The sequence below is a fragment of the Triturus cristatus genome, chromosome 1_2 (genome assembly GCF_964204655.1).
Source record: "Triturus cristatus chromosome 1_2, aTriCri1.1, whole genome shotgun sequence".
Lineage (NCBI taxonomy): Eukaryota > Metazoa > Chordata > Amphibia > Caudata > Salamandridae > Triturus > Triturus cristatus.
Genome location: NC_140580.1, coordinates 1,130,888,161 through 1,131,032,339, shown reverse-complemented (window position 1 = coordinate 1,131,032,339; position 144,179 = coordinate 1,130,888,161). Strand labels below are relative to the sequence as shown.

The 144,179-nt window shown below is 44.9% G+C and overlaps 1 protein-coding gene across 1 annotated transcript; it reads right to left on the bottom strand.

Annotated features, from left to right (window-relative positions):
- Nucleotides 1-35,718: 35,718 nt before the first annotated feature.
- Nucleotides 35,719-138,139, bottom strand: ZBTB43 (zinc finger and BTB domain containing 43). Its single transcript, XM_085613817.1, has 3 exons — nt 138,005-138,139; nt 55,832-55,943; nt 35,719-39,474 (listed from the first exon to the last, which is right to left on the bottom strand). The coding sequence occupies exon 3, from the start codon at nt 39,449-39,451 to the stop codon at nt 38,042-38,044; it is 1,410 nt and encodes a 469-aa protein (XP_085469943.1). The 5' UTR covers nt 39,452-39,474; nt 55,832-55,943; nt 138,005-138,139; the 3' UTR covers nt 35,719-38,041.
- Nucleotides 138,140-144,179: the final 6,040 nt, after the last annotated feature.

Genomic DNA, 144,179 nt, shown 5'->3' with positions numbered 1-144,179 from the left:
AAGGTGCAATACATACAGTGAAACGGTAGTGCAGTGCTTATAAAAGTGAACATTATGTATACATAAATCAAATAAACACTATAGGTCCCAAGGTTGCGGGCTAATTTAAATTCTTTTCGTAGCCTGTATCCAATTGTAAACATATACGCCAAGTCCTTTCAGTTGCAAAACAAGTAAGTAACGGAGTGTTGACGGTTTGACCAGGAACTACTAGTCTGGTCTCATCAGGACCTAGTCATTGGTCCAATGCACTACCATACTTGTCTGGCACCAAATACATGTGAAGTGTCACCGTCCAAGCAATTTATTCCTTCTGGCCCCAAACATTACCACATATGTATGAATCAATTGGATACATGATTTAAATCGGAGAACTGAAAGATGAGGAATGTACACATGTAACAGTTCACCACTGTGTACTGCATCAAATGTAGTCATGCACGCTCATTAGACGGGGTGAAGTGCACTTCTAAGAACACTGTGTTTCAAAAAGTTCATGCATGAAGTACACAAAGCAGCTGTCTATCTACTCATATCACCTGCGTCAATGGGCACACTACCTGCCAAGCCACATACACATGTGTACACACACATGAGACCACGCCTAACACCACCACACACACAGTATGCCTACATGCATGCACACTAAATGACCACACGTACTCCATGGCAACACATACACGCACACAAAACCACTCACAGAACAGACACATGGGCTCCATGCCTATACACACAAAAGTTAACAGCGGCAGCAAAGAAACCAGCAGGTAACTGGTGGGCTTGTCGTGTAGTTGTATAGGGCCTGGGCACAAACATTTCCATTTTACATATTCACGTTTAAAGTTGACAATCTTTTTAAACAGTGACCTTTTTAACCCATTTTGCTTGCACATCAGCGTACTCGGAAAATAATTGCTTACCTGTCCATTTCTTCATAGGCACATTATCGTTTCTTAGAACACTCTGTACAACGTCCCAGATACTCTGCGCAAACTATGTTATGGATTGTTGTCTGTTAGGCGACAGCCCTGGGTGGGTAGAATAAACAAGATGCGGCTGGTCCAGAGCTCAGACACTGAATGCATGGGTTTAGTTTTATATAAAAAGTGCATGAGCCCTTTCTTAGGCAGAGAAGCAATTTGACAGGATTGTCGTGGTGACTCTGTGCTTGAATTCTGGCGCAGCTGGATTCCATCCCTATCCTGAGAAAGATGGTGGCCTGCTCGACACCAGACCTGGGTGTCAGATGATACACGCGCAAAGGTAAATTAGGAGTTAGACCACTCTCGGTGATCTGGCAGATTAGCACACCTATACTTATTAGGGCAGGCAAATCTAGGCAGGTGTACAATTATATGTCTTCATATAATCTATTACAACTGTACAATGGTTGAATTATTCATCCTGTTCACCATTCTTGTCATGTTGGTGCCATTCGTTTGCTTCATTCTATTAATCATTGCAGCGCATACATTTTACACAAGATTCCAGTTGCCACAAAAAATATATGAAATGCCACTTGTGTATTTCTTGTGTACCTTTTTGGGCATGCCTGAGTTACAAACAAAAGGACAAGATTTGTTTCCATGATTTCCTTGGGGGAATTAGGGTTGTCATGTTTTGAGGTTGCAGACATCATCCGGGACCCTGTCAGTTTAGGGGCCCAGATGGCGCACTGTGAGCTAGCCAGGAATTAGGTCAACATATTCTGAAGGTATGTGCAGCCTCTGTCCCACAGAGTTTGACACTTAAGTTGCCCAAACACACAGTCTTACTTAGAAAATGGGAACCATATGCTATGGTGCCACCAATGTTCTAGTTTGGGTACTTATTTAACGGGTCTCTCGAGTAGTTTTCTTTAGTGTGCCCAAAGACCTTACTCACTAATGAACTGGAGACATCCGAGGTGTTAGGGATACATCATCTTCAGCTAAATAGGGAACCCCTGTTTTTGCCTGTAGGTTGTTTAAGCTTATACCTTTCAAAGGATCATCCCACTATAGTTACCTTCTCTGCATTCCATAAATCAACATGGCTAACATGCAACTAATAAACATACTAGTAAATAGTACACATACGATAACACAAATGTTACTACATCATGGGCTCTACAGGTAGAGATGTTACTTTTGTGGAAGGGGCTCGTGAAGCATTTACAGCAGAGGTATTCTATTCAAAGGTAACATTTCCAGCAATTAATGGCCATTCTAGACATTTTCCTGAATACGCTGTACAAGCAGTTCCCAACGATTACGCATCTTATGCAGATTTAGAAATACTGCTCACATATCAGAAACACGCAAATTGGTTCCAAGGAGCCCCCCCCCATATACCGCAACAAATGCCAGACTGGGTCCCCTCAGCAATGAAGGGGAAACATGGCCTGTCTTGGCCGGCTACACACCCTATCCACACATAGCAGACCTAGACACAATAGAAATACATGTAGACACACGTCTAGTTATGTTATATAGTATGGCACAGCATGTCATGTGAACAATGGCATTAACCCCAGCGAGGAATGCTCAAGCTGCACAACCACATTTAGAAATGCAGACAATTAGTCCAGTAACTATTAATCAACATTGGGAAAGAGTTCCACCTGATGGGAGGAAATTTTATTCTGGATTGCACAAAAAACAAATCAACGTGAAGCAGAATTTCCCTATACGGATCCTCAAGAAAAACATAGAATGCTCACAATATGCCTATCTTTAAGAATGGTTCCTCCGGTAGAAGATTGCACCACATGGGGCACAGTATTCGCTGTGGTGTATACACTTGGTAACCATCCGTTGCTGTTTTGCCTGTTGTGCTAAAACATATTCAAAATAAATACGTAGCAGCCCTGAACTTGGGGATGAAGCTGCTGGACAACTTTGCTAGGGTCTCCTCAATGATTTTAAGTAATATTAAAGGGGAAGCAGCAACACTGTCATTACGTCAGCGTCTTGCACAAGTTCTAGTAATGGATCAGGAGAAAGAACTACCAAAAACAATTGCAGAAACCTGTACATCTATAGGTCAAGATAGTTTGGGGGCCAAACTTAATAAACCACAAATTAAGGGTAATTCTGAAAAGGATAACTCCAAACAGTCACCGGAGTATTCTAAAAAATGCTTGGATAATAAGAAAAATAATAAAGAGACCTCTAATCCATGGGATAGCTCTCATCTACAGGAGGCCTCTGAAAAGTGTTATAATCATGTGTATACTGATACATGTCATCCGAAAAACAGTAGGAGAGAAGAGGATGATCAGAACGCAGGTAGGAGGAATACGTGCAAACAATGAAGGAGTCACAAAGCTCTTCAAACTTCATTGTAAAAAAGGAAGAAAAACATCCACAACAAAAACCTCAGTTCAAAATGAAGAAGGTGGCAAGTATTTCAGTTAGACATGCCACGAATACAGAGGACTGCTTTTGAACATGTGTGGGCTATGATGGTGCTAGACCGCGCGGCAGAGGTATTGATAGTTTGCCATAAGCTTCAAGAGTTTTTGATAGCGAGAACAAATGAGGAGTTTGTTCAGGTGGAAACACCAGATCAGAGACACAGCTCTCCAATCAGATTATATGATTTGCAACTTCGAATTGAGAGTGACAACGAACGCACTATTAAGGTTCTCTTTTGGGAGAACCTGACATTTGGCGATGGCATTCTCTTGGATAAAAAAGATTGGCTTTGCTGTGAACCAAATTCTAGGAATGGAGTACTCTCCAATGAACTGATATACATCCTTTTATTATACTTCGCCCTTTTGGATACAAGCAGATTAAGACCCATGTTGAATAGGATTATTTGCAGGCTTGCCCGGATAGTGGCGGACCTAATCTCCAGCTAACAATTGCCCTGAGGAAGTCAATGGGCGATAAACCCAAGACGAAACACGTGTTGGCTACATCGGTTACATCCACAGGATGATATGAATAGTCTGTGAAATACTTGTGGCTTCTGAATATGATGACAACCTGAAAATAAAGAAGAATACTGTTTTTGGACTAATACTCCTTATGGACTTATTCTTTGATTAATGGAATTCACTCCTTGCTCGGGAGCGGGATCTAGTTTTGCAATTTGTTTTCTGTGAACCTTGTCCACGGAGATCACTTGGAAACGTTGGTGGCCGTTTCCCTTTTGTTTCCTCGAGCAGTTATTGTACATTACTTATGAGTTTACTACAGTGATGGTAATGTGCGAACTCCAACCCAGCCACATTTCGAAGTTGTATAAAAAAGATTGGCCACCTGAGTTTGTAACAGAAGCCCCACGAGGGAAAATTGTGATACATCCAGCTTTCTCCTGCCTTGTTCCAGAATCAGTTAAACATGTGTATACCAAGGAGTGGGCTCTTGCACAAGCTCCGGCATTATATCTCAATTATAATGGCCGAGATAAGGGTTAGTGTTATCATATAATACCCATAATGCCCAGACTGAAAATGCAACCTCACTACCCCATTAAACATGAGTTCAAAAAAGCAGTTAGAGAAACATTAACACAACTTACATATCAAGGCGCCATCAAGCCTTATGCCTCACCAATGAACAATCCCTAGTTTCCGTTAGCATAACCAGATCACCCATACAGATGAGTTTTAGACTATAGACAATTAAAAAGTCAGACTCACACATTTGCAGTACAAACTGCACACAGCGCAGCACTAATGAATAACATAGTGCGCAAAAAACATGAAACCACATTAAACATATCAGATGGCTTTTTCTGACAAAATATAGCACCTGAAAGCAGGTATTTGACAGGATTTACCACCCTCGAGTCACAAAAGCAATTCTGCCATTTGGCACAAGGGTACTAGAACAGCCCAGGTTTGTTCACAGCCTGTGTAACAGAACTGCTACAAATACTGGACAATGAAGCATTGTCCTATGTCGATGACATATACCTTACGGATGATCACTTAAGATGCCCATCTGGTAAGAGTAGATCACATAATCCTGGGAATTCCTTTGGTTGGATAAAAAATCAGAAATTGCCTATCTCATTGTCCTGTCCTTGGGATACGAGTTGTCATATGAAGGCAAAAGCTTAGCGCCACCATTCTTGGAGAAGTGCATGCTACAATCACTTTTAGGTTTTCTAAATTTTAGTAGAACATACATACCAGATCAGGCACAATGCGAAAACCGTTTTATGAACTGATACGTAGACTTCTCAGGCACACATTGGACACTAGAACACACACAGAGTTTGTGTGCAGTACAAGCTGGCATGCTAGCTGCAAAACACTTACACACATGTGTAAACACAACAAACTTGGTAATCCGCGTAATTGTGGGGCTCAAAGGATACACATATAACACTTTTAACGAGGGCGACACTGTACCAACATCATATAAATTGCATCTAAACTCCAATGCTTAAATGCATTTTGCAACTGCAGGAAAAATACCGACTGCTATTCAAACACCTGTAGTGAGAGAAAGATCATCGGCTCAGGATATACGCAAAATTGTTGTGACTCCCATCCCAGCCTTAGAGATTGTCACAGAGACTAGTGTTCCTAAAACAAACGCCTTACATCCAAGGTGGATACAGTGGGCCAATTCACCAACAGCAACTGATGTAAACTACATATTTGACTCTACAATACAAACACAAGCACACCTACAATATGAACAAGAATATACTTTCATGGCCTTATAGGCCAAAATAAAGTATTTTGATTGTTTGATTGATTGAACAAGAATATCCTCTGTCCAGTCAAATAATGCCTCTTGATCAGTATGGCTTTATAGTTTATACTGATGGGTCTGCCCAGCCTGCAGTCGGAATAAAACACCAATACTCTGTCGCTTGTGCAAGGGTAAAGGCTAAAATGAGGGATGGAGGATTCCAGCCTCTAAAAACAGATACACAGTCACTAGGTGATTGCACTGCATGCCTGCTGAATTGAAAGCTCTAATTCTGGAACTAACATATATGGATCTCGAGTTCCCCACACTTAAAGTGTATTATTGATATTACTCTGTCCAGTCTTACAATGAGTTCATACACTACTGGAGCCAACATGGATTCAGATACTCAAAAGGTTAGAATATCAAGCATAAAATGCTTTGGGGAGAAGTGACAAATCTCAAAGCAAATTTGTCACAGGCTCATGATATTCACACACTGAGCCACCAACATGTTGGAATGCAAGTTGCAGGAAATGAAATGCCTAATGAAGCAGCAAAGGCAGCAGTGCAAACTGATGTCACTGCAGTGACTTGCTCCACTACGAGAATAGATGGGGACAAAATGATCGCTGCAAAGCTTCACACAGTGGTCCTTCTATACCCGAGTCATATCCAGCAAAATACTCCTACCCACGGAGTGCACAGAATATTCCATTTGTTCATCTTCTTAGAGTTGGAGATAGAGTAATACCAAATTTGGACCGCAGGCCAGAATTAATTTTAGCAGCATAAGAGGGGTTGGGTCCTGCTCACTCAGGGGTGGCGTCTCTACAGTTTCACTGCTACAGCAATGATACTGGTGGCCAAGTTTATACAGACTAAAGACTGTGTCCTTAAATGTGCCATCTATCAGCAAATTAAAGTTTCCCCACTAGCATGTCTGCCACAGACACCTCTCTTAATTTCGAACATGTCTTTTGCTTGCATTTATTTTGACCACTGCAGGCCGTAATCCAGTGATGGCTGTTTTAAATACATACTACGAGCAATGTATTCCTGCTCTCGATTCCTATGGGTATGGCCACAGCGATCGCCTGACACTCAAACTGTTAATAAAGATTTGCAAGTCTTTATCGGAACATATGCAGTAGCTGCATTCTATTCGGACCGATTACCTGCGTTTACCTTTTACCTGGATACCTTTGGATGCAACTGTGCAGTAACTCCTCCCAATAGCATACAGAGGGAAATTCTGTTGTGGAAAGGAAGAACTGTGACTTAAAACAGTCTTTAACAGCTAGAGCATTAGGTTCGGCTCATAGTTGGGTGCATCACCTATATGGGGTCAGAGAGCTTTAAATAATCTGTCAAAAAGATCCTTGGGTGGTTGGCAGCGGCAGCTCCTCCGTTAAGGTGGAGGGGTGTGGGCCCCCGCTGCGAGCACAGTAGGTACACACAGCATAATAAAATGGTCATTACCATTTTATTATTCTGTTTGCTGCCGGCCGTGCTTGGCACAAGTGTGATGGTGCAGGCAGGCCAGACATATTCTTGAGTATTGCAGGATGACCTCTCAGTGCACATGACAGATTGGCCGGGTGGCCCGAGCTGGCCAATCTGTCATGCACACTTCAAAGCCTGCAATCCCAGTGCTGTAAAACAGCTGAGAGATTTTAGGCACAGGCCCCCAGCTTCAAAATGAGCGCCTGGTTAGCCACCTTCCTTTCTGCTCGTTGTCATCGTCAGGAGATGAGAAAGGCAACATATCAATGAGTTTTACGGTCGCTGTGCCCCTCCGATTTTCACAGTTGCTAGCTTCCCCTGGTGTTTGGACTCCCTATGAGGTCATGTTTGGGGTTCCGATGTGTGTACCTGACCTAGACAATCCTGTCCCAGTGGTGGCAGAAATGCCTCTTGACATCAGTGAATGTCTGGCTGTCTTACAGGAACTGCATGACTTCTGTGAGGACCACAGCAATGAATTGAAGGAATGTTTAGCCACTGGGGAAGTAGGACCGCAACCAGCAACTCCTGGCTGGATTCCAAAGATTGGGGTTCTGGTCCGAGAGAAGGTTGTGGTTAAAAAGGAATTCGGCACACATTGCACCTGTGTCTGTACTGGCGGTTGAAGGTACCAGAACTGTACTTTTGCCGCCTTTTGCTGGTTGAAAAAACAAAAGGTTTGTGTCAATAGATCTGATCAAACCGCACCATGTGGACAGGCCTTAACCAGTAGGCCACGAGGCACCCGCCTCCTCTCACTATCATACAGGACATCCCATTACAAGCTTTAACCACCGTTGAAGTTGCTATACCCCGGCTGGGCATCTGATCCTGAAGTTATGGTACTTCCAGTCACATCAACTAATAACATTTAAGCTTCATAAGCAACTCCACAAAATTCATCAACAAATGGCAGCACCTAAGTTCTTTACTATGTTCCACCATTGCAGTCAATTACAATTATACAGCATGAAGTCCCTGTTTTTGCAGAAACTGCTTCTGGCTATTTCATGGATTACCTGTGTTTCTGCCGCCTCCCCTGCCTGGCTGCTCTCCTTCCTGCTCATCTCGCGTCCTCGTTGTTCTTCATAAAAAAACACTACGCTGTACGTCTTGCGAGTGTGCATGCACATGTGCAAGACTTACAACGTAGTTTTTTATCTTTTATGAAGAAGGATGTCGAGGACGCGAGAGGAGCAGGAAGGAGAGCGGCCAGGCAGGGGAGGCGGCAGAAACACAGTTAAGCGCCTTCTTTATATCTTTTTAAAGCATTTGGGTGTGGGGAGGGAGCGGAGCGGAGCTACCCGTAGCTCCACAGAGTTTTCTTCAAACTCTGTGGAGCTACGCGTAGAGGCACTACGCCAGCTCTTCCCACGTTTAATATATTGTTCCACCATGGATTTATATTTGGATTTCACTGGCATTGCTTTTTTCTTTTCAATTTCGATCAGCTTTGTAACTGTTTTCTTTTTACTTTTAAAAGAACATGATCCCTCAGAACGCTCTGCGGTTGAGCCGGTAGTTGAGGTATTGAAGCCTCATTCTTCATCACACAAAGGGGCATATTTACAAGGGCTTATCGCCACTGGAACGTCACTTTTTGTGATGTTTCTGTAGCGATAAACCCTTCACCTTATTTACAAAGCGGCATTAGGCCACTTAATGTGGCTTAACGCCATCTTGTTTAAAGGTGCACATTTAGATTGAAGACCTAGGTTGCGGTGGGATGAAACCGGAGTGCCCTATGTGGTTACGGTTTCCCGGATTGTGATCTGTTGTGGCAATGTTTTATTTGCATCAGTCCGCACAGATGGGGGGAGTGAAAATTTGGCCTCAAATTGCTATTTCTGCTGTGAGCTTTGATGGTTTAAGCCACCAGAATGCCTTATTGTTTCAGAAAGAAGTTTTGTTAACATCTCCCAGAGAGACATTTGATCTTCAAGTTGCAAAGTCTTCTGCGGAAATACAATTGCTACTACGCACCAACCTCCCACAATATTTTGGAGAACTTGTGCACCACCTTATTTAAAGGCCTCCTTTCACGCTACACTTTGCGTGAAAGGGGTGGGCAATGGGTGTTGCAATGGGCTTTCCGCTGCAACACCCATTGATTTTGACGCTGTCCCCGATTTACAAGGGTGGCATAAATATGGGGCAGCGCAAAAATTAAGACCACAAAAAATCTGGTCTTAATATGGCAAAATGAGGAGAAATTGTTAACTTCTCCTCGTTTTTGCTATTTCTAGGTGTGCTGCATTGTGCAGCACACATAGAAACAGAAAATCACCATGAATGATTGTTAATGTGCAGGAAGGTGTCCCTTCCTGCACACGAACAATCATTGGAAAAAAGAACGATTTGCAACTTCTATATGTGCTGCAATGCAGCACACACAGTACCTACAAATCACCATTAGTTATTGTTTATTTACAGGAAAGGACACCTTCCTACACATAAACAATCATTCCCTCTACGCAGGCACCCTTGCACTATGGTGCGAGGGTGTCTGTGTTGGCGCTAGGCAACTGAATTTAGCGCCAGTGCTAGGGAAAAGGCAGGGGTGCGGCATATCATTGTATACACGGTGCATCCCTGCGTTTTCAGAATGGAGGAGTGTGGCATTAGCAATTTTGACTTGACGCTGCTCTCCACCATTCTATTGTAAATATGCCCCAAAGTGCGAAGAGACCTCTCTCTTGTGAACATTTCAGCTGTTCCGGTATTTGATGGAATTGTTTGAGACAAGATACCTTTTGAAATATTTGGATGACAAATGTTACATGTGCTTTATATTTTTAAATTGACACTTCAAGATGTTATTACTCCTGGCACCATCTCAGATGATTGAGACTTACATACCGTTAAGTCTATGCTCGCTGAGCTAAAACATTATACTGCATTTTAGAATGAAGATTTGTATAGTGGAATGTCTAATTATGTTGAAATGTACTGTTTTGTCAACTATGCGTACCACTTCTTACACAGAGCCAATACTCAAAATGCAGTATTTGTGTATACACAATAGGAACATTACCCTACACCACCTGTTGGCAGTTCAAAAATATATGCCAAGAATCTTGCTTATTTTTCTAGTAACAATCTTGTCTGTCCAGTGTCTTATTACTAGAAACTCATTCTTTCCCCCGCAAAGAAAAATATGTTAACGGATACCAAATTGATATATTCGACTTCTTTTATTTCCCAGCTGTTAATACAAGGGATTAGCTTTTGGAAAGAAAACATTGACTTAAAATCTGTTTGTGGAATGAAAGACTGGCAAGTTCAAGGTAATCAGGCTTTGTTTAGAGCATGTCGAATACCAAGACAGATCATATTCTTGAACAAAACAGTGCAACAAACATCTTTTCTGGGCCTTGCCAAGATAAAAGAATTGAACGCATCAAACATTACACGTTTGCACATTTAGACAACTGGCAAAAATGTACAAGCCACACGGAGGAAGAGCTCAACAACATGCTTAAGAATGGTACAAACAGATTTTCACATTCTAGTTTTGAGGGGTGGTTAGTGTGGCCATTAAACACCAATGGGTATCATGCACTTTTTCAGAACAACAAGAAGGGCTTTATAATAAACAGCCTTGACCCTCGTTTTGTGCAGACACAACACTTGGTGGCAGTAACAACTTATAGCGTGGGGAAGTTAGGCCTTGATTGGTTATGACACTCCATGTTAGATGAAGTGACAACATACTAGTCTCTCCTTTAAGATGACATGGTTTTACAGGATTTTTTGTTATGTCCTAGAAAGCCACGTCATAAGCATTTCTTGTATGCAGTATACAACAAGCTTTGTAAAAATTTCCAAGCAGGAAGCTGCTGAAATGATATATGAAGTTGTGAGAGGCTGGCTTAGTATATGGTGCTCACTTATGTAAGTGTAGCACCCTGCACTAATCCAGACAACCCATATGTTGATTTTAGTGGTCTTAGACAACCTTAGAAAGCTCTCTAAGTGTTAGCTGTGGAGAGCAGTCTTCAGGCTTAGTACAGAAGGAGTGTAAAGTAGCGTGTCTTACCAGTACTTAATCTTATGGTATAGGTTAAGTGAAAGAGAACCACACAGTGTAGTTATAAAAATATGTGAGATGCAACACAGTGCACACAATACTTTGTCAATAGAATACTTAAATAGCACAGATTACTCAGTGGTCCCCAGGCTGGTGATGTTCTTGCTTCTAGTGTGATGGAGTGTGCCCGAGGCTTTTAATTTCCTGGCCATACATGTCAGATTATCATTTCTGACAGCTAAGAATATGATGCAGCTCATCTTGAAGGTGATGCATGCTTGGAGGGGGACCCTACACAATTACTTAAGCGCTGGTGTGACGTGGTCAACTTTTCAAAGCGCTTGATGAACCACGTTGCCTTTTGTAGGATGTCTTTAAGAGGTGTCACACTAGTGCTCGAAGGCCACTGAAAGCGGCCTCCATTTAGGAGGGAGAGAACCAAAACTTGGAAGGAAGGGGTTTTCTTTCTGCAGGAGGGTGAGCTGGTACCATGCTGTTTTAGTGTTCCTGACTATGAATTTTTTTAGTGCGATGCCTGAACCAAGGATGAATCCAAGGGAGTTCATATCTCTCAGTTGTCAGATGTTATGTCAAGCCTGGCTTGAAACGGTTTTTGTTTTGTGCTGTTGGCAAGATAAATTCATTCTTTGTCGGACTGAGCTTCAGCTAGGAGCATTACCCCCAATTCTGATCAGACAGAGACGGATCTGAAAGGTAGGTATTGAGTCAGTAAATGTGATTGGTTGAGGAGAGTTCAAGGTAGAGTTGAGTTTTGGTGTACTGATGGATGTTATATTGTCTGTGAGAGTGTATCCACGTTGCTCCATATAGGTAGATTAATATTTGGCGATGCGTGTCATGGTTGTCGGTGTCCCAACGTGGCTTTTACATCTCCTGATACACAACAGTACTGCGAGACGGCCACGAACAACACCAGCACCGCAAGTGTGACAGGCGTGGCTTCTATAAAAGGCACGCCGATGTATGAACACCACTTGCAATACTTTTCGAACTGCTGTGTCTGGTGTAGCGGCTTCCTTTACGCCCGTTTCCCTCGCCCGCTTCAAGTTCCTGGAGGACTCTGCTCCTTGCCCGCAGTGATACTCTGGAGGAGTCTGCTCCTTGCCCGCAGTATACAGTGATACTCTGGAGGAGTTTGCTCTTCGTCAGCAGTGATACTCTGGAGGAGTCTGCTCCTCGCCTGCAGTGATACAGTGACACTCTGCAGGAGTCTGCTCCTTGCCCACAGCGATGCTCCGGAGGGGTCTGCTCCTCATCCGCAGTGATACTCTGGAGGAGTCTGCTCCTCGCCCGCATTGATACTCCGGAGGAGTCTGCTCCTCGCCTGCAGTGATACTCTGGAGGAGTCTGCTTCTCACCCGCAGTGGTACTCTGGAGGAGTCTGCTCCTTGCCCGCAGTGATACAGTGATACTCTGGAGGAGTCTGCTCTTCGTCAGCAGTGATACTCTGGAGGAGTCTGCTCCTCGCCTGCAGTGATACAGTGATACTCTGGAGGAGTCTGCTCCTCACCCGAAGTGATACAGTGATACTCTGGAGGAGTCTGCTTCTCACCCGCAGTGATACAGTGATACTCTGGAGGAGTCTGCTTCTCACCCGCAGTGGTACTCTGGAGGAGTCTGCTCCTCGCCCGCATTGATACTCTGGAGGAGTCTGCTCCTCGCCTGCAGTGATACAGTGATAATCTGGAGGAGTCTGCTCCTCACCCGAAGTGATACAGTGATACTCTGGAGGAGTCTGCTTCTCACCCGCAGTGATACAGTGATACTCTGGAGGAGTCTGCTTCTCACCCGCAGTGGTACTCTGGAGGAGTCTGCTCCTCGCCCGCATTGATACTCTGGAGGAGTCTGCTCCTCGCCTGCAGTGATACAGTGATACTCTGGAGGAGTCTGCTCCTCACCCGCAGTGATACAGTGATACTCTGGAGGAGTCTGCTTCTCACCCGCAGTGGTACTCTGGAGGAGTCTGCTCCTTGCCCGCAGTGATACAGCGATACTCTGGAGGAGTCTGCTCTTCGTCAGCAGTGATACTCTGGAGGAGTCTGCTCCTCGCCTGCAGTGATACAGTGATACTCTGGAGGAGTCTGCTTCTCACCCGCAGTGGTCCTATGAAGGAGTCTGCTCCTTGCCCACAGTGATACAGTGATACTCTGGAGGAGTCTGCTCTTCGTCAGCAGTGATACTCTGGAGGAGTCTGCTCCTCGCCCGCAGTGATAGTGATACTCTGGAGGAGTCTCTGCTTCTCCCCCGCAGTGATACTCTGGAGGAGTCTGCTCCTCGCCCGCAGTGATACCGTGATATTCTGGAGGAGTGTCTGCTCCTCGCCCGCAGTGATACTCTGAAGGAGTTTACTCCTCGCCCGCAGCGATACAGTGATACTCTGGAGAAGTCTGCGCCTCGCCCGCATTGATTCTCTGGAGGAGTCTGCTCCTCGCCCGCAGTGGTACAGTGATACTCTGGAGGAGTCTGCTCCTCGCCTGCAGTGATACAGTGATACTCTGGAGGAGTCTGCTCCTCGCCTGCAGTGATACTCTGGAGGAGTCTGCTACTCACCTGTAGTGATACTTTGGAGGAGTCCTCTCCACGTCCACATCGAAGTCTGTTCCTTCGCCCGCTTCAGTCAGGCAGCTTGCAACTGGCAGCGCTGACCAAAGGCACACATGCTCTGCTTCATTACCAGTTAATATATGTTCCTGGAACTCCATGCACTCTCTGTGCCTAAGGCGTTTACGCACGGCCCTGCATTGCCCTGAAACATCCCTTTGATCTCTGCAATCATAGGAGTATGAATGTCGGATTAGAAATATTAGAGCCTTCCCCTGGACCCGATAATTGACAGACAGTCCAATTGCCACTACCAACCTACGAGCTCACACGCTGAGCTCACCACTATTTGTTCAAAATTTAACCTCAAAGATCCCTGGAGACTCCAACACCCAGACTCAAGGGATTACACTTTCTATTCGGCCCCTCACAATTCATACACTAGGATTGATTATATCCTTGTCTCTGGGGCATACACCAGCCTCATTGAGTCCTCTGATATTGCCCCAAGATTGATTTCTGATCACTCTTGCATCTCCCTTACCTTAACCGGAAGCCACAGGGAACAAACTCCCAAACGGTGGCGGTTTAACAATGATGTCTTATCAGACCCTGAAGATAAAAAGAAGATTGCGGAGGCCATTTCAGAATACCTTGGTCACAACAAGGTGTCTGATACTAATATAAACACACACTGGGACGCATTGAAGGCCACTATAAGGGGGCTAATCATTGCGATAAAAACAAAAATAAATAAACGTTTGAACCAGGGACTACTCCAACTAGAACGGTAAATTAGAGACTTAGAGACTGCCCACATTGCCTCCTTAACTGATTCTACTCTACTATTGACTCTGACACAGAAGAAGTATGAATACAATTAGATATTGAGTGAACGAGCGGGGGTGTGGATTAATAAATTTAAAGCGCTGAATCTTTGTGAGGCCAACAAGGCAGGGAAACTTTTAGCTTCATATCTTAAACATAGACAAAATCAACATGTTATCTCTTCAATCAAGGACGCTAATAACCTAACCCACACAACACACAAGGCCATTCTCAATACTTTTAAACTATTCTATCAGGATCTATACTCAAATAATCAGACTTTTGACACTGAGAAGTGCTCTGCTTTCCTCCGTGATCTTAATTTGCCACAACTCTCAGAAGACGACTCGGCCATGCTAGGTATGGAAATCAACAGCTCGGAAATAGATAAGACGGTCAGGTCCATGAAAGAAAACAAAGCCCCAGGGCCGGACGGCTTTACGGCATCCTTCTATAAGTCTTTCTTAACCCAATTAGGCCCTGCTATGAAACAGGTTTTTAACCATATTGCTGACACTGGCCACACACCTGACTCCATGACTGAAGCTAACATTGTGGTTATCCCCAAGGAGGGGAAGGACCCTGTTCTTCCAAAAAATTATAGGCCCATCTCGCTTATAAATGTTGATTGCAAAATATACGCCAAAATTCTCGCGGTCAGACTCAATTTGGTCCTTCATAAATTAATAAGCAATTCCCAGGTGGGGTTCCTCCGGAACCGGTTATCCAATGATAACACACGTCTGTTATGCCATGTATTAGAAAATGCTGCAACCAAATCTGTACCCTCGATTGCCATTACGTTAGATACCGAGAAGGCCTTCGACAGAGTCTCTTGGTCGTTCTTGGAACGTTGCCTGCATTTCTTTAGCTTGGGTAAGGACTTTATTAAAATGGTTATGTCACTTTACCTAAAACCGACTGGACGTATAGCTGTCAATGGGGCTCTTTCGGAGTCCTTCCCCCTATATCAGGGTACCAGACAGGGATGCCCTCTATCTCCATCACTTTTCCTCTTGGCGCTGGAACCCCTTCTTCAGGCTATCAAACTCAACGCGGATATTGCGGGAGTGGACATCAATGGTGTACGTGTCAAACTGGCCGCGTATGCGGATGACATTTTGATTGTTACAGAGCGTCCAGATTCCTCCATTACTGCCCTAATGGAGACGATTGCAGTGTATTCTCTGCACTCTGGGTATAAACTCAACAGAGATAAATCGGAAGTTAAACCCCTAAACGTGTTTTGTACTAGCGAAATGTTGGGGGATTCTGGGTTAACATGGCAGTCGAGTTTTATTAAATACTTGGGGATTGAATTTGGTAATAATATTATGGACACCCTGTACCAAAATGAAAAGGTACTCCTACAGAAAATTAAGACACTCTTGGATGCCTGGTCCCCTAAATTCATCACGTGGTGGGGGAGAATTGAAACTATCAAGATGATGGTTACTCCTTTAGTTAATTATCTCATAAGTATGCTACCATTGCTATTGACTGACTCCTTTCACCATAAATTAGATACCCTTTTAACATCCTTTCTGTGGCGTGGTAAAAAAGCCAGAATCAGCATCCAAAAATTGAGGCTTGATAAGACAATGAGAGGCGTTAACCTGGCTGACTTTCGTCTCTACCAATATGCCTTTCTGGCGAGGCAGGGCCTGCTTTGGGTTTCTCCTCCTGATCACTATATACCAGTGTGGCTGGAGGTGGAAGGGGCTCTCCTCCAGAACATACGTCCTCTGTCAGTTCTCACGGCTAACCGCCTTGTCGCCATCCACTCCAGATCCATCTTTAAAAATACTAAATTGGCTCTCTTAAAAATAGATAGTTCCATGGATGTTAGTATGAGGGGCTCCAATATGGAATCGCTTTGGCTAAACTCCAAGTTCCTTTATAATGGTAATCCTTTACTCCTTGACTCTTGGTGTAAAAGAGGTATTTTTTTTCCCCACCAATTGGTAAATGATGCATACCCATTGACGTTCAGTGAACTTCAATCTCGTTTCCATTTGGCTGATATCGAATTCTATAATTTTCTGAAAGTGAGGGCTGCCATTACGAAATCCAGAATGTCTCCTAGCTCCCCATCGCTACCCACGTTTGTGGCAAAACTTAATAGGCTTGGTCATCAAGTCTCCCAGATTTATCAACTTCTGCGCCCAAAATCCTCCAAGCTTAACTCTAAGGTAGTAGATTACTGGAATGGGCTTTCGGATAATCGGCTAACCGAAGATTCTTGGCCCCCGCTATGGAGATCAGTTACACGTAATAAGATTTCTCCAGTTCTCTCCCAAACAAAATTTTGGCTATTACACAAAGCCTTTTGGACACCGGCTAGGCTGTTCTCCATGGGGATCCGGGAAGATGATGTGTGTTGGAATTGTAAGCAAGACAAAGGGGATTTGGCTCACCTTATTCTACACTGTCCTGTTGTGAAACCCTTCTGGGATAAGGTCTACTTGTTTAACTGTATTCTTCCTAGGTCTCTACCGTCCGTGGTAACTGCTTTTTTACAGGTGGATTTGCAGTCGGAAGGGGACCGTGCTCTCCTTGATCTACTGTTGATTTCTGCAGTTAAAATGATACTCACCAATTGGAAGGATACTAGTAAGGTCTCTTACAAGTGTTGGATGAACTGGGTCATACACCTCAGGGGGGCAGACAATATTGTTTTACAACATTCACCTTGGAAATCCTCCACGAGGATCATATGGTCTACCCTGGACGATTATTTTGCTTCTCATAAGCCGCCATGATTTCACTTTCTGGAAGAAAATTCCCATGTGGTCGTCACATTTACGGTCACTGACATGGCCGGATATTTGTTGCTGTAATATGTTATATTATTAATAGGCTTGAGGCGCTAGATAATCTCTCTTCTCTTTTCTCTTCCCCTTTTCTGTCTCTCCTTTCACTTTCTTCCCTTTATTCTTTCTTCCTCTCTTTCTTCGGGAGTTGGGGACTAAGGGGCGATTTCACTGTCAAGGGGTTCGTCTACTAATGGCATTTGTCTGCTGATCAGGTGAAGCACCGTCATATGTACTTTGGGGCTTTTGGCCCTGACACCAGCTCCTGTTCTGTTTTTGCATAAAATTTTCAATAAAGATATTTTGAAATTAAAAAAGAAATATTAGAGCCTGTATTCTGTGAATGTTCATTTGAATGTACGCTGGTGTTTAAACCTTGTGAATTAACAAGACATAAGAAGGTCCAGCAAATGTGTAGTTAACATTCACAATATTCAATTAGGTATGTGTGAAGATGCATTATTAAGGAGTAGCATCCTATGTTTATGGAGATACATTATAAGTGCAGCATTCTAGGTTTCCCATGGGGAAATTATGAAAACCCTAAGAAGTTTTATGGGGGTTTATGTCTGTCCGAAGTGTATGTACATTTTTCTTGCAAACTAGATATAGTTACAGATTGTACCTACACATGGGAAATGCTGAACCCCCTTAGTAGAGTTGGTGTCAATACATTTTGTCATCCTAGATAAGACACCTTTACAAAATGTAAGCCCCGGTATATGATTAATGCTTGCACCCATAATAGACGAATGAAATAGGACACAAATAGAAGAACTTCATCTATTTCCTTTATTGTTTTTTATTTGAGGTACAGAATTCCATCGAAGTACATGCAAGAGAGCATCAAAGGCAGGAAAGGGGGCCCGCGCCAGATATCCATTCAGCTGTAGTGGAAGAGTCGTACACTGTTAATAGAGAGTGGATATGATAGTCCCTCAGTAATAAGATTGCATTCTCTCTTCTCCTTACAGAAGGATCAAGGAAACAGGACGGTTCCAGTGTATGAAGAATCACTTGTTCTCTCTCTTGACATCCCATTACCCTGTCCCCTAGGACTCAGGCCTGGCTGAGTCTATTGTTCACTCAGGTCTCCGGTACTGGGGAGGAGCTGGGAACTAGCTTCTGGACTCGTCTCGCCTCCTCAGGAACCCAGGATAGTGAGAAACCCTAGTCTGACAACGCGTGACTGCTGGGGCAGGACTTCATTCCCCACAATACCACTGTCCAGGAGGAGGAGGAGGTGGGGTTGCCCTGTTAGCACCGCATGGGCACATTAAACTGCTATGAAGCCCGCTGCACGGGACACATTCCAGTTGGAGCTGGGGACAGGGCTTCATTCTCCAAAATACCACTGTCGAGGAGGTGGACTGTACTTTTAGTGCCCCATGGGCACATTAAGGACTGCTCTGAAGCAAGTGGCATGGGATGTGTTACTGCTGGAGTGTTCCATCTGGTCCCAGGATACTTGCTCCTTCCATCATCTCCTTGTTTGCTTTGTTCGCCTTAAATTGGCAGGGTATGCCCAGACGTGGGTCCCTTGCTCGCTTTGCCACTGGATTCAAGCTAGTCTGGCTGATGAGGTGCTACTCCGAAACCGGTCCCAGGATGCTTGTTTCCAGTCCAGGAAAGACCTGGCTTAGCAGTTCGGGCTGGACTGTTCCCATGAGGCACAGGGTCAAGACTGATTTGCATATAGCTGGGTCTGAACGGGGGTGGCGAAGTGAGCTAAAGAATGAGGATGAATTCAACCCAGATCTGTAACTAGAGGGGAGTGTCTGAAAAGTTTCAGCGCTCCGTCCATCATCTACTTGTGTTTACTGCGGGAGCTGGGGACAAGACTTCATTCCCCACAATACCGCTCTCCTTGTTAGTGCCGTGTGGGTGCATTAATGACTGCCCTAAAGGTCGCGGTGCAGGATGCACATGGGCGTATGCCCGACAAAGACTGGGCCGAGAGCATCCGTCAAACCCCAAAAGAGGCTAGGCTAGGCCACCCCTCTTCATTTGGTTATTCAGTTAACTAGGTGATGGGTAAATACAAAAGTTCAACTGCAAACTATCGCCCCAATAATAATGGATCAAAGCGAGCCTGTAATAAATCCTCCATTCTGACCCTTCTTACCTATCCAGTGGGAGCAAATAACGATTACATTTCAACTGTGGAGGTGAAATTCAGGTTAAATGTACAAGGTGAAGCACTGAGGGCGGTATCAAGGAGCCATCCATTTCTGTTCCACCGTCAGGGACTATTTTTTGCAACACTGACCTTGGTCCTGTTATTGGGAACTTATTAACGGTTACCGCTGATGTACATCAAACAGAGTCACCGGGGGTGATTGACTATCCATTAACTGTAAAGAGCAAAAGTTGTAATGGCTTAGCAGCCAAATGAGGACCTGCCAAGTGTTCGGGGAGGGAGTGGGATTCTATTTCTTGTTTATTGTCCAACCTATGGATTCTAGGTTGGACATATTTTGTAAGAAAATCTTAACTTTAGTGTCCCACTCCCTCCATAGCTCTACCCAGAGCTTGGCTAAAATTGTAGGTGTTATTTCGGAGCTGCAGGTATCAATTAATAATATTAACAAGCATGTTGGCTCTATTAAAGGTTCCTGAATCACTACCTTTTCCTCCCTCAATTCTTAGGTCTCAGGTGGGCCCTAAAATGGTTTCCAAACAAACTTCTTCAGGAGTGTCTGAAGTAAGGAAGGCGACTGAACCTTTGGATAAATCTTGCTTTAATCTTACCAGTTCCCCTGCTTTAATTGTGGTAAAGTACCTACACCAAAAGGAGCTTCTGTTTTATATTCAGCTTGTGTCTGATCTGCGGATGGGGCTTGGGTGAATGGTGGACAGTCTCAGACGGCACCCAATCGTCAGCTTAGAAGTGGCTGTACAGAAACGTATTCCCAGGTGAAAAACAAAGTTGTCCTCTGGCATAACTGTAGGACTAAAAGGAGATTTCTCTTGTTCCAACATATTAGCATGCTTAGAAGGGTACCTTGGGTAGGCAGGGTGCCTAAAATCCTACAAAGGAGATTGTATAGTGGTGAACTTTAACGATCCCTCTTCGATGGATGGTATTCTGCCAATCTTCACCCCTTATTGTGGTGATTGTACTTTGATTCAGGTTCTCCCGTTAGGTTATTTTTACAGGCCCAGTCTTCCCTTTTTCACTCACATCACACTTTAGTACATAAGCCATGGGATCAAGGACACAAGACTCACATTGTATACCAACCCGTAATCGATCGAAATGCTGTGCGATTTCGAAAATGTTGACCGACTCATTTTGATTCTGCAGTCACTTGTTTTGTTGCTGCCAATGATTGTAACCTGGTAAATTCTGTGGAGCTAAGTGACCCTCCGGAGGAAATACCACTAGATATTTTAAGTTGGAATATAGCAGGTATCGAGCCAAAAAAGGTGATCGGAATTGGTGTTCTTTTTTTAAAGGGCTTTAAGATCATCTGCCTTCAGGAAACTAGGGCGGTTTCAATTTCCTTTCACCTTAATGGGTTCAGTTTAGTTTTCACTTCGCTATTTTTGGGACTTTTGGGAGAGCAAGGGGTTGGGGGCGGGGGCTTCACTTACCTTGATTGCTCTTGGTTGGAATTGTAAATTTGAGGAAATTTGTACTAACTCAATATGTCGGCTATATTACTTTCCCTTTCAAATCCTGTCAGGCTGATGATTAATTTTTATAATGCAGGTAGCATTCCAAAGAATTCTGACCATGTCCACTCTAAGATCTTTTTTAGGGCACTTTAGGGAAATATATGATTGTTATATAACAAATGTTCTGATAGGCGATTTTAATTTCTATTTATGTTCTATACGTCCCTTTGCCCCAAGTAACCCTGATTTTAGTGATCAAACTTTCAGGATGCATTTTAAGCCCTGTGATCAAGGGAACATTATGAAAGCTATTTTTGCCGAGCTTAATTCATACTTTGTTAGTGCAGAAGAGGAGGATGAACAGGCAACCATCAAGTGTCCAACTTTTACAGGTAGAGGTTGTTCCTCAGTTATAGATTTTATTTTAGTTTTGCCCCCCCCCCCCCTTCGTTCATTGGCTACTAAGAACAAAGTAATGTGGGAATATCTTCATGATCACAATCCTCAGAGGGCCGTTTTGGCTGTGGGTGTTACTCCTAACCCGGTTACCGATTGAGTGTCAACTGAGGTGAGAGCCATTGATCACAGATGGAGGTTACGATGGGTTAATATAATTCTGAGTGTTTTTTATGGGGGCTTCGTGAAACTTTTTTTTAAAGGATTTTGATGCTTGTTTGGATGTCCATTCTATACCACATGCAGCTTTGTATTCATACAACTTTATCTGTTCGAATGTGAAGAAGTTGTTGAGTGTACCTCTGAAGTCCATTAGAGTTGGTTCTTGTCAGTGGTTTGATCATTCCTGTTTTAATGTAAATGTTATTGATATTTCTAAAGCGCAAACTGTTACCCGAGGGGTGTCCTGGCGCTGAAACATGACGTCCTATGGAGGCCTAAACACAGGGAAAGTGATGGGAAGTAGTTAGACAGAAAAAAGCCACGTCTTCAGGGTCTTCCTGAAGTCCAGATGATTTGTCATGCACCTGAGATGCAACGGGAGGTCATTCCATGCCTTGGCAGCACCAACCACAAAACGTCTGCCTCCCCAGTTGGACTTCTTTACAAAGGGCACTGATACCAGTTTTGCTTCTGACGAGCGCAGAGCTCTTCTAGGAACATACCGCTGGAACTGCAGTTTTAGGTGGAGGGGTCCATTTCCTTGAATGGATTTGTGGACTACACACAGAGCTTTAAACAGAACACGTTTTTTGACGGGCAACCAGTGGAGCTTTTTAATCTCAGCCGAGATTGAAGCATGTTTTCATATGCCGGTGAGTAATCTGGCAGCTGCATTCTGCAGAAGTTGAAGTTTTTTCATGAGACCTTCCTGGATATTGAGATAAAGACTATTACAATAGTCCAGTCTGGACATAGCTAAGGCGATAATGACTGTTTGTTGGCTGTCTTTGGGTAGGAAAGGCATAATTTTCTTGCAGGATCTCAAAGTGTAAGATGTAACTAAGACCACGGCGTTCACTTGATCCTTAAAACTGAGTTTGTTGTCTATGTAGACTCCTAGATTTTTTACCTTCCTGATAGGAGTCTGAAGAGGACCCAGTGTATCCGGCCACCATGCCGGGGTCCAAAAATCTGGATCATTGCCGAACAAACCCACCTCCGTCTTACTGGAGTTAAGCTTAAGGCAGTTTTGGGCCATCCAATTACCCATGGCTGTCATGCAATCGTGGAAAAGGGACCCATTCCCTGTGTACCATCAGGTAGCAGTGACACTACAATTTGGGTGTCATTCGCATATGAGGTTAAATTAAAACCAAAAGATTCAATCAGGGGAGCCAGTTGTGATACATAAATGTTAAAAAGTGTCGGGCTCATGGATGACCCCTGCGGGACTCCACAGGGCAAAGAGAAAGGTTTTGCTGTGAACTCACCGAGGGACACAGTCTGTACTCTATTGGATTGGAAGGATTTGAGTAACTTCCAGGCGGTGCCCTTGACTCCAATCTCCAGAAGCAGGTCCATCAATAAAACGTGATGGACCGTATCAAAGGCCGCCGAGAGTTCCAGCATAATCATAGCTGCTTTTCCTCCCTGGTCCAATTTAGTCCTGATTTCTTCAGTGGATTTAAGAGCGCAGACTCCGTGCTGGGTGGGGTCTAGCACCTGGGCTTCTTCCAGGAACAAACTGAGTTGTGCATTCATAATTGTTTCTGTGATTTTCGCAGGGAGTGGGAGTCTGGAACTGGGTCTAAAATTATTGGAGTCTTTGGGATCCAGACTCGTTTTTTTCAGCAGGGGTAGTATAGATGCCCTTCTCCAAGTTTTGGGGTAATACCCTTCCTCAAACATAGCATTGATGATGGAAGTCGAAGTTAATGTGACTGGCTCGGGTGCTAATTCAAGATTGAGAGTGGGCATGGATCAAACGGTGAGCCCGATTTTGCTGTCATAAGAAGCTTAAAAGTATCTGTGACAGTAACTAGGGCAAATTTATCAAGCTGTGGCAAGGAGCTTTGTAACAGCTTAGGATCTACTGTGTCGGTCAAGAGAGTCTTAGTTGTTGAGTCTGTGAGAGTAGCAAAATAACCTCGACTTTATAGAAGAAAATGTTTGCTAACTTGTCACACAGTTCTTGGCTAGCCGTAATAGGAGGGGGGCTGGGTATGCTAAGGCGGTGACCATTTTGAACAGTTCCTTAGTTGAATTCTTTGCAGAATTAATTTTATTTGCGAAAAACTCTGGTTTTGTTTTTTGAAGCAACTGTTTATACTGTGCTAAAGTTAGTTTGTATTTATTTTTATCTATCTCATTGTACTCCCTCCTCCATGTTCTTTCAATGTGCTTGCACGCCAATTTCTTTTTCTCTAAGCTCTTGGGTATACCAATGTGAAGAGGGTTGTGCCCTGTTGGGGCGGAGGAGTTAGGAGCTAGCTTATAGCCTGCTGTTTCCAGCCAATTAGTATAGGCGGATGTGGCATCATCTAGATCGCAAGGTAGGACAGACGAAGTAGAGGTGATCAATTCCTGTCGTTCATCAGCGTTTACCTTATTCCAAGCACTGCTGACCAATTGTTTATTTGCTGATTTCCTAATGTATCGGTCAGGCAGAGTCAACTTAACCCCTTGCATGCCCGCCCTTTCCCCGCCCAGTGCCGCGCTTTGCATTAGCGGGCGGAGTTCATGACGAGCTGGACTCGTCATGGGCACAGCGCCACCGCAGCCCATGACGAGTCCAGCTCGTCATGGGCACTGAAGGGGTTAAACAAGACCGCCTTGTGGTTCCGACCAAACCACTGGAAGAAGGTCAGTGAATGCCAGCAGCATGTTATTAGAGAAAATGCCATCCAATGTATGACCTGCCTTGTGTGTGGCGCCCGAGACAAGTTGCTTTAACTCAGCACTACTCATTAGATCCAGCAGGCTAGATGTATCTGGATCCGTATGAACTTCCAGATGGAAGTTAAAGTCCCCGAATATCGTGTATGAGCAATCGCTTAGCTCACTTTCCAACATACTACCAGCTTGAGTTATAAACCGGTTTCCAGGGCCAGGTGGCCTGTAAATGAGGGTACCTTTGAAAGTATTGTGGTGTGAAAGATAGAAGCAAAAATCTAAAGCTTCGCATTGCGCACTAGATGCGCCGTTAAATGATGCGTTTAATGACTTTAGGTATATCACTGCTAAACCCCCTCCTTTCTTATGAGGCCTGTTTAGAGTATGGCAAAGGTAACCCGGCAGTGTGGCTTTGGCCAAGTCTGGACCGGAAGCATCATCCGTCCACGACTCAGTGATAAAAGCGATACTGATTTCCTCTTCCTCAATTAGGGAGGCGCAGTCGATACAATGTTTAACCAGGGATCTTGCATTAAGAAGGACACACTTACAATCTTCTTTACCTGCATGTCCTTTCCGGGCTCCGTGTATATTGTGTATATCTTTCGTCTGTTGGAACATAAGATCCGGTAGATTAGTGCTACAGCCAGGGCAGATTGTCTCACCATGTGGGAGCACGGTGCTGGGTTGGATACATATACAGTTCGGGTTAAGCTTGATACCATTAAGGCTATGCAGCGTGCTGCTACAGTAGGAATGAAACCTGGGGTACCCTGCATCCAAACGGGCAGAGGGGTTGGCGCCGGGCGCAGATGGGTGCAGACGGGCTTGCCTTAGGAACGCCTTTGGCGCGTCCGCTTTGCGCTCGCGCCAGCTTCCCCTTAAGTAGTGTGGTGGGAGGGCGACTAGCCCGCTAACCCTGCCTCCTCCCAAAATGGCGGTCTCGCACTGCCAATGCGGACCCCGGGAGTGAGGCTATTAAATGAAAAGTGCAATATTTGCAAAATCAATTTTAAAACCGCGTTGCGCTGAGATGAGCAGGTTGAGTAAAATGATTTAAAATACAACAGGTGAAATTATCCCAATGGTGGTCGCTCCCGGCTCAAGCCTCAGGAGGACTCATGTACTCATCATTACATGTAATACCACAGTGAAACATAGTCTTCTTAGATACTGGTCTCAATCCGTGATGGAACCGGTTTTTAAAAATGGAAATAAGGATGACCCTTGTTGCTACAGGCCTATTTTCTTGACAGATTCAATGGTCAAGAACATGGGCCACAGAGTTCTTCACAGACTGATGGCATGGGCCTTGGAGAACAAGGTTTCAATATGGTTTCAGATCCGACCTAGGGACAATTAATCAGTGTTTACATTTCCATCTAATTGTAAATAAATACACTGTAAACAAGAAGAGTTCTTGACATCTAGCTTTTATGGACCTCAGCTCAGCCTTTGATAGGGTTATTAGAGAGAAACTGTGGAATATCAGGATTGTCCTAGGGGTTGAGGCAAACATTCAAGAGATCTTTATCTTAACATACAGGCTTCATTGAGGTACGGGAACGGAGGGAATGTTTAGCTTCATTTAATTTGAAGAGAGGTGTTCATCCTTGCTCCTTTTATTTTCACTCCTCATATTAATCAACTAGAAAGCACTTTGGTGGAGGGTGGCCATGATGCCCCCCTACGCTGGAGGATGATCGATTCCTGCACTATTCTATGCCGATGACAAAGGTTTTATTAGCAAGAACGGCTTTAGACCTCCAACGCTTATTAGATTCATTTGTAGCTTTTACGGATTTTCAGTAATTTTAAAAATTGTCATGTAATTGAGTCCGAGATCTAAAAAATCTGGTGCTTTTAAGGTTTTTAAATGTTTTCAAGGTCAATTGCTTCCATTTTGGATTTTGCTACCAGACTAGGTAATAGGGCCATTGAACCGAAACTAGAATTAGGACAAGAGGTAAAAACAAGGGACATCAGAGCACCTTCGATTCATAAATTGTAAAATCAAAGTTGTATTTTGAAATTAAAATTAAATACAAAACACTAGTTTGCAAAGTCATTTACGAAATGAATGTCCATATGAAATTGGATTGCTAGACCTGTAAGTGATTGCATTTGCTGTAGCTAGATGGGGACAGCTTTTTCAATAATTTTTCTATAAATGGTAAATGGGGCTGAAATTGGAGATCATCCAGGTAGAGGTTTCTTTCTTCAGCAAGTGGAGGATCTGTCCTATCTTGAAACCATTTCAAACGTTCCTAGACTAAGGGATGAGCTGACAGTGTTGAGGGGTTTCAGAGCAACCTTTGGAGTCTGATGAAGAATGAATGTAGAATGTGCTCTTCATAGTGGCTTTTATCAAAGGTCTGGATCCATTTTATTTATGTTGTGTTATTGGGATGGTTACTGGGACCAGTGGTATGCATTTTATTTTGTTGTCTGCTTTTATGCAGATGGCGCAAATATGTTTGCAATTTAGGATAGGTCTCTAAATGGCAACAGTTCTTCACCTCTGCTTAATGTGATGTGTAAATAGGATAGGTAAGCTGACTTTGGGAGCATCTGTGAATCGTGGAGTCTTTTACACATTCTTCTAAGTTTTTGGTTACTTTAGTTTAGCAATGAAAACGTCCTTCCTTTTTATTGACAGAGTATGGCTGTGATGTACATATTGTTGACTGGCATATCTACTGGAGTCTAATTGACGATCCATTTTTCACCAGTTTTGTAGTTTGTGTTTTATTCAGGATCTTTCATTTTTGGAAGCCTAATGTGCTTCCTTAGAGGTTTATCTTCAAAAGCAGAGGATTTTGTCTGTGATCATTTGTACGGTAATGATGTTGATATTTACAAATTAACACCAGCACCATCAACATCCTTGTTGGTAGATGCTTCAACCCATCCACCTCAAAGTCGATTAAGACGCATGGAAAGCTTATTGGCTTCCTCAAATTTAAACATTTTATGTTTAGAAGCCAAGTTTTCCTTTGTGCATAGGTGTCAAATTTTAGCCCACAACATTGAAATAGTTGGTAGATGACAGACTTCTATTTCTGAACAATTGTTAGGAATGCAACTACGAGCAATTGAGAAATGCATCTTCTTGCAGGAGAAGGAAACAATTTTTCTTCGTGAACATTACATGGAAAGGCTATCAGGGGGTCATCTAGTAACTGGATACATCCAATATCCCTGACTTGCCACAAAACCTCTTTCAAAGTATTTTATCTTAGCTGCGAGTCCACCACATATGCCAAAAGGTGCCAAGGCATCACATTCCCTTCAACATTTATCCATCCACCTAACGTTTGCTTAACCCGAACGAGCATTAAATTGGATTTAAGCATCAATTTATATATGAGTTCGAGATCCAGTATATACAGAAAAGAATGCCAAACAGTTCCTTATCTATGAACCTTCAAGTACCTCGGTTTGCAACTCTTAATCCCATTTCAACGTGTATCAGGAGGAGGATGGAAACTTGTCTCTTTTCTAACACTATAATCCTGATATTGCCTTAGTCGATGATTGATGTGACAGACTTTCAAGTTTAGTTGGCTCCCTAATTCAACATTGCTTAACAGTATCTTGCCTTGCCCGTCACAACAAGTATATCAGTGAGTACTAATCTTCTCTACCCAAAAGGAATTTGGGGAGCAGATAAAGAACCTCCCTCTATCTTTCATAAGACCACTATCTCAAATCCCACAGAGGGATGGAGGGTTACCTGCCCATTTGATAGTTACAGTCAACCATCCCAAGATGGAAGTCTGTATTCAAGGCTATAGAAATCAAGGATATGGGGTAGGTCGTGGGTCTACACAGCCTGGCACCAGTAGGGCACAATTCGCTTGGTGGAGTCTTGTAGGTGACCCGAATTGTTAAATCGGTGATAGCCAAGAAAGTATTTCTAAAGTAACATTCTTCTTTTAGTTTATAACAAGGTTTAATAATGGATTCAAGTGGAGAGTATAGTGTTGGTTTTGATGTTCCAATATAACATATCTATTGATGTGAGGGGCACATGGTCCTCCCCCATAAGGAGATTTGAACTGAAAGTATAGTATATATGGTAGAGTATATAACTTATATAAAGTTTGTAAAATATTGGGTATTTTGAAGGGCCATATAGGGCTGAAATAAACTAATTTTAAAATAACAAATGTAACTTCTGTAGAAATTATTGCATGTATCTGGCTCGTCTGCACCTATATACTTCAGTCCTATATCTTACTGTGAGGAATGTAATGTCCAAAGGCATTGAATTGTGACCTGGTACCTCAAAAGATTCTGAGGTTTCTTTATTAAATGATTCAGCAATATGTTGGGCATGTCAGCTAAGGCTGGAAGTCAATCTATGGTGAGCTCTTACCATTGTGCCAACCCCTATACACATTATTTTTCTGGTCAGGTGATATCCTGAAAATGATTCTAGATACTCCTCTTTGGAAAACATGTACTAGTTTTAAAACAATCTATTAGCATAACGTGACCCAAGAAGTAATGATGGGTTAATGAAGATTTCATAATACGAGTGCTGGGACACAGGAGTTTCAAATGTCTACTGATTTGAATGTTGCAGTCTGGGGGGGGGGGGGTATGTGGTGGTGGGTTAAGGTGCATACAATATACAGCCAGGTGTGGTCTTTGAATGTAGGTCACCTGTATTAAGATTTCTTAACTCACTCGATATTGGTGCACAAGCAGAATATATTTTGGCAAAAAAGGTGCTGATGGGTGTGTTCCTGTTCACTGACAAAGTCACCAGCATGACAAGGGCATCAGAGTGACATCACATACCTTTTGATCCAGATGACATCACATTGACCTCTTTTCTCACCCATGGCCCTGCAACAGCCTCCTATTGGATAGGGTACCTGCAGGGAAAGGTCTGTTAGCAGTTGGACCCCCTGGCGCCTCCTAATTTACTTCACTGCGCACATTACTGGGGGGATCTGGGCATTTTACAGTGTATAGGAAACACATTAAAGAGTCATACACAATTTATTTACATATAAAAATATAATTATATTATAGAGCTAACGAGGATGAGTAGAACAAAATGAGGTTTGTGCAAATTAGGTTTCCATTTATGTTAAAATATATTAATACATAATCTATACATACAGTAAAACAACATTTCCTATTTGAGGTTGGGATTGAAAGATAAAGTCATATGCAGGTTAATGTGTAATGCTGAGCCAACGACAAATTGCAGCTGTCCAAACATCAGTAACAACTGAGCTAAAGGAAAGTCCAGAGACGTTTTTATGAAGTGGAAACACTTCTCAGAAGCACACTGTTGACATGTATCGAGAAAATGAACCATAAGCGCCAGCGGAGCTCATGACAAAGCATAGGACAGCATTAAAAACTTTGATGGCAAATTCAGTAAATTCAAAATACCTAGAACATACTATAAAAAAAGATTAGATTTTCAGTTTCTAAGTCAATAGTAGTAAAAATACAATACATTAATGTGGCAAAAGGACTTATCTTCACATAATACATCTCAATTTAATGAACAGGTCCAATTAGTTAACAAGTGGATATTTAAAAATGAAATGAAGAACCATTCTCTTTAATTCAGATTCACCGTCAACAAACCTCCATTTAATAACCCCAGTAACACATTTTGGTGTGTAGATTTACACCATACCTTTCAAAAACAGTTCGTTCTCCTGTGCATTGGGCTGCAATAGAAGCAATTGGAAACTACAAGCATTTTCTGTAAAGCCTGTGGTCAATTCTCAGCCTACTCAATAAACGTTAACTTAATCTCAGATGCTAAGCAGGAAACACTGGGTAAGCGTACTGTGCAGTGAGCAAACTCTGAACAAGTACCTTTATCGCAGCTTGGAAAAACTGCACAAACACATTTTGTTGAATACTTAACAGATTTCCTTGTTATACCACTACAGCCATGGAATATTCTGCATAACACATGAAATCCACCAACGAGGATAGAATTATATCCTTATACTGCACTTGCACAGAAATGGGGAATTGTAGAATTGCGTCCATTTAATCTAGTCAGTAACCAGGTAAATAGGCAAACAGTGGTGGAAAGTTGTCAATTGCTGGTCTTAAAGAATTCTCTATTTAAATAATGAAAAAACAAAATAGTATGACGATTTAAATAGTGCCTATTATCGACCTATCAGAAGATTGCTTAAGGCAGTTGGAGAATGGAAAGTGTGCATTCTGCTTTACAAACTATTGAAGCAAGAGAAAGGCCCAGTATTCGCCCACAGCTGTCTCACCGATAGCTTTACATTCTGTACAGTCCTTACCACTATTTCCATGTAGTAAAACATCTGATTAGTTGTAATCAGACGTCAGAGATGATACACAGATGGAGATGGATTAGATAAGACTGCCACCTACTATGAATATCAGCACAGACGCTGGAAGTAGGTTGGGGGGTGTTGGGATGCTGCTGCTCCCCAAAATAACCATTCTGGATTTCTGAAAGTGAAGGATGCAGTAAAGATGCTTATAAATGTTTTTATTGTGTAACATTTGCTGTGCATTCAAAGACACAGATCAAATTATCACGCTATGTCTTCAAACAAATTGCTGCCTATTCCTTTAACATGGAAGTGTGTATTTACTTTTCCTTCTCGGACTGCAACACGAGAGGATTTTGTAAAATGAGCTATGTGAGTGTCTTGCTGGTGTGCAACAAAAGGCTGCAGATGCAATCTTTTCTAACACAAAACAGAACTTAATTAAATTAAATACCTATAAATTAACTGTGCAAACATTTCGAGCTATATCAGCAGTTAGGAAAGCACAACTGAATAGATTTTTTTTATTCAATTCTTAAGTGTGATGGAAACAAAGATTTTAAAAAGATCAATTCAATTCAAATCAAGACACTTTACTTGGTGATGTGCAAATGACAAATATTCGCTGGAACTCGAATTCCACACATTATAATTTGTACGCTATATAATTTTATAAGCAAGGCTGTATCTCTTTGCAAATGTAGAGGCCATTTCAATGGAGAATGTGCTGCCTGTATATGACAGTGCGCTACCACACCATACTTTAGTGATGTATTTCGGGCAGTGTGCGCCACAATGAGCCACCGGCTAGGTACTAACCCTTTACATGTTATTGTCGAATGGGTGTTGCTCATTAGCCACACTTGCACTTTGTGCGACACTTGGATTTTTCTCAATCCTTATGAGTTTTGTGATGGAACACGGAGGACACTAAAAACCTTTCCAACACCAAAGAGTACCAAAACCGATAGTGGCATTTGTAAACATGTTTTCCAGCTCTTTTGTATTCCTGACAATGGGGACAGATATTTCTAAATGAGAACACATTTCCCATGAAGCTGCTAGTTCAAAAGGAAATGTCCCTGTGGTTGAGGTTTCATGTTGGCATAAGTATATGCATTTCTCATTCAAAGGGTCTCTTGACAGCAAAACTGGACAAAATATTAGGATCCTTTCAGAGTTTCCTTCAAAGCCCCCTGAAAGCAAAATAAGCTCTTGCAGGACTCATTGTGGATGTTTTTGTACCCAAAGTAACGCAAATGAAATAGCACAACTGAAAAACCTATCTCAGAAACATTACATTCTTATTCTAAGGCCAGCAACACAACTTGAGCAATTTGCTCGTAATCTGTTACCATGTTGAATCAATCTGTATTATCTTCATGGGGTCTGAAATAAAGGAAGACTGATGTCATTTCAAAAACTTGTTTCTTTAAGAGCTAAACCTTCAAAGTACAGCAGTGGGGGGGGGGGGGGGGGGGTTAAAGAGTCCTTCAGCAGCAGCAGTTAGAGCCGTACCAAATATTCTGAGGCAGGACTAGAAGAACCAAGTACAGAAGCCGCTGGACCTACGGTTGGGATATGAGACTCGCCAGGTGACCACTGCTGCAGCAGAATGTCTGATTCACTTTGTAGTGTATGGTTGGGGGATGAAATTATCTCAGGGTTTAATCTTGTCTGCTCATTAGACACCCTGCTCATCCAAGGCTCAAATGGTGAGAAGGTGAATTGTGCCTGGTGCAAAGAAGCCTTACTGTGGTGGTGAAGAGACCGTAATATGAAAAGGAAGAATGTCTGTGAAAGTAACTAATTGCGTCGTCACACCATAAAATTCAATAAGTGTTTGCTGTTAAGATTTTTCATTCTGAGAAGATGAGCTGCTTCCGGAGATGTTCTGCCTATAAAGGATCACCAAATCTTCCGTTGCCAGAGGAAGTGGGCGCCACTCTATAGTGTTTACGTGAGGAACAAATTTGTAGGTGACCTATGGCAATTGTGATGACTTAAGGATAATAAAGTTCATAGTGTCAAAAACAGTTGAATCCAACACAATAGGCTGGATAAGCTTGCCTCCTAAACAATGGAGGATATTTACCCTGCCTACATCTAAGTTGGCTTCAGTTAAATGTCTTTGGTCTTAAATCGGGCCGATTAGGTCCAGAATCTCCTGTTCCTTGACAAATTGCTGCAGCTTGTTCTTCACCTCACTTTCCAATGCTTATGCTGCCTAAAAAAAAAAGACTAGTAGTAAGACAGGAATTGGCCAAAACATTGGGCCTCGTGAAAGAGTTGTTAAGAGTAGTTTTGAGAGGACGTAGCCTAGAGCTGGGGAACCAGGTTTGAGTGTCGGCAACGACACTTAACATTTTGCGATTCTGGGCAAATCACTTAATCTCCCCATGCCTAACAAAAATGAATGCGTCCTTCTGTAACGAAACTGGTGCTATGTAAAGCAGTCTGATACCCAATGTCTTGGGTCTAGTTCGCGCTATATAAAACTAAAAAAAAAAAAGTTATGAGAGGGTTTGAGTGCTAACCGACTACATCAAAAGAAATCGCTTCATCAGGTTTGGATCCTCAAAGGGCTATGAGCTAAGGAATTCTTCCGGCAGAGGGTCCTATTTAGGAAAGGTAGCCGTCAGGTTTTTTTTTTTTTAAATATACCTAGCCACAGATGAAAGGCCAACCTTCTCAAACTATTTTCCCATTGTTTAAAACTGACCCCAGGCCCATGTTCCTAGAAATGCTCTTATACCCTCATGTACGTTTCTGCTTAAATGGCTTTCACATTGTTGATAAAGAAAATGTTGAAGGATTTAGAAAGCTCATTTAAAAAGCACAATAGGGGACGAGAGACATGATGGGGGCAAAGAGAATTGAACCATTTGAAAAAAGTGCTTATTATCTACACAAATTTGCTGTTGAGGTAGATTTCTTTTTTGAAAGACGGCCGTTACAAATGTTGTCACTTCCAATTTATACACCTCCATAACCTCTTTTGCCACAGACTTCATTTTAAACTGGCAACTGGCCCTCCTTTTACTGACAAGAAACCTATTAAACTAGGGATTATTAGGGCCAACTCTGCCGGCTGTAAGTAGACAAACTGAGTTGATAGTTCTGGCTTAAACTGCTGCAATCTAGCCAAACATTGTATGCATGCTGATTTGTCTGGTTTCTGTTAAGTCTTCTAAAACTGGTCCATGCGAGTGATACCCAGCCACCGAACAATGGGACTTGTGCTGCCATGGGGACTGCGGATGCACATACTAGCGTTACAAAGTGCTGCCCAGGAAAATAATCCATGCACAGAATACTACTAGTCTTGGTGACTGACCCATAATGGCGACAATCTAGTACTGCCCCGGTGACTGATCGATCATCATGGAAAGGTTTGGGTGCTGCACTGCTTCGTCCAGGCACAGGAGGATTATTTTAGCGCTGCCCTGATAACAGGCCATACACAGGAGAACGAATCATAAGTTGTTTACATTAACAAATCACTTTCAGCAATGACGTACATTTAAGTGCTACTATCTGCATATAGTGTAAGGTTTTTAAGCAATACATACAAGGATACATTACTTTTCACATAAAATTGCAAATCTGAGTATTACTGAATTAGGTCAACCTGCACAATGTAACATCAAAGTACCCAATTCAAAACAGGCCAAATAGTAACACAATTCTACCTTTTGATAGACGTCACACTTATAGTAGTACAGCCATAACTTAACCAGCAAAGAATACTTAACCTGTAGTTTTGGCAACAAGTCTCATGTTTCCTGCTTAGGGAAAGATGATAATACTCCACAAAAACTGAAATTGTGTTGCTTTACTAAAATTTGAAAACAAGTCAAAACTTTGGCTCGACCCATGCATAAGTGCATACCAAAGTGTGTCTTGGAAAATATGTTCCTAATTTAGGAGTACCACTTTACAGGTCCTATACCTCTCTTACTGGAAATAGATCAAATACAGTAACTCAAGATGGGAGAATTTCGCACAACATTGGAGCCAATGGAGGTCTGATCCTCATCAGCACATTGCAGTGCATGGAGGAACGAGAGCTCCGAGCTACAATAGCAGAACACCTAAACGGTCCTTTCTGTAGAGTTTATATCTTCTGGTTTTGCATCAATAGGTTAGAGTTTCTCCGGGATACAGACTGTGTTTAAGCAGTAAACTGACCACTTATCGCAATACGTTCTGTGACTGTCAGCAGACAAGCACCGAGTACATACCCAAACGCAATGCCTTCATTTATGTATTTAGCACCAGTTGACAGAAAGTTACATTCTCAACATATATGTTGAGATAAATACCAGCATAATGATCATAAGAGTTAAGTAACCCAAGAAACGTTAAACAACAGCTCTATTAACTGCAAGCTAGAGGTCTTTAACATTACAACAATTAGAAAACAAGTATATATCAAGTCTGGTCTCTCTAATGAGCTAGGATACAATACCTAATGGAGAAACTAAATTCAAGACTAATTGTGGCCCTGGGCAATCGGAAGGTTTACTACCTGCTACCAAAGCCTAATCTGTGTTAATTGTTATGCCCTGTAAAACAAATATGCATTAAGATTTGGATCAGCACTTCGAAGGAATATTTCATAAAAGGCCTATTGAAGACAATGCTGAAAGTGAGGAAATATGGTGGTCATCACACTGTGGTTGGTAATTCTTATTTGGGCAGAAGCAGGTTGCGCTGCACTAATTAAAGTTCTAAGTTTTGTAGGAATACCCATATCTCCCAGATATATGCCGCCGATATATCACCAGGAAATACCTCGTGAAATGGCAACGGGGAAAACGCTTGGGATTTTATGGAAAAGCGGAGGACACACCAGTTTCTGTGGTTATTCTCCATTTTCAGTTCCCAAACTTGTGACCAGGAGGGAATTCCAAGTATAAAAAGTACTGATCCCCATTGTACCAGTAACTCCAGGGTATAGGAATTACCACCTAATTGCCAAGTAAATTATAATGAAGACATAAATCTTTGTAGACTCTGTGAAATAGCCAAAGGCTTCTGTAATTTACATTTTTTGTAATACAGAAAATTATAGTTGCCAGATTGAAACAATGTACTACTAATACCCACTATATAAGCTACAAATATAGTTAGATAATTAGTTTTATTTTAGACATTAATAACATTTCTGACTTAAGCAAAATTGAGAAACAAAATGCACACTTTCTACAAGCATTCCTTTCACAAGAGGTTACATTTTGATTCAATCCTTATTTGCCTTTTGGCAATGGAAACACAGAGCTAATAATATGCCTAGCTCAATTTTATGTACTTTGTTTTGGGGATTTAAGGCATATTAGAACATTGGAACGTTGGAAGCTCCATTGAAAACAATGGAGGGCTTATAATGGCTGGTATAAGCCCGGAGCTCCAACATTCCAATGTTTCTTTGTTCACAGCTCTGGCTGTGAACAAAGGCTTCAGGGAGCCTGAGGGGATTTGAATCCCCTCGCGCTCCCTGAAGGCTTTGTTTTATTCGTTAGAACATTCTGCCCTCTAGTGGCAGAATGTTCTAATAGCCTTATAGCCCTTCGTAGCAGGGCTATACCGGCTATTAAAGTCCCGCTGTTTGTTAAAGTCCCTCGCCTTCGGCTCGGGCCTTTACCGATGCAGTGGGCCTTTAATAGCCGGTATAGCCCGCTACGGCGGGCTATAAGGCTATACTACAACAAAAACAAGGCTATATTTCAAATATTAATAATTTTTAAATAAAATAAGTTGGCCAATAAAAAGGGTGACTTTTGAACAGCAACCAGATTGTTATCACCCAATAATACTTGCAACCTCCATTATCATAACCCCCACCCTCAGGTTATTACACCACTGGAACAACCTATGGATAACAATTTGTGAACAAATCCTAAAATTTAAATTAAAGATGATAGAACAGATACACAATGAACCAGGGATATATTGCTTATTTTAAATATACCATTCACCTCAAATGGAGTTATTGCATTTGGAGACTAGTGGAAGGTATGTAATTTGATTGATAACATTATATTTATAATGTTTAGGTTAGGTCAACAGTAATTATTGTACGGAGAACTGAAATAAACAGCTCCTTTGAACACACCCAAGGACTGCAACTTCTCGTCTTGACAATATACTTTTTTTCTAAAATAAGGTTTAATTTGTTGATCCAGATTTACATGCCACCTCATAGTTCATACAATATATCAGGGAGAGTTGAGGATTAGAAAATGGTTAGGAGGAAGTTAGGGGCGAATCCCTTGATTATAAACTCTTAGACAACTGCGTAAAGAGGAGAATGAATGAGTTTAGGATCTTGTGGTAAGGATATTATTTAGCATTACGAGGCTAATGGAAAAATGCAAGATATTGAACAGTATCACATTATCTGATATATCTTCTAATGGGTATTATGCTCTCGTCTCATTGAAATGTTAACATTGTCCGTTTCAATTCTATAAGAGTTTGTGAACATGAGACATTTATATAGGGTTAAGTTTAAAATCATGGTTGAATTTTTAAGATTACAAGTATGCAGGGTCAAAAAACGCATTTCATAACTTAAACAAAATGCCTTAAAAACTTTACTGCTGAAGCCAAAGACTTATGTCCAAAGGAATCTCAGAAGAGTCTACAGTACATACCAAAACAACTTTGAAATATGTTTAAGAAAACTGACAATGGAAAAGATAATTTGACTCCAGTGAGAGGACAGTGGAAGAGGTGTTGAATGAAAGTCAAGATACAGGACACCATAGGGCTATCTGACCTAGTAACTAGCAAATTAGGTTTTTCATAAAAAAGGAAGTATTACGTATTCTTTTGGATAAAGTGCTTGATACAGATATTTAAATAGTCTGTACGTAGAAACACACAAAATAAGAGAATTGCTAACTAGGTCTATGTTACCTTGTGGTTCAGAGGTGGGGGGGTTAGGAGTCTGTCATGTCTGGCACAATAAACGATGCTACTTAAGATGCAGAATAATGATCATCTATGTAGCACATACTGCAATCTGCCTAGCCACCTAATTCCTATACCCAAGTCTTATATTTATGGTACTGATGGAAAACCAACTGGATTAGGAACATCAATGTCTTCTTTGACACAGAGCCCTGTGGTAAGCATTTTCACCCACTACATTACCTTATCTGCCAGCAGCTATGCAGACAAAAAGTAACTCCACCGTTTCACCGTCTTCACTTTATGCAAACATAAGTCAGTCACCAAATAAAATTGAAATAGGAGGCCTCAGTTTATGGCAGATTTGTGAATTCATTTTAAATATACCTAAATAATTAAATTAAACAAGGAGAAACATTGAACCTAAAACGTCCTATGCTAACGAGAGAGAGAGTACCAAACACTATCGCACTGTGTTTTTCAATTGTTTTCGTACACATAAAACAACATATAAATTGCTTATATCTTGGGTACTCAGTCAAAGACTTCTTTTTCAGTAGTAGTTGGTTCAATTTTCGTAGCCTGGTATGCCTTTGTGCATGAAGTCACATGCCGATGGAAACTGTCCCGCCACATAAACCTTTTTCCACATATATTGCACTCGTATGGCTTTATACCAGTGTGGATCTTCATGTGGCCCACGAGGTGATGTTTCATTTTAAACTTTTTACCACAGATCCCACAGCCGTATGGCCGGAGGCCAAGGTGCATGCTCATATGACGATCCCTCTGACTCTTGTGAGTAAAACTTTTACCACATTGGCAAGGATAAAGTTTGTAAACAACGGACGTGAATCCAGAATGTGAGGTTTCCTCTTTAGAGCCCATTTCCATTTCAAGGTTATCCCCAAATCCTGCTGTAGCCAAGTTATCCTGTCCTACAGGGTCATGGGGTCCCTCTGTTTTCTCGTTGGTAAATTCTTCCATCGAAGCACCGTAGAAATCCACTTGCTCATCATAAAAGTGCTCTCCCCGCTGATCGCCCTTTTTATTACTACCTGTAACAGAAACATCGACAGCACCCGCAGACGGTACTGCAGTCTCAGTCCGAGAGGTGTTCATAGACTCGGAGGCCTGTTGCTCCTCGTAAGCAGTTTGCACTTCAACGCCTTCACAGTTAGGGTCAAACCTTTCAGGTTTGACGTGTATCCACTGTTTATGAGACATAATGCTCGGCTTGCTGTAGATAAGCCTACTATACTGATAATCTGTGCTATCACTTGCCCCTTCCTCTCCATCCTGACTTGTCATTTCTGTGCTAAGCCGATCATGCTCTGTTGAAGAATTGCTCGGAAGATACTCCTGTTCTGTTATCTGCGATGAAAGTTCATCATCTTTAGGGCTCTCGTCTTCATGGTCAACATCCCTCGGCTCCTTTTGAGTTGGACTTTGAAAATTGGATTGTCCTGCAGCACTCGGCTCGCAGCTTTCTCCAAGACAGTTATAATTACTGCTGCTTGGTGACTGATGATTACTCTGGTTCGACTTCTGGCAAAGCACCAATGGGTTGCCCTCTAAAAGTTGCGTACACTTATCGACCACATGCCACATCTGGAGAAAGCTTGCAGCTGTTAAATAGCTCACAATTTCTGGTGCAGGAAGCACCAGGCGTCCAGTATATGTCGACAAAAGAATGTTTTCAAACACCCTGGGGTTCATGACATTTGGCAGAACAACTCGCCTGCTATTCTTCAAAAGGACCTGGTCACAGAAGTAAGGAGAACTTGCTGCAAGAACAGCCTTGTGTGCTCGGAAAAGCTGGCCTTGCACCACGATGGAGATATCGCACAGCTGTCCCAGCTGACGTTGCTGATTTAACTTTTGCAAAATGGTGTTAGAAAAATCTGGAAAATCCACTCGGAAAGAGCTTGTTCCAGGCTCCATTTCATCACCAATCGTGTGCAACCCTGCAAAAGAAAAAAAAAAAACTATATTATCCATTTCCCTGTGATTTTTGTTTTAATACTTTAACCAAAATAAAAGTAGTATTATGTTGGTTGGTGGATGAGGATTCTAAAACATTGTTTTACATATGTCAATCGAATTACAAAAAGGAACGTATCACTGCACGACAGACATTTCAACAATCATGTGAACAGTGCACAGTGTTATTTACTTAAGGATTTTGAAATATTTCTAAAATTTTACTTAGATGTTTTCAACACCTCCCTCGGCAGAAAGGGTGTGTTTGTATGTTTGTGTGTGTTTACCCAATAAACTGTGCATTGGAACTAAGGGCCACAAAAAAAGAATCTGAGGCTACAAGTACTTTTAAAGATCTTTGTAAAAAATATTTTACTTCAAAGACCAAATAGGCTATGTTGAATTTTCACTTTTAGTACTGAAACTATTTCAGTGTGGTACTGAAATTAGGATAAAACATCATATTATACATTGTCTGTATATAAATTTATTTACGTTTAATTCTCATTTGAGAAAATAATATTTGGATTTTAGAAAGAATGACTGACAACTGTAAATCCTAATAATTGGGTTTCCAAAACAGTTCAGCATACATCTTTCTACAAAACAGTGGAATGGTCTATAGGTACTAGTCCGAATAAGCAATGCATGAATGAAAGATATAGACGCTTAGGACCACTGAGCGTTGATAAGCTAAGATATTGTCCTGTAAAGAGAGAGAGTGCTAAACTTTGCATGATGGTAAGTGCCTTAAAACTAATTCTGGCTCCTACCAATATCCAGTGTAGGCAATATGAAGCCTCTGCAATGTGAGCTACTTCACTCAAACCAAGGAGTGGTCCAATCCTCATTTTATGTGCTTGATGAAGTTGTGTTGGTCTATTGTTGGCAATGCGCAAGTACGGAGAATGGCTGCAATCTAACAGGGATTTCAAGATAGGGTCAACAAGAACATTTCCCAGTAGGCATGAAGTGAGGACAATGATTCTTTACAGGGAGGCACCGTGAATTCTAATATTCTACTTCGAGTGGTCTACTTAGGCTCCGCAAGGGCATCGTCCAATTCTAGGCTCTTGATCTCTGGATTTTGGTGCGACTGTTTAATCCATGATGGAGAAGGAGGCGACCTTGGCCAGAAATCTATTCAGTCTCATTCGGATGTAAATGAAAATGATCACAGTATTTTCCGCAGAAACCTACTCTGAGTTATTCAAGACTGAATATGGTTAGTGAACACGTTTTGTGATAGCTGAGCACCATTATCATAGAAATGAGGGTGCAATTGGGGATGTCTAATGTAGTCTATCAAAGTTTGAAACCGAGATTAAACAGAATTTGAGAAGGAGAGAACCCCTGAGAAAATCCACAAAATGCCACCACTGGATTAAAATCCAATGGTCCTAAATTATCTTCCAAATTTCATTAAAGTAAAAGGTAATGTTTAACACAACTTCAGTCACTTCTGAACTAACCTTAAGCTGCTAGTTTGGGTGCCCTTTCATGCAACTAAGAATTGCGGATATGTAGATTTCTTTTTTAGGTCAATAACTTTTTACAGTACCACATTTATTTTTTTAAACACCCTGTCTTTTTTCTGCACTATAAGCTACATTTCTGTGTTGTAAAACTGAACATAGGTTACCTTTGACAAAAAGCTCCACAGAAATACTTACAGGTGATAACAACTTAATACTGATTGCAAAGCTGTGAGCTACTTTAAGTTTGGGAGAGGGAAAACTGTAGTATTTTCAGTTACGTCTAAATCATGTTATTAACTCCTGGGGTTCAATTTAGGGTACCTAATGTAATTTAACTATTTGTGCACTAAAACAGCCAAGATAAATCAATGGTCGCTTTGTCCATAGCTTGAGATCTGTCCATAACCCGAATGGGGAAGCAGCAAACAATGTCCACAAAAATATCCCTATGGCTGGGCTGAGGCTATGGAATAGACAAACCCAGGAGATATAGGGCCCGAGTCACAAGGTTTAATCTGATGTGCAAGGCCTCTTTAGAGATAGAACAAGTTATCAATTATTTTTTTATTTGAAAGGTTTTATATAGCTCTGGCAAGACCCGGGGGTATCAGAGCGCTTTACATGAACAAGGAAATCGAGGAAGACAGTTGTGCAGGATAACAAATAAAGCAAGTGAATAATACATCACAATATAAGGTTATAAGTGGGCAAAATAATTTTTGTGATTCTTCAGGGAAATAAAAACATGCTGGTACAATTCAAATATTAAGAAAAGGGGGATTAGGAATTCCCAGAGGTTAGAGGGTAATGCACATAAAAATAACATACATGGGAGTAGCAGTTAACGTTGGAGAAGAGAGGATAATATGTGGAGATGGAGAGTGAAGAGAGGGTTAGGAAAGAGACTGAAGATAACTGAAGCAGGGGAAATAGAACGTACTGTCAAGGAGAGATTAAGGACCCCAGTATAAGTTGAGAAGGTGATGTTTTAGATCTTTTTTAAAGTTGAGGTAGGAGGGGTTACAGCGCAGGTCGAGTGGGAGGGCATTCCAGACGTTCAGGGCGTTCCCGGAGAAGGAGCGAGATTGGGTGGATTTCTTTTTTTGAAGCAGGGGGACGAGGAGGAGCAAATTGGTGCTTTTCAACAGTCTGGTACAGCCCGCCTTATTGAGTTTGTTTGTTAGGTATAGAGGGGTTTGTTGGAGAAGAACTTTGCGCGTGATGCATGCCGTCTTATAAAAGCATCTTCCTTCAACGGGGAGCCAATTTAGGGCTTTAAGGGCTGGGGAGATGTGGTCAAATCGTTTACAGTTAGTGATGAGTCTGCCCGCCAAGTTGAGTACAACTTTAAGTGGGGCTAGGTGAACTTTGGGGGTTCCTGTGAGGATAGCGTTGCCATAGTCCAATTTCGATAGGACTAGAGATTGGACGACCGATTTGAAGTCATCAGAAGGAATGAAGGGTTTGATTTTCTTAAGGTGAAGGAGGATGAAAAGTGCTCCTTTTGCCGAGTTTTTTTATGGGGTCTTTAAGGTCCAGGTTCTTGTCAAGGGTGAAACCTAGAGATTTCGCCGAGTCAGACAGGGAGAGTGTGCAATTGAGGGCATTTAGGTCCGTGATCCAGCCTTGGATCGGGAGCCGATTATTTTTTGGGGAGAAGAGAATAATTTCAGATTTTTTAGGGTTCAGTTTAAGATGGCTGGAGTAGAACCAGGATTGGATCTTACTCAGGGTGTTGCTTAAATGCAGAATATCAGAGTGGGATTTAATTTTGGAGTAGAGTTGGGTGTCGTCTGCATAGAGGTGATAGTTGATTCCAGCCTGGTTCAGAATGAGGGTAAGGGGTTCCGTGAAGAGGTTAAAGAGAGAGGGGGAGAGGATAGAGCCCTGGGGTATGCCCAAGGAGATGGGTTTAGGGTTAGAGAGGCAGGTTTTGATTTTGATTTCTTAAGTTCTGTTTTGGAGGAAAGAGGTGAACCACTTGAGGTCCACACCATTAAGGCCAAAGCGAGTTTGAAGCGAATTAAGTAAGGAAGAGTGGTTAACTGTATCAAGTGCTGCAGAGAGGTCGAGGAGAATGAGAAGGCAAGCCTCACCGTTATCTAGGGATTTATGTATGTCATCCACAATGTTTAGCATGGCAGTTTCTGTACTGCAGCCTTTCTGGAAACCAGATTGAAGGGAGTCAAGTAAGTTGAAATTGCCTATGTGTTTGTCCAGTTGGAGCAAAGCACATTTTTCCAGGGCTTTAGCGAGAAGAGGGCAGAGATTGTTAGGATCATTGGGGTCAGCAGTAAGGTTTTTAGGAATGGGCGTGATTTGTCCGAGTTGGAGGGAGTCCGGGACACATCCAGTGGCGAGGTAGGTATTAATGATTTTGGTAATGATGTGGTTAATTTTGTGATCTAGGGTAGAAGGGAGAGGGTCTTTGGTGTGCGAAGTTGGCTTTAGTTTAGCTGTGATATTGAAGACTTCGAGCTCGGTCATGGGACGGAAATTATGCCAGGAGGCGTTCTTTTTCAGTTGTAAGTTAGGAAGGATGGTAACGGGTGGGGTTTAAGTGGGTAGGTGGTTGGTAGTATGAGGTGGGAGGGGTGGTGCTGACCAAGAAGGTACATCTATGTCAGCATCAGGTGTAATTTGGGGGGTGTGCGGGTACTGGATTTGAGGGAAGGATTGGGCATTTTTTTCCGAGAGGAAGCTGGAAATTTCCTCACATCTCACGCTTGACGCCGTTATCTCTGGAGGAGCAGATGAAGTTTGTATTCTAACAATGTTAAACAGTTCTCTAGGCCTGTTTCTGGCACAATCAATTTGAGCTTGGAAGAAGGAAGCCTTTTCATTGTAAATGTGCTTCTTATAAGTAAATCTAGCAGATCTGAGGAGGGCAAGGTGAGAGGGAGAAGGGTGTTGTCTCCATGTTCTTTCTGCCAGTCTAAGTTGTCGTCTTTCATTATTCAGTTCAGGATTGAACCATGATTTGAATTGAATTTTTCTTTGTTGTTTAAGGGGGGCAACTTGGTCCAGGACGTCACTAACGGTCTTATTGAAATGTTGGGTGAGCTCAGAAGCATTTTGGGATAGTGGGGCGAGATGAAGTTGAGCTTGTAGTTTATACTCCAGTTCACCAGGAGGGATTTATTTAAGGTTTCTGATCCATTTCATGGGATTGTTATTAGTTGTAGTGGGCGGTAGGACACTGATTGCGATCTTAAACAGAATCAGGTGATGGTGAGACCAGTCAATAGGGATGATGTTGGAAAGGGAGGCCAGGTCAGTGTTGGAGATGATTGCGTCAAGTGTGGCCCCTTTGATGTGGGTTGGACTGTGGCAGTTTCTTGAGGTCATTCAACTCTATAAGGTTGTTGAGGCGCATAACCGTGGGATCAATTACATTTTTCCAGTGGATGTTGAAGTCTCCTAAAAAGAGATTTTTTGCATCTGAAAGGGAGGAGTGTGTGAGAAGATCGGATAGTTCGTCGGCGAAGAGGAGAGGTTCACCCAGTGGGTGGTAGATGTTATGACATCTAATCGGGGAGGAACCCTTGACCGTGAGTTCAACGCCAAGGTATTCAAAAGTTAAGTGATCCCTGTTCTGTAAAGGGGAGAGATGAATTTAATTCTTATGGATTATAGCTAGTCCACCTCCTTTTCTGTCTAGTCTGTCTTGTCTAATGATGGAGTAGCCAGGGGGGGGGGGGGGGAGGGGGTTGAGGAAGTCAAGGATGGCCGTCGTGTGGTCATTAAGCCAGGTTTCAGTGAGGAAGGTGATGTCAATAGCCTCGCAGAGGATGGTTTCTGATCATTCAGCTGCATGTCTGACAGACGATTTGCAGTTGACAATCGTGCAATAAAGGGGAGTTGGGTTATCATGGACAGGCTTAATCGAGTGGATGGTGGTGAGATGTGAAGGAGGTCTGGGTGAACTGGGTGAGGCAAGATGCCCAAGATAACTGGGATGTTGTAGTAAGAGAGGGGGACGGGGGGATTATTTATCGGAGGTTTGGGTAGGTAGGAGTTACCATCCAAGACTGCAACATATTTTTTTTAGGTTTGGCGTTAGTCAGGAACTTTTGATTTTCCTGAAATTGTATGTATATTTTACTTATAGGGTTTTTCGGCCAGCTCTCTTCATCCATAGGCCTGTTACTGTGTCATTCACATTTTTCTTCTGCCCACTACAGAATACAACATTGGGCAAAGTGTCAGCTCACTTCACCCACTGGCTAACTTAAAATGTGAGTGATGGAATAATGCCTTTTAACAAGAGGCACGTTCATGAACAAAGTAGTTTCTTTCAGTGCCAGGGACTAGTATGGCAATGTGTGCGTTCTGAAACCCCAAAAATATTTTTGCTTTAATCAATGTCTCTTTTTAGATTGACGAGAGCTAGTAGTTTCCCCAAAAATAACATGTTGCAAAAATCATGACAAACCTAAATAATGATTCACAAAGTCAAAAAGCTGATGGCCAACACCAGATCCATAGCCCTGGCCAATTCCTGTTTTATCAGTTGAGTGTAAGGGAGGCGAGGAAAGGGGGGCTGGAGAAATACAATTCTATCACGTAAACAACCAAAGAGTAACTATTGTTGGTGTACACAAACGTTTGCTATAGTTTTCCTTACCTGATTACTAAAGCTACACTTCCAGAGTTGACCACAAAAAACGCCACAAAGGTTAATAAAAACACCAAAATATTGAACATCACTCAACACACAACGAAAATAGAGGATAGTCAAGACATGAATCAGACAAAAGCACACTACAACACTATAACAGTGATTCCAGAACAGTTATCAAAACCACAAAAATACACTACTCCGAGTCCCCACGAATAACTGAAGCAGACGGCCATTCTAAACTCCTCCATAAAATTCGAACAGATTTCCACAATCTAGAGTACCAAAACACAGAACCACCGTGATTACAAGACTTCTGTGACCACAACACATGACTAACCATCATAGAAGGAAACACCAATAATCATTCATCAATGTATACTTTCAAAACCCTGTCACACAAAGGTTTCCTCGATATTATTATCACTGCCAGACCATCCGTGTCCCCTTCAAGCCCAGCACCTTCAAAAATCTATATAGGTATCCTCTGCTCAACCTGTGCAGGGGAGGTAGCCAGATGCTTAAAAGAGAAGTCCCTGGAACTAGGTTCATTCCCACCTGAGCTGAAAACCTCCTACATTAGACCTCTCCTCAAAGAAAAACCTCAACCTATCCGACCAAGCAAACTAAAGACCATATCAAATGGATCTTTCTTCGGAACATTTACTGATTTGAGACAGCAGTGTTTACTGAACTCTTAGAACCTAATGGGAATGCAAGACCAAGAATCCAGCTTCAGACCAGGCAGAGGCACAGAGTCAAGAGGGTGATAGGACAAATCTTAATTATTGGTTATTGTTTGCGGAGAAAATTCCATAAAGAACGGTCTTGAATCAATGCAAAATGTGTTTAATTGCGGTTGCATAGGATACTGATACTTTCTCAGGGTTGAAAGTATCAGTATCCTATGCAACCGCAATTAAACACATTTTTCATTGATTCAAGACCGTTCTTTATGGAATTTTCTCCGCAAACAACAAACAATAATTAAGATTTGTCCTAACACCCTCTTGAAACTTCATTACTACCAGTGGGGTGGGGGATCGCTCACTGTTAAGGACAAATACTCAACGTATATAACACCTCAATAATACGGTTACTAAGGGATCGGGACCAATTTGTTCCCCCTCTTTCTCCCAGAGGCACAGAGTCAGCCTTCATATCCATCAGGGATGATCTACAGTTCACAATAGGCAAGAACGGAGAGGCTGCCTTCTTTGCTTCTCAATTCAACAGCTGCATTTGAGACTGTCCTTCACCACACGTTACTACAAAAACTCCACGATCTCGGAGTTTGTGAACATGTTCTAAAATGGATTGCTTCTTATCCCACAGACAATGTGTAGTCTTCCTATCACCCTTCACACCACCTCCTCACACACAATACTGAGGCGTTCCTTAGGAGTCTATCATATCCCCTCTATTATTCAAAATCCGTCTAACCACCATTACCAAACTTGATTAAATAATTCAACCCTCACCTATTACAACTCTGGAGATGGGACCAAAATCATTACAAAAAAGGATAGCCCCCGAGACCTCTACAATTCCAAACCTGATGAGTGCCTTTGTGCCATAAGCAGAAGGATGATGAATAGCCATCTAAACCTCAATACTGCAAATAGAGAGATAATGAACTGAGGACAATGGCAAAGTACCAGCCTGCCGCCAAATGGCCTAAGGAACCTGAAGCCCCTCTAATAACATCAGAAGAAGATAGAAACCTAGCGGTAGCCATCGGTTCATACCCATCTTTGAGATCGCATGTTAACAACGTCACAAAGAGTGCCTTCTGCATAATGAAAACATGTCACATTTACCATACCTTGCATACTAACAAATTGTAAGTCATCCCCACACTCGTTATCACCACGATTGACTATGCCAACAACCTATACCTTGGGGCACCTGCATTCTTCATACAAAAAATACAACTCGCCCAAATTGCAGCCCAAAGTCTTCCTCTCCGCCTTAACCCAAGAGAACACATGCCTGCTGTCCTGCAATCACTACACTGGCTAGCTATAGCTAAAAGGGGAATGTTCATGTCACTTGGCACTGTCCACAGAGCCTGTCGAGGAAAAGGGAGCTCAACCACACAAGTTACATTCAAGCAATGCGAACCAAACAAAACACTGTGCACCAGGCTTGCATCACTTATCATGCCACCTTACCATAGGCAATCCGTAGGAGGCACTGCTTTCTCAGTATGAGTCGCCATGCTCTGGAACTCACTACCAGCCAGCATTAGAAACGCACAGGAGCATATACACTTCTGAAGACGGCTGAAAACATGATTTATTTCCTAGATAACTGCACCACTGCACACCCCAGCAACAGAGCCCAGAAAGGCAGTTGTACCCTCAAGCACAACCCTAAGCTTGCAGCCCAAAAAGTGGAAAAAACTCAACCTGAAAACTGCTTTTGATATGCAGGTAAGCGTAGAAGGGGTGCCCTATGGTTCGCTGTGGCATTATATTGTTATGCACTTGCATATTTTTAACAGCTCGGGCCCACAATAATACTAAGACCATAATATGTAGCGGTCAGCAGCAAACTGTAACTTATACCTCTTACATTCATACAAGATATATCTGCTACGAGGGTTGTCCAACACCAGCACTGCACAACCAAAAAATACAGACATCAAAATACAGACATCACCAATTGTACAGGCATGGAGTAACTGAAGAGATCGGTCACACAGTGCTGGGCAATTAGGAGTCCATCACAGCAAGTCCCAAACAGTCTGTCCTCTTCGCGGCATCCACAAAGACACTCAGATATGGAATAATAAAAATGTCCATCCCGACAGATGTCTCTCTACTTCTCTCTCCCTCCAACCATGCCAGGTCAGGACCACAACTATACAAAACATCTCAGATTGGACAGCCGAATGCAGTAAATACCCAATCAGTCTGTATCATATGAAATAGCTTAAAGGGTCCTGCAGAGATGTTCAAAGGTGGCAGCTTCCGGAAAGGTTTAAAACCGTTTTTATCTCTCAGACGTCAACATCCACCATACTGCTACATCCCATGACACGATGACCGCACCTCGGTGGTCATCACGCACGACATGGAAACACTCCCTACATTGGATCACAACAATGACAACATCCTTCCAACCACACACCCTACACAGTGTGGCATGCTACCCATGTAGGCAAGCGTTTCAGCACCCCACATAGGTGTAGTAAGCGCTATATAAAGGCTGCAATAGAATACAATACAATTTAATGAACCAGGCAAGGTGGGGCACAAAATGTGGAAATGTGTGTAGAACATCTGCTTTTTTCCTGCAAGCTGAACAGAATGGAAAAATATGAAGAAAAAAAACCAAACAAAAATAAAGCTAAGGAAAACAGACAAACACCACGAAAGTAAAGAAAATTGTAAATTTCCCTTGTGAATGCCTTTCAGCTCTCTGCATCACTGCACACATCAAATATCTCCCGGATTTGCAGCCATATGTGAACGGATCCAAAGATGTACGTCTTCTTTGTGATTTGAAGCCATAATTCTTACATAGTATCGTCTTTAGTCACAAGAAACGTTCTCTGGAGCTTGCCCTAGATTCATAAAACATTTAATTTCAATAAGAAAGCATTAAGAGGAGACGCTCCATCTTCAACGAGCAAGGAAAGGCTGGCCGATGGCTTCAAGCTGCTGCAGATGGGGCACCTCGGCTCATGTGTCCCCGCGTCCATGCCAAACTGTTTAGATAGAAACCCTGTCTGTAGTTTGAGGTGAAACAAATGTAGGTGGAGAAAATGGTCAATCACAGTTCTGATACCCACCACGTACTGATGAAGTTTTACTCACTTAGTAGAGATTTATTGTGTGTCAGCAGAACCTGAAAGAAAACCCATTGGCAGGAACTTCTGTTTTTATTACCTGCGGCGCAGACTGTTTCAACTGAGCTTCTGAGATGAAAGGCTCCTGTCTCTGATGATGGAAAAAGTTGAATAATTACAAGCAACCATTTGGTTTTGAATTAGGCCTAATCCAAAGTGTTCTTTCAAGTGACTTCAAATGAGGAACTTGGGCAAGCCCGTCACAAGGAATAAGGGCTACATCAGCAAATTGCTAATGCCCTTCCAGGCATGGCAACGCTGGCTTCTGAGGAGAAAGTTGCTCATCATATAGAATTAATGGATGTTTAAATGTGGCTATACTTCAAAAAAACATTTTTGAGAGAGAAGAAGTTGTACCTATTGATCTGCTGTTCTCACATCCTTGGATGTTTCCACTTACCGTTGACACTAGTCGTACGCATATTTATACACAAGACATATCCACAACTACATGAAGGTTCTGGAACACTTCTCAGAGGAAAAAAAAACTTTCCAATAAAAAAAAATAACGCTCATCCACTAAAGAAATACAATTTTTTATCCTTTAATAGTTGAACTAAATCTTAAAGTATATTGCAAATTGAAGGTAGGTTTTTAAAGCATACATATAAGGCTTACTGAACAAAATCCTCATTTTCATGCTTGATCTTTTAAAAGAGCAATTATTTGACGAAACTACTGATACAGAATAATAGCTTCTGAGGAAACGCTGCACTGGTGCTTTAAGAAGGCCAAGGAGTTTTATTGGTATCCCACAATGCAACACAGTAGCTGCTGGACAATCATTTTAATGTGCAGGTCTGGAGAAGACCCTTTCATCTAACGCCTCTAAATAACTTCCTCCTCACGTCTCTATCAGGGAGGAGGTGGATGGTTAAAGATTTAGTAAAGGTGCTCAAGGCAGTGATACTGGTAAGTAACTTGTAATTCTCCATCAAGGTCCCTTCAGCACTCGAAGCAATCTTATCCAACGAGAGGGGACTTCCAGGCTTGTTATCGACCAGCGGTGAAGTCAGAGGTCCTGAGAGAAAGCCGAGTGCCCTCATTCACACCAGCATGATGAGGCGGAAGGACACAGACGCGATGTAGAACCGCAAAATAATCTACTGGGAATAAAAAACAGAAACAAAAACATTGCAGCCAACCGCTGCAGTCTCCCCAACCGTGCCTCCCTCTCTCCCTGTCTCCACTTCTCTCCAGGTAACTTCCCAGAACTGGCAACGGGCGCTTCCGTCACTCTATCCAACCTAGATTGGTGGTTGAATAGAGATCACTGTATTCAACAAAGATTGGTTGGGTATAGTGATGGAACTGATGGATCAGATGGTAGTAGCAAATTCTGAGACAACCTGCCTCTCAATGCACAGAAAAATTGTTAAGCTAGTGACACTATGTGAGGTGATGAGGTATGTCCAAAAATTACCACTAACAGCATCCTCCTCATTGATGCCTTGGGCTATTGCTTCTCTGGCACATTCACCCACAAGTCTGTTCATTCACTCAACCAAAACATTGCCTTGGTTTGACACAAACTTGTCCTCTTGTGCTCAACTCCTGCCACATCCCAGATTTTTCTGATATATTTCGAAGTAAATTGCTCTGATACTAATTCTGATGGGAAACTCTTTTTGGGAAACATTGGTGAGAAAAAATACATTTGGTATTGGGTTCACGTACAGATCTAACTTCCAACCCCTAGGACAAATATTCGACTAGCACTACTGCAAACCACTGCTCAGCAGGAAGCATGTTAAATAGTCACAAAAATCAATACAGAGCTTATCGTACACCTTTCCAAGGGGTAGGACTCTAAAATTAAGACCTTTGTCATTCTGCACACAAGTAATGCATTAACCAACCCATGTTTCTACATCCCTGTCCACAACAAGCAACTAGTACAGCTCTCACATCCTTTTCTTATTGTGCGTCTTGAAGAGATGCGTTTCATCAATGGAGGAATCAGCTTACCGTCACAAAATAATAAACCATCCTTTGCCGACAACTCGATTTCGACTTTATGTACAGCTTCACATTGACTTGCAGATTGCTTTCTCACTGCTAGTCTTTCCTCACATTGTGCATTACATTCAACAGAACTCCATCAGTGGAAAAAAGCTTTTCTCCACTCCTCACTGAGGCACTTGCACCTGGTCCAACAAACACTTGCCACAACACAATCACTATCTTTTTCTTCTGCTACTTCATCATGCACATAATCAGACCCTTGAGGATGAGGTAAGCAATCTGCTTCCATGTTCCTTCCACAGGAACACGTTAAACATCAAAGTGATGCTCAAGCAGTTTGGCACTTAGCTTAACTAACCTGGCTGCAGCCTTACTTACATTGACAGTAATACCACTTAAAACTGTAATAAGTGTTTTATGATAACTGTGCAACAAAAATGTTATACCCCATGCATTTGACCTGAATCTTTCACCATCAATGTGCATGGAAGCATCCCTCACTAGATTACAGAATAAAGACGTTATTGTGGTCTCAGAATGCGAGATGCAAAGACCACTTTGTGCTCTGAATCCCCTCTCCCTTGAGACGAAACGCGTCTTTCCAGGTATGTAAGCATTGAATACGCTCCTTCATATAATTGAAAGCATATTCCTGTTCCACACACCAGACAAACTTCGAATTTCTTTTAACAGCTTGTGTAGTGTTGCAGCAACAGTTAGAGTTTTGGATGAATTTAGTGCTTTCGGTAAATCGGGTCGTGGAGCACTTCCTCTCCTAGAAACCACATGTATGAGAAATTCCAATTTATGCACTCCAAGCACACACTTATGCTTGCACAATTAGACCCCTTCTTTTGACGTTCAGCATCTATCCTACAAATCTGTTCCGTGTACTACTTTCCAAAGCCAAGATGTGATCTAGGAACACGGACAAACCACTGTGACCCCCTCAGTACTTCATCCAAGAGTCGCTGTAACAGCGGAGTCTGCCCAAATGACATCCCTCAAAATTGAAAAATGTCACCAGGAGTCAAAAAAGCAGTGAAATGCTTAGACTATTCCACAAATTCAACCTGATGGTAGGTCAAATGAACATCAAACTTTGAAAAATCTTCAGCCCTGACAAAGTGGTATCCATGTCGTCTGAGTTGGGCAGAGGATAACCATTGAACCATATTGCTCTATTAAGACCCCTGGGGTCTATACACATTATCAACTCATTGTTTCTCTTCTGCGCTATAGCAATGGGAGACAATCATAAGGATGGATCCTTGTCTTTTATCCGCACTTCATCATAAAGCGGCTTGAGTAATCTAATCAACTCTTCTCCAATATGCTTAGGCATTTTAGCAAATGGGTTATGCCTGTTTAGTCTACCGGGATTTTTTGCAAATGATTACCAGGTTTTTAAAAAAACTTTTACTGTGAGTGAATGTCACAACCTGAGTCTCACTAACAGTAAATTCACAGTAATTAGACTAAGCATATTAACAGCCAGTGTCTACTTTTATGACAAGGTTGCTGCTGCACAGCTAATGTAAGAGGCACTTGGATGGTTGTACACGAGTACATAAGTGTGTGGGCTGCACCTTTGAAACTATCATCGTGTGCAGCCTGGTATCTCTGCACAGGTAGCCTGTTGCAGAAAGGACTCTGCAAGGATTGCTACGGACACGGGGCAGACCTTATAAAATGAGCCGGCATCAAAGTGTAGGTCTGTGGTGCTTTCTGGAAAATCTGTGGTGTTCTCACTGTAGTATACATATTAGCAAAAGATGTCCCAAGTACTGTTTTGCTCCACTTAGGCCTACAGGGTCCAGCAAGGTACCAACCTGGGGTAAAACACACTCAAATTCCCAGTCCCTAATAACCCACATCCACATCTTATGGGACTTCAGGAATCGTCATATTTCTTTGGCTCAGCTCAATCAGGTTCCAAGCTTTTGTTCCCCATAGTGAGCCACGTTAATCACTCTACGTCCCAGCAGAACCATCAAAGGCCTACCCACACAAAAGGGCAATCAAGAGTGATTGACTCAGTTCCTTGGTAAGGAAGGGGTGAGGAGGAGATTTGTATCGGATAATTAACTTGTTCCACTGCACCTGCCAGGCCCATTGGAATAAAGGAGGGAGCTTAGAGCTCTGAAATGACCACAGGAGTGTCTGGCCTTTGAAGTTTTGTTGGAAATGGATCAGGCAGCTGTGTCAGCTAGGGTGAGAGCGGAGGCCCTCAGAGGAGCTCTTACCAGAGAAAACTTGAAATCACCATTTTGGATTATCCCAGAATGCTCTGAAGGAGTCTTGGGACCGGGGTAAAAGGGTGATGTGGCATCCTAGGTTTTGCCAGGGGTATTTGGTCCCTAAAACTTTCCACCCCCGATTAAAACTTCTGCTCAAAGAAAAGACAGTGAGAAACCCCTGGAACTGGGAGTCAATGACGGCGAACGAATGGCCAGCTGGAAGCAGAAGCATCCCGATGCCCTGCAAGGATGGACTGAGGCCTTTGACTACAGCTGAGAGCCGGTACTGGGACTGGCATTACCAGGGCCCTTTATGCCTCCTGAGAATTAACCAAGGGAGAGGACTTGGATTTCAGCAAAACAAGGCCACAATTGTAAAGATTTGGCCAAAAGGGCCTGAGAAACAAACCTGGGAAGTTTGGTCAATTGAAAGAAGAAAATAAAATGGGTGCATAGCTCTCTGTTGTTTGGGGAATTTCACCTGGGAAACCATGTCCCCGCCGGGGGTCGGCACGTCTTTATTGTTCTTAATAACTGATGGGGAAGAGTCATGCAATGGGCCACCTCCCTGAGCCAACTTTCGTCACAGGGACTCCATCTCCCGGGGCCCAACACTTTACCACTCCTGGGGACCCCTCCACCTCCCACCAAGACAGAACAGCAAGCCTGAAGAGAGGGGACAGAAGGCACCCGGTACACTGCCCTGGCCAATTAGCTTAACCTCTTGAGTGCCCATGACGAGATGGTCTCGTCATGGGCCGCGGTTGCGCTGTGCCCATGACGAGACTATCTCATCATGAGCCCCGCCCGCTAATGAAACGCCCGGCACAGGGCGTGGAAAGGGCGGGGCACTCAAGGGGTTAAAATAGTTTCATACGTTTCCAATAAAGAAGGCTTACCCACTGATAGATATCCTGCAGTGTTTAAGTTGTTAAGAATCGGTTTCTAAGACTAAAGGTACAGACGTTCAGAGCAATAACTCATGTGAAGTCATAGTAGACAAGGGCAGTACAATTTCCTAAAGGCCAAAGTTAACATACAGAAGGTGACATGGTTAGCAACAAGCATTGGTAAAGCCAAAAGGTCTTCCCATCTACCACGTGTGAAGAGCTGTTAGCTTTGCAAATATCGGTCAATAAAGTACTGATTAAAAGTAAAACAAACACACTTTTCAAAATACAGGAGGAAAAGCAAACAGGGTATCTCAAAACTAATGAACTCAATGGTTTTGATAATCATAAATGGCCTGGTTTATTTACAAATACTTTTCAGCTAACTCTGAACAGAACTTAGACAGAATAAGGTGGTGTCAGAATGTAAAAGAAACACTGGTAAGGCCTGATTTATTTTCTACAGGATTCATCCATTTGTTCTCCTACATTAGCCCAGGGAGCAGATTTATGGGCTTCCGGAAGTGTTATGCTAAGCACACTTCTCTCCTCAGTGGAACAGATGGCCCTACCCCCAGTGCTGTAAACACCTTTGCGTTCCAAAGCTTGTGCTTTTATGCTATTTGTGGACTGCGGGAGAAAAGGCAAAAGTAATGTTTAAAATCTGGTCTTCAGCCATATCCCAGCACAAATATCCCTGTTGCTGTGCTTTTACAGACAAGCTGGGAGAGGTGGGGAGCAACACAGTGTGGAGGGAGTGGGTATGTGAGGGCATGGGCGGCAGCAGCACACAAAGGAGAGAGCTAGAAAACACATCCGCTATCATCGAAAGCTGAATGAAAAAGAAAAAAGTAGTTCACCAAATGTGAGGAGTGGAAGGATACAAATCAGCCAATCAGATGATCATAAAGAGGCTTTGATCCAGGGGAGGGACAGACACAAAAAGAGGAAGTTAAGCTATTAATTAAGAAGCAAGCATATGAGACGGAAAATAAGGCCAGCCAATGGTGAGCAATGGGCGGGCTCTAAGCCCAATGTAAGTTCACATTAGACCTTTCGCAACCAGAAGGCTCGAGTTGTGTGGCCGGTGGGACATACAATTGGTATTTAAAGATTTTAGTAAAACAGCCCTCACAGTTAAAAGTATTTTATAATAAAGCTGGACACAGATCAGATCCCTCTACATTTATAAGTCCAAGAAGTTAATATTACAATTAACTCGATATTCGAAAATGTAGTCCAAGAAGAAAGATACGGTAACAGCATTTTATCAAATCATATCATACGTCACCTAATGGGCTGTCTCTGTGTGCGCCTCGTCCTCCGTTACCATTTCCACTGGGCGTTCACTGCCTCACGAGAAAAGACAAGTTCACCGAACTCCACAAGGGAAAACTGCAAATCTAAAACCAGAAACAGAACCACTGAGAAAGCTGCAGCCGACACTTCGCTCAATGTTACCAAGACGAGTGTCACGAAATACAAGGATAATTGTACTATGCAATGTCACTGTGTTATATAACTGTACATGAAGCACATTTCGGTTGAGCATTAGTGGCTTGTATACTTAATATTCATTCAGTCACTTCAGAAAAAAACATTTTAAAAAAAAATATATATATGGAATCTGCTGAGCCAGGTTTACAAACAGTGGTCGATGTGTATCGCTGAATTAGAAAGGGAAGCCACATGACATTTATTAGGGCTGTGCATAGTCATTTTTCTTGCATAAGTACATTTACATTTTGCAAAACGATACTTTCATAGCAAAATGTGGATTATTACACCTAGCGAGACTTATTTTTGAAACAGGCGCGCACCTGGTGACATGAATCGCAGACCCCGACATGAGACAGGTTCGACCACAAAATGCCTTTCAGCTGCACCTGTACATTTTATGTGCAAACCTGTCTTCCCCTGGTATCTCACAAGGCTTTTTTTTCACACGAGGGGCGTGCTTGCTTATAAAAGATGCACCAAATGGGAAGCTTTGAGGCCATTGAGCGCAATTACAATTTTTGCTCTGGCCTAATTTATATAGTATTCACAAACATTTGTACGCAGCGATGTGTACATTGGGTGCAAATAAAAAGTCATCTGTGACAAAGTTTCACTTTGTGACTCAAAGAATCGGGACAAGTGAAGTCTAGAATCTTGCATTCAAGAGGATTGATAAAATGACGATGGTGGATTCTTCAGCATCCTAGGTTTATGGTTAGGGGCGGGAATGGGGGAGTGTCAGTGGGCGCACTTGAGAAACGTACCGAATACACAATAACTTTATGGGTACCCACAAAGATTTTACCTGGCCATTGCCACCGCCGAAACACTTGTAAACCTGCCCTAATGGTAGGAACAGGCAGATATCTTTATGTTTGTGTTTGGGGTATTTATCAAGCGCTCGTATACCAAAAGGTTTCTTGGCGCCTTCGGAAATGGGACAGCCTTCCCGAAGAGCTCTAACAGTAGGCTAGGGTGAACAACCAAGTTTTTAGTTTTTTCCTGAAGCTGGTGTACTCCGAGGTTAGTCTGATGTCTATCGGCGGAGAATTCCAAAGTGTTGGGCCAAGTACAGAAAAGCGAGAGCCACCCGTTCTCTTGCGCTTAAATCTGGGAATAGTCAGCATATTCATAGAGGCCGATCTGAGATTCCGTTTGGGTAAGTACCGTGAGATCTTTGCGGATACAAATTTAGGGCCCGTCTCGTAAAGTGCGTTAAAGATCATACAACCCGTCTTAAACATGGACCGCTGAGTTACAGGGAGCCAGTGTAGCTGCTTCATAAGTGGCTTGGTATGACAATGTCTCGGTTGCTGAAAGACTATCCTAGCATCTTGATTTTGAATCAGCTGCAACCTATGGGTTTGATTGGCAGGGAGCCCTAAATAGATAGCGTAGGCATAGTCCAGCCTGCACATGATCAAGGCCAGCATGATTACCTCCCTAGTAAAGAATTTCCTGATTTTCTTAAAGGTCCTCAGGTGGTAGACACAAGATGAAGTAACCAGGTTGATCTGTTCATGCATGGATAGATTGGCATTGATTTTAATCCCCAGACTTTTGCCCGAGTTTTTAGGGATAGGTGGAGTGCCCAATGCAGCTGGTCAATGTGCTGGCGTCCACTGATCGAGTCGGTTATTTGGAAATAACTATCTCGGTTTTATCAGAGTTTAATTTAAGATAGTTGTGACTCATCCAAACTTTAATGAAGAGCATGGTATGTTGGAAGAAATCCTTGGATTCCTCCGTCGCGTCAATCGGGAAAATCAGCTGCATGTCATCTGCATAATTATATACCTTCACTCCCCTGTTTTGGAGGGTGTGGATCAAGGGACAGATATAGATGTTAAACAGATGAGGGGAGAGGGATGAACCTTGAGGTACACCACAAGTGGTATTGACCCCGGCTGAGTTAAAGGGTACAAAAAAACAACAGCCCCAGCACACATTTCGTATAAGGGTATGACAGCTGTAGCCACAGTAAGTCAAGACAGTATAACAGGTATTAGAACACGTTTCTTTTGTTCTTTATTCTTCTTTTTTCGCTCCTTGGTTTTCAGAATCTTTATACAGGTTACAAGCCAACACGTGTTTCGTCGCCAGCATGGGGATTACCCCGCGACTTTTTCAAGGCTCCTGAGTCCTGTATTAGTATGTTTTTTAAGTGTGGTGATAATTCCGGCCCAGACGGTCTGTAGGTAATGGCAGTAATCTAATAAATCCAAATCAAACCGATCCAGAATCGTGGTCTGTTACCGTGAGTCTTTACGGTGTTCACACATCTGTATCTCCGATCGCGTCCTCGAGTCCTTGAGGATGCGATCGGAGATACAGATGTGTGAACACCGTAAAGACTCACGGTAACGGACCATAATTCTGGATCGGTTTGATTTGGATTTATTAGATTACTATTATTAGATATTTGATACTAGATATTTGATGCAAACAGATATTAGAAACAGTTCAATAAAAGACAGTTAAAAAAAAACCTGCAGTAGCTCTGAACGTGTAGAAACATGCAGAAAGAGACTAGCTTTTCTCTATCTGCTTGTCATTATAAGCTACTAAACGACAGCAGAAGAAAAGCAACTTTCCATTTGTTGCTTTAGACAGCTGCTTTAATTATGCTCCGTGACCTGGCCTGCCTTTTACCTCAGCTGCACGGTCTGGCAGTAGAAATTGTGTTGTCAAAACTGGTCCAGCATACATGCCCCAATAATGATAAATGCAAGAGGGCATGCAGTTCCTAACATGAAGTAAAGAGGTCAGGAGGGCTGGGTTGTCTGCAGTCCTCACAGATTACAGGGGGAACGGGGAATTCCTCCTGTTGGAATCATAGGGCTTGCTCATCGTCAGGTCGGCGCTACAATACCGGACGGCTCCCTATGAGGGGCTCTTTGGCGGAGATCTTTTATTCCAAAGTGCCGTTTGGTGCCGTGGGGGTGAGGTACCTGTGTGTGTAGTTGGAAGGGGTACAGGTGAATGAATCCAGGGAAGTCAAAACAGGATATGGAAGTTCCAGAGAGAACAATTTTAATCAGAAGGATTTCCAAACTGGTAAAGAAACAGGGAGGCGCACTACTGAAATAACGTTCCAGGGATGCCGCACTGTCAAGTGGTCAACATGTTTCTCGCCTAATAGTCCACAGATCTAGCAGCAATTCGTCAGGACCAGTATAAAAGATCAAAGCTATCTACACAGTGGATGGTTGTCTGGTGATGTGTCCCTGATAAACCAACCTAAAACCTATAGTGTGGTACCTGTAATTAGATGACCAACCCTAATAAAACAAAAACATCATGTGATAGATAAGGAATACATTAATGCAATCCAATATAATTCAAAGACAAAACAAACGTGTCCCCTCGGAATATGACATGCTAAAAACACACGGTGGTGTAATCTTTAAAAACAATGTGAGAGGCACATGAGTGCAAGGCAAACTAGTGATTTACTGGCTCTCCAAGTAGGTATGGTGGAACAACCACCATCGTAGCAGAAAGAAAAACTCACCCTTTTAGGGTCGGTAACTCACGTCATTGACTCTCGGCAGACCAGACACTTGGGATTACCTAGTGTCCTGGGCGGAGTCGTAAAAAGACAAAGTTTAAGGACATACTCAAGTTAACAAAAAGTGTAACGAAAAATGCAGGAGATAAGGAAAGAGAACTGCGGCAACTGCCATGTAAGCTGGGAGCCAGGAGATAAGTAAAGAGAAGGGCGACCATTTATTTATTTACGGAGTTTTATATAGCACGACCTTGACCGAAGGTATCGGGTATCAGAGCGCTTTACACGAGCACCAGTTGCGTTACATAGATTTTTGTTAGGCACGGGGAGATTAAATGATTTGCCGAGGATCACAGGATTTTGCATGTTCTTGCCTAGACTGGAACCAGGTTCCCCAGATTGGAGGGCAGCCGCCCTAGCCATTGGACCAACTCCTCTCCCCACGGCAACTGCAGTGTAAGCCGGGAGGATTGTAGGAATACTCACGCTTGCTCCGTGGCAAGTACGTCGGCAGACCTATCCACGCGCTGCCGGGGTCGGAAGGTAGTGAGCTGATGTGTGGATGCTCCTAAAGTATACCGGCGATCCGGCGGGAGTGGGCAGGGGCTTCTGCTAATTCAAACTAGAATGTCAGAATAGACATCCACAGCGGTAAATCATGGCCACCAACATGAAAGGTGTATGTGAGGCGAAAAGTAGAAACAGCCTCACATATAGGAGTTGTTACTTAAAAGTATGTGATAAAAGGAATAAAAGAAGCAAGCAGTTTGAGGAATTTGGAAGTAAGGGTTGGCTTCAAAGGATCACAAGTATCACAAATGAATCACAGAGGAATGAGTATTCTAGAAGATTAGTGCCCGAAGATATGGTAATGAAGACAGGATTGTCTTTTGCCCTTTCCCCCTCCTGTGCCGGGCGTTTCCCACGCGGGTGGGTTTCATGACGAGATAGTCTCGTCATGGGCACAGCGCGACCGTGCTCCATGACGAGACTATCTCGTCATGGGCACAGAAGAGGTTAAGAAACAGTACATGAAAGGAAATTTCCATGTGTGTTGTAGAAATGTGTTATGCAGGCTTTCATACCATCCAACAGGTATATGTTTATGGTAGTCAAAAATGAAAGGCAGAGAAATTACTCCATGTTTGAGCCACATATGTGCATCTTCAGCAACAGAAAAGGGAGCGCCCTCTATCTGTTCGTTAGGTAAGAAAGAGGTTGTATGATACTTCTTTCATTATCCTCATGGACGTGAGATTGTGAGTAAGCGAGGGGGGTAAGTTATGAGCATCCATGGCACCTTATTTGATTGAATTGTTTGTAGTTCTCAGACCCAATGTGTTAATGCATGCATTTGAGTTTGCCTTTGTTTAATTCAAATCCTTCCGGAAAAGATGTAAGGCGGATGAGGTGATCGTAAAGATCGTATATATAATCATTTAGAAAGAGTGACTGGATCCCCTACCAGTTGAATATACATTTGATCTATAAGCTATGGGGTCATCTGCCCCTCATTGTAAACTACATTAGTGTGCACTGAAGTGCTAGGAACAACCATAATCACTAGGATTGTCTTGTTGTCCCGTGTCTATACGCACTTCATCTCTCACATGTCTGCTTGCAGTCCAGGTAAGACCACTGTTTGTGTTTTCATCCAATTGTTTTCCAAAAACGTGGGCATGATGAATTCATATGTGCTCAGCATAATACAGGAGGTAAATTCTTCCGAAGTTCAGAAACCTCATAGGGGCCTGCAACTGCCTTGAGGTATTAGGAAGAAGTAAAGCAGCACACTTCTGTAAGCCTCCCTGAAAAACTAATATCCAAGCAAAATCACATTATGATTAGGGATTTTAGGGGGGGCGTGGTTTGGACGCCGGAGAAGATAGCGGCTTAGCGATCACGGAACGATTTGGGAGTCACAAGCATTGCTGTGCCCGGTGAAAAGTATAAATATGTGGATCGGAGGGTCGTATCTCCGTCTGGACTGAATCTGGGACACCTGGGTGCCCCTGAGGACGAGTTCTGTTCGGGTGCACTGGAGCCTGCTCCCGTGCGGTAACCGCGAACGGCGCCTGCAGCCACAGGACCCTGCCGAACCCGGCGGCTCGCGTTGGTGCTAATACGACCCTGGGACCACGGACGGGACCCTGATGGCACACAACAAGAGTGAGTGATTCGTATGTCACGTTTGGGGCTGAATAAGACGGAGTTTGACATCCCAGTCATGCGGAACGCCGAGAGGTAAAATGGCAGCGGTCCCTGGGCGATTGTCGGAACGTGAGCAAACTGGTTTGTGAAAGGAGGTCGGCGTGGGAAGCAGCATCCTTGGACTGCGGGAGGGGTAGTATGTTTTCTGACAAGCTGGCATGTCAATCCAAACACCCTCACCGCATGGAGCGCTACCGAGAGCCACAGGTACACAAAGGCATCAAAATGGCGGCAATAGGGGCTTATGCCGGTTTATGAGGCTCATGTGAGGTCGGCGGAGTCCGGAGTTGCTGTCCTGAGTTGGGTGACCAGCATCAGTCTGCCAATAGTGAGAAGGGGAGTGAAGTCTCATGGGATCAGGGCGATACAGATGCTACTAATGCCACAAATGCTGCAGATGGTGTGTGGCTTCAAGTGTAAGGAGCCGGAATGATGCATGGACTTCCTATGTATTTGTAAAATGGCGGCGGCGGCAAAAGCGGTGATTAGCAGATCCCTCTAGTGTCAACACAAACAGCATCGGTTCATCTGATACTCAATACTGCATTTGTGCATTTATGCTGCGCATGTAGGAGACTGGACTGTAAAATGTGCACTGTGGGAAGCAAGTGTTTTAATCGATGGAAAGCTGGCAAAACTGGTAACATAATGCGCATCTGTGCTGTCTGCGAAGAAGATGTTTAAATATAACAAGGTGGAGCGGTAAGTTGGGTTTGGTGCTCGTGGTGTGTTACGAGCCTGACTCTGCATCTAAGCCCGTCGACATCGCTCTTACTACGTGGCACAAGCCACATGTGGGGAACTCTGCGCTCTCAGCTTCCTGACCTCCCGATCGCGCTGTTGACAGATGGTGGAGGGGTCCCGACAGCAGTCTCATTACAGTAGTGTATATCTAGTCGGTGCACGGCTGTGGGCCCGAGTAGGAGGCCTTTTGCTGCGAGCTGACTGGGCTTAGATCTGATTGGGCCCTCGTAGAGGTCGTGTGCTGGGAATTCAAGTCAAGCAAGCAGTTTCTACGAAACGTACAAGATGGGGGACAAAGACACAAAGAATCTTAAAAGGCTCAAGGCTGAACCTCCTAACCCGATCTCCCCTGTCAAAGGCAAAAAGGATGTGACAGATACGATGGACATGATACTAAATAGATTGGAAGAGGTTAGGGAAATTGCGAAAGCCACAAAAGAAGAAATTGTGGCTATCCGTAAGGACATCAGAGACACGAATGCCAGACTCACAGAATCGGAGTCAAGAATCAGTCAGCTGGAGGACTCCGAGGTTGCAACATGTAGCTCACTTAAACGCCTGCACATCTCCATGGAACAGATGTCAAGGAAGTTGTCGGAATTGGAGGATAGAAATCGGAGAGGGAACCTAAGGATCTTTGGAATTCCGGAGGGTTCTGAAGAGGCGTACGAGTCCTGTGTCCCATTCCTGGGAACATGGTTCTCGCAGGCAACCAATCTTAACTTTCGTCATCCATTGGAGTTTGATAGAGCTCATAGAGTTCCAGGAAGAATCACACCGGGTCAAAAAGGCCCACGGCCTATTGTTTGTAAGCCCTTACGTTACCAACACGTGGATCAAATACTGTCATTTGTGCGCAAAAACAATCATGTACTTTGGAAATCTAATAAAGTATACATATCACAAGACTACAGCAAGGAAACTGTTGATACGAGGAAAGCCTTTCTTGCCCTACGTCCTAAGTTGAAATCGCTGGGCCACCAGATCGGCTTTGTGGGTCCTGCAAAATTCCGTGTAGTCATCAAAGGGTCTCCACAGGTCTTCACAGACCCAGTAAAACTGGGGCGTATTCTGGAAGGTGATGTAGAACAACGTATGGAGACCTCGTCGGTGGCCTCTGCTTCCTCCACAAAATAGGTTTCTTAAAGACCATGGCAGTCTATTGTACCACTGTTAAGTTGATGGTAATTTAATGATGGATCCTGACGTATTGTTGATATATTGAGGTATTGCAGCGCTGTTATTGGTCTGTTATGCCCAAGTAGAAGGATGCTCCAGATCTATTCCCGTGCTATTGGATAGAATGTGTGCAATTTGAATGCTAATCACCAGTCTTTAGCTGATATACGATAGGAACCCTCAGCCACCTGTAGCTATGGAAGTGTATCAAATGTCTCCTCAAAAAGGGATTTGCGGGAAGGGGTAGGTAGGATGCGTCATTGGGAATGGCCCAGGTGCACTATGTCTCTGTTCGCTGGTTGTTACTTTAACAAATGCTACTGCTTGAAGGAAGCATGAGTTACGCATAGGTTACGCGTCATTGGGGATGGTCCAAGTGTAATATGTCTATGCTCGCTGGTTGTTACTTTAACAAATGCTACTGCTTGTAGGAAGCATAAGGAAGCATGGGTTATGCATAAGTTATGCAATGTTTCACATGTTTGGTTAACTCCTTAATTGTTGACATGTACAAGGATTAAGTCCATGGGAGGGATGGCATTTTTTTTTTTCCGTGTCACCATGTCTACTAGTTCATCTCGGGGTGGGGAGGAGGGAGAGGGTGGGTTGAGGGAGGAGGGGAAGGGTGGAGGGAAGAGGGGGGTAGGGGGGTTAAATGTATGTTTTTTGTATTTATTTCCTTTTGTATGGGTATTGTCTATGTCATGGTACGATGCACACCTGGTCCCACGTCATTTTATTGCCAATGCCTTTACGATTGTCCAGCCATGGCCCTGATAGAATGCGTTGCCGCATTGCCTCAGTTGTCACTTTTCGACCGACGTCAGTCTCATTTAGTCGGACTCCGGATAAAGACCCCGGTAAGCCTAATACTGATGCTGTGTTTGTGGGGGGTTCGTTGGAGAGAATGAAGGGGCTGTTAACGCTTCATCATGTTAGCTACTGATTAGTTATGGTACTGTCGACGATTAATACTCCTGTAGGAATAACAGGTTTGAATCATCTGAAAATACTATCTCTTAACGTCAAAGGTCTTAATCAGCCCGTTAAACGCCAGAAAGTGCTGGATTATGCACGTAGGCAAAGAGGTGATATTGTCCTGCTACAAGAATCTAAACTTGATGCTCAGCAGTTTCATAATCTTAAGAATAAATATTTTGTTGAGGTCGCAGGTTCAGGCGCGATAGGGAAGAAAAATGGGGTCCTGACATTGATTGCAAAAAAAGCGAATGTAGATTTGCTTTCCTCCACTACCGATACCAAAGGACGGTGGGTGACGACTAAGTTGTTTAAAGACGAAACTGAATTCTACGTTACGAATGTATATGCTCCTAATACATGTGATCTGACATTCTGGTCCGATCTGACCAAGCAATTAGAAACTATCCCCGACTCAGCCATACACATCCTTGCAGGGGACTTCAATTTACCATTTGATCCCATTTTAGATAGAGACTCCAGATGCTCCTTCCGGTGTAATAGATCTCATAAGGCCTTCACTAACCTGTGTACCCGTTTTCAGTTTGTAGATACATGGAGGTTGCAGAACCCCGATGGGAGGGATTATACCTTTTATTCTCCTCCACATGATTCATTCTCCAGGATTGATTATTTATTTATTACTAAAAATGGAATACCCAGAATAGAAGAATCATCCATAGAACCCAGGGTTTTATCTGACCACTCATGCATCTCCCTGTCCCTATCCAACGTCAAATCGTCCACCCGACAATCAATATGGAGATTTAATGAGGAGGTCCTCGAAAAGGAGCAACATAGAGTAATGTTAGAGACCGCAATTAAAGAGTATTTAAGGCATAATATTAGGGGAGATACTACAGACCTGACCCGATGGGAGGCACTGAAGAGTACGATACGAGGAGTCGTAATTAAAATAAAATCGGCTATAAACAAGAACCACAATAAAGCGCTGGAGACATTGGAGGTTGAAATTGCGGGGTTAGAGAAGAAGCACTTGTTAGATAGTAAGGAAGAAACTCTGAATAAACTAGCCAATAAAAAATACGAGTATAACAAAATAGTGAGTGAGAGAGCAGGGATCTGGCTAAATAGGAGGAAACAATTCAAATTATGTGAATCTAATAAGGCAGGGAAGAGCCTAGCCGCATACCTTAAATTCAAAATACAGAAAAATACGATAAATTCCATCAAGGATCAGGGAGGGACTACGCATTCGGATCCGGTCAAGGTAGCGGAGGTTTTTAAAAATTTCTATGAACAGCTTTATGCCAAAAATACAGAGGTTGTTGAGTCAAAAATTGCTGGCTATTTGGAGGAGTGTAATCTTCCATCCCTTTCTACTATGGAGCGCGATGAACTTAATGCCCCCATCGCGCTTCAAGAAGTTAAGTCAGTCATTAAATCATTAAAGTGCGGTAAGGCACCCGGACCGGATGGGTTCACAGCCAGATTTTATAAGAGTTTCTCCTCACTCTTATCACAACCGCTATTGCACCTATTTCAAGAAATTAGCACTATAGGTGAAGTGAAGGGTACGCTGTCTGAGGCCATCATTGCGGTACTTCCAAAGGAAGGGAAGGATCCAACTCTCCCAAAGAATTACAGGCCTATATCGCTTATAAACCTAGACTGCAAACTCCTAGCCACGATCTTAGCTAATCGACTTCAAATGGTCCTGCCCAAACTGATACACGCCTCTCAAGCGGGCTTTTTGAAACATAGATTGTCAAGTGATAATACAAGAATACTAGCTCATGTACTCGAAAAAGCAAAACTGTTATCTACTCCCACTGTCGCAATTACGCTTGACGCCGAAAAGGCCTTCGATAGAGTCGATTGGAACTATCTGAATGCGGTCTTAACTAAATTCAACTTGGGTCAATCCTTCACGAAGATGGTGATGTCTCTATATTCCTGTCCCATCACTAGAGTTAGGGCTGGAGGTTCACTCTCCTCTGCGTTTCAGTTGCACCAAGGCACCAGACAGGGATGTCCACTCTCACCCTCACTGTTCCTATTGGCCATTGAGCCATTTCTGCACCACTTAAGAGCTAATGAGAGTATTGCTGGAATTCCATTTGGTGATTGTGTTATAAAACTGACCGCTTATGCGGACGATGTCGTAATCGTATCAGAAAGGGCGGAGGAGGCTACATCGGCACTCATGACTACCATCGACGACTTCTCCAGGGTGTCAGGATACAAGCTGAATAAAGATAAAACAGAGGTTAAAATGTTGAACAACTTGGGTAACAGGGAAGTTATGGGGAACTCTGGCCTGACGTGGCAGCCAGGCTGCTTTAAATACTTAGGACTGGAATTTGATAAAGATCTAATCACAACACTGGGGGTTAATGAGGGCCTAGTCTTGACAAAAATATCTAAATTGCTGGAGGGATGGTCACCGAAATTCCTTTCGTGGTGGGATAGGGCGGAAACTCTAAAGATGATGGTGACTCCACTGGTGAACTATCTGGCTAGTATGCTTCCGATGACATTTTCGGAGGCCTTCTTGACAAAGGTGGGGAGGCTGTTTGGTGAGTTCCTGTGGCAGGGGAAGAAGCCTAGGATATCAATGAAGAAACTTCAGTTATCAAAGGGCAAAGGAGGCCTGGGTCTCCCTAACTTCAGGAGCTATCAGACGGCGTTTCTCTGCAAACAAGGGGCACAGTGGTTGACTGAGGGTGCGGACTATACTCCGCTGTGGATCGGTATCGAAAAATCCCTAATTGGTGATGCCCCTCTAATGGCACTGCTCTCAATGGACCTTTCCCACCTGCCTCATTCCCGATACATTTTACTAAACACCAGAAGAGCACTGTTGAGGCTTGATCAGACTCAGAGTGGGGTTGCTATGGAGGAAGTCTACCTTGATTTCCTTATGGTATAACCCATCACTTAAGATGGGAGGGAAACCCATACAGTGGGAGAGTCGGTCCAGGAAAGGAATTAACCTGGTGCGGGATTTATTTGAGGGGGGACACCCGTTGCCGTTTTCTTCGCTTCAGACAATTCACAATCTGTCACCGATGGACTTCTATGACTTCTTGAAACTCAAGGTTATTTTGTCTCCTCGCTCCCTCAGCACGGAAGATCCCTGGCTTAAGACCCAGGTTCCGCGTTTTCTGAAATCCAGTCATTTTGTTTCCAAAATTTACAAATTACTCCTTCCTGAACCGAGCAGGGCACATAAGAAAAATGAAGTTAAGTGGGAATCTGAACCAAACTCTACTGGTTTAATATTTGACTGGGGCCTGATACATGCCACTGCCTTAACAAATAAGATCTCACCGATTTTAGCCCAAACCAAGTACATGCTCATTAATAGGACATACTGGACGCCAGAAAAACTTCATAAACTTCACTTGAGGGACAGTCCGATATGCTGGAATTGTGATGTAGAGGTGGGAGACCTAACACATATGTTATTTGGTTGCTCTGCGCTGGGACCGTTCTGGAGGAAAGTGTTTGACTGCATAGATCATATTCTTAAGTTCAAGTCTAAAAGAGAGTTCGTCTATGTGCTACTGGGAGTGTTGGATCAGGACCTACATAATGACAATGATCGTCAGCTGTTAGATGTCCTGCTTACTCTAGCTTGCAAAGTGGTGTTGTGTAAGTGGAAGAGCGCATCTGAGGTATCATTCAGGGTCTGGCAGGAATGGCTCTCGTTTTTAAGAGGAGCGGATAATCCAGCTTTGCACTCCTCCCCATGGCGTGCTCCTCACAAGAGGCTATGGAAGGCCCTAGACAGATCTGCATTTTCATTTGACCCACCCTGAATGGAAGATAAGGAAAGAGAAGAAAGGGCTACACACACAGGTAACAAGGCACTGGCTATCAGGGCACCCTATCACACTAGCGCAACTGGACAATGATGTGCTGTTCGTGGTACCATGACATATTTCAGTCTTTTAGTCTTTTAGTCCATTTTACTTTTATTCAACTTCACATGGTATAGCTAGTCCATGAGTTAGTCAATGTTCTCTGATGTGGGGCCCTGACGTACTGTTCAGTTCTGATGATCTTATTGTTCCGACTGTGAAGAGTTTGTATTCATATGTATCTGGAATGGATGTGAACCATCTACAGACTCACCAAGCTCAGGTACTAGCCGCTTGTTATGTAACGAGATTTCATGTGTCATTTATTGTATGTCTTGTCTTTTTTCTATGCTTTTTTCAATAAAAAGGATCTGAAATAAAAAAAAAAAGATTAGGGATTTTAGATCATCAATGAGATGTAGATGCCATCAATGTAAGATAACACCTCTGGATCTTCATGTAAGGGGGAACGGCTGGAAAAACGCAGGCAGAGCCACGCGTGACTGAACACCGCAAGCGCAACCACGCTTGCCTGAACAATTCTTATGCGTCGTTAAGGCAGATAGCACTCTAGTGTTCAGGATGGGCAGGGAAGCATCGGAACAGGAAGCTCCGAACACGGACAGGTAAGTTGGGCTGGGGCCGGGTTTGGGGGGACGTTTTTGGGGGTGGGAGGAGGGTTTAGAAGTGGGGGTCGGTTTTAGGGGTCAGGGCAGGGAGGAAATCGGGGTCTCTTTTTAATTGGGCAGGGTTTTAGGGCAGTGAAAGGGGTTTGGGTACTTTTAGGGACAGCGTGGAGGGGCGGATTTGTAAATGGTAAGGGGCATGGTTTTAGGCCTCAGGGCAGGAGGAGGGGTAGTGCCTCACGCCACTGGGGGCGAGGTAGGGGGTTTGAATTTTAGGGCTTTGGGCTTGGAGGGTTGGAGAAGCGGCAACCTAGGCTACGCATGCCCCCTTACCATTCATGCCCGTACAACGAAAATGCATGGTAAAGTCATGCGTAGTTAAAACACACTTGTGGTTCGAGGTGCGTGGTAGAGGCACACATGGTTTAGCAATAAGTGCCTCTGTCACACAACCACTTGTAAGATTTCCCTCCGCAGTGGCAGAGGGAGGCTTGGTGTAAGTGACCTCCACTCAACGGAAAGCGGAGACAGGCGGCAGAGAGCAACGGGGGCTGGGGCACCAATGCCAGAAGCAGCCACTGGAGCTCCCGTACCAGGGAGGGGGGGGGGGGGGAGGTGGATGTTGTGGGTGAATTCAGATCGGGGGGGACATACAGTGTACCAGAGAGGGTTTCAGAAGAGTCCTCGGGGAGAGATTCAATTTGAAAACACCCAAATTCGATTTTTCCCAGACTTCTCTCTGCAGTGCAGTGGCAACGAAGGACCTTTGAAGCGGCAAAGAGAGAACTTCCTGAGAGGAGCCTTAAGTACATGATGCTATTCGCAGCCAAGCTTAGAATCATAGTAGACGGTAATATGTGGCATTTTGTTGACACGGATGAAGTCTGGAAGTGGCTAGAGGGGCCCAATCCTGAAACCAACAACAGAAGAGGAGGGACAAATTAGGGTCGGAACGATATGGGATGAGGACAAAAGCATAGAGAACGAACAAACATAAAGAAGGCGGTGGGTGGAGGGGGAGGATGGAGCCTTGGGAACCATAAGAGACGCAGCAAGCGGAGTCGAAGGGGGGCAAACAACAGTATTGTTGCATAAAGAGGAGTTCATTTGGGAAGCATTTGAAACGCATAAGAAGATAACGAGAGAGTTTGACAACTAGAAGATGGGAACACTTAAGTACTAGAGTTAGTGATGAGCTTCCAGGGCTGAGGCACCCCCACACAGTGTGTTGATAACGTTAAGGGGATTGGGCGACAGGCACTCTGCGGGTTGACGGGTTGGGCATGTGCCACCTATTTAGCAGAGTAGCAGGGAGGGGGGGAGGAGGGAAATGGTTTGGAGTTAGAGAAACGCCACGAGCATTTGATCTTCACTATCGCAAGTGCCTGAATGGACTTCAGTCCAGCTCAAGCACACACACAAACGAAATATCTAAACCATAACATGACGGCAGCATAAAAGAATACACACTCACATACGAGTAACATAGGCTCCAGAACCAAAACATCACCGAAGGCTGCATGGAACCCTCACTCCTACAGTAAGGGGATCTTCAGTTCCCCCTCCCACCCGTAGCCCCCACCTTGTGTGCATTCACATCGGCACTATGTCTGTGGAAAGGCATTTAAAGAGCAGAGAGGTGCACTTCTCTTCCCACTCAACAGCGCCTCTGTCTCAAGAACCACCATAATGGTAGACCAGCACCTCACAACAGTCTCGTGGCTGAAGGGGTTACGTGAAGCCAGGGCTTTCCAACCTGTATCCTGTGCACCTCAGCACCTTTAGGCAGGCGAGGTAGGGGGGATGGGAGGAAGAGACACGTGGCACAGGAAGGGGAGTGGGCTGGCTGCACGAGGGCATGCCGAGGCACTCTGAAAATAAAAATAAAAAAGCGAAAATCTGGCCATAAGGTCGCTCTGCACTAAACAGTACACGAAGTTAGCGTTGTTCATAAATAGAAATGCTCTGCAAGATAGTAGAAACAAGCATGAATGAAACCTGCAAATACAATTTAGCTTTAACCGAAGTTCTCCACTTAAGCAGGCATGTGATTTGACTGCCTGTAGATACTGTTAGGTTACTAATTAACCCAGCGCGGTCGCGAAAGTGAAAGCGACCGCGCTGGGTTAATTAGTAACCTGATCCTAGAATGCATCCGGCACACTGCACGCCGCTGCTCGCTCCACTTGCTCCCGAGACCCATAGGCCATGGGAGTGAACGTTTACAGAAAAGGCGGGACATACCCCCGCCTTTGGCCATTTGCGTGCTTTCATTTTTGGAAACCACACGCAATGGCCAATAAAATGTATGGGTTTGAACAAAATCACACAGAGAAGTCTGTAGGAAGATGGGAGTGCTTACAAGAAGCCTCCCCATACAGCAGTGCATGCGCGCTGCGCTAGGCTCGACCTAAAAAAACTAACAGAAAGTGAGTGGGGACGCCGAAATCTCGGTGTTGCTGCATGGAATTATTGCTGGCCTGAGAAGGGGACTCTAAGTCCCACCAGCCACCTGCAAAAGGGAGTAGTCGCCTACACGCTCAAACACGCTGGTGAAACCCCGCGGCGCGGGGACACGCGTGGGCTGCGCCCGGTCCAAGGGCGGGCCCGTCCTGCGTCCGTCACTGACAGGAAGAGACAGGACAGGGCCACCCCCTTTGGCTTTCCTGCTCTGCGATCTCGCCCATGCCTGTGAGACATTGAGGGACACAGATTTTTAATACCGCTGCAAGTTCACTTATCCTGTAAATTCAAATTTTGCCATTAGATCTGCTGTGTTAACTGTCACCGCGCAGCTGTATAAAGAGACTCCGGTGCACCAGTATTTGTGAACTATTCATTACTGTTTCATTTAGGAAGCTATGGTAAAACGCAAGATCCCTACCGTTCCCGCTGGCCCTCAACTTACAACAATGGATGTGTTTTTAACAAGGGCAGCAGGGATCATCGATAAGAAAATTGAGTTGGTAGCCCGGCAACTTTCCCGTTCCCCCGTACCCCTTCCTGTATCCAGCCTTCGACGTACACTTGGGGGTAGCTGTACACAGTCTTGCCTTGAAAGCCGGACTGACCTGCCTCTTTCTTTTGCCTCAGGATCGCCAGCGAGGCTGGATGTGGTTTATAATCCTGTGGAAGGAGTAGAATGTACCCCCGGCCCTGAGCTCATTGTTCCATCTGTTTTAAACCAGGCTCAGGGGTGCTCAGGCCAACAAGAGGGAGTGAGGACAAGGGCAGGGCTGGGAATAAAGAGGAAAGGTTTACCAACAGGGGCAAAACCAAAACACTTAAGGGCAGAGGGGCCAGGTATATGTACTAGTAAACCGCAACCGCTGACTAAAGTAGACATGGAGGCCATGATGGCAGGTTGGATGGGTTCTTTAATGACTAATATAGACCACAAATTAGATCCTATTAGGTTGCATCTAGAAACCTTGGAGCAGAAATTGTTGAATCTTCGCAACCTAACTTCAGCTGGACATGTTGATTCTCAAAACATTGCTGGAAGTCGGCAGGCATTTAGCCTCACTTGTGAGCAAGGACAAAATTGGGATAAGTCAACACCTAGTTTTGCGCGTAGTAGCGTCATCCCCCTGCCCCCGTCCCAGCTAGTAGTGGATGGAATTCCACAGGAGATGGAGGTAACAGCCAGCGCTGTTTTGAACTCATCGCGCCTATCCCAGCCCCCATAGTCGTTCCAGCTAGGCCATTAGAAGGGGGGCCAGAGAGAAGCGGGGGATCTGCGTTAGAGGCTAACCCTGTAGATCTAATGGAAGTGAGCCGGAGGCAGAAGTTACCCACTATACACCTCCCCCCAGATTCTGCACCTTATGTTATAGTGTTTGGTAACATTCATGTGCTCTCTGAGGGGGTAGTAGAAAACTTTGAGCAATTGAAGAACAAGGTTCTGCACTGGCTGAACCGCAATTCATCTCTTGGCCTAAGGGTGGGGGAGGTCTACAAAAGCCATGAGTGGAGACTGTGTAATCATTAATTTCAATAGACCTCATTTGGTGGGAAGAATTCTACACGCAGCCACTCAGCCTAATTCAAATGGGGTTAGCTCTTCCATTGTGGCTCTGCCGTTGGGGTACCTCTACAGATCCCCTAGTAGAACATTGAGGATAAACTGGGCAGGCCCCTGGAGGTTCTCGGCCAAACACGGTTGCCCCAGGCAGGCTCAATAGAAGCCAGCTTTTGACCTACCTCTTCATATTCCTTTACCCCTTTGGAATCAATGGACTCATGTGATTGACTGCCCGGTATCGAACCTACGGAGCCCACGGAGCCTCTACAAACTCTTAACATGGTATTGGGCTCCTTATCAACAGCTCAAGGGGTAGGCGACGCTTGCAAATTTATTTCATGGAATATAGAGGGACTTGCAAGCAAGTTCGCTGATCCTAGCTGGATTGCCTACATAAAAGAATTTCATGTGATCTGCCTACAGGAGACATGGACGATTGTTAATAACTTTTTTCTGGAGGGTTTGAAGTAATTTAGTGTTCCAGCAACTCCTTGTTCGGGAAGATCTAAGGGAGGATTGGTAATTTATGTATCTCTGGCAGTATCTTGCAGGTTGAGAGTGGTAGTTACTGATAACCCGTGCCTGCAGGCTTTATCGTTTTGTCAGGGATCTGCCAACTTGTTGCTGTTGAACTTTTATAACTCTGGTTTCTGATTCAGATGGTAGTAATATATCTAGAGTAGGTTCATTTTTAAGGAAAGTGACAGCTGAGGCCTCCCATAACGTTTATCAAATGATTGCAGGGGACTTTAACATTCACTTGTGTGGCGACCCATCAGTAGGAACTATAACTGAAATAGGTTGCCCACGTTCTTTGGACATGCGTGTTGAACACACACTTCAAGGAAATCTGCTTAACTCCCTGGTAGATGAGTTTTACTTAACCCTGACCATGGGCAGGCTGGCCAAAGGTGGGAGGTTTGTTAATCCCATATTTAAAGGAAGGGGTAGTGCAACATTCATCGAAATTATTTTTGTCTCAAACCCTTTCTACCATTTTGTTTCGGACTTTATTATTGAAGATAGTATCTTCAGTGATCACAATCCACGGTGTATGCTGTCTGCATGGCCAAGCCTTGGCAAACCGCATACGAGAGCCTCCAGGGGGACTCTAAGGGCAGTAGATCAAGGTAGAAGGTTAAGGTGGGATTAGATAACCCCGGATTCCTTCTATGAGTCTCTTATGACAACCTGTCAGAGGGAATTTAACATCTGTACCTCTGAACAGGAAGAGGCGGGCGGTAATAGAAGCCTTTTCGGTCATCTTGTTAGTCGTCGGAGACCTGTTGAAGGCACTGATAGTGAACTCGACATGTCACGACATGAGATGGTTTGACCACAATAGCTCCCGCGCGGCAAGGAATTTGAGAGAGGCCTTGGGGTCCAGACCTAAAGATCGTGCCCTGGTAAAAGTTTGTAGAGGATTATATAAAGCGGAACTTGTACGGCGTAAGGTCGAGCTTAAGGATGAGGCATGGAAGAAGTTATTCGAGGCGTTTACAATGGAAAACAGTTTTGGAGCACTGTTAACTGCCCTCTTCTGACTGGTGAGCATGCACAGGTTCTTGATGCTCATATCACGGAAGAGGAATGGGTGATCCATTTTCAGGAAATGTTTAGCAGCCCATCGGAAACTAGCAGTGGTGGAGAGAGGTCAGCTATGGTCATCACAGCAGAGGAATTAAGTAAAGGTATTCTAGGCCAGGTCAAGGAATAAGGCTCCAAGCCCTGATGGAATACCCACCGGACCTTTATATATCTAACCCACAATTATGGGTACCCATACTTACTACTGTCATCAATGCAGCAATCAGGGATGCTCCACCTAGTACATGGGCGTTATCTACCATAGTCCCCGTGTTTAAAAAGGGAAATAGGGACAGTACCATCTGTTATTGTCCAATATCGCTGCTCGATTCTTCAGTAAAGGTGGTGGGACGCATCCTGTTGGATAGGCTGTCATGCTGGGCAAACAATAACATCCTGTCGGATATACAATTTGGCGAGATCGACAGTAGATCAATGTCTGAATCTATATATGATGGTCAGTAAATATTCTATTGCCCGATCAGGAAGAATGTATTTGGCGTTTATGGATTTATCATCCGCCTTTGACCGTGTTGACAGAAAAAAGTTATGGGAGACCTTGTTGCTGATGGGTGTCGATAATGACATAGTTTTCCACAACGCCCGCCATTTGAGCAGAGTGGGGCAGCCGCGAGCAGCCACGAAAGAGCTGTGAGAGAAGCCGCTGCCGCTACGAGAGAGTGAGAAGAGCAGCAGCAGCTCGAACCACCCGAGTCATGCTGACCCCACCCCCCTCCTCTTTTTCCTCAATGAGCTTACGACGGGCCCGCGATTCCCGCTGACCCAGGGAAGCCATAACTGCAGCCTCAGACACGGCCATGGACAGTGGGAGCAAGAGAGAGCAGCGAGAGAGGTGAGGCGAGGTGATTCACTAGCAGAGAGAGCAGCCTTCATTATTGGAGGCCGCTAAAGTGTAGTGCCCGGCAAGACTGCGAAAGCGGCCCAACTAGGTTGGGTGCAGCTTGCAGTCGGCCAGTGTGCCCTGCTCTCTGCCCAAACCCTCTAATCCTCAAACCCTCAAATCCTCTACTCCCCCTTACTCCCCCCAACTCGCTTCTATCCTTTAGACCTGAGCACCTGAAATAGATGCGAGTTGTTAGTCGCTGCCTTTATCCTTTCGATGCAAATCTGCCTTAGCCATCGTTAGTCACCACCCAGGATTCAGCTTTCTGCAACCAACAACACAGACGCATCAAGAGGAGCCGTCGCCGTAGATAGGCTTTCGGCAGAACCGTGGCGGGGGAGGCGGCGAGGTTTGAGAGCAAGTGCTGAACCTAGACTGAACCTAGGACTGAGGAAAGTGAAAGTGAGAGGCCAAAAGCCGAGCCCATGTGGAGGAGCAGTCTTGCTCGGGGTTGTGAGCACAGCGAGCATAGTGACAAGGAGCATGAGATCGGGAAAAACTTGCCAGGCACCCCTGAGCATATCCAGGAAGAGCATACCCTCAAAAGACACAAAAAAAGCCCTTTCCAACTCAAAAAAGAAAAAGAAAGAAAAATCAATTTCTCAAAAAGAGAGGCTGGTCCCAACTCCAACACCTGAAGCAGCTCTTTTTAAATTTGGGGGGAAAAACGGAAACCAGAAGTTTTTCTTTTTGAAGTATTCAATGGCCGCAATCTACGCCTCCCGAAATGCAGGCCCTGGTTTGCCAAGTCCTATTATTCCAGAACAATCAGGAAAAGCAAGTCCTCAGACACGGGAAACCCCAAACCCACAAGCAAAACAAGTACTACCATCCCAACAAAATGAAAGTCGCCCAAATCGAAGAAAATCGGGTTAAGGAGAAAATACTTGTGCGGCGAAACGTGAAGTGGAACACATAATACTCATAACAGCTCAGGTTCATTTGCCCAAGGATCCGACTGACTTAGGAAAGGAAGGGGAAGGGGACAGAGGAAAGACCCACGACAAAAAAGGAGGTTCTGGTCAACCCAGTTTTCAAGATAAAATACAAATAGACGAATGGAATAGTTATTTTTCCATATCAAGCAACACAGATCTTATTCAAGCATTTGATCTAAATACACAACCACAAGAGGATACCCACATAAACAAAGAAGAGACAATCCTAGATGTTGATTCACCCCAGAATGGCAAGTAGGGGAGCAAAGGGGGGGCCGCCTTCACACCAATAAAACCACCCGCCAGTCAGGACCTGTAGGTGGGAAAAAACAACAATGCCTCATCAACAGAAAGCCTAAAACCACTTTTGCCACCAATTACTATATCGTCAATCAGTGGTATAGAACCAATTTCAGGGACCTCGATACAAACAATTCACACAACTACATGGAGTGACACACTGCTAAGAACATTACAGCAAGCCATAGATAAGTTACATTTCCAATCCGATAAACTAGAAGTACAGATCGACCTAATGAACTTGATAGCATGAACTTGATAGCGGTACGTATCGCAGGAATAAACACAAAATTGGACTTAATAACAGGACAAATCACAAAAGGAAATAAAAACGTTGCTCTGGGTAGCGGCCCTCCTTTTTCAAATTTAAATTGTGGCTGCGGTCAGATAATAGACAAACTGGTGTCCCTTCCTGAAATCCTTAGAGAAATCTTACAAGCAGTAAAACCATCAGAAAACTTAGAACGCTTTACTACGATAGAACAAAAAGATGACCAACAAGACAACGCAGGATCAGTAAAGAAGACGCGCAACTTTCAGCATTACGGCAGCATAAAAGAAATGGAAGTAGTGGGCATAAAAGGTACAGGAAAAAAGTCAAATGTTCTTCAACAAAAGTCCGTACACAGTCCATCAAGCAGCATTCAAACAAAAAGACAACGAAAACGTGCTCAGAAGGCCAGGCACAATGCCGCTGTGGAAAAAAGACAAATATACCCAATATTTATTCAACAGTCAAATCATAAAATTAATAACCACTGTAATAAAATAACCACAGAGGACCCGTGCAGCCCAGGGCCAAATCCGCAAAACATCACGGAAAGTCCCAATATCTCAATTGAAAGCGAATCGGCATCACTCAAACAAGAAAAAAGTAAATCACTAAAACAACAAAACTTGGAAACAAAATTAATGAAACAGGCAAAGGCTAATAATTAAACTATGAAAACAAGGAGAGAAATCAAAGCTGTAACCACGAGACAAGTGGGTGAACATATAGATTTAACAGAATCACAAGTTAGAATTCCAACCACAGAAATAATAAAGAAAGAGGATGAATCCACAAGTCCTCTCAAAAGATCGCAACAGAATCAAACACCAAACCAGGACATTAGGATACCAAAAATGCTGGGAACCCAGATAAAAATCACCATTGACCAACAAGGCAGGGCATGCAAGTCATCAATCGAAACAAACACCACGCAAGAGTTTGCAAGGATAGGAACAAGAGAAAAAGTAGTTAACCCAGAAAGAGAACCACACAGTGAGGGTAAATCAAACACTTTTACACAAGACAGGGCCATTGAGGATAACACCGGCCAAAATGGTAACCTGGACTGCGAATCCCTGACGAAGTTAAGAAGCACAAATAAAATTGAAAACAGACAAAATGTCCCAGCAGAGTTAGCCCAAAAACTTATTTTCATACCAGAATATCCAACGAGGGGTCGTCAGGACATTCTAAACAGGTGAATCCTACTGAAGCTGTTCAAAGAGATCCCAACACTAAAGAACATCTCATCGATGGATCTTGTGGCAGTCGAATTCCTGCCGAAGGAAAAAAGACCAGAAACAGAGGTAACCTGTACAACTTGGTCATCAAAGGAAATGGTGGCCCTACTTTATTCAACAAGAGCAGTTTTTGAAGCCTGGGGCATAATACTAACACACCCAAAAATCCCCAAATATCCTCATCCACTACTTCAAAAAACGAAAACCCTGCATACAACAGGAAATGATACAGGACCAAAAACGCTCTTAAGGGAGGCAAGACATGCCACCCCCGAAGCGCAACCTCCTAATCGGGAAAAAATCAGGAAAACAACTAACCTAAGCCTCCCACGACCAAAACAACAGATAGAAGGATTGGTCATGGGTGCCCCAATGCCCGAGACAACAACGATCCTGATGAAAGCAAAGGTCCCAAAATGAAACAGTACACCAAGGTATTTCCAAGTCCACACAAGGAAAACAATATACGAATCTGTTTATGGAATACCCACGGTTTTAGAGAAATGGCACAAGATCAGGAGACCTTAACCTTCCTCCAAAGATTCAATATAATTTTACTCCAAGAAACATGGAATTTGACCCCTAAATCCATTACAGGCTACGAAGAACATCACGTCTTGGCAGAAAAAACTTCCAAATACGGTAATCCAAGGGGGGGGGGGGGTTGTCAACATATGTTCCGGTAAAATTGGACATGAAATCGGAAGACTTAGACACGGGAGAAAACTGTCTCCAAATCTTGAAATTGGAAGGCAAAAGCTCCATACACAAAAAGCCTTGGCAGCTCTTTGTCTTAAATATATACATTCACCCCGACAAAAATCAGAAGGACAGACGGTCTTGCTTGATAAACCTGCTAAAGGCTTTACAAATCACTCACCATAATTGCGAGCTGATAATTTAGACGACTTTAACATCAATCTAATAAAGAGCAACTCAAACAATAAAAAGCGTCAAAATGAGCCAGTGGCAATTGATCTAAAACAAAAACTGGAAAATCTGTGTTTTACCATCTTGAACAGAAACACTAAGGGGGACAAACCGGCTAGCATCACATTCTTGTGTGGGAAAAAACAATCGATCATTGACTATACAATAGTCAGTAAGGAACTTTTCCATTTAGTCGACCTATTTTCCATCCATCCCCGCCCGGAAAGCGACCATCTCCCACAAGAATTGGCAATAGAGGTCGAATTGACTCAGAAAAGGAACACAGCAGCTTTAATCGAAATGCCAGTAATACATAACCTAAGAAAATGAAGGTGGTGCGGAACAAACATCAACTTAATTATGGACACCGTGCAAAAATATGTAAGCAACATCAAACCGCAAAGCAACCAATCGTTGGTTCAAAATTGGGAGAATCTAGGGAAAATGTTATTAATCAAATTTCCAGTAATCCCGGATCACCAAAGGACACAAAGAACAAAAAAGGAACCATGGTACAACATACAGCTGCGTGATCTGAAAAGGAAATTAGCCAGGGAGGTAAGAATCAAGGCCCTAGCTGCAAGAACAGGAAGATTCACAGACAACAGCAAAGTAATAGAAATGAGAAAGAAATACAAAGACAATTGTAGGGAGGCAAAAAAGGTGTACATCGAAACACTCTGGCTGAAATTACTATGTGCTAGCAAACTGCCTAATTGCAGCGAATTCTGGGGGATAATAAATAATTTAACAAAGGGAACAGGAGTGCAACAAAATGCAGGAATAAGTGAGATAGCATGGTCACGGCATATTCACAACTTGTATACCTATACACAAAATGACAACAAGAACAAGAAGGTGGGAACCGACTTGGAAACACAGCAGGAGGAAAAGTACAATGCAAACAATATATGCCCCCCCTAGTCAGGGACAAGAACAATCAGCAGCTGACCAACAAGAACTGAACTCTCACGGTCCAAATATCCTAACTAACACAAAACAACTAACAGTAAGCATAAAAAAACAGAAAACCGAAGGAGCAGCAGGGCCAAATGGCCTCCCAAATGCCCTTCTTAAACAAGATCCTGACTTCTGGGCCAACTATCTCACGCCGCTCTTTAATCACCTATACAGCGATAACAAAATCCCAAACTCTTGGAGAAGGAACATATTCCACCCAATCTACAAAAATGGAAGTAGAATTGAGCCCGATAACTACAGGCTCATTGCCCTGATCGATGTCGAGGCAAAACTTTATGCATCCTGTATTCTATTACATTTACAGGCATGGATGGAGGAAAGGAGTGCAATTCCAAAATTTCAGACAGGTTTCAGGAGCGGAATGGGCACAAGTACGAACTTGGAAGCACTGACAATCCTAACGGAAAAAGCCATAAGAAAAAAATCCGGCCTCTTCGCATGTTACATCGACTTAAAATCTGCCTTTGACAGAGTCCCATAAGAACGACTCTGGGGTAAACTGAAAGCATGGGGCCTGCAGCAAAAACTAGTTGACACCATATTAGCCCTACATAGTGATACTTGGGCTAGGGTGAAGCCTGGAGACGGTAGTAGAGTGTCATCCAAGATGCGCACATATAGTGGCCTGAAACAGGGATGTGTTTTGGCTCTGAGTTTATTCGACCTGTATCTCGCTGATTTACACATCCATCTGCCAAAAGAAAATGGGCATCCACCGAAACTGGCAAACGAGCCTATACAGTACCTGCAATACGCAGACGACATAGTGGCCGTGAGCCAAACCCCGATCAGGTTGCAAAGAGTTATTAACAACCTGATACTTCGATTTGCAAGGGCTGGAGATAAATAAGAAAAAAACAAAAGTAGTGCGCCTAGCGGGCCCGAGGTCTGACAAATACAAATGGTACGCAAAGGGCGAACTAATAGAGGAAACCAACGCATACAAATATCTGGGAATCACGCTGGGCCGAAACATGTCCTTTACAGAACAGAAACGGCCAATAAGAGCAAAAACTCAATCATTAATCTTTGCTTATAAACAGTTGCAAAAGAACTTGAGCTGTCCCTCATATAGTCATCTCTTGAAAGTCATGTCAGCACAATTATTACCGACATTGTCTTACGGCTTAGAAATATGGCATGGTCAAGAAATTGATATTTTAAATGAGCTCCAGACTACGGCATACAAAGCTGTCTTTAACCTCCCAAAACCCGCATCACCAGCACAGATCCACATGGAATTTGGCCTCCAGAATCAAAAATATCAGAGAAAAATCACTTTTGTTAAAACATGCTGTAAATTCCGCTCCTCAGAACCTGGATCCCTGAACAATTTATGTTGGACAGAAATAAAAGCCCAGCATGATCAGAAAATATCCAATACATGGGGCGAATACTTAAGATCAGCTCTGGTGGAAATAGAAATTCAAAAAGAGGCATGGGACCGCAAAATGGAAAGGGCAGCATTCAACAGAGTGTGCAACGTTAACGCGAAGAAACTGTCCTTTTTGGAAGACAACATTTTTTTGCAAAACGGCGTCAAGCCTGGGCGGTAATACATTCTTATTCGCAACTCAAACCCCAAGCTTATTTAGCAGCACACTTCCGACTTGCGATAAAAAAAAGAGGTTCATGCAGTACAGATTAGGAGAACATGACTCTAACGACTTGTTACCGGCCTGGAAAGGCAAACACGAAGATGAAAATTGTCACCTATGCGGTTACCAAAAAGAATCCTTATGCCACCTGTTGTATGTCTGCCCCCTTGTCAATGACACAAGAAGGACGCGATTAACCCGATTTTTAACTAACTTAACATTCGTACTTGCAGGCAGGCTGTAATCCGCTGGATGGGAGGGTACATCGAACATTTTAACTGCAGAGGGGTAAAGTTACTCACATTGATTGGTACCCTCCTTCGAAAAACGGACACTAAGTAAAGAAAATCACAAACGGGACTGTAAATGTGCACCAATTGTGTCTTTTAACTATTGTACTTGGTAGACTATAGATTTTTTTAAAACTTTTTTGATCTATTGTGTGCTTTATGGTTGTGAAAGACCAAATAAAGGATTCTTTGACTGACTGACATTGTTTTATTCTTACGAGAGCTGCATAGGGACACTAGAGCAGAGGTGCGGTACTCCAGAGACTGTAAGGTTACCCTACAGTTTCCCATTCATAAAGGGGTTCGACAGGGATGTATCTTGGCCCTGTTTTTATTTAAGTTATATATAAACAGCTTGGAGAAAATGTTAGTTGACATCCAGGCAGACTTCTCCCAGGTGGGACGGAGGGGTCTGCCTGTATTATTATATGCAAATGACGGGGTCCTTATGGCCAGGACGGCGAGGGGGCTGCAAATTTTGCTTAATTCCTTTGTAGAGTTTATGGGGGATCGGGATATGCTAGTCAACAATTCAAAGTCGTATGTGATGAAGATGGGGCAAAGTTCTAAAAAGGATTTTAACTTTAAGGTCGGGGACATCTCTATCCCTAAGACTAGTGCCTTCCCGTATCTGGGGGTTATGATGGATGCTAAACTTAACTGGGGCCCCTTGAGAAATAAAAAAAAAAGGGAGATTTTTTAAGGAGTAATGCAGCAATCTTGAACTTTGTCTCGCGGTTAGGTAGTAAACCTGTGGGGGCACTTTTGGAGATTTATAGGGCTAAATGTCTAACTCAGGTCTCTTATGGAAGCAAAATTTGGGGCTACACCTCGCATGAGGAATCGCAAAGAGTAGAAAATGGGGTTAAGAGACGCCTCCTAGCTGTTCCACAGGGAACCCGCTCTTTTATGGTACATGAGGAATTGGGCATGCCTTATGTGACTGATAGGTTGGCGTTCCGCTCCCTTACTTACTGGCTCAAGGTCTGGACAAACAAGGGGTCTGCCCTAAACAGAGAGATCCTTAGGGATTGCATGGCTTTGGACCATACTCATCATATTCCCTGGTTAAAATATATCCGGGAGGAATACAGAACCCTGGATAAGTTATACCTGTATAGTAATCCGGACTCCATAGTAAGAAATGATCTTCCTTGGGCCAAGGCGACGTTCTTCAGACAGAGGTTGGTGAATAGGAAGGAGTGCGAGTTCATGATGCCCAGTGTCTGCAAATATGTGATCCTTAAAACCGTACACACAACAGAACCATATCTCCTAGGGCTCCGAAACACATATGATCGCTTTTTATTGACTAGACTTCGTTTTGATTCCTTTCATCTTCTCCTTGCTCACCCACAGGGGTGCAGTAAAGGCGAGTCCCTGTCAGCATTTAGGCGCGATGGTAAATCCCCACAGGATATGACCCACTTTTTCATATTTTTAACTTTTACGAGGTGCCGGGGAATTTTTTTATAATACCAGTTTTGAAACAAGCTAATTTTATGCAAGTGCGCCCCGCTTTTATCTTTTTATTTATGCTCTCGGGGTCAACTTTATGGCATGTTCTTAGCTTTTTAAAGGTCGCAATCAGGCTTCGATCAAGCTGCGATTAGTATTTCATGAATGATGTCGGCCAGATAATGTGTCTTTTGCCAACCTAGTTACATGGGCCTCTTTTGAGCATGTATTTTATCATGAAATTAATCTGTCTGGGAGCATTTAACCTATTGTACTTTGGACTTCTATGGTTTTTAATACAAAAGCCGAATAAAGTTGCTTTGATTTGATTTGAGTGGGTCCCTAGAATAATAGATGAAGAAGGCCAAAAATACGAGACGTGTAGAGAAAATGCGGAAGAATTCGCTAAGTACTATGAATAATTATACTCTTACCCATTAGCAACAAGCATTGAAAATACAATAGGTCTTGCCTTTGATTAAGTTAAATCCATTTACTTTGCTAATGGTATTGTATAGCAAAGCAAATGGCTTTAAGTTAATCAAAGGCAAGACCTATTGCATTTTCAATGCTTGTTATTTTAGAGCTCTCTCTGTGCAGATGCTCTGACTCTGGCCGTTAACATGCCATCTTTCTTCGTCAGTATCGCATAAGAGCTCTGGGAGCCCTTCCTTGACCCTCGGTGTGAGGATAGGCTTGCTGCTCGGACTACAACATCCAGAATGCATCTGGGATACTAATCTAGACAGCCAGCTGTTAAGGGGGTAAAAATAATTGCTCCAGAGATAGGAAGTAGTCTAAAGTGGAAGATGCTAGGACGGCCAAACGTGGAGGGTGTGGAGAAAGAGGGGTGGAGGTATAGGGAAGAGATAGGATTAGAGAGGAGAGGTTGGAGGGGAGTGGGGGAGGGATGGAGAGGACAGGACAAGAGGGAATTGGGAGGGGGTGGGATAGGAAGAGGGGAGGGGTGAGGTGGGAGGGGAGGAGAGTGGGGGCTAGTTAAACTTTAAGAGGGAAAGAAAGAGAAAGGTGCGAGAGAATGGGAAAGAAGGAAACAGGAGAGTGAAGAGAGATGTCAAAGAAGATTGGGGTTAGGGTTAAAAACAGATGGGGACCTAGGGGTGACAGATGAGGTGAGGGACCAGTTGGAGGCCCCCTTGACAGATAAGGAGCTCGATGTGGCGTTGGGGGAGCTCAACTCGGGAAAGGCACCGGGACCCAATGGGTTTCCTAGTGAATTCTTCCGCCAGTACAGTACACAAGTGGCCCCGTATTATCGAGCGGTCATGCAGGAGGCCAGGGAAAGGGGGTGCTCCCGACGGATTGGAGGCACGCGGAAGTGGTGGTTTTCTATAAGCCAGGTCGGCCCCCGGATCAACATGCCTCCTATCGGCCCATATCCCTGTTAAATGTGGAGGCTAAAATATTGGCGAAGGCGTTGGCAAATCGTCTTTTGCCTCATATCGCTGCATTAGTGCACCCGGACCAGGCGGGATTTATGCCCCAGCGGGCAACTAGACATAACATACGGAGGGCGCAGGTGGCGGTGGCAGCCATACAGATGACAGGAGAGCCGGCGGCTTTGATACTTGCAGATATGGATAGGGCATTTGACTCCCTCAGCTGGGTTTACCTATTCGCATTGTTACGTAGAATCAATCTGGGTCCCCGCTTCCTCTCATGCTTAACGCTCCTCTACACGGAGCTCAAGGCAGCGGTGCGGGTGGCCGGGGCATCCTCTCTTACCTTCTCCTTGGGGTGCGGTACGAGGCAGGGGTGCCCCTCGTCTCCGTACCTCTGCGCTCTGGCTGTGGAGCCATTGGCTAGGTGGATACGCATGGACGCGCAGGTCCGGGGATTTGAATGGACCACGGGTCTGTCCGATCGGATTGCCCTATATGCAGATGATGTTCTACTTTTTCTTACGGATATGGACAGGACAGGGCCGCGGCTTCTGCGCATCATGCAAATCTTTGGGGAAACGTCGGGTTTGTATATGAACCCTCGCATGTCCACCTTGTGGGCGCTGGGTGAGCGCACGAGAGTGGGTGCGTGGGCATCCTCAGTTCAGTTGGCGGTGGGGGGTCTGAAGTACCTGGGGGTGTTTCTGACGGATGTGCCAGCGGTCTCATGGGAGCGGAATGTGGCTCCGGTGTGGGAGCGTGTCCGCTCAGACATTAAATCTTGGTCTCGTATGCCCCTGACTCTGTATGGGAGATCAGCAATATTTAAGATGGTGGCGCTCCTATATCAGCTACAGAATCACCCATACCGTATTCAGCCCGGTTGGTTTAGACAGGTGAACTCGGTGCTCGGACAATTCCTGTGGGAATGGGGTAGGGTGCGCGTGGCTATACGAACGTGCTTCCTGTCCACATATTGTGGAGGGCTGGCGACCTCGGACATCCTATCATACTACCAAGCTTCGCATCTGTTAGTTCTTAATAAATGGTGGTATGGGGACCGTGGGGATCCGGCGTACGCGCTGGAGAGGCAGCTTATGGGGCGTCACACGCTGCATACGCTCCTATACTCGGCATCATTGAGAGGTGCGCTGCCACCTGCCACACGGGTAGTGTTCCAGATCTGGAGGCAGGCTTTGCGACGTATGGGATGGTGGCAAACCCTGACACGGGAGACCCCCCTGTGGCATAATGGGCGCCTGCCCCAAGTGGCGGCACTACAGGGCTTCAAGGGATGGGACGATATTGGCATTTCATCACTGGGTGACGTAATAAGAGGGACGACACTGAAATCTTTTCAGGATTTACAGAGGGAGTTCCATATGCCAAGAGAGCAATTTTTTAGATATCTCCAGCTCCGGCACGCCCTCTCGCCCGATTTGGTGGGCCTGGAGTCGCTTCCCGATTTTAGCCCACTGGAGGCAAAAGTCTTTATGGGGGATCTCCAGGATAAAAAGATCTCCAGGATATATCAATCCCTGGTCATACACAGTTCCCCCCACACTGAGCAAACTTCGGGGGGATTGGGAGGCAGATGTGGGCGCCTTCGAGGAGGAGGACTGGAGGGAGGTGCTGGCAGCGCCGCGAGGTGCAGCAATAGCCATGAGGCTCCGTTTGGTCCAGTTTAAGTACCTCCACAGGGTGTACTTCACGAGGACACGGTTGTGGCGGGCGGGACTGATTGCTTCCCCGGAGTGTCTGCGGTGTGGTAGGGAGGAAAGCACATTCCTGCACACTATATGGCAGTGCGCATCTTTAGATAATTTTTGGAAGGGAGTGTTGGCGTGCCTCTGGGAAGTGTTGGGGTGGGAGCTCCCCCGATCGCCGCGGCTGGCTATACTTCACATCATGGAGGATATAGGGGGTAACGTATACAAACGTCATCTTATGTTGTTGGGGTTTACCCTGGCCAAGCGGGATATTGCAAGGGAGTGGAAGGCGTCACGAGCCCCTTCTATGACGGGATGGAAAAACGGATTGGATTTTTGTATGGGGCTGGAGCAGCCTGTATTTGTGGCCAGGGGGTGCCCACGCAAACATTATAAGATCTGGAAACGGTGGGCAGACTATCGGGGAATTTGGTTAGAGCCCCCGGTCGAGGGGGAGATCAACCCATAGGGGTACTTGTTCATAGGAGTCAGTGGCCATGGGGGGGGGGGGGAGGGGGGGGGCACGTGGGGGTGCGAGTAATGCAAGGGGGGAACCTGATGGATGGAAGTGGGAGAGCGGGTTTAGGCGGAGGTAGTGCGATCACAGGGTGTTGGGGGGGATGGGGGAGTTGCGGGAAGGGTAATTGAGGGTGTTTGAATATACAATTGTCATTTGCCTGCATGTAAATGTATAAGAGATATGGCAGACGCCTCTGGATTACAGAGCTCTGCGTGGTGATAGTCAAATTGACACAATAAAATGTGTTTAAAAAATAAAAAAATCAGATGGGGAGAGTGGTCAAAAAAGAGTAGGGCAGAAAATAAAAGAGGGCGTCACAGAGTGGGCAGAGGGCGCATGGGTGTGAGTCAGGGGCAAGAGGTGAGAGGGCAGTCGAAGGCGGGAGGGGAAGAGGGGTCTGGAAGGAGGGGTTCCGAGTAACACGAGAAGGGGGTCCGGGGAAAGTCGCCGGCTGTTGGGGGAGAAGTGGCCGTCTGAGGGCAGGACTGGGGAGGGAGAGAACAGCTGCTTCGGAAAGAGTGAAGGGGGGGACCCTGGGGCAGAGAAGCCGAAAGTGTTTGAACGGGAGAGAGACAGGGCTGAGAGGGAGGGAGGTGTCTGAGGCCAGGACTGCAGGGAGGGAGGAGCCGCTTGGGACAGGCGGAAGGGGCCCCGGGGCAAGAAGGAGACGGGCTAGAGAGGGGAGGAGAGGGAGAGAGGGCTATTATAACAATAACAACTGATAGGGGAGCAAAGGACAGCACGGGCACCATAATGGATTAAATAAACATTTTAACATCTCTGGACGTCATTCCGCTTAGAGACTTTTGTTTTTTAACATAGTGTGCATATGTACAAGAAGAGAGGCTGAAATGAGTAACGCTAAATTGTTACAGTAAGTACTTGAGCCATAAGACCACGAGATAGATGAAAAACTAAAATAAAACAATAGATGGCAGTCACACAAAATCCCCCTCCCCCACACACACACAATGCCCGGTCGCCCCTGCAATCCAGTGCCATGGGGCACATGCATATGGGAGCCTGGGAGGAGTGTCTGCCCACAAAGCCTGTTTGCTCCCAGCCCCTTGCTGTGTATCTCAAAGCTTCCAGGACCCCCTTCGGGCCTCCCAGAGGGGCACAGATTCCGCCCAGTGGGGAGGGTGGGGGGTGATGGGGAAATTCCTAACTGGTGCAATCAGGCCTCTGCTCCCAGAGCCCGAGGATATGCGAGGGGGAGTGTAACGCCGCCCACTTTCATTCACTTATTTCTTTGGGGTCGCGGGGATTTAGATAAACCACGTTAAAGAACGTTTGTGTGTGTGCGTGCACCTAATCTCGCAGGACGCTTGTTTATTGTGTGCACTTTCAGAGATTGTCTGCTAATTACTGGCAGCCCCCCCACCCCCCCCAGGGACCCGCCCTGGTGATGCCCCAACAAACTCCCTGGAGCTGAACTCAGAGTTCCGGCCTTCAAAGAAGCAACGGGGAGTGTTTACAGCGCACACCTCACACAATGGATGTGTGCGTCACCAGGCGCTTCATTCCTGGAACGCATCAGAATACTCCCCGAATTCCAAGCATGCCATCAAAACTCAACAACAGCCCCCTCCAGAATAGATAACAGTAGTCGAGGACAAGAAAGTCCGGGCTGAATGAATTATACACAGCGGGTAACAACTCCACCCACTACGAGGTTCTACGGAAGATCTCTCTCTTTACACCCCGCGTGCCTACATTTCCGCATTATTTACTTACCCACCATGGCACACAAGCACTCGCCATGACGTTTTCGTCGCCTTTTTCTGCCGTCCCACTTGGACGGCCTCGCCTGCTAAAAGGTTTCTTGTCTTTATGGGGCCATGTGTTTGGCCCCATAAAGAAGATAAGCAACCTTTTACCCAAGCAGGAAGTCAGACGAGCCAGTCCAACTGGGACGGCTCTAAAAGAGAAAAGTGTACGTCACTGGAAGCTCTTTTCCAATGGCTGGCCACCGTTTAGCTTAAACGGTGACGCCAGCCAATGGAAAAGAGGGGCGGGTCTTAAACCCAGCTAGTGAAAGCTACCCAAAAACATAAAATCTCGCCAGCGAGACTGCGCATGTGTGCGCAGCCTACGCTAGCCGAGACCTAAAAAGGAGGAGTGGCGCGCAGCATACATTAAAACACCTGCACGACAAGTAACGTGTATCGCCACAGCAGTCAGGCAGCAATGACATCACACACAGCCAGGCATGTCGACATGCAGCAACAATTATTAGAACTTGAATACTTACCTTAAGAACTCGCTTGACGTCATCATGCATGACAGAAAAAAGAAGAGCAAGAGGTGAGCCAGCCTTTTAGCAGGATGGGGTGTTAAGGAGAATTCCGAAACCAAATAATAATAAAACCCTAGCTAGAAACCTGTTGGTGAGTGATACTGGCCTGAGTATTAAGAAATATGACAAGCAAAAGGGAAGAAGAGGTTAATTTCAGTTAGACCTGCTTACTGGCAGGGAAACTGGAACTATGCGGAAGGGGAGGACCAAATTATGTAGCAGGGGTGACTAAATTTTGCACCTTGAAATTGTAAATTACTCAACCTAATGCAGCACATTTTTTGATAGTATTACTTCAGAATTTTGTAATTTTTCCACGTTAACACAGCCTGGATAAACATTTCACCTCATTAGTACCAGATTAACACCCAAATACAAAAATAAACAACTAAAAGATGATCAGTCAACCTTTGCATAAAGCCTTCAATTGGTGGAACACAGGTCACTGCAAATGTAGTAACTTTGGATCTATTGGTGCTAAAAACAAAAAATCCTGTTAAAATCTGCATGTTATGCAGCAGTTAATCGATTATGCGTGAAACCATAATTCCAGTAACTCATCACAAATTGCTGGTTACTTTTACACTTTTGATTGCCCTGCATAACCCTTATGTTATTTATGCTTATAGAGCGCACGGTTACCCTAGGGTGTCCTGGCGCTATCCAGGGAGGGCGCACTGAAAACAAAAAAAGAGAAGAACGTTCTACAGGCTGCATTGAAGGATTCCCGACTCACTGGAAGAGGAATGACTAGTACAGACCTCAGCTGTACTGGTTTTATAAATGGTGAAATAACTTCAAGACCCAGAATACAAAGTAAAAAAACTTGGGCTCGGACAGCGAAGTCAAGCATGAACCTGGCAAACTAGGCAGGGCTGCATTTTGCATTCCAGCACTTGGTCTCTCCTCACCGTCAACTCTCCTCGTGCTGCGTTTCATTCTCCCTCTTCCCCTGAAGTCACTTGAACTCACATTCTGCAATTGCCTCTTATTTCACGTTGTAGAAATTAATTCTCCATCACTACTCTTCCCCTGCAGCTTCTCGATTAACCTCGTCCAGGCATCTGTTCTGCCCTCTTCTCACATACCTCGTGCACTCACTCTTCAAACTGCATCTTTCCCTTCTACAGTTCTCACGATACCTTGTTTTCGCTTCTGCGTTTTGTCCAGCAGTTTTGTTCTCTCTTCTCTTCATTCAGTTTTTTTCCTTTTTTACTTATTGCTAGGCAACTCTCCCTTCGCTTCTGTTGAATACCACCGCCCCGATAGGTATAACTCGCAGGAATAACGCAGAAAAATAATAAAAATGTCTATGGGTTGGCTCCAGTACATACACGTCATATCCTTCGTCGTGTGTTTATAGGAGTATATTCATTCGAAATGTAAGTCTTCAAACGGAGATCTTATTTTGAATTTTAAAAAAACAGCAATCGGCTCATACAGGGAAAAAATATCTATGGTCGCATTAAACAGCTGTTTACAGTTCCCTCTCCCTCCAATTAAGCGTGGGTTAGCGCCAAGTAATAACCCGAAGTGACCATGGAGTCACCCACAGGGTTGTCTACTGTAGAGACGTAACTAGTTTTAGATATCCATTGGTAACGACGTCGCTTCGGTCAGGCACCCGGTAGGAAAACCCCACTCGGAGACCAAGGCGCCCTCGTATTTTTTGTGTGTACTTAAAACTAGAAAACTTCACTATGTGACTTTTATTGAGTTTGATTGACTGTGGACATCTTAAAACATCGAATAAATGCCTACGCTTTCAAAAGCCTTAAATCAACGCAACTAGAAAATTTCACTACGTGACTTTTATTGAGTTTGATTGACTGTGGACATCTTAAAACATCGAATAAACGTCTACGCTTTCAAAAGCCTTAATCAACGTTAAATAAATAATTAAATTGGCCACATTTCTCGCATGAGAGGGGATGCGGACACACGTAGCGCTTGCTTTAGTGTCAAGGAAATCGCCAACCAAATACTAGCCACCATAGTTTCTTCAACAGCTAAAAGGTTTCTTGTCTTTATGGGGCCATGTGTTTGGCCCCATAAAGAAGATAAGAAACCTTTTACGCCAGCAGGAAGTCAGACGAGCCAGTCCAACTGGGGCGGCTCTAAAAGAGAAAAGTGTACGTCACTGGAAGCTCTTTTCCAATGGCTGGCCATCGTTTAGCATAAACGGTGACCCCAGCCAATGGAAAAGAGGGGCGGGGCTTAAACCCCGCTAGTGAAAGCTACCCAAAGACATAAAATCTCGCCAGCAAGACTGCGCATGTATGCGCAGCCTACGCTAGCAGAGACCTAAAAACTGGGGAGGAATGCAAGGACTTTCCTAGAGTCATAGAGATGCCGTAACTATCGGAGACAGATAGGGAAATGTTGGAGGGAGACCTAACAGCAGAGGAACTAAAAACCGCGAGACGCGCATTGCAATCTGGAAGGAGGCAGGACCGAATGGCCTGCCGGTCGAACTATTCAAATGAATGCTTGATAGGTCAGCTGAACATCTACTCACAATGCATATAGGGGCCAAAATGGATGGGGTCCTTTCGCCCAATCAGAGGGTAGCAGTAGTTGTAGTAATCCCCAAGGAGAGTAAACCCCCTGAAAAATGCGAGTCATAGCGGCCAATATCTTTGATAAACTATGAGGCAAAAGTACTAGCTAAAGCCCTGTCTACACGCTTTGCAGCAGTCATCACATCACTTGTGCCCTCCGATCAATCCGGATTTATGCCTCATAGAAGTACAAGGATTAACTTACGCCGACTATTCGGGGTCTTACACTCAACATCAGGCAGGGGGTTGGATCCGACAGCCCTCCTATCCCTAGATGCCAGAATGGCGTTCGATAGTGTAGAATGGAACTACCTATTTGCAGTACTGGGCCACCAGGGATTCGGGCCCAACTTTATTGGATGGGTGAAACTCCTATATTGCCAACTCAAGGTTAAGAGTCAACTCAACAATATCATGTACATTTGCACTACAAAAGGGAACCAGGCAGAGTTGCCCGCTGTCCCCCTTACTTTTTGCTTTGGCCCTAGAACCCCTTGTAGCATAGGTACGGCGGGACCCCCTGAGCTGGGGGAAACCAACAGGGGTAGAATGGGAAGAGTACATCTCCTTATATGCAGACGATATCCTGATCTATTTTGGAAATAGGACAGGATACTCCAAATCTTTTGTATATATGGGGATTATTCAGGATATCGCCTAAATTGGGATAAATCGTTACTATTCCGGCTTTGAGGGAGGCATCCCGGAACTCACAAAGTGGTGTGCGATACTGATCGAACTCGAAGGTTTTAAATACTTATGGATGAGCATTACTAGAGACCCACAAGAACTCTATAATAGAAATGCGGGAAAACAACTAGCCCAGTTTGTATCGGACGTCACGCGGTGGAAAACACTTCCACTTACACTAATGGGCTGAGCTGCCCTATTCAAAATGATGACCTTCTCTCGATTAATGTATGCCATGCAAAATACCTCCAACGAACTTCCAGACTTGTTCTTCTGAAGACTAGACCCGAATTGAGAGATCTAATCTGGAGCGGGGGTCCCCCACGGATAGCCCTTGGAAAGCTACAAAAAGGAGGGCAAAAATGTTGCAGTATATTAAAGACTAGCCGGCGCAGATCATCATCCTTCAGGAAACGCATCTCTTGAAAGAGGAAATGTCTGGAATTTTTAGAAAGGCAAAATGGGTGAAACACCTCATTAGTTCTGATCAGAGTGCTAACATCAGGGGTGTAGCCATTTTGATAAAAAAACAAGCGAACGCTCGTACATTAAATTCAACGGTAGACCCATGTGGCAGGTGGGTCATTGCTAAATTATCTATTCAAGGCTTCTTGCTGACGGTGGTGGGCTACTATGGCCCCAACCAAGATGACCCCTCCTTTCTGAAAACTATCTTCTTAAATCTCTTGGAATTTCCAGAACCAATTATTATGGCGGGGGACTTTAATATAGTTCTTAATCCTAAGCTAGATAAGTCCCCAAGCAGTAGAGCAAATGTACTGTCCAAGTCTCGGACGTATCTTGAAATGATGATGGCACAGACTGGACTCTGTGACATTTGGAGAGATCGGTCAGGCTCCCAGCTAGGAGTTTCTTTTTACAATAGCAAGTATGGCCATAAGTCAAGGATCAATTACATTCTGGTTAGCAATGACCTTAGGGGTAAAATCAAGGATATTGGCTGACTCCCCATCTGTCAGACTATGCAGCCGTATGAATGGACCTCGTTTTGGGAGAGAAAGAACATTAAAGGGTGTGGACGTTTGATCGTTCCTTACTCCTTGATGAATCTGAAGTTAAGTATTTATCTCATGAAACAGAGGGTTTTCTAAACACACACATTGGTTCGACCGAAATTCCAGTGGTGTGGGATGCTTGGAAGGCCTTTCTAAGAGGTATGATCACAAGCAAGGTGTGCTAAAGGGAACAGGCAGTACAGGGAGGAGGTGGCTCATATGGAGTCTGAGATGAAGGTAGTAGAGCTGAGCTTGAACAGGCAGACTGTCCCTGTAAAGCACCAAGAACATCTGGTGAAATTAGGCAGTCTAACAGATCAGTTGGATACCATTATCCAGACGAGGATCACAAAAAGATGGGAGGCCAGTAAGCCTGCCCATTTTGAGTATGGGGAGGGGGCTGGCAAACTCTTAGAATGGAAAGCTAAGTCTGATAGGTCGCGAAATTTGATAAAGCAAATTGTCAGCGAGGATAAGACCACCACAGTATCCACTGATGAAGAGATGGCGGATGCTTTTATTGCTTTCTTTCAGGAGCTATATGGATAAGGTAATGTAGTGGATAGAACGCTTGCTAGGGAGTGGTTAAGCGGAAGCAAGCTTGCCTCCCTAAACTCCTCTCAGAGAGAAAACCTGGAACTATATCCCAGCAAGAGGTCAGGAAGGCCATCTCTGCCTGCAAGGGAGGAAAGTCTGCAGGGCCCGATGGGCTCCCAGCTGAATTGTATAGATCTTTGGGGGAGGCAATACTCCAGACCATGACAGTACTATTTAATCAGATACTATCGGAGGGTGCCAGGCTGCCTGTTTCATGGGGAGAAGCCACTATCTCATTGATCCTGAAAGCAGGGAAAAATCCGGCGAACTGTGGGTCTTATAGACCCATTTCACTGTTGAATACAGATTATAAAGTCTTTGCAAGGATACTGGCAGACAGGCTGGTAGCGGGCGGTCTGTTGCATCCTGATCAGAAGGGTTGTATGAGTCAGGAACCTATCTGATCTTTCTTATGATTTTATCGGTGCAATAGACTTGGCTTCCTCCTTTTCACTTCCTCTTGCAGCAATGACACTAGATGCTACCAAGGCCTTTGATAGGGTCAATTGGGTATATCTCTCGGCAGTAATGGAAAAATTTAATTTCGGTGAGAAATTCTGTCGAGCTATTCAGCTTATATACCGTGATCCCTCGGCGAGACTCCTGGTAAATGGTAAATTGACCAACCCTTTTAAGATCACTAGGGGAACCACACAGGGCTCCTCTTCGACCTGTATATTGAGCCTTTTGCTCAGAATTTGAGAGACGAGTCGGGTATCTCACCTTTCAAGTTTGGGGCATGGGAGAGGAAGGTAGCTCTGTATGCCGATGACGTTCTGATCCTCTCATCTGACTTGGAGAGGTCTTTCCCTCATGTTATTAGGTTGGAACAAGACTTTGGGCAGGTTTCTGGCTATGAGGTTAATGCTGAAAAAACGGAAATCATGTTGTTGAACCTATCAGAGTGCCGGTACCAGACCAAGAGTGACATAAGGCATTTGGGGGTCAGGATTGTCCAGAACATAGATAATATCACAGGGACTAACCAGGCAAACGTTTCTAGGGAATGCCAGAAACTTATGAAATCCTGGGCCCATCTCCCACTGACCATTTTGGGGAGGATTAATTTGATTAAAATGGTCATATTACCGAAAATTACTTTTCTTTTTAACACTATTCCTTTGCATTGTGAAAAACTGGCGATTGACAAGCTTCAGCAAGCAATCAACGCATTTGTATGGGCTTATAGGGCCATGAGGATAGCCTGGAAGAAGCTAAGGCGCAAGAGGGAGAAAAGGGGCCTCACTCTACACGACGTACAGTATTATGCCTGGGCTTTCCAGTTGTAGCACTCGAGAATGCTGTTGAAATCCCCAGATCACACAGGGATGGGGTCATGTTTTCTGCTATGTTAAAGGTTGTGGGGCTGTCACAGGAGGGATTCCTCTTCAAATTTGGAGATCTGAAGTTCTTTAAAAAGATCAGGCTGAAAGTCCTGCTGGGGATGGCACTGGCATGGGCTAGAATTAAAAAATGCACTGGCCTAAATTACTACTCAAGTTCGCCCCCCCCTGTGGGATTCTCCATGGGATCCAGACTGCCTGAAAGACAAACTAGCTACACCACTTAGAACAGCCGGATTGAATGTGTGGAGTGATGTGGCGTCTGACGGTCCACTTATATCATGGTCGTCACTCCACAACAGGCTAGAGGAGAATATGTCTTGGTTTAAGTATCTACAACTGCAGAGTTGGTCCCAGATCTTAAAAAAACCTGTAGGTATAGGAAATACCCTGGAGGAGGAATTAGTGTTAAGGCCGGTGGGAAAGAAAGAGGTTTCCTTCTTTTACTGGTCCATAGAGGAAGCTATTGATGGAGATTTTAAATTAGCCGAAGAACTGTGGGGAGCCTCTATGCCAGATGAACAATGGGAAGACTTGTGGCAAACTTCCTTTAACACCTTGTTCGTTACTGTAAAACCAGCCTGGCTTAGGAGGAATCATTACTTTAGTACCCACAGGGCCTACTTATCTCCAATAAGAATGTCCAAAATATCCGAGGGCCCCCCAGTCAGCTGCAAGAAGTGCGATTTAGTAAATGCCTCAGACATTCACATGTTTAAAGATTGCCCAGTGATATCAGAATGCTGGGGGAAAGTAGGGGCAACTATAGCTGATATTTTGGGATTCCCCAGTCCAAATTTCTCTTGCCTTGATCATCTTTGGCATAGCTAGTGAGGTACCGGGCCCTGCTAGGGGGTTCCTCTTTTACGCACTCTTGCTGGCCTGGAGAGAAATCTGTAAGAGGTGGGTCGAAGTCACACCCACGACACATACGGAATGGCTGTCTTATTTATATAAAACTTCTAAGACTGACTTGGGTAGACTGCAGAACAGCAAGACGAAAGCATTATGGGACTGTTTATTAAACTGGTCTCAGCGTTAGTTTTTTTTTGGGGGGGGGGGTGGGGGGAGTATAATTTAGGGGTTTGAGTTGTTATGTTAGCACGTTTGAAATAATTTGGGATCCTATGATTAGGCCTCTCTGGAAACTCTGTGTTGGGCTTCCTCAGTTTTCCATCCTCAGCAGGCCAACAAACAGTCTTTGGCTACAGTTAACCAGAAGAGTGTTAGACCACCCCTTCCCAAAAAGGGGCCAGTGACATTCTGTGGGATTGTTGTATACCGGTAGGTGGGCATTTCTCCTTGGTACATCTCGATTGCCTACGTCTCCTTAAAACAGAGCAACGCTAACGACATCCTATTTTCTTGTCAACTGGGGTCTGAGGCGATTGAGGATTAAAAAAAAAAAAAATTAAAAAGGAGTATATGAAGGAGGATTAGCAGGGCCAGACATCAAAATGTATTACTGAGCCACGCAATTAGTATGCGTTGATGACTGGGTCTTTGGCTACAGGGAGGAACCGTATCGTGTGGACAGCGAGGCTATGGGGTCTAGAGGATACCCGTCTATTCTATATGATATAAGAAGGGTCCCTTGTCACACACACAAACCGTGTTGCGGCATGGCATCTATCGTATGCAATATAATGTATATCGTAGTAATGATAAAAAGCAACAAAATAGTGGCAATAAAAATGGGAAATAGGCAAACTATGAGAAAGAATTGCAACATTGTTAGGGGTTTCAGAATTTCCTGCATGAAAATGATTGAACCAATATCTGTTCTCCAGTTCTTAATTTCTTGCCTCTAATTAAACTGCCTTAGCACCATAAGGGCCTGTGCGAGTTTCTACGGTGGCTGCTCTCCCACATACTTTAGTGAAAAGCAGAAGTATTGTCCTGTATGAAGAAGATTCTCGTGCTCAGTAGCTATGGTATCACAGCAAGCCGATAAGGCCAGGCTGCTCCGACGTGCCTGCCTGCAGCCTTCATAAAGAGTGTTTATAGCTCCTGCTTGCTTGATCTTAGTCTTCCAGGAAGTCAAAGATTCCTCTCTGCCTTGTACTTACTATATCCAGCTACAACACCAATTTCTAATTATTTTTAAAAAGGACAAGCCTCACATCGAATGATGTCAAATGCAAGAAATAACATTAATCGTGCTGTCCCTTTACTTAGTTCTATAAAATCTTATTGATCACATGAATTTATATATGTGGATAAACGATACACTAGCAACTATAATAACGCACATTTTAAGTTATAGCTGAGCAAACAACCTTAAATGAAAAATACATTTATAAATTAAAAATATGCACTCAAAATAAACTAATATATGAATGATATGAAATGCAATATGCAGAAATGCAAAGATTGTGTCACCCTTTTACTGCTGTGTAACTGGACACAGTCATGCTTACAATTACGCAGTAGTAAATGGATGTAAGTGTAATACGTAGTATGAAAGGTATTTGTGAAACCATTTTGTCGGTAAAAGTAGGTTTATGGATGGAAATGGTTTTGAGGATCAAGCCCTTAGTCCTGGTTTCCTCCAGGTTAATGGTGGGTTATCATCTACAATAACTGACACTGGAGCATAATGCATGCGTACAGATAGCTGTTGGCTCCCACCTCCTCAGTTGTATTCTCTCAGTCTGTGCAGGGCTGAAACAATGTAGTGGAATGTGCTCAGGGATGTGGAATTCCCATAGCTCGATGCCCATGATGTATGGTTTGGGGTCAAGGGCAACAAGTTTTCATGTGTATTTTGTCCTTGGGACAAGTAGGCCCAACCGCCCCTACAGCACAAACCCTTTGACTGCCAGTTTACAGTTCACCATTATGGATCAGGGAAGGGCCCTGTCTGCAGTTAGGGCAATATTTTTGCCCATATGCTAATGCTGTTCAAACTTGTATTTATGGTTCATTAATTGAAAGCCATTATGTGTACACACGTTTTCAAAGTTTAGGAATATGAAGCTATGTATAATGCTCCCAGAATGCTCTCTGATTTGATGCAAATATTTGCAGAAGCTTGAGAGCAAGAAAAATGACAGTAGGAAAAAAAACATTTTGTTAAACTACTATAGAATTCTAGGTACCCTTTCTTTGCAGCATCATTCAGTAACATGTGTTGATGCATGCTAGTATTCCCCAAAAATATTCATAATGGAATATCAGGGTAACCAGTTTCAATAAGATTATGGGAAACACAAATAAACAAGCATAGGCAAAGACAAAAGGTCTGAAATTGGTGGTCAGCTTTTTAGTTTTGTCAATGTGTGACTTGTTTAGGGATCGTTTTAGTGAAACCCTATTGGTATGGGAGCTGTGGGGCCCTCACAATTAGAACAAACATTGGCAAAAGCAAAACTAGTTTTTTGGTCTCAAAAAGCACACACTGCCACAGTAGTTACTGGCACTAAAGGGAAACTACTTGGTCTGCTGATATGCGCCTTGTGAAAGAGCAGAATGCTGTCACTCACAGTGAAGACCGCTGATACAGAGAGAGAAAGACAGAATTTTAATAAACACAAAAGGTCACGGTCAATGCCAGACCAAATAAGGAGCCCAATTATTAAAGAAACTCTCAAAAATGCACCCACGGTATACGCCCTTGCATTAGGTGTAGCTATACGGCTTTTGTGAATTCCCAAGAATTTACAGAAGTAGGACAAGAAATAGTACTCCTCGAAAATATTTGTGAACTGTGTTTTTGCATGAGCAAATATGCATGTGTAGATTTGCTCATGGGAAAATCTGAGTGTCTGCAAGTTCACTTTCCCTCCAACCACTTTTCTCCCCAACTCTGGAAGAAGGTTTACCTCTGCCATTGTCAGGAGTAAATTTCCAACATTTCTCAGTATGGGAAAAGATTAGAGATGAGTTGTTGAAAACCCTTAAAGCATGCAAGTTTGTTGTTTGCACAGGCTCAAAAGGTTATTCTAACCCTGGAACTTTTGCTTACCACTACTTAGCCCCAGTATGTAAATCTGCGGAAATGTGTCAACATAAGGGGATTGCAAGTATTCAAACACTACTATTGTATGAATCCTGGCATAATCAGAGAGGCTATATCAGAGGTCTTATATAATGAGGTTGCTGCACTACATGGCATCAAAGGGGCAAGTGGATTTTATTACAGGACACGTAGATTTATGAAGCAACTTGCCCCATGGACAAGTAGATATTTTATTAAATTCCACACCCCTGTAGTGCTGGTCTGGAATCAGGTGTTTCAATAACGGGCGGTATATCAAGTAACTCCTCCAGACAAGCTTTGCTTACTACAGATGCATGTGAAAATGTTAAGAGCACCGACGTACTGATTGGGAATAGGGAGTTATAAGACATTTCAATGCATGTATGTGAACGTCACTTCAAAGTGCATGGCCCCACCCACCTTACAATTTATGTTCTTTTTGCATTAATAGAGTCCATTTCTAAATTGTTTCATGCCACAATATAGCTTTCAGAGTTTGGACTCCATTTACATTCAGATATGGGATCTTCATTGACAGGATGCCTTTGGTTAGTGAAGATTGATTTGCCTTATAAATTGTTTAATAATGCTTTCTACAGGTTAATGTAAAAAATGAAATGTGTCTGATCCTGTCAGACAGTGGCTTAACGCGAAGCAGTGGGTCCCCCATGCAGAATAATGAGAGGTCCCTAAGTTTCCCATATTTCACAAATATTCATTGGTCTTGGGCAGAATGGGGTCCCCCTTAAAGTCTAAGGAGCACCCTTTAGGGATGGGCGCACCCCTGCACCACAGGGGTTGCAGTGACTTTCGTTGTACCCCTGGGTAGAGATCTTTGTGGTGTAGCATGTGTAGGTATGTGTGTGCCAGAGGACTGTTTGTATCATTCCGCTTGGTGAACGGTTGCCAACTACCAGCCAAGAACTGGCACTACTAGACAAATTACTTGGATGCAATGATGAGCACATGTGGGTGTCATAAGCCTAAGCCAACTTGCTCTGAGTGACTATTAGATGAACTTCAGTTTATGTGAGTGAGACGGTCCTCAGATGACAATATTTTGCTGCCTATATGGGTTCACATCCAGGCTGTGGCTTGCCCTCATCAGTGACGTGAGGCTGCTCTTCCAAAACAACACAGAAGAGCAGCATAACAAAAAAGAGTGGGTCGGTGTATGCCTTGCAGTGAAATGTCCTAGAATACTTGAACTGATCTACAAAAGCCTCCAGTTGTAATCCACGCAATCAGTGGTGACTGAAATTCATGAAGTAGCTGGATGTCCCCCAATGCATAACCCAGAGACATTTCTGTTTTCTACCTCTGTAGTAACAATGCCATGAAAAACCATAGATATGTTACAAGCAATCTTAACTAAGCTGTGAGCACCATATGAACCAGAGGCAATGACCTCCAAGGTGAGGTAGGAGAACGGTTATGGACATTTTTAATGTTAATTGCATAAGGCATCAGGCAGTACCCATTATTGTCCTCTGGCACAAGAATTCCTGCCAGTTAACAAGAGAGAACTACATAACTTCAATTCCATGGGCAATGAGACGTAGAAGGCTGTCTTCAGTTTGATCAATTGGGCCTTCAATGTCAATAGTGCGTTTTCAGCCCAACACTAACGTCAACAACTTTAGTGATATTTCTGTCTCGATTAGGGATGAAATTAGAAGTGATAAGAAGAGAAGTAAGATTAGGTGTCCTAGAGATGCTCAACGAATGGAAGGGTACATGGGCCTATCCCCGAGAGTCTGACTAGGGTGGCGTGTGATGGTGTAGGACATATGTCAGTTGGACCGGATTCTGACATTGTAGGAGATACTTAGCAGGTCAGAGGATGGAAAGTGGCCACTGTGCTCAAACACTTAAAAGATTACTTTATAACCATTGGGCAACGCCAAGCAGATTGGAGGATATACTGGCGAGTAATATCACTGTTCATAAATGGAACAAAACAATAGTAAAAATCACTCAGTGAATCAACTGGCTCTTGGAAGGTGTGAAGTAATGGATTAGTTCCTTGTAAGAGAGAAGGGAAATGAGAAGGACACAGACCTCTTTAATGTCCAGTTCATCAACTGGACAGCATAAGAGTCTAGGAAGACCAATGGTCAAGCTGTGGAGGCCCCAAGGCACTGAAATGGGACAATAAAAAATAAAAAATGAATCCTAAACACCTTTCATTTACGGAAAAATAGAGTAGGTTAAGGCCTACGCCTTTGGTATACAAGATCGTTATCGATTTTAAGACCTGTTTTAGTATAGGTACACATTGGCTGGGTCTATTTCATTAAGTTATTCCACAAATAAAAAAATATTCTGAAAAATAATCTCTCAAGGAATACAAGCCTGAAACCAACTGCGATGTGTTTGATCTATTGGAGGAAAACTGACTTGACCAGGTACAAGCAACGTATGGAGCACATGAGAGCGCTTAAATAGATAGCTTGTAAGGAGCAGGGTCCTCCAGTTAACATATTCAACAATGAATAGGAAAATGTGGTGATGCCTACCAATGATCAAAACAATGTGCTCCAGCAAGATCACATTACGTGGATGGTCATATTTAGTGCTAAATGAGTACTTAAATAGATTGTGAGCAGTGGTGCAACATAAGTGAAACAAACACATGAAAACTGTTCTGACTTGTTTATAAAGAAAGGCTATAATATATATATATATATATATATATATATATATATATATATATATATATATATATATATATACACACACACACATATATATATATATATACATACACATATTATCTACTGGCGGTCGCCAGTAGATAGTTATAGTTACAACCTAGTTTCCATAGGAAATCTCAAAATTCTATTTTGAATAACTTTGGCGCCGGTTGACGAATCCTCGCGAAATTTTCAAAACTAATGGGGCGCTCCGTTCAGCTCCTACCCTGAAAGTCTCGGGGTGATTCGTCAAGCGGGGGCCGAGAAAAAGGGGGGGTCCCAAAACGCGTTTTCCCCATGCATTTTTCCACAGTGCAAATTCACTTAAAAAACCATAGGTTTCACACATGTTATAGTTAGCTGGACATTTCACTCGTAAAAAACCAATGAAATTCCCCCGTTATAGTTAGTGCAGGCAACTATAACTCACGCGACCGCAATCCTCTGCTGATGACGTCAGATATTACATCACTGATGACATATGTGTCTTTTATGAAAAATATTTGTAATCTATGTATAGCTAAAGATTAATGGAAGAAGACATGGGTAAATAAGTGTCTAAATACAGTGATGTAAGACCAGCACCTGCAAGCTGGTAAAACATGAAGTCCTGATTCTCTCTTACTCAAGAAAAAAGTGTGACACAGCTCCGGGGGAATAAGCAGCAGATTTATTGGTTTTACCAGCTTGCAGGTGCTGGTCTTGTGACATGCCCTCTCGGTCTGGAGAGACGCGGTTTACCTGCAACCTTTGGTGGATTGTTAAATGCGTCGCCCCCCCGCTGCTGGATTCCCACTTGGAGGAGACTGACACATGGGGAGAGAGGAGGCAAATGTGTGTTGCCTGATAAGGGGGACAAAGAACAGATTTAGCTTCAAAACTGGCTACAGTGGTGAGGAATCACCGACCAAACTTGTTTGGAGGCACCACTTGGTGTTTTAGTAGTCCTTTCACTGTATGGGCTCTAACGGAGGACTTCAACGCCCAGCATGCAACGGTACTGAAGGAGAGCGCGAGATGCCTTGCACCTGTGAGGCGAAGGAGGGGCGAGTGATCACATGATCAGGAGTGGTCACAGACTTAAACATCGCCATAACGGACCCCTGGGATCAGCGAGAAGGCAGCAGAGACGGGCACTGAGGAGGCCAATCTATGGCTGAAACGCGTCTGCCCAATGTTTCAGGGACATCTATTGCCAGCGCGAAAAACCAATAAATCTGCTGCTTATTCCCCCGGAGCTGTGTCACACTCTTGAGTAAGAGAGAATCAGGACTTTATGTATATATATATATATATATATATATATATATATATATATATATATATATATATATATATACATACACATTATCTACTGGCGGTCGCCAGTAGATATTATAGTTAGGACCTATTTTCCATCTGAAATCCGCAACATTCTAGTGGGAATATCTTTGGCGCCGATTGACTAATCTTCGCAAAATTTTCCAAACTTTTGGCCATCTCCGCTCCGCTCCTACCCTGAAAGTTTTGCGGTGATTCGTCAAGCGGGGGCCGAGAAAAAAGGGGGGTCCCAAAACGCGTTTTCCCCATGCAATTTCCCATAGGATCTGTTGTCGCAGCTACAGCCCAAACCGCTGAACGGAATGACACCAAATTTGGCAAAGAGGTAGTCCTCAGTTCGGACTCGTGCCTTTTGCATATATGGTGTGAATCTGTTCAGTAGTTCCTGAGAAAATGAGGGTAAAATAGTTAGTGATATCTATGGCCGCGGAGGATCCGCGGACCGTACCCGCACCGTAAGCGCACCCTCCCCGAACCGAGCGCGCACCCTCCCGATCGCGCGCTGGATGCTAATTGGCTGTCGAGTGTCTCTCTACATTCGAAACCAGGAACTGTTGCCGCCCATTTTCTGCCACAGTAGAAGCGAGGCTGAAGAGGCAAGGGGAAGAAGTGTGTAAAACATATAAAGGGGGCAGAGTGGAAATACTCTGACCCTCTAGAGATGCTTAGGGGGTCCCAGAAGGACCCCCTGGGGCCCCCCTTTAAAACAAAAAAAAAACGGAGAAATGCGCGCATCCTATCGCGTTGGATGCACGGATCCTCTCGCGGTGGGTGCGCGGATCCACGGCAACGTTTTTTGAAAAACTACAAGAAATCATTGGTTATATGACAACTTTCTACACTGAAAGGTAGGGTGTATATTTCTGTTTTTTAACCCCTTGCGTGCTCATGACGGAACCACGCCATCATGAGCCACGGGCGGCGTGTGCTCATGACGGCGTGGTTCCGTCATGCTGTGGCCGTTGGCGGCAGCTCCTCCCACGAGGCACTAATTCCCCGCCTGTGCGGGCGAAATAGAGAGTGGGCGGAGTCGTGACGGAACCACGCCGTCATGAGCACAACTCGCCCGTGACTCATGACGGCGTGGTTCCGTCATGAGCATGGCGGCGCCGCGCTCACCCCTCACCCCCCCCCCAGCGCTGCGGCGGAATTCGCGCCGCAGCGAAGGGGTTAAAGGTATGATTGTTATTGGTTAACAAAAACAGATTGTAAGGAACATAATATATGATAAGCTGATATGTTGAAAAGTCAAGCACACTTCCTGTCTTGTGTAGGAACATTGTGTGCTGAACTTGTGACCTGTGAGCTCAGTGCAGTGTTCCATGACCTGTTTCTATGGTAACAGGCAGAAGGCAGATTGGGGGAAGGGTTGAAATATATTTCAGTTGGAAAGGGTTGAAATGTTTAACCAATAGAAATGTGTGTTTGCTTTTGAGTTTGTGTGAGAAGGATTGTGATTTGATGTTTACATGTATATGTTTGGAAAGTGAAAGGGAAACTTTTTCATTCTTTGCTTTTGCTGAGAGGTGCACAGTGCAGAGATTCTGTGAAAGAAAATATGGTGAGTGATCTATATACTTCTTAATCTACAAAAGAACTTGAAAGATGAGTTATTTAATTGTGAGGGGATGTATGTAGACTATTTTGATTTTAATCAGACTAATGTATTTTTCCTGCTAAAGTGTAGGGAGTCCTTTTTTTCTCTACAATGTGTGTGTGTTAGACCTGTCAGCCCTTTGGGTGGTCCCTCCTCATCATTATTTATTTTGTCCCACTTTTGCCTCAAACCCTGTTTGAATTTTTCCTTTTTGGGAACCACCAGATTTTTTTTCGTGTTGCTGCAGATTCAGGGAGCCATTTTAACTACCCCTGAAACTTCTGTCTGAGGGCCTGGAGCACAAAATGGTGGCCACCTGTGACATCACCAGCATCCACTGGAACCTGCTAGCACCTTCCAGAACATTCCAGAACCCTGTGACAGTTGGAGGCGTTTTAGAATGTTGGGAAGCTAAGACAGAGTGTTGGCAGTTGGAGCTGGCAGTTGGCACCTGACTGGTGAAGAGTGAGCAGCAGAAACCTGAAGGAGGAAGGAGTGAGGCAGCAGGGGTGGAAACTTGTGCCTGGAGTGGGGTCCATAAACCCACCCTTGATACTAGTCCCTACTGACTGAGCCCAGCCTGGAGCCCTGTGTGGGAAGAAGCAAGGAAAACCATCCTAAGGACCTGGACAGCAGGAACAGGCCTTAGAAGTCAAGAAAGCAAGTACCTGACCTGGAAACTGGTTTCCCTGGAGTCCGACGTCGAGTAGCCTGAGACCCGGAGCCCGAGGTGGAGAAGCGGCGCCGACTGGAAAGCGGACGTCGTGCCCGGAGCCGCCAGAGGTCGAGAGAGGGCGCCGTCAGAGGTCGTGAGGAGTACCAGAGGTCGAGGAGGAAGTCACCCGAGGTCGAGTGAGCGGCGTCATCGGAGGAGTGAAGTCCGCCCTCCGGAGTCGTCGGAGACCGAGGTGAGGTGTACCGGAGGTCGGGAGTGAGGATCGCACTCCGGAGTCGCCGGAACCTGTGAGAATCGTGCCGGAGGTCGGGAGTGGAGGTCGCACTCCGGAGTCGCCGGAAACCTAAGGAGAGGAGCACCGGAGGTCGGGAGTGGAGATCGCACTCCGGAGCCGCCGGAAGTCGACATCGAGCCAAGGCCGGCCGACGTCATCGAATCCGAGGTCGCCATCGGACCGGAGCCGCCCGAGGTCGACATCGAGTAAAGACTGCCCGACGCCATCGAATCGGAGGTCGAGATCGAACCGAGGCCGCTGACATCGAGACCGGAGCCGCCTACCGGCGTCGTCAAAGAACTGACATTGTGCCGAGGCCGCCGACATCGAACTGGAACCGCCTCACGGCGTCGACACGACTCCAGCGGCGTCGGAGCATCAGAAAAAGGGCAGTAAGTGGAGTAGAGGGCGCCTAAGGCCCTGTGGAGACCTGAGAGACTGCTCTAAGGGGCTAGGGAGGTGCTGGAACCAACCTGACTGTGCCAGGGGTGAGCTGGGACTAATCTAGAGAAGTTGTGTGGAGGGAGAGAGCCAGGTCTCTGGTATCCCCCCCTTGTTCTACCTCAGTTTAGGCCTCAGCCTTGTCCAAGCCAGGGAGTAGACACCCCCAAGCCTTCCACATCCCCACAAGCTGTGCCTGGGCCAAATCAGCCCTTAGGAATTCAAAAGTGATCTGATTCTATGAGTGTCACTGTCAGCTTTTAAGTATTTATTAGGGGCACTGTATTTATTGTATTTAACCTATTTATTGCTTCACTGTATTTATTGGTCCACAGTATTTATTGATGCACAATATTTATTGGTTTACAGTATTTATTGCCTCAGAATATTTAATTGCCTGTATGTATTGCACTTACATTCATGCCTTCAGTATTTATGATCACCCCTATTTATTGAATCATTAAGCCAGTATTTATTTAACCTGCACTTTCTAAAAAGTTTGTATATTGTGATTGTTATTTATTTTATCCAATCAGCAACTAAGAGAAAAAGAAGATAAAGAAAGATATTTTCATAATTTTTACGGTGTAGAGTCGTTTTTGGAACGGATGCACGCATGGTTATTGTTTGGGTATGTCGTATGCTTAGCACGGAGCCTGATTCCTGGCCACTCGAGCCAAGCTACCACAGTGTGTCCGGAAGACCACCACCACCCTTTCAGAGTGGGAGTGTGGTTTTCCAACATAAATTGGTGTTCAGTGGTGGGATTGAGCTGTGCCTACGTATACTCAACAATAACTGTGGGTAGTCCATAGGCCTACACCGGGAGTTTTCTCAAAGCGGCCTTCCTAATTGTGGGTTTTTGTTTTTTCCAAATTTACTCTGGTGGTGGGAGGAGGTATTATTAAAGGTACCCCCCTGCATAGTTACTGCACAAAACCTGTCCTCTGACCTGAGTGGGCGAGATGGAGTTTGTACTAGAAAATCTAGAAACGTACACTGTGGCCCAACTCAGGGAGTTTTGCCAGCGGGAGGGGGTGTACTGTCCCCCAGGAGCAAAGAAGGGTGCACTCCAAACCAGCTTAAGGGCTTGGGGGGAGGCACGCCGAGAAAGCAAGGCTGAGGAGGAGGACAGGGATAGAGAGCCTGACCCCGAGGGGGCTGAGATGTACCAACCTGAGGTGGGGAACCTGTCAGCGGGGCCCAGAACCATTTCCAGGAAGGGCAGCAGTGCCTCTAGCGGTGGCTTGTCTGAAGTGGAGTTAACAGACCGGAGGGAGAAAAGACAGCTCACATGGGACTTAGCAAGGCTGGAGAAGGAGAAGGAGGAGCAGAGGATGGCCCATGAATTACGACTGAAAGAAATAGATCTTCAGATCTTGAGAATCGGGGCACAACCTGTTCCTAATGGTGGCAGCCAAACCCAAGAGATCACCAGGGAACCTAAACCATACCTGCCAAAGGACATAGTAGCTAGCTATGGGGTGGGCGACGATATCGCCAAGTGGCTAGCGGCCTATGAGGTCTCGTTGAGGGCCCATGGGGTTCCAGAGAAGTACTGGGGGGGGGGGGATTGTACAAGTACATGCCTCCAGCTGGTAGGGATGCTTTATTGGCCCTCGAGGAGGATGAGCAGACCCACTACCCCACCATGAAACTGGCGCTCATCAGAAAGTTTGGACTAACACCTGAAAAGTACAGACAGAAGTTCAGGGGTAGTCACAAACTGGGCACACAGAATTGGGTGGACTTCCTGGACTATGCAAAGAAGGCACTGGAAGGTTGGATTCAGGGCAGTGAAGTGAGGAACTACGAGGGGTTGTTTGACCTAGTACTGAAGGAACACCTGCTCGAGAAATGTTACCCTGAACTGCGGCAACACCTGGTGGATAGCAAGCTGACCAGTCCCCGGAAGCTTGCTGAGGAGGCGGACATTTGGGCTAGTACCCGGGTGTCCACAAGGGGGACTGGAGGGGATACTCAAAAGGCCGGACAGGGCGCCCCCCAGAAGAATGAGGGAGGGGAAAAGAAAAAAGAGTTCTCCAAAGGCCCCCAAAATAACTTCCAAGGGAAGGGAACAGGATTCACCCCTAGGGCTAACCCACCCAGAAACCCTAATCCTGGCCAGAGTCAGCAGCCAAGGGTTGTCCATTGCTACGAGTGCGGTGGCGTTGGACACTATAAAGGAGATCCGAAGTGCTTGAAACGACCACCCCCTCCCACTGGAGGAAAGACCCCCGGAGTAGCTAGTGTAGTGCTCGGGGAGGAGATGCCCTTAACTAAGGGAAGGGAGTGGGCGGGTGTCACTTTAGTGTCCCTGGGAGAACGGGAGATGGTTCCTAAGATCCAGGTGCCCGCAAATACCGCAAAGTATGGGCAGTGGGTCACCATCAACGGCCAAAGAGGGGAGGCTCTGAGAGACACAGGAGCCAGTATGACTATGGTGCGTAGCCAACTGGTGTCTCCAGAGCAGGTAATTCCCGATGTACTCCACCCAGCCGCGATGGCTGACGGCAGAACAGGCCACTATCCAGTGGCCGAGGTTCCCTTTGAATGGGGGGGGGTTGCAGGTTCACTTCGAGTTGCCGTAAGCCCTGCCGTGCCAGTCGATTGTCTGCTGGGGAATGACATGGAGCACAACGCTTGGAAGGAGGTGGAATACCGGACTCACACCGAGATGCTGGGTACACCTGATTGGGCCTGTGTTAGCACAAGGTCCGCGACTACCCGAAGAGGGAGTTCATTTCGGCTGGAGCCTGGAACAAAGGCCCAGCCAGCTGCCAGTCAAGGGAAGAACCGAGGACAGGAGGAGCCTGCCTCGGCGTCCCCACCCCGTAGGACGGATAGGCCACCGGAGGTGGTGGACCAGGAGTCTGCGGTGGGGGACGTTACCAACCTGGAGGACCTACCCATCCCGGCCGAGTGGCACGTGGAGGGAGGCCCGTCCAGGGAGGAGTTCTGCCAGGGCCAGAGGGAGTGCCCTACCCTTGAGGGGCTAAGGCGTCAGGCCGAAGCCCAGGCAGCAGGGAACGTTGAAGGGAACTACAGTGTTTACTGGGAGGATGGCCTCCTCTACAGTGAACCCAAGGCACCCCTACATGGATCGTCACGAGCCTTGGTAGTTCCTCAACGTTATCGAGCCTTCCTTCTGGAGTTGGCTCACGAGATACCATTGGCAGGACACCTGGGGCAAGACAAGACCTTCGCCCGTCTTGTCCCACACTTTTATTGGCCTCAGATGAAAGTGTCGTCCGATACCTACTGCCGGACATGTGTGTCTTGCCAAGCCAGTGGGAAAACAGGGGTGAAGCTGAAAGCTCCCCTGGAACCACTTCCTGTCGTTAGCACCCCCTTTGAAAGGGTGGGCATCGACATTGTGGGTCCGTTAGATCCACCAACTACAGCTGGTCACAGGTTTATCCTGGTTCTGGTGGATCATGCCACACGGTACCCAGAGGCAATACCTCTGAGGACCATAACAGCACCTGTTGTGGCTAGGGCCCTGATGGGAATCTTTACCCGAGTGGGTTTTCCCAAGGAAGTTGTGTCCGACAGGGGGACCAACTTCATGTCAGCGTACATGCGGGCCATGTGGAAGGAGTGTGGAGTGACATACCGGTTCACCACTCCTTACCACCCCCAGACAAATGGTCTGGTGGAGAGGTTTAACAAAACCTTGAAGGGCATGATCAGAAGTCTGCCTGAAAGCCTGCGGAGGAAATGGGACGTCCTCCTACCCTGTTTACTTTTTTCCTACAGGGAAGTGCCACAGAAGGGAGTGGGCTTCAGCCCCTTCGAGCTTCTGTATGGGCACCCTGTACGTGGACCTCTCAACCTGGTGAGAGACGGATGGGAAAGAACTCCCAGAAAGCTTCCCCAGGATGTGGTGAGCTACATGCTGGCCTTCCGGAGCCAAATGGCTAAGTTGTGGAAGCAAGCTTCTGACAACTTGGAAGCCAGCCAAGCAGTGATGAAGGCGTGGTATGACCACAATGCTCACCCGGTGGAGTTGGAGCCTGGCCAGAAGGTGTGGGTGATCGAACCAGGAGAGCTTAGCGCCCTCCAGGATCGCTGGTCAGGACCCTTTGAGGTGTTGGAGAAGAAGGGTAAGACTACCTACTTGGTGGACCTGAAGACCCCTCGTCAGCCCCTGCGGGTGCTGCATGCCAACCGCCTCAAACCCCACCACGAGAGGCCCGAAGTCATCTTGATGATGGTGACTGACGGAGGAGAGGACGTGGAAAGCGAGCCTCTCCCTGATCTGTTTGCGTCTCAAGAGAAGGATGGGTCGGTGGAGGGAGTGATTCTCTCCCCATCTCTAACTCCTGAACAGCAGGAGGACTGTCGCCAGGTCCTGGGGCAGTACTCCTCGTTGTTCTCCCTTGTCCCGGGTAGGACTCACCTGTGCGTCCATGACGTGGACACAGGAGACAGCCCACCTGTGAAGTCCAAGATCTACCGGATGTCAGACAATGTGAAGGCCAGCATTCATAGTGAAGTCACTAAGATGCTGGAGCTAGGAGTGATCGAACCTTCTAGCAGCCCCTGGTCCAGTCCGGTGGTGTTAGTACCAAAAGCTGCACCACCGGGTGCCCAACCAGAACTGAGGTTCTGTGTGGACTACCGGGGACTGAATTCAGTGACCAAAACTGATGCTCATCCGATCCCTAGGGCGGATGAATTGATTGACCGGCTGGGAGCTGCCCAATATCTAAGTACCTTTGACCTTACTTCTGGGTACTGGCAGATCTCTTTGACTGATGGAGCAAGGGAAAGGTCAGCCTTCTCCACGCCCAATGGCCACTACCAGTTCTGTGTGATGCCCTTTGGACTCAAGAACGCACCTGCCACGTTTCAGCGCCTGGTAAACCAGATCCTCACCGGAATGGAGAGTTTCTCTGCTGCTTATCTGGATGACATAGCCGTCTTCAGTAACAGCTGGGAGGATCACTTGCGTCACCTGCAAGCTGTTCTCCAGGCCCTGAGACAAGCTGGATTGACGATCAAGGCCAGCAAGTGCCAGATCGGGCAGGGCTCGGTAGTGTACCTTGGACACTTGGTGGGTAGGGGAGCGGTGCAACCCCTCCAGGCGAAGATCGAGGCCATCATGGCCTGGGAACCCCCCAAGACACAGACTGAGGTCCGAGCATTTTTGGGCCTCACGGGATACTACCGCCGCTTCGTGAAGGGGTACGGTACCATCGTAGCCCCCCTCACGGAGCTCACGTCCAAGAAACAACCTCGACGGGTAGTCTGGACGGAGGCTTGTCAGCAAGCCTTTGAGAGATTGAAGAAAGCCATGTGCGAGGCCCCGGTCTTAAGGGCCCCAGACTTTTCCAAGGAGTTCATTGTCCAGACAGATGCATCAGAACATGGCATTGGGGCAGTGTTATCGCAACTCAACGAAGAGGGTCTGGATCAACCCGTGGTCTTCCTATCCCGGAGACTACTTCCCAGGGAACAGAAGTGGAGTGCAATAGAGCGTGAAGCCTTTGCAGTGGTATGGGCTCTGAAGAAGTTGCGGCCATACCTGTTTGGCTCGCACTTCCTGGTTCAGACCGACCACAGACCCCTTCGTTGGCTGATGCAAATGAAGGGGGAGAATCCCAAGTTGTTGAGGTGGTCTATTTCCCCACAGGGAATGGACTTTCAGGTGGAACATCGGCCTGGAGTGGACCACGCCAATGCAGACGGTCTCTCAAGGTATTTCCGCCTTAGTGATGAGAACTCCTAAGGGGTTGGGTAGCTCTCCCCACTTTCAGCTGGGGGGGACGCGTGTTAGACCTGTCAGCCCTTTGGGTGGTCCCTCCTCATCATTATTTATTTTGTCCCACTTTTGCCTCAAACCCTGTTTGAATTTTTCCTTTTTGGGAACCACCAGATTTTTTTTCGTGTTGCTGCAGATTCAGGGAGCCATTTTAGCTACCCCTGAAACTTCTGTCTGAGGGCCTGGAGCATAAAATGGTGGCCACCTGTGACATCACCAGCATCCACTGGAACCTGCTAGCACCTTCCAGAACATTCCAGAACCCTGTGACAGTTGGAGGCGTTTTAGAATGTTGGGAAGCTAAGACAGAGTGTTGGCAGTTGGAGCTGGCAGTTGGCACCTGACTGGTGAAGAGTGAGCAGCAGAAACCTGAAGGAGGAAGGAGTGAGGCAGCAGGGGTGGAAACTTGTGCCTGGAGTGGGGTCCATAAACCCACCCTTGATACTAGTCCCTACTGACTGAGCCCAGCCTGGAGCCCTGTGTGGGAAGAAGCAAAAAAAACCATCCTAAGGACCTGGACAGCAGGAACAGGCCTTAGAAGTCAAGAAAGCAAGTACCTGACCTGGAAACTGGTTTCCCTGGAGTCCGACGTCGAGTAGCCTGAGACCCGGAGCCCGAGGTGGAGAAGCGGCGCCGACTGGAAAGCGGACGTCGTGCCCGGAGCCGCCAGAGGTCGAGAGAGGGCGCAGTCAGAGGTCGTGAGGAGTACCAGAGGTCGAGGAGGAAGTCACCCGAGGTCGAGTGAGCGGCGTCATCGGAGGAGTGAAGTCCGCCCTCCGGAGTCGCCGGAAACCTAAGGAGAGGAGCACCGGAGGTCGGGAGTGGAGATCGCACTCCGGAGCCGCCGGAAGTCGACATCGAGCCAAGGCCGGCCGACGTCATTGAATCCGAGGTCGCCATCGGACCGGAGCCGCCCGAGGTCGACATCGAGTAAAGACTGCCCGACGCCATCGAATCGGAGGTCGAGATCGAACCGAGGCCGCTGACATCGAGACCGGAGCCGCCTACCGGCGTCGTCAAAGAACTGACATTGTGCCGAGGCCGCCGACATCGAACTGGAACCGCCTCACGGCGTCGACACGACTCCAGCGGCGTCGGAGCATCAGAAAAAGGGCAGTAAGTGGAGTAGAGGGCGCCTAAGGCCCTGTGGAGACCTGAGAGACTGCTCTAAGGGGCTAGGGAGGTGCTGGAACCAACCTGACTGTGCCAGGGGTGAGCTGGGACTAATCTAGAGAAGTTGTGTGGAGGGAGAGAGCCAGGTCTCTGGTATCCCCCCCTTGTTCTACCTCAGTTTAGGCCTCAGCCTTGTCCAAGCCAGGGAGTAGACACCCCCAAGCCTTCCACATCCCCACAAGCTGTGCCTGGGCCAAATCAGCCCTTAGGAATTCAAAAGTGATCTGATTCTATGAGTGTCACTGTCAGCTTTTAAGTATTTATTAGGGGCACTGTATTTATTGTATTTAACCTATTTATTGCTTCACTGTATTTATTGGTCCACAGTATTTATTGATGCACAATATTTATTGGTTTACAGTATTTATTGCCTCAGAATATTTAATTGCCTGTATGTATTGCACTTACATTCATGCCTTCAGTATTTATGATCACCCCTATTTATTGAATCATTAAGCCAGTATTTATTTAACCTGCACTTTCTAAAAAGTTTGTATATTGTGATTGTTATTTATTTTATCCAATCAGCAACTAAGAGAAAAAGAAGATAAAGAAAGATATTTTCATAATTTTTACGGTGTAGAGTCGTTTTTGGAACGGATGCACGCATGGTTATTGTTTGGGTATGTCGTATGCTTAGCACGGAGCCTGATTCCTGGCCACTCGAGCCAAGCTACCACAGTGTGTCCGGAAGACCACCACCACCCTTTCAGAGTGGGAGTGTGGTTTTCCAACAGTGTGCATGTAGAAACCATTCTGTGATAAGCATTTGTGTTTTTCATGCGTTTGTAAACCGATAACTGTGCAGTTTTTATATTTTGGTAGAATTAGAAACCAGTCATTGTTTATGAATTTGTGAAATGAGTTATGTCATGTTTCTATACTAAAATGTAGTACTACTTCTAGATGAAGAAATGTGTTTTGATATAGTGCAAGGGATAGTGTTGTTTGTCTAGAATCACACAGTGAGTCTGTGTGCATTTGGGAACCACTGTGAGAGAAGCATTTGGTGACATAGTGTATTTGCTGACAGATAACTGTTTTAACCTGTCATGTTGTGAGGTTTTAGTAGCATTAGAAGACAGTTATGGCTTATGATTTGATTAAATGAGTCAGGCTTTGACAGAAAAGTGCAGTCCTGAAATATGTAGATTGTGTGCAGTTCCCTTACCAGTTGCACTGTAGTGACTGAGTTTTGGTAAACTCCTAGGGATAGTGGTGCATGTCTAGAATCACAGTGTGAGTTAGTGTGTATTTGGGATCAGTGTGAGAGAAGCATTTGGTGATATCATGTATTTGCTTACAGATAACTTTTTAAAACCTGTCATGTTGTGAAGTTTTAGTAGCATTAGAATCCAGTCTTTGCTTATGCGTTGATTAAATGAGTCATGCCTTGACACTGATGTGCTGTACTTAAATATGTAGATTGTGTGCAGTCCCCTTACCCCTTCCACAGTAGTGAATGAGTTTTGGTAAAGTCCTACGATAGTGTTGATTGTCTAAAATCACACTGTGTGCATTTGGGTAAGGATTGTGAGAGAAGCATTTGGTAACATCGTGTATTTACTGACAGATAACTGTTTTAAAACCGGTCATGTTGTCAAGTTTTAGTAGCATTAGAAGCCAGTCTTTGCTTATGCGTTGATTAAATTAGTCAGGCATTGACATTAAAGTGTAGTCGTGAAATATGTAGATTGTGTGCAGTTCCTTTACCACTTCCACTGTAGTGAATGAGTTTTGGTAAACTCCTAGGGATAGTGTTGTTTGTCTAGAATCACACTGTGAGTCTGTGTGCATTTGGGAACCACTGTGAGAGAAGTGTTTGGTAACATCGTGTATTTGCTGACAGATAACAGTTTTAAAACATGTCATGTTGTCAAGTTTTAGCAGCATTAGAAGACAGTTATGGCTTATGCTTTCATTATAGGAGTCAGGCATTGACAGTAAATTGCAGTTCTGAAATATGTAGATTGTGTGCAATTCCCTTACCACTTGCACTGTAGTGAATGAGTTTTGGTAAACTCATAGGGATAGTGGTGCTTGTCTAGAATCACACTGTGAGTTAGTGTGTATTTGGGATCACTGCGAGAGAAGCATTTGGTAACATCATGTATTTGCTGACATAACTGTTTTAAAACCTGTCATGTTGTGAAGTTTTAGTAGGATTAGAATCCAGTCTTTGCTTATGGGTTGATTAAATGAGTCATGCTTTGACACTGATGTGGCGTACTTAAATATGTAGATTGTGTGCAGTACCATTAACTCTTCCAGAGTAGTGAATGAGTTTTGGTAAACTCATAGGGATAATGGTGCTTGTCTAGAATCACACTGTGAGTTAGTGTGTATTTGGGATCAGTGTGAGAGAATCATTTGGTAACATCATGTATTTGTTGACAGATAACTGTTTTAAAATCTGTCATGTTGTGAAGTTTTAGTAGCATTATGTTAGACCTGGCACCTTGGCGTGAGTTTCCCTTCCACTTTTTGCTGATGTGCCTCATGTGTTTTGTTGGTGTTAGCTGCTCAGGGCACTGTGCCACTGCTAATCAGTGCCACAGTGCAAGTCCTCCCTTTTGTAAAATGTATACATTGATTGGTGTCCATGCTTGGCTTATTTGGTTTACTATCAGCCCCTAGTAAAGTGCACCAGGAGTGCCAGGGCTTGTAAATACAAATGCTGCTGGTGGGCTTGCAGCACTGGTTGTGCCACCCACAGAAGCGGCCTAGTAAAATGTGTCTAAGGTCTGCCACTGCAGAACCTGCGTGCAGTCTGGTACTGTCGCGCTGACTGCGCAAGTGCACCCACTTGCCAGTCCCTAAACCTTCCCTTAACTACATATTAGTCACCCCTCTGGTAGGCCCAAGGGCACGGTGCATTGTAGGCATAAGGTAGGACATGCCCTGATGTGTGTGGCATGTCTTAATAGTGAATTACAGCCATTTTCGTTTTTCACTATTGAAGGCTACCTGCTCTCCATAGGCCAGAATGGGCTGCTGGAATTACTACACGCTGTAATCCCAGTGGACTCATAGAGCATGGTAGAAAGTCAAGTTTAGTATGCCTGAACTCAGAATAATAAAATACTTCTTTTAGTAAAGTTTATTTTAATATCCTGTGTTTGTAAATACTACTTTTAGAAAGTTAGTATTTACTGACCTGGCCATTTAAGTCCGCCTCTGCTGTGTGTGTGTGTGCTGCCTAGTTTCAGTGGGGAGCAGGGCTGGGGAATTCCAGGAGACAGGCTGGCTGCCAGGTGGTGGGTAGAGAGATTACACCAGGATGGGTGGGAGGAGTACACCTTGACTCTGAATAGACCTGTGCTCTGCCACCACAATGCCGGCTCCGCCCCCTGTGGAGCGGCTGATGTCTCTGCCCTGCTGCTGAAAGGAAAGAGCAGAGTCACCACAACAAAGTGTTCCAAAACCGGACTGAGCCAGGCCCCCTGGCGACAAAGAACAAAAGAATTGCTGTATAAAAGAAGGAGCCCTGCTCATAAGAAATCAGATCCTGTTTGCGCCAAGAAGAAACTCTGCCTGAAGAGAAGGACCTGGAAAAGCTGCATGGAGGAGTACTGTCTCTAAGCCTGAGAGACTGGCCTGCGGTGGGTGCCTTGCTGCTGAAGGAGAGGAAAACACTGAAGAAGAAACTTTGATTCAACTTGTGCTTAACAAACAATCTCCAAGGGCTTGCTTGTGAACTTGCCCCCTGAACTGCGCCCCAGGAACAGTGGGCGCTACCTTTTCCCTGGAAGAAGAGAAGCTGCTGGAGGTGATTCTGCAAACGCTGACCCCAGAGAACCTGTGTGCCCCTCATCTGAGCACCGCGACTTCTGCCACCGGGGCTGCTGTGAGTACAGTAAAGGCCTGCCTGCCTGGCCCGACCACAGCAAGCAACTGCCCGCCGAGCCGTAGCTTGCAAAGTAAGGAAGAGACTGACAAGGCTCCAAGCGCCGAGCCTCTGCGACCCCTGGCCGTGGAGATCCCTGTAAGGACCTGCGACGCACTGTTCGCCACCTGAGGAAAGCCGACCGCGCTGCAACGCGCTAGAACTCACCCCGAGCTGCCCCTCCTGCTTCCGACCTCGTTGTGTGCCTGGGAACGTCCTGAAGCGCCCCACGAAGCATCGCCGCCCACTGACCACGAGAGACGACAACGCAACGTGGGACAATCCTCTGTGGACTTTTGAAGCCGCCACGAACATTACCCCCGAAGAAGAAGGTGCTGTCAGCTGTAGCGCCCCTGTACGCAGCTTCCTAGAATCACATTGTGAGTCTGTGTGCATTTGAGAACCACTGTGAGAGAGGCATTTGGTAAGATAGTGTATTTGCTGACAGATAACTAATTTAAAACCTCTCATGTTGTCAAGTTTTAGTAGCATTAGAAGCTAGTCTTTGCTTATGCATTGATAACATGAGTCAGGGTTTGACACTAAGGTGCAGTACCATGTACTATTCTTTTCACTGTGGCAGAACTGAAAATGTAAAAGTTTTATGTAAGCACTGTCCTAGAAGTAGTCTGATTATTTAGTCAGTTTCTAAGTACCAAATAGACTGCTTCAAATGCCTATGCAGTATGCATGTAGTGTTCTAACATACTATACACTTGCCTTTTACACCTTCAATTCCTTAGTCAGTATCCATACACTTCTAGGAAATATCCTGTCACTTCCTTTGCAGTCCTCTAGTGACCCATTCAACAGCTTGTACTAATCCATTCACTGTGCCAAAACCCAAACACTTATAAATTCACCAAGACACTCTCTTTCCAGTACTCTAATGATTCAGTCACTGCCTAAATATTCATGCACAGAGCCAGGTCTTAGCATATGGACTTCTTCAAACCCCTATCCACTATGCATGCAGTCCTCTAAGCACCTACACACTTGTCTTTCATACCTTCAATTCCCCAGTCAGTATCCGTTCACTTCCAGCAAACACCCTGTCACTCCATTTGCACTCCTCTAGTGACCCATTCAGCATCATGTACTAATCCATTCACTGTGCTAAAACCCAAACACTTATAAATTCACCAAGATACTATCATTGCAGTACTCTAATCATTCAGTCAGTGCCTAAGTATTCATACACTGAGCCAGGCCTTAGCACATGGACTGCTTCAAACCCCTATGCACTATGCATGCAGTCTTCTAACCACCTAGACACTTGTCTTTCACACTTTCAATTTCCTAGTCAGTATCCATACAGTCCAGCACTTGTGACTGCCTTTGCACTCCTCTAGTGACCCATTCAGTACCAAGTACTAATCCATTCCCTGTGCGAAAATCCTAGCACTTATAAATTCACCTAGGCACTCTCCTTGCTGTACTCTAATCATTCAGTCAGTACCCAAGTAGTCATGCAGTGAGCCAGACCTTAGCACATGGGCTGCTTTAAATGCCTATGCAGTATTGATGCAGGCCTCTAACCACCTACACAGTTGTCTTTCACACCTTCAATTCCCTAGTTAGTATTCATACTCTTCTAGCAAACACCCTGTCACTCACCCAGTGTGTCTCCTAATAGTACTGTAATAATTTAGTCAGTTAGCATGTAGTCTTTTAGTGAGGTAGGCTTTAGGGCATGAACTGCTTCAAAGTAGTATGCACTATGCATGTAGTGTTTTAACGATCGTCACACTTGTGGTTCAGGGCTATAGTTTCTTAGTCAGTTTTTATATAAAATGTGTTTGTACAGTAATGGAATAGTATAAATTTGAAAGTTATTAATATACATTTATTTGTGATTCTTTTTTACAGATACAGAACAGGAGTGTTTCTCATGTGTTTGCACTCTTCTCGTGCAAGATTGTTTGGATGAAGGGTCCTTAGGTGTTTCATCATACTTGCTGTGCCGCACGAGTATTTTTTGTTAGGATCCCCTCGTAACAGAACTCTTTGGCAAATCTTGCGAAGGAAGAAGGTGGCATTGGTCTTTGTTTGCCCCTTGGAAAAAGTTAAAAATGTCTTCACCACTGAAGAAAAACGTTGTGGGTGTGTTGCCTTCTGCAAAAAATGTTCCTCAGATTCGGTAAATATTTTAAAGCGGCAACATTTACAGTTTTTGTAAGTCAAACTTATAACATTTTGTTAGCTGTATGCATTTTATATATATGTGATTTGTTTCTTGTGGTATTTTGTTGAGAATACCATGTTGTTTTTTTTTTTAACAATCTTTCTGATTTTCCAGGTCTGTCGTCGACATCCGTGGTTCCCACAGGAGTGTTCCGCCTTGTTGCTTTGTATTATTGTTGTTACATTTTGTTTATTAGTTTATTGTTTATATTTATGTTAATAAAAAAATAAAGTTTGAAAATAGTTTATCGTTTATATATTTATTATTATAAAAAATAAAGTTTGAAAAAAAAATTAATAATGTTTTTGGTTGTTCTCTTAACTGCTGTGTGACTCTTTCTTGTTCTTATTACTGTTATTTGATGGAGTCCACCATGGTGTTAAATTTTGGGGCACTTATCGCTGGAATACTGGTGATATCTGCAGTGTGCACCAACTTCTGAATAGTGTGTTAGATTTATCTCAACTTTACTTCCGTTAAAGTGCTGATAATGAAATGGAGAGTAGCCGTTTCCATGCAAAAAGACACGAGGTGCACCTTTGCGATTTATTCTAAATACTAAAATCCTGTATTGTATTGCACTGAGGTATTGGCTGCACTTACAGTGTACACACAAAATCTATTAAGAAATCTCATTGTATTTATATTGATTGGGAATAGTGCGTCAGGTGCTGGATCTTGACGAGATAACACTGCTCAGTTCGTATATTGTTGTGCACACGAAAAAAATCACATCACAACTTTCACATCAATTGCAATGCGAAACAAATTCCGGCGATAAGACACGTTAGCACCAGGGATTTTACACCTGCTTTCTGCTGGTGTTAAGCAGGACAACTACCTGCACCATGAAAGGGAACACAGCCAAGAGCCACACCAGAACACCCACAGGTGCCATAGAGTCAATGAGCATGATACAGGGATACCCATGAGGGCCAGAAGACTCATCTCAACAACTCCAGGACCGCCAATGCCCCCCAAACCCACATCTTAGTAAGTGTGTCCCTGTGGTCATTGTCTTACCATGATAGGCACGAGCCCTGCAACATCACAGTGTGCTGTCACCTCAGCGTTGGCAGTGAGCCTGGATGTGTAGCTACGTACGCATCCTCCTGCATGCACAACTGGCATGTGCTGGTCTGGGGTTCACAGGTCAGTGGAGGGGTGTGCCTATCCGGCAAGGGGAACGGGGTGTCTCGGACATGTCCGTGTACAGGAAGTGCGGTAAGTGCGTCTCTGTGTTCTGGTGTGGCCTGTTACAAGAGCCGCAGCAGTCGATGTTGGAAAGTGGCATGTACCATCTCCAAACGGCACTGTGATGTTGTTGTTGGAATGTAGCAGGACATGCGCAAATAGGCATTACAATGGCGTGCCGTACGAGTGCACGAGATACAACAGCTCACCGTACAAAAGTGTGGGGGCTCGTGGGAGGGAGGAGCAGCCGTTTGGCAACATAACACACAGTGAACTCGACCATGTGCCACATGCTGGGCATCTCATCCATGATGACCACGGTCGCAGACATCCCACAACACCAACGACTGGCCTTTGTACACAACCTGATGTCACTGACCATGTCATGAGTGATGTAATATGTGACGTCATCAGCAGTGCATTGCAGGGGCGCGAGTTATAGTTAGCTGAACTAACTATAACAAGGGAATTTCTAGGGTTTTGTACGAGGGAAATGTCCAGCTATCTATAACACCCCTGAAACCTATGGTTTTTTAAGTGAATTTCTAAGGTTTTTTTAAATGCCAATTCCTAACTATAACGCCCCTGAAACCTTTGGTTTTTTCAGTGAATATATATATATACATACACACATATATATATACATGCACACATATATATATATATATATATATATTACATATTTTCCTGCTGAAGAAGTTATGAGCTGTTTTGTTAAGGATTACATAAAGGTTGCAAAGTTTTTACAGATGTTTAGACCAGGGTTCTCCAATGTCGGTCCTGGACAGCTGGATCCATGCCAGATTTTTAAGATAACTACATTTATCTAAATGTGGATATGCTAAAAATCTGGCATGAATCTGGCCCCCCAGGAAAACCCCGGTTCAGACTGTTCTTTTTGTACTACGCAACGTGGTAAATGCATGACACACATTTTGAAGTTATATATTTATGAAGCCTCGCAAAGCTTTGCGTGACTTTGAACGGCTTCAAAAATATGGGGTAATGCAACGGAGAGCAAATCATTGATTTGCATTAATCAGCGCAAGGGAGGTGTTTAATGGGCATTACGGTTGGTTATTTTTTTATGCAAATCAAATGTAGTTGATGCATTCCCAGATTTATTAAACCTGGTAAACTTGGGAATGTGTTAAAAAGTTATGCTTTCCCAGGTTACTGACTGGAGGACTCATAGATACCTGGTAGGTGGATTATATGGGTTCTTTAGTTTGAGAGTTCCTTCTTGAAAGGTGTGATGGTCAGTCATGGTGTCCTGGCTTGATGTTAGAGGAAGTCTTCTCCAGCGCGTATTCCGGGCAATTTTCAAGGCTGCTCATTCTTGTATCAAGATTTAGCTGTAGGACCCAGCACACACTGCCTGACCTAGGTTTGTGGGCAGGGTTGTGCTGGACAGTCAGCCTCTATAACATTTTTGCTTGCTGCACCCAACACTAGATAAAGGTGCAGAATGTTTTGAAAATAGTCTTTGAGCCACCCTGAGCTATTTCAGCTCTTTCAGAAGTGGGTTGACGGGAGATGGTTTCTTTAGCACAGCATTCGCAGCCAGGGTGATGTGGGGCGATTCCTTTGGCATAAGGAGCCAGCTCTGACAGTCAGGGTGATCTATTCACTATAAGGATCCAGGGCAGCTGATTTCTGTAGCACTGGCAGCCAGTAAAGATCTTTCACCGGCGAGTAAATGTGGGCTAATTGATGAAGCACTGGAAGTCACAGAAAAGGAATCTCGAGGCTGGTGGTCATGTCAGAGGTCATCGGGCACAGCATGACCTGCACTTTTCCACTCAGTTCTTTGAACTTGAAGCTTGAAGTCAGTTGTGTAGACCAAAGCGTAGACTGGTTGCTACATATGTACATGGGATCCTCTTTCAATGTTATGTTCGCCAAGAACAATGTTGTAGTCCCCTATTCTTCCAGCAGAGCATGCCATGAGCCTGGAGGAAGGGGGCTGAAATTGGGGGTACCTTTTCTAATATGTTTCCTGATTTTCCAGTGCCTTGCCCATTCAGAGCTGTTTTATGTCAGCTATAAGCCCAAGAAGTACTCCAAACACAGTGACACCGTGGGGTCGGATGATGTCTGTGCTCTGTGAGCGAGACAGCAAGCACCAGAGTGGGTCATCTAGAGATGTAATCGATAAGTAGAAGCTAGAAGTTCTGGGCCTTGAGGAGCTCTGGAGAACACACCAGTGCTCTAGACAGTGATGTGCGCAGTCTGGAAAATTACCTTTCAGATCATTTGAAAAGGTGAAAGAAAAGATGAGAGCCATTGGCATCTGCTCATTATTTCAAAAGCATTTCCAAAGTAGAAGCTGTATGGATGACGTAACCAGAGCCAGGGGGAGGGTAGAAGTTCCTGGTGCATCCTGTTCTTCATTGTCTTCTTCTGACTGCCCCGGTGTCTCTTGGTGTATCTCAAGTCCCCAGAAAATGCTCCGCATAATGTGGATGCTGCTCAGAGTAAGAGACTCTGTTGGGGTTGATGATTTCGATGAAAAACGTAGAGTGCACAATCAACAAATTAGGGCATCTTAGCAGTGATGGTAATCGAATGAGGCGGAGACAAGGTGGGTTTTAAAAGCTTGCAACAAGGAAGATGACCATCAGTCAAATAGAGCGGAAGTGGAAAGAGAAGTCCACGCTTGGAGGCCAGGAAAGAAAAAGAGAAACCTCCAAAACGAGCAAGACATGGCATGACAATCAATCTTTGAGGAGGCGGAGGGAGCAAAGAGCTGAGGAATCCCTGGCCTAAAGTGAACAAATCGGGATTAAAGAACCACAGCACTGAGAGGCGCGATGGACCGGGCAGGGAGCCATACACCTAATGCTGCTAGTCACAGGGGGGTGGGGGGCAGGGAAGGAGGTATACTGAACAGAAAAATGCAAACGACAAGGAAGTTGGCAGATAGCTTTGATGCTGGGTTCTGAACCTTGGCCAACCTCCCAAGGACAGAAGCCAGGCGCCAGAGGGAGAACTGAATTAATCAATCCAAGAGAGTGTAACAACGCAAACCACAATTTGCTGAGCAGAGAAAGGGAACAAGGGTAAGATTTTACGATAAAACCGCAAGCAGCGTCATAAAAATCATCAAAATAAATTCTCTGACTATTGATTTACAATTTACTAACATGCATCCGTGTAATCCTTAAGTGCACAAGGAATTGATTGAATATGCCCTACAGTGATTGCTGAAATATTCCAGCTCTATAAATAACTATTTCCAGTAGCAGTAGGTGTTAGTCAAATATCTTCGCTGGTGGATTGTTGCAGTGTTTATCCAAAACAAAGTTGCCGTATGTTGTAGGATCACACATTGCTCAATGTGTCACTGCAGGACGACCAATGGGCACATTCCACATGCACATTTAGATGGGTGTGCCCATGCACACAGGCAGTGACTGATTTACATTCCTACAGGACAACTCCAGGCTGCCTCAAGTAGTCCGAGTGTACTCTCTTCCGATGAAGCAAGTGCAGGGTTTACATTTTATTGCATTATCTTAGTGTCATTCTTATGACCAGATCATGAGACATCATCCTAATAGTCTTTTCAGGTCTGGGTTAGGGTGAGCTTCCTCCAGGGGTTCCTCTTTCTTTGACCTGATGCAAAAGTTACACTTGGGTGACTCTTGCTCCTCTAGACAATTTACAGATCTCAAGTGGCTTGGGTGGGTGGGGGGGGTGGGAATGCAAACTAGGAGGTTCAGAGAATAGTTTCCAGAGTAGCGGCTTTCTTTCTTAATAAGTGGTAGGGCGGGTGGGGCCGGGGGGGAGATGTGGGGTAGGGGGAATATAATAAATAAACTAAAAAACACCTGCTGCTGTGCTGCCGGCCGCCATATCGAGATTCTTCTCCTCGGGTCCCTCCACACTGCGCTGGCTCCTAGATTGTCATGAGAGCAGCGCCGTGAGTGGCCTGAGCGGGCTTGTTTAACGCTCGCTTAGGACCTAGGAGCCTGTGCCTTTACTCCATCCAGCTGTATAACACAGCTCGGGTGGAGAGAGATCAAAGTGCGCATGGCGGTTTGGACTGCATTAAACAGCTGGACAAACCTGCATGCGCACTACTCCCCCTGAACTCCTTATGGCCCCGCTCCGCCCAGACTTGGCTGCCTGCAGCAGAAAGAAAAATAAAATGATAATAAAATGGCTTCATTATCATTAGATTTTTCCCGTTTCTGTCTGCCTCCTGGCATTCAAGCAGGGAGGGACGACTCTCCTCCGCCATAGCGGAGGAGCCGCCACTGAATGCTTCTCTCCACATAGTGCGGGCGAGTTCTCTTTGCAGCATGCTGTGGGTCTCCTGCCCGAGTTTAGAGATGAGAGGGACTGTGAGAAATGAGAAAGACAGTTTGGGTGATTGACTCCACTTTGGTGTATGCCCAATCCACACCCTCCCTTTGTGCACTGGTTAGGAGCCTTAGAAATGCACATAAACGGACTGATTCAACCCCTTTCAACATAACATTAAGGGCAGATCACAAGGACCTTCCCATCCAGAAAAAACGAGGTGATGGACGTAATGCTGGAATACATCTCAGCCACAGATAACCATTCAAGCCCCATTCCAGTCCATCATTTTTCGCCCACTATGCACCCACCTCATTTTGATGCTGTAACTGTGACCAGTATGCCAGACTTGCGTACCATACTCGCTGTGCCACTGGAACCAAGCTGCACCCCACTGAAGAGGCCCAAAGAGGCCAACCCAGTCTTGAGATGCTTGTGTTGCGGTTCCGAGAGGACCCGGCCTAGCAGCTTGGGCTGGACTGTTCCTACTGGATCCAATCTAATCAGAGGAGGCATGGAGGGCAAAACACTGATGGACTGGGATGTGGCCCAGAGATATTACCAGTAGCCGAGATTAATTCACGCATTCCATCCACCACTTTTTGTCTTGCCCATCCAGGCCACAGAGCCGATGTAATGGCATGTCTGATCCCGATGCCTACACAAGTTCAGCAATCTCATCAAGCCACGGTAACAACACTGACTGGGGAGGTTTGACAGAAAGGATGCATTCCATTGCAGCGCTGTTCCCCGACTTACTTACTAGAGTAAACTCTGGAGGCAGGATGGTCAACGATGCCAACTGCAGCCATGTGATAAAAAAAAACAGAACCACTAGCAATGTGCTCAGTCAAGGCTTGACCAATGCTTGAAGGCATCAAGCATGGGATTTTCTTCCACTTAAGTCAATGGTTAACTTGCTATTACCGACTCTGTTGGAAAGGTCAGTTGTCACAAGAGGATTACTTTCCTGTATCCTCTGCGTCCAACACCTACCTTAAAGGAGAGGTGTTTACAGCTGATTTGAAATCAATGTCTATCCTGACTGCAGAAGCAAGCAGTTTGAGAAGCTGTGCAGTAGTCATATGAAGAAGAAGAGGCTGACTACAGGTGACTAGATACTCATAGGAGCCCAAAATCAACACATTATTCAAGAATGGTACCACTCCATCACATTTCTTTAACTCTTGAAAATCAGAAACGTTTATGTTTTCCTCTGGGGTGGTGGTTCAGACTTTAGCAACCTTTTCTGAAAAACAGTTAGCTAGATCTAATGAATTTGGAGCATGGGTTTGCCCAACTGTAGTGTCTTAGGAGTGTTCAGTTTGGCTATTATTTTGAACAAATCAATTGATTTGTTTTTAGAGATAGCTGTGCACTCATATTTCATGTTTGCATTCTTGTACAGAATTATATATTTAATTTCTGGCTCATAACCATTCCTTCCAAATTAACCCAAGCTGAGCTATCTTACATGGCACTGATTCCCAGCTACAGTATTCAGTACATTCATATTAAATTTACAAAACTCTTTTTTTCCCATAGCATGGACATAATCCATTAAAACGATAGCGTGCTTTAAAGATAAGCTGGTACGTTTGTGGTCTTACATTTTGAATGATTACTGCAGTTTGCATTTAGACAGGTGACTGCAACATATGAAAAGTATGAACTAAGAAAAAAAAAAAAAAAAAAAAGAGTATATTGCGATAGCGGCATTATAAGAGAGATGGGCCTAGAAACATTTAGGAGGAAATTGAGAAATTGTGAAGAAAAATGTATCTTCCAATTCCTAGGATAAGAGATGTGGTCTAGGGCCTAAACTGATAATTCTGTAATACAATAACCTAGATTTTTATTGTAGGGTTGGTAATTGGCCAAAACGATTCTTAACAGATACCTTAAATCCTCTTGAGCTTAAAATCTGTAACTGCAGTACATCTAATTATGTGACTTAGATGTAAAACCACCACTTGATCTGAACAATCTTGTATTGTCACCTAGCCCCTTAATGTTTAGCACTCCGCTGCTTGCCAACAAGGTTTGCTCTATGTAAACACCAATACAGACATGTGCCAGGACACCATTGATCTGACCGAAGTACATGGGTGATATGGTATAAGGCACTTTTTCTTACACATACATGTAAAAGGGGGATCTGAACTCCTTCATACTTTATCACTTTTGTAATTCTTGTGCTGGTTCAATGTCGAGCATCACAACTTGCCCAACTCTCTACTGGACCAGCACTGTTGTGTAGTTTCCATTAATCAATAGGAACTGCGCGTTTGTGGACGGCATAAACGTGGAGATGGTGCCAGACTGATATTGTGCACCCCCGCAGGATACGTTTTTGCATAGACCAGCTTGCTCAGAGTGCCACCATAAGCCCCCCTAAACCTAGACAGGGAGCAAGCACTTTTGACAATCATGGACCATGACAACCCTGTTCTCTCGGGAACCATGGTGCCAGACCACGGACCTTTCGCTCAGGCACTCGTGTTCAGAGAAATATACAAAGATTACACGAAGGGACGTTTTCAATGTTTATTGAACCAACGTGATTCATGTATAGAATGCATGTGCTGTAATGCTAAATACACAAAAGCAGATTAAAGTAATAAGAAGTATCAAGACAGTGAACAATACAAAACGTTCCACCATTGTGCCGAAACAACGCATACATGCAAGCATATGAAATAATATAACTATTATTGCTCTGGCATACTCCTACTCTGAGGACCCTAACCTGCGTCTAGAGTGTATGTTCTGCCAAGAATCTCCTTACTGGATGATCTAACAGCATTATCTGGTGGGTAAGAATGTAGGAGCCCGTCTTGGTCACGACCTAGACATCCCTCAAGGAGATGTTAATCAGCTGCTGGGTAAAAGCGTCAGCCTGTAGAGACCTCTCAATATCAGCAGAAGATCCCTCCTCTGACTTTACCCAGAAACACATGTTTATTTATAGAAAATGTTATCCTTGCCTGGGGCTGAGGTTGTGATCAGGCTGCCATTGTTTGTGTGCTACAGATAGCTGTGTCGCCATATGGACGAAAATAAACTCATTTGCACAACGTACGTGCAGGCCTTCCTTGTGCATAGTGTCAGGACAATACGATAGTGTTCTTGTGATGTTGACTGTGTAAGCAAGGTCGGTGTTTCCAAGAAACTAACCCAAAGTGTCATGAATGCAAATGTGTGTCAAACGTCGATGTGACAACATGAAGGACACAGATGGCTGGAAGCCCTTGTACTTGTGTGGATGGTGTTCTCTAGGAGGAAGTCTCAGAGACTCAACTCAGGAAGTGTATACTGTCCCCTTTGGAGTACATACCCCTGTCTGCATTCCAAATACATGAATAGACTGGTTGCCTGTAACTGGACACCGAATCTTTGACTTTAAAATCAGAACATTTTGGAGGTTGTGAACCCTAGTTCAATTTTCAATGGTGAGTTTTTGAGTATTTACAAACCACTGTGTTGTGCCTCCTTGCACACAGGACTGCTAAGAAACTAGGACATAAATCAAAGTATTACAGCAGAATTACAATTTTTGAAAATGTGGTCCAAATATACTGCATCAAGGAAAAAAACAAAAGTTTCCAAAACCAGCCCAGAACCTAGGATCTTTCTCTTTAATATAACACCATCTGTTGGCCTAACTGTTACACGGATTGTACCACCCGTGGATGGTATCTCGGCCTTAGAAATTGCTAAAAACTTCTCATTTGGTTTGATGTTCATCATTGTACCTGCCCTGTGTTTCCTGTATGCAAATAGTAGTAGCGCTGGTTACAGGAGTACTGTGTAACACTCAAATAGAATTCACAACCCTCTACCATCCCTTGGAGTAATGCCCAGCGTATCACTCTTGGAGACTCAAAACACCTTAAAGAAGTAACCAGGGCCCGATGGGCAAAATGCACAGCTACTCATTTCCAAACAGAGATGTAAACTGTGTACACAGAAGAGGGTCAAAAAATCACCCGCCTATTAAATATTAATGATGAAGGTCGCAATTTGCAACTCCCTGAAATTTGCTGCTAATGATGAATTGGTGGTCCACAGGGCATAGAAGACCTTTATTCCTGTAGTCCCAAACTAAAACCATTATAACAAAACAAAACAAAAAAAAACACAACAGCTTAAAGGGACAGGCGCTTCCTTTTTAGGTCGAGCCTAGCGCAGCGCGCATGCGATGCTCTGGCGAGACTTATAGTAAGGGGGCTTCAAAAAGCTCACCACACGCTCGTGCGTGTGGCCTATTGCTTGCGGTTACCTACACAGACATCTGTTCTGAATTATCGTGCCCAGATGTGTGCGCAATAATTCAAAACTGATGTCTCGCTGTGGCGCGCGCGCGCGCACACCACTCACGGGCTTGTTTAACTGGGCCCTTGAGGCTGCAGGTTTGTTGATACATGTGCTGACTCACTCATGCCGCCATTCACAGGATGTTTTAAGCATGCGGAGGCCTGGGCCAGTCAGGCGTAGCGCGCGCTTTGTCATTCATTGGTGGTCAAAATTCGCGTAATTCCCCCAACAGCGCACTGACGCTCCCGGGGCAATGATTCCTAAACCACAGTCTCTCTGGAGGGGGCTACTGGGTGTTACACTGTAGCCTCTGGTTCCCTCTCTCGTTCTGATCCTGCCGTCGGACCCTCCACGGTAGTTTCCTGACTCCATACCCTCAGGCTACATTTTTTCTTTTCTTTTTCCCTTTCTTTTGTAATAACAGGCCGCGGCCTGGGCCTTGAGCCAGGGGCTGCAACAGGTATTTTTCACTGATAAGCTGCACTGAGGTGGGATGCCCTGCCGGGGGCCGCGTCTTCACAGGGGGCGTCGGGTAATGGCAACGTTTACGTACCTTCCAAGTAGGAGGTCATCAGATTTGGTCCCTGTGACTCACAGTCCCGTTGTTAACACTCGTTTAACTGTGACACGTCGGTGTGTCTTTACTTCCATTGATATTTCCAACGCCCCTCCCCCACCGTACTTTTATTCAGCCTACACTAGCCTCGTTCTCGTGTAAGACGTATTATTATATCATGCCGGTTGCAATGCCGGTTGCAACTGCAGTCCGCTCTTTATTTTGACAGGAGAAGTATAGGATTCGTCACTGTTGTACAACGTTGTCCGACGTCTTTGGTCTTGTCCTAGGTCAGTCTAGTGCATACTGGGAGTTGTAGTCCTTCAGTTGATCCAGTTCAGTTAGCACAGCAGAAAAGAATGAGATCTGCAAGAAATTCCAGGATCCAGCGAATTGCGCTTTCAGTGACACTGGGTCACCTGGTTTCCATACTGTTGTTTCACCTTCAGGGTGAGTGAGCTATGATGATGTCAGAGGGAAAGGATTTTAAGTAACCGCACCTCAGTCTCGGGAGAGAGCAGGCGGCTGCGCTTGTTCTTCCTTACAGCGCGCACAACACTCGCGGGACGCTGTTATTTATGGCTCCGTTTGTCTCTGATCACGACGTGACTGCTTTCACCCACCCTCCCGTTAGTTGCTTGTTTACATATTTTTACTGGTTGCATACTTTATACAGGTTACCTGTGTCCAGAAATCTAATGCTCTCCATGTGTCAGGATAAAAACAAACCCTGATATCTAGAGATATTTACCTAGATATTTTATTTTACTTTTTTTGTCCAACGTAGTATTCGTAGTACTTGTTGAAATAGTAAAGACCAGGACATGTAAATCAAACAAGGTGGTGTTTAATTGTTTTGTAATATGAAAATCTCTAACAACACTGCTCAATCGCTTTTTACGCTAACATTATTCCCGCGCTCTCTGAGAATTCTCTAAACGTTTCCCGTTTATTTGGCTCCTGCTAATTCTCAGGAAGCATGAAAAGGGGTTAAACTGCAGTCGAACTTGAAGGTCCGAGGTCTAATCTCGGTTTACTTAGTCGCATTGGGTGATCCTGGGCACAGTGGTTATGTCCCTCTACATCAGGTACGCTGAGGGGCTCCTAGAGACGATCACGTTCGCGGTAGCACTCTCCAGCACAGCTCACTCATTAGAAATCTGTACGCCTGGTCTTACTGCATTAAGGTAACCAAGATGAGGCCACACCATCGTGGACACGGTAGTCCTTCCCCAGCTTTGCTTTTACAAAGCTTTTTCAGCCGCTTTAGTCGAAATGAAGACTGAAAGGGGTTGCTCTGATAACAAGGTGCCATCTGGAAACTTTAAACTACCAGTGAAGGGTTGTGCCACTACAGATAGGTGGTGGATTCACTTGCCCGCCTCCTTGGGACTAGAGGCTTTCACAGGAGAAGGCATGAACGCAACACGTTTTATGCTCAAAATAATGGCTGTGCTGGGAGTGCCACACGAACAGAGTAGGTCGGAGGCTGCACATAGCTCAAGGTACAGCACCTAGATGCCATTAACATGCTCCCGCCGGGTGCCAGCAACTTACGGTGCGGCCTTTCATCAGACGTTTTCTTTGGTTGCATCAGTGACAACACTGACAGTGGTCACATTTGCAGCCATGCATGTCACTGCATGCAGGATGTCACAGCAGATGCCGCTTGTGTTCGGTGAATGGGGTCTTTGCCAGCAAAACCATCGCAGCCGCCCCATTGTAAAGCTCTTGCACCACCCCCCATCCTCGTCAGTAAGTAAATAATGCAGCAATGTGCCTGCAATTACACATGTCACTTTTGTTCATCTCCGATGCTCATCTCATCCACACTACACTGTGGCGCTGAAAACCTAATGAAAAGCACCTGAGAGAGAGTGGTTATGGAGACTTTAGGGGCACGGTTAAAGGGTGGTAGTGAGGGAATCGGTGATGATGGTGGTCATTGGGGGGGCGCCAACAAACATTGTCTCACTGGGCACCACCAGCGCTAAAGCTAGCCCTGGCCGGAAGTTCAACCTACTACTGATTTGACTTAGCTGATAAGCCTGGCATCACAGTGACTTACGTTTCTGAAAGGCTCTCTGAAGGCAAAGGTGACATTTTGAGCAGACATCTGAGGATGGAGCTGATAGCACCTCATATGAAACACTTGCGAGTTTGCAGGTGACACCGTGTCCTCTGTGGACACAGAGCTACCGAAGGCAGGGAAGGTTGGGAGTCGCAGGAAGTGATTTGGGTCACATAATTAGTGATGAAACTATTGCAGTGATCAATGTTTTTCTATATTTTGTTTCAAGAAAATATGTTTTCTAGCGGCAGGAAAAAGTACATGAATTTTCATCCTCGGACATGGTTCTTAAAACCAGATAATCATGTTTTTAACAATGTGCGCCTCGAGATAATCTAGTACTGGCATTTAATTAACAAGCATTGGCATAGCCAAGAAGTCTTGCTTTTGGGGCCTTATAAGTATTTCTTTATGCAGCACAATATCCTTGGTGCCACAACATCAACTGTTGCATGGCTAAACACTTATGAGGTCCCAAAGGCGAGACCTATTGGCTATGCCAATGCTTGTTCAGAAAAGTTTTTGATTTGAAGGACATCTGGGAAATAGGGGTGGAAATATGAATGAATGAATGAAAAAGTATTTGTAAAGCGCCTGGTTACCCAGAGGCATCCCCGCGCTAGTGAACAATCTATTCCTCAAATAGTACTTTCAGGGGAAAAGTAGGGTCTTTAACTGTTTACGAAAGATAGCATGATTATTTTGAGACCGAATGTACATAGGGGAGGCGTTCCAGAGTTTCGCACCACAATAGGAGAACCTGCGGCCTCCACATCTGGTGCGCTTTATTCTGGGAACTGTCAAAAGATGTTTGCCCTCTGATCGTAGAGTTCTATGTGGTTGATGAAGATGTATCATGGCCTCAGTCAGAGAAGGGCCTTTCCCATTCAAAGATTTTTGTATGATACACATAGCTTTGAATTTAATCCTCTCCTGAATAGGAAGCCAGTGTAATGAGGAAAGTGCTGGCCTAGCGGATAGACGCTTTGGGATATTCAACAAGAGTCGGGCTGCACAATTTTGTACGGTCTGCAAAACTTTAGTGGTAGATAGCGGGGCTCCCAAGTAAATGGCGTTTGAATAATCCAACCTAGACAGGATAAGAGCCTGTACCAGTATTCTACTAGCCACAAACGGGAGCAAGGGAAGAATCCTCCTGATCATCCGCAGCAGACCATAACAGGTACCTGCAACCTTTCGTGCCTGTTCCTTAAAATCAAGCTTGGTATCTAGTATAATTCCTAGACTTTTTATGGTTTTTTTAGGGATGGGGGGGAACCAAGGCTAACTGGCCACCAGGATTCAGCGGATATAGATGTAGCTTTACCGAGAAACATAACCTCTGTTTTTGCTCCATTGAGCTTGAGGTCGGATGCCTCCATCCAATTAGCCACTCTTTCCAGACATGTCGTAAGTGCCCCACCTGAGTTGTTATCATTGTTCAAAGAAACGACTAGCTGAGTATCATCTGCATAGGTGACTATATGCACCCCAAACGGGGTGACAATGCTTGCCAGTGAACTCAGGTAGACGTTGAACAATGTAGGGCTTAGTGCTGAGCCCTGGGGCACTCCACATGAAAGCGGTACTGGGTCAGAGATGCAGTCGTCCGCAAAGACGGAGAAAGTTCTGTCCTCCAAAAAAGAACTGAGCCATTTCAAAACCGCACCCCTAACCCCAATGTCTTGGAGCCGTTTAATTAGGAGTGAGTGGTTCACAGTGTCGAAGGCTGCACTGAGGTCTAATAGAATAATTGCAGCGCAGCCTCCGTTATCTAGGATCTTCCTAGCTTCCTCCACTACCGACATAAGCGCAGTCTCGGTGCCCTGTTTAGCCCTAAAGCCAGTCTGCGAAGAATGCAGCAAGGTGTTATTGCCAAGGAAGTTAGATAACATCGAGTTAACATATTTCTCTGCAATTTTACAGACACCAGGGAGTAGAGATATGGGTCGATAGTTTGACCAGTCTTCCATATCTAGGTTGGGCTTTTTCAGCACGGCCCTAACCATTGCCTTTTTCCACAGAGGAGGAACGATCCCTGTGTGAAACGACGCATTGATAAGTGCGACCAATGGTGATAGGATTGTCTTTTTAATTTTAAAAAGAACAGTAGGAGGGGCGGGGTCGGACGGGGAGCCGGATTTGAGGTGGGTAAGAATACCCTCTATCTTCAGTTCATCTACCAGGGGGATTTCTGCCAAGAGAGGTTGTTCTGTACCTGCCTCCTGTTGATGCAACAAACAAACATCTTTCTGCAAAGAAAAAGATTTATAGATGGTTTGAATTTTTTCAGAGAAAAATGTTGCCACTTGGTTGCACCATGATTGAACATTCTCCCGGATGGGGCAGGGAGAAGAAGGTGCCAATAAAGATTTTGCAATCCGAAAAATTTCTCTCGGAGAGTTAGCTGCAGATGTTATTTTTTCCTGAAAGAAGATACTTTGCGCAGATTTAATCTTGCTTTTATAAACTCTAATGGCGTTTCTATATAGAGTTCTATCATTCAATGAGAAGCCTTTCCTCCATTGCCTTTCGCATCTTTTACACGCTTGTTTGAGTTTCCTAAGTTCTGGGGAGTACCACGGGTTTTTCTTGGGATCCGGTTTCACCTGAATCCTTTTTTTTGGCAAAATTTTGTCTAATGAAACCTCCAGCCAATTATTAAAAACATCATTGGCCATTATGGGATTAAAATGTAAAGGTGGGCGGGTGATTTCCAGTTCATTTTCCCACTCGTCCCAAGAAAGGGTTGTCCAAGTTCGAATGAACCTTTTTATGTTAGGCAGTACCATTTTTGATTCCTGCCTAACCCAAATAAAAGGGATCAAAAAATGGTCAGTCCAAGGAAGGGTGGGTTGACCAACAGTCAAAGACTGGATATTAGAAAAGATGGGACCCAAAAGGTGACTTTTACTGTGTGTAGGGCCCAGGACTTTTTGAGAGAACTGAAAGATCTCTAGTCCCTCGACAAACTCTGATATTTGTGGGTGTTCCATTTTGTCAAAATGAATGTTAAAATCTCCCAGCACCGTGAAGTTGGATGAAGAACTGGCAAATTTAATTACATTATCTGGAAAAGCTTGACAAAAGGACGTATTCGGGCCAGGCGGGCGGTATAAAAGTATACCTGAAAAGGCATAATATGCAGTGGTTCCTTGGACGACAGACTACTCCCTTGAGGTCACCCAACAATTCATAAAAGGGCAGTTTTCCCTTTGAGAACCAGAAACCACCCAGTCTAAGGTCTTGGTGGCTAATCAATGGTTTGTGACCGCAATTGAACCCACTGATATCTGCTTGTAACCAGCAGTGAATAACGCCTTCAGCTGCCCTCCTAATTGTGACTCGAAATGAGTTGCATAAACCATTTTCTGACTTGCAAAAGGGGTTTTGTACATCAAAAAACACTTTTCGGTTGCAAATGCCATGATTTTGTTAAACGCATTGATTACAATCCTAAAATTGTTTTGTACCTTACACCCCTGGTCATGTCACTGGAGCGCAGTACTGCCTGAGACCATGGGACAATAATGTTAAACACAGTGACCACGGATTGCCACAAAACCGTGAGAAAGGGCTTTATATGGATACACACAACCAGAGACACGTAGATAGGTACAGCAAACCATGTACCCCTTGTCTGACCATGCAGGGAGCCACGTCCAGAGCCAGAAAGGGATCTATAGCTCAAAACACAAAGGAATCCCCACCCAAGTTCGCACAAAAGCCCCCATAGCACAAACCGCACACAAATACACAGCTTTGACTTCAATAGACTGTACCCAAACCTCGAGCTACCAAGGTACGCACAATTCATGACAGAGGTCCCCAACAGTCCAGGGTACGCAGATTCTCATAGTTTGCACTGTATACTTGCCCAGACCACACAGGTGACCCAACCTCACAGGTACCTGCTCCTGTTCCCACATCACGGTTCTGACAGGCTCTGAAATCATAGGTTAAACTCAAACACTAAGCTTTTTATGGTAAGCAGGTAGCCTCAACACCAAAGATAATGGTTCACAATGGAACACAATATCCTGGTACGCTTACAGCCACTGCTTCACTGGCACTCGAATGTCATCCCTATGCACTGGTGGCCCATAATTCATACCCCAATAACTAACCTGGTACATACTCTGGACTCTCCTAGCAAGGAGCTTCACCTGGCCCTGGGTACTATCTGCTAACTTACCCAGCCTTCCACCACACCACAATACAACCATTGATCAGAGCTCCCACCCCCATCGCATACTTCTCTTGGTACTGCCCCGGCTCCTTTGTGTGTCTCCCTGACACCTTTATCCCTGGGGCTTGCTAGTTCACCATCTCTACAACTACCCAGCCCTCCCCGGTGGAGTCCCTGGTGACGCTTCCTGCCACCATACCATCCGCATGCTTGCACCTGCCACCAGCACGGAGCTGTCACCAGCACACAGCTCTTCTATAGCACCTTCACCAGCCGGTCACAGGTGTTTGAAGTACTCCATCTCTGCATTGGCACTATACCCAGACTCTTCCCAGGACTCTTAGTGGCTCTTCCTTGGAACAAACAAGGTGCACTCACACGCTTATCACAATACTCTGCACTGGCACCTCCATCAGACGCTCCCTTGGCTTCACCATATACTCCCAAGCACCAGGTCATGGTGTTGCACTGGCATCACCTCCTGGCATTCCCTCATCATTTTTGTCGGTTCTACCCTAGCACTGCTGTGATACACTCCCATGCATCAGTGCGTGTTTCTCCACTGTCATAGGGCACCATCGTCGCCCAAACTCCAGTGCCTGGCTCTGCACTGGTACCTTTACACTCCATGACTCTCCCCTAACACCATTACCATGCACGACAGTCTGGCTCTCCGTGGCTCTCCCCTGACACCATCACCATCCAAGGCTGCTCTACTCTACACGTCACCCTTCTCTGTACTGACGTAATACTCTGATTTTCCGGTCTATTGACATTGACTCTACCCTGGTGCCACCACTGTGCACACCCAGGCACCACTACCTGTCTCTCCCTGTCACAATCATCTCACTTTTAACAGCACAATCACCCACCTGTGCTGTCCCCTGGTACCCTCACTGTGCACACCAAGGCAGGCACCACTACCAGTCTCTCCCGGTCGCCATCATCTTACTTTTCACAGCACAATCACCCACCTGTGCTGTCCCCTGGTAACCTCACTGTGCACACCCAGGCAGGCATCACTAGCTACCTCTCCTGGTCACCATCATCATCCCACTTTTCACAGCCCCCCACCTCTTCTCTGACCCCTCAACCTTGGTCTCCCGTGGGACCCCCACTGTGCACATCCAGGTACCACTACCTGCCTCTCCTTGTCAACATCAGCATCCAACTCTTCACAGCACACTCACTCACCCCTCTCTGCTACCATCATTCCACTCTTAGCATAATCACCCCCTCTGCTCTCCCCTGGCGCCTCCACCTTGGTCTCCCCAGGGACCCTGACTGTGCACACCCAGGCACCACTATCTGCCTCTCCCTATCACTACCATCATCATCCCACTCTTCACAGCACACACCCCTCACTGCCACCATCATTATCACCCCGCTCTTCGTGGCACAATAATCCCCATGGCCTCCACCTTGCCCTCCCCTGGGACCCCGGTACCCTCCTCCTGCTCACGTCTTCCCTGCTCGGAGCCTCCGCCCCCGGTGCCTCCAGCTCAGCCCTGGCTGGATCTCCCCTGTCCCCGGCTCCCCCGTGCCCCCTCCCCGGTCCCTGCTCCCCGGGTCCCGGGCCTGCTCCTCCCCGCTCACCTGCGGCGCTCGCGTGATCCCCCTGCCCGCCGCGGCTGGGCGCCGACGCCGTCTGCTGCCCCTGCCAGCCCCGCTCCCGCTCCGCCCCGCCGCTGCCGGAAGCGACGGCTGCCCGGCTCCCGTGCCAGCTTCCGGGCCTGCGCGGCGGCTCTCCGGCCCGGCCCCCGCCCCCGAGGGAGGCCCTGAGCCCGGGCCTCAGGTGCGCGAGGCCGGGGGGCCACGGGGACTTGGGCGAATCACCAACATTTCCCCAGAGACTAGGGCGAATCACCAACATTTCACCAGAGACTAGGGCGAATCACTAGCATGTCACCAGAGACTATGGTGAATCACTAGCGTTTCACCAGAGACTTGGGCGAATCAGCAGCATTTCACCAGGGACTATGGTGAATCACTAGCATTTCACTAGGAACTAGGGTGAATTAGTAACATTTCACCAGGAACTAGGGCCAATCATTAGCATTTCACTAGGAGCTAGGGCGAATCAGCAGCATATCACCAGCGACTGGGGCGAATCAGTAGCATTTCAACAGAGACTATAGTGAATCACTAGCATTTCTCCAGGGACCAGGGGAGTCACTAGTATTTCACCAGGGATTGGGGTGAATTTCACCAGGGACTGGGGAATCGGTAGCATTTCACCAGGGGCTGGGGTGAATCACTAGCAGTTCACCAGGGACTGGGCCAAACAACTAGCATTTCACCAGTGACTAGGATGAATCACTAGCATTTCATCAGGGACTAGGGGAATCAGCAGCATTTCACCAGCGTCTTGGGCGAATCAGTAGCATTTCAACAGAGACTGTGGTGAATCACTAGCATTTCACCAGAGACTAGGGTAGTCCCTAGCATTTCACCAGGGATTGGGGTACATTTCACCAGGGACTAGTGGAATCACTAGCATTTCACCAGGGACTGGGGTGAATCACAAGCAGTTCACCAGGCACTGTGGCAAATCACTAGCATTTCATCAGGGCGCAGGGACTAGGATGAATCACTAGCATTTCATCAGGGACTAAGGGAATCAATAGCATTTCACCAGGGGCCATGGTGGTGAATCAATAGCATTTCATGCTAAACAGATACAACCTTTCATCTGTACTCCTGCCTCCAATATGTGAATTTAGTCACATTTTTCTTATGCATTCAACGGCAGGCGCTACGCACAGGGCCAGCTTTAGGGCAGTGCGACTGGTGCGGCCGCACTGGGCGCTGACCTGTGGAGGGGGGCGCTGTATTTAGTAATAACGTATGATTGGAGAGTTGAGGGGCACTTTTGCCTGGTGGTAGTGAGAGAATCAGAGGAGGCGGTTATAGGGTGTTGGGTCGCCAAAAATGATTGTCGCACTGGGCGCCACCAACGCTAAAGCCGGCCCTGGCTATGCAAAAAAATCTTAAAATAATAATTTAAAAGAAAATCTCAGAGACAGTACCCAAATCAAAGCTTGAGTCTATTTGAATAACAGCCCATTTGGTCCGAAACTCTCAACGTTTGAAAGTTTTAATGAGAGTGGTGCCTAGGTTTTTTTAAACCACATTATGCGATATTGCACGAACTTAGAAGGAGGGCTATGGTTTTAGGTACACCGAGGGGCACAGAATAATTGACTCGGCAGCACAGACCAATGCAGACAATAAGGCACTAAAGGGAAATTAAATACAACTTCATCTATATTAATCAAAGATTGCTTTCTGGTAAAGATTGTGTCAGGGGCGTAACGCAGGCCCCCATGCAAGCCCCGCAGTGCAGAGTGGACCCCAACCCTTCAGGACACCATCCTCATTCAACCGAATACCAATGAATATGTGTGTAGTAGCGAAAACTCCTAAGTGACCAAAACGTTCACGACTGTTCACACTTAAAAGTGTGAAAGAGAGAAAACCCTCAAGTCTTCCCTGTGACTGTGGCCTCAAAGACATCTTGCTCTTTCTCTTCTCGACTGCTCCTGTGGCTTGGGTTGGCACTGAGGTGGGTGCCTTTGTGTTATTGCCACCCTGCCTTCTGGCAGTCGTGATGCTCTCATTGGCACAGAGTTCCATTGTGCCCACGGGTCATTGCCAGATGCCCATTGCAAGCCTGCCTCTGTCTCAGGGCTTGTAGAGGACAGAGATCTCTATTTGAACATTGAACCATGGTTTGCAACTTGTTCATGTCCTTTCACTCCAGCTGTGATTGTTCCTGTAACTGCTGTCGCGTTCCACGAACAGCAGCCGAATGGTATTCGACATCTTCCTCCGGGTACCGGTCTCTGACCAGAGCTTCATCTCCATCACTCATGTGCAGCTCCCTGGTTGTCCATATCTTTGTTTCTTTGTCTTCTGTACTGGCTCATCTTTGGATCCAAACTCAGAGGAACGCGATGAAATGGCACTGGTGTGGTGCCCCACCCCCCCCAGATGGTGTGATGAATCACTACAGAGGCCGGCGAGCACGAGGTGGTATTGGGCGGTGTACTTCTCTGCACCTTGAGAAGATTGTGAATTGTCCATTCTACATTTTCACCTTGCCATCCTTCTGTTCCGAGTGTCTCATTCAATGTGCGCATAAACCGTTCAGTATCCACTCAGCATAGACAGTGTAGTGATCAAAGCTTGATGTCTTCAGGGATTCCTGAAACTCAGTTCCCTGGAACAGTGGGTAATTATCTGTTTTCAGGATGGTTGGCCACTTGTGTGCAGAGAGCACTTGCTCTCACCTGGGCTTTATATGTTCAACTGCTGTAGTTGAGGCTGTTTTCGCCTCAGTATATTTCCAACAGGCATCCCATAAGCACTATCAGCTGCTGCCATCATGCAGATATCAGAAATCTGCCCTCACTCTGGACCATGGTATCACGCGACCTTCTTCTGTCATCGCAGAGGGCTGGTTTGGTCCCTGCCTCTGTCGCTTTGCGAACGTGGCAGCATCTCATGGCCACATCCACTAATATGTACTTTTTGCGTACATATACTTTTCGATGAAGACGTGTAGTGGGCTGACCCCACGTGTTCAGGAGACATAGTAGACGTAGCCGAGATGTAGTTCATGTAGTTTATTAAGTTCTTAAGAAGTATTTACAGCAAGCCGCACCAGGAGCAGCCTGCTAGCTGCTCAGCCCATCTTCCAACAGACAACACTCATACCAGACTCCCAAGCATTCCATACATGCCAATCACACTAACATTCTACACAGAACACTCACACTGGCTGAGCAGCTAGGAACAAGGTGAAAGGGAACATTACAGCATAACATGAGAATACTACATATCCTCTCCCTTTTATATAGAAAAAAATAAAACCACATTAAAAAGAGAACAACTATACACAGCAATGTACAAATTATGAAAACAGTCTGTAAACCCTGGGATGAATGGTAAAACCACATCACGAGAGGGAAAACAGACAAACAAAGGAGGAAAGGAGAATGAAAGGATAAAACACACGAACACCATCCTCCTCCTTTCAAAGAGAACAAAAAATGAAAAAGAAAGTAGTGCAAGAACAGCTCAAATATACCAAGTGAGCAACAACCACATTGAAAGTAAAAAGGAAAGCGTACCCCAAGAATAAAACACTGTGGGTGGACAGCACCCAAGAAAGTACTACTCATGTAAGGAAACTGTGGGGGAGGGAACCATGACCCAACACACCACCCCTCATGTGAGGGACACATGCTAAAAGCAGTGTAACAACTAGTGTAGAATGGGACTAACACCCAAGAACAGGTGCAGCACGAGAAAACAACACACGTGCAGCACAGTGTGGCAAACTAACACACACAATAGAAAAGTGAGGCACAGTGCGGCTTATGCACTAAACACAACAATGTGATGCACGGGACGACTTACACACTAAACAAAGTTTGGTGATGTGCAGGGCGGCTTACACACTGAACACATCAAAGTGAAGCACAGGGCGGCTTACACACCAAAAACTACAACATGACGTTAAAACGTGTAAGTGGGACTAACACCCAAAAACACACACCCAAATGAAAGGATGTACATCAAACCCACATAGTGTAAGGGTTGATGTAAAAAGAGAGTAGTCCAACAACATGGAGTCTAATAACTAGTGCCATATGGGACTAACACACAAGGACACATGCAGCATGAGAAAACAACACAGTGAGGCACACGCACACAATATGTCGACGTGAAGCACAGGGTGACCTACACACAAAATGACGACGTAAAAGCACAGGGTGAGGCACAGGGTGACTTACACACAACATGATGCAAAACGTGGTGGTGGGACTAACACCCCAAAACACACTCGAAATGTGACAATATATCCAAAATACGTTAATGGGGTAAACACCCCATAACCCAAACTGCGTAAGGGTTAAGGAAAATGTAGAGAGACAAATGACGTGGAAATGGGGCTAAAACCAATACCAACCATAACAAGGGAACAACCCCGAAGCAACCCCTCATGTAAGGATACCGATCCATAGCAAATACTGTAATCTGAACGTAAAGCAGAGACATGGGACTAAAACCCACTCTCATCCCTTAGGCAGGGATGTGACATCTGAAAAGAAAACATGCAAAAACCATCAAAGTAGTACAGTCATGAGTACACCCACAAAAGAAACCAGCTTACGAATGAGCTTATGACATGTCATTCGAAATACACAACTCGTTTTTCATTTGAATGACAGCAACTAGAGACAAAACATTATAATATGCACTGTAATCTTAACAAAAGTAAAATGTCACTGGTGTGCCTGCCACCGCAATGATAACAAGGGACCGGCGCTCCTATGAACCAAATAGTACTTTGTACGAGCTCCACGAAACTTGTGACAGAGAAGAATATTGCTGGAAAGTCGACACCCACTTAAGATGCTTGTAGCAACATTTGAACACGAAAGTTCAGTGTCATCGGAGTGCTAAACTCCATTGGCAACACGAACCGTGGCCCAAACCTAGAAACTGCCAAGAAGTCGATCCCGGCCAGGACGACCTTTGGGCTTGAATGAAAATCGTTGTTGTTATAATCAGAAGAAAAGTACCTGTGTTTTCAAGCGGATCACCATTAACCACCATGAAACAAGCAAGAAGCCACGAAGTGAAGACGTTCTTTGCCCCTCTGTGTTGCCGGTCAGATTCAGCATTGGACAAAGTTGATTAAAAACTTGGTTGGCAAAGAACTGGAAGAACATCACAGTCCACAACACGCAAACCAGGAGCCTCCATTACAAACACATTAAGACCCAAAGAGCAGACCAAACGTGCAGTGCAAGACGACATACACACAAAGTGAAAATGGGGCTAGCACACATAAACACACACCCTATGTAGGGATGTAGCTTTGTACAGTACAACAAGTAAATGGGGCCAAAACCCGAAACCCATCCTTGTGTAGGGTTAACATCAAAACCGTGTTTATAGGAACCTACGCATAGGCCTACTCCCATGCAGAGGTCACAAAGTGTAACATGTGAAAATGGGACTGTTACCCAAACCCATCCCTCATGTAAGGGATAAAACTGTGACTACCACACTAATTAAAATGCTGACGAAGTACAAATAGACTTTAACTATGACTTCACAAAACTTTACCATAACTAAAACTTCTAGCCATGCAAAAACATTTTCCATTCTGATGTAAATTAAACCTGTAGTCCCTCGCCCGTGAGCAACCCCTCACCCAAGTAGTACTACCGTGGGCACACATTACTGATATGCTCCCCACAGCTGTGAGACCCTCTCATATGTAAAATAGCTGTACTTGTTGTTTTAAACTTTATGGCCAATGTCCATCATGAGCCATTGTCTTTTGTACCACAATAACCATCATGAGCCATATTGCTGTAAATCCCATCCTCGTCGCCACAATGTAGTGGGCTGGCCACAAGTATTTACAGCAAGCCCCACCAGGAGCAGCCTGCTAGCTGCTCAGCGCATCTTCCAACCGCCCACACTCACACCAGTCACCCAAGCATTCCACCCATGTCAATCACACCAACATTCTACATAGAACACTCACATTGGCTGAGCAGCTAGGAACTAAGTGAAAGGGAACATTACAGCATAACATGAGAATACTATAACATGCTTTCGATTTCCCAAGGTTCTCATGACCCTAATAGAGCAACTATATCATCGCACCAGTACCACAGCAATGGTCTGACTCCGAGAATCATCAGCTTGGTGCACACTCCACAGCACAAAACATCAGCATCTTAGT

What these genes read in the sequence shown, in the direction of transcription:
- ZBTB43 (XM_085613817.1), bottom strand. Translation starts at nt 39,451, where the DNA reads ATGGAGCCTGGAACAAGCTCTTTCCGAGTGGATTTTCCAGATTTTTCT.